General features: G+C 46.0%; 1 protein-coding gene across 2 annotated transcripts; it reads left to right on the forward strand.

Annotated features, from left to right (window-relative positions):
- Window positions 1-5,158: 5,158 nt before the first annotated feature.
- LOC138638368 (mast cell carboxypeptidase A-like) lies at window positions 5,159-111,649 on the forward strand. Of its 2 annotated transcripts, XM_069727601.1 has the most exons (11): window positions 5,160-5,313; window positions 5,437-5,512; window positions 59,076-59,200; window positions 96,313-96,409; window positions 96,498-96,599; window positions 98,842-98,943; window positions 99,168-99,278; window positions 101,332-101,422; window positions 102,640-102,842; window positions 106,385-106,469; window positions 111,195-111,649. In XM_069727601.1, the coding sequence occupies exons 1-11, from the start codon at window positions 5,243-5,245 to the stop codon at window positions 111,380-111,382; spliced, it is 1,251 nt and encodes a 416-aa protein (XP_069583702.1). In that variant the 5' UTR covers window positions 5,160-5,242; the 3' UTR covers window positions 111,383-111,649. The 2 variants fall into 2 exon arrangements, with proteins under 2 accessions (XP_069583703.1, XP_069583702.1); XM_069727602.1 differs by lacking the exon at window positions 99,168-99,278 and having other exon boundaries at window positions 5,159-5,313; window positions 111,195-111,517.
- The last annotated feature ends 32,530 nt before the right edge of the window (window positions 111,650-144,179 follow it).

A 144,179-nucleotide genomic window follows, 5' to 3' on the forward strand; every position in this document is an offset into this window, starting at 1 on the left:
TTCTTTCCGACAGCCTTCCTTCCTAAGAATCAGCCCTTCCGTGGTGTAGAGAGAGGGTTTGTTACACTCCAAGGTGCTCCCCAGGTTTCCTCTCCATTGCTTCGATCTTCATGCTCTCGTTTAGTAGTTGTTGGAAACTACGCTGCATTAGGCCTACAAATTGGGTATGGGGTGTAGAGAGATGGTGTGTTACACTCCAAGGTGTTCCCCAGGTTTCCTCTCCATTGCTTCGATCTTCCGGCTCTCGTTTAGTAGTTGTTGGAAACTACGCTGCATTAGGCCTACAAATTGGGTATGGGGTGTAGAGAGATGGTGTGTTCCACTGTAGAGAGATGGTGTGTTCCACTCCAAGGTGTTCCCCAGGTTTCCTCGCCAATGCTTCGATCATCATGCTCTCGTTTAGTAGTTGTTGGAAACTACGCTGCATTAGGCCTACAAATTGGGTATGGGGTGTAGAGAGATGGTGTGTTCCACTCCAACGTGTTCCCCAGGTTTCCTCGCCAATGCTTCGATCATCATGCTCTCGTTTAGTAGTTGTTGGAAACTACGCTGCATTAGACCTACAAATTGGGTATGGGGTGTAGAGAGATGGTGTGTTCCACTCCAAGGTGTTCTCCAGGTTGCCTTTCCTGAACTTCTATCTTCAGGCTCTCATTAAATTGTGGTTAAACGGAACAACTGCATTTGGCGTACTAGTTGGTTTGGGGCCTACTATCGGTGTCTGCCGCTCCTTGCTGTTTTCCTGGTTTCCTGTCCTGAAATTCCATTTTCAGGCGCTCGTTAAGTAGTTGTTAATGTTAGACTGCATTTGGCCTACTAGTTGGGTTGGGGCCTACTATCGGTGTCTGCCACTCCTTGCTGTTCTCCTCCACTGAACAAAGCTGTGCCGCCTGTTTACTACTGTTGCCAATTTTGAACTGCATTTCGACTACTTACTGATTTGGGCCTACTCTCTGTGTCAGCCTCTCATTCCAGTTGTCCTCCACTGCAATGCCCCCTGATTAGTCCTGTGTTACCAATTTTGAACTGCATTTAGCCCACTTTATTCTTTGGGCCTATATCTGTGTTTCCTCCTCATCCTGCCCATTGCCCAGCCAGTGATAGATGAGTCTGCTGGTACATTGACCCATAACGCAACATTTCCCGTGCACGCTACACTGCAAGATTGTGACCCTGCTGAAAGTCAGGTCCCCCTTCCCGCATACCATACCACCTTACACGGGGACAAACAGGAAGGTGCAGATGAAAGTGCAGGTTCCTTCATCAGGTGGGGGGAGGAATACTAGTTGGCGACGTCACTGGCACAGGGCCTCTCATGGTACGCAAAAGTGTTGCTGCCGGTGGGAGGCGCCCCCGCCGTGCAAACACACCGCTGTACTTTGAGGGGCCCTGTGCCAGTGCCAATTCCAACGAGTGGGCCCCCCCTGCTTGCTCAGGTTCACAGCACTTGCAAAGTTGAAATACTTACCTCTCCCTGCTCCACTGCCGTGACGTGGTCCAGATTTCCTAATTACTTGAACCAGCCCTACCCACCACAACTTTTTGCCAAATGACCCCCAATTTCAAATGCCTTCCAATTATTATAAGGTAAATTACGCTTGACAAGCTTCATTAAGAAGAATGGATGGTTTTGACATTAAAATGGGCACTCTAGGTGTTTTCCTGGCCCCCACTCACTGCCGACTATGCTGCCCCTTTGACTTGCATTGGGTTTCGTGTTTCGGTCGATCCCGACTTTACGTCATAATCGGCCGATTTCACTCGACCCGACTTTTGAGATAGTCGGGTTTCGCGAAACCCAGCTCGACTCTAAAAAGGTCAAGGTCGCTCAACTCTAGTCTATATGATAGAAAATACCCAAGTGTGACACCATTCTAAAAACTGCACACCTCAAGGTGCTCAAAACCACATATAAGAAGTTTATTAACCCCTCAGGTGCTTCACAGGAATTTTTGGAATGTTAAAAAAAAATTGAACTTTTAACTTTTTTCACAAAAAATTACTTCCGAGTTGTTTTGTTTTACCAAGGGTAACAGGAGAAATTGGACCCCAAACGTTGTTCTACAATTTGTCCTGAGTACGCCATTACCCCATATGTGGGGGTAAACCACTGTTTGGGCGCATGGTAGAGCTCGGAAGGGAAGGAGCGCCATTTGACTTTTTAATGCAAAATTGGCTGGAATTGAACTAGGACGCCATGTCGCGTTTCGCGAGCCCCTGATGTGCCTAAGCAGTGCAAACCCCCAATTCTAAATCCATCCCAAACCCCAACACACCCCTAACCCTAATCCCAACCCTAACCACTCCCCTAACCCCAACACACCCATAACCCCAACACACCCCTGACCCTAAGGCTGGGTTCCCATTGCGTTATGGGACCGCGTTTAACGGACAGCGTTGCACGGCGAAATTAACGCCGTGCAACGCGTCCGTTAACGCGCCCACTGAAGGCAATGGGAACGCGCTTCACTAGCGCGTGCCATGTTCGGCACACGCTAGCGACGCGCCGGTGTTTCCTGGCGCGCCGCGGACGCTGCAAGCAGCGTCCGAGGCGCGCCCGCGGTCCGTTCCCTGCTCTCGCAGATTGGGGATCTGCGAGAGCGGGGACGTTACCGCGACCCCAACCGCAGCCCCATAGAAAACATTGCGTTAGCGCAATCCGCTAGCGCTAGCGCTAAACGGATTGCACTAACGCAATGTGACCCTAGCCTAATCCCAAACCTAACCATAACCTTAGCTAACTGCACCCCTAACCTGTACACACCCCTAACCCTAATCCCAACCCCAATACACCCCTAACCCCAACACACCCTTAACCCTAATCTCAACCCTAACCATAACCCTAACTAAAGCCCTAACCCTGACACACCCCTAACCCACCCGTAAATGTAATCCAAACCCTAACCCCATCTCTTGCCCCAACCCTAACCCTAACTTTAGCCCCATCTGTAACCCTAACCCTAATGGGAAAATGGAAATAAATACATTTTATTTGTTATTAATACTATTTTTCACTAGCTAAGGCGGTGATAAAGGGGGGTTTGATTTACTATTTATAGCGGATTTTTATAGCTGGTTATTATGTTTGGAAACTGTCACACACTAAAAGACACTTTTTATTGCAAAAAAATAGTTTTTGCGTCACCACAGTTTGAGAGCTATAATTTTTCTATATTTTGGTCCACAGAGCCATGTGAGGTCTTGTTTTTTGCGGGACGAGTTGATGTTTTTATTGGTACCATTTTCAGGCACATGACATTTTTTATCGCTTTTTATTCCAATTTTTGTTAGGCAGAATGAACAAAAACCAGTAATTCATGAATTTCTTTTTTGGGGGGCGTTTATACCGTTCTGCGTTTAGTAAAACTGATAAAGCAGTTATATTCTTCGGGTTAGTACGATTACAGCGATACCTCATTTATATTTTTTTTATGTTTTGGCACTTTTAAACAATAAAAACTATTTTATATGAAAAATAATTATTTTTGCATCGCTTTATTTTGAGGGCTATAATTTTTATTTTTTCGCTGATGACGCTGTATGGCAGCTCGTTTTTTGCAGGACAAGATAATGTTTTCTTTTCAGAGGTACCATGTTTATTTATATCCGTCTTTTGATCGCGTCTTATTCCACTTTTTGTTTGGCGGTATGATGATAAAGCATTGTTTTTTGCCTCATTTTTTATTTTAATTTTTACGGTGTTCACTGAAGGAGTTAACTAGTGGGTCATTACGGACACGGCAATACTAAATTTGTGTACTTTTATTGTTTTTTTTATTTACATCAAGAAATGTATTTATTGGAATAATATTTATTTATTTTTTTATTTATTTAGGATTTTTTTTATATTTTTACACAGTGTAATATTTTTTTATTTATTTTTTACTTTGTCCCAGGGTGGGATATCACTATATAGTGTCAGATCGCTGATCTGACACTTTGCAGAGCACTGTGTCAGATCAGCGATCTGACAGGCAGTGTTGCAGGCCTGCCGGCACCTGGTCTCAGCAGGCACGGACAAGCCACCTCTCTGCAGGATCCGGAATGACCAAGTGGCCATCTTGGATCCAGGGGTCTGCAGGGAGGAGACAGGAGGATAACAACATGATCACATCGCGCTGTTCTGAGGGTCTCAGGGAAGCACACAGGGAGCACCTTCCGTGCACGATGCTTTCCTATGCCACTGGAACGCTGCGATCATGTTTGATCGCAGTGTTCCAAGGGTTATAGTGCCGGGAGCGGTCACCGCTCCTGGCACATAGTGCCGGATGTCAGCTATGCCAGCCCGTGAGCACGGCTGATCGCGTATAACGCACTATCCCATCGATGGTCATACGGGCCCGGGTCACCTTCGCGGGATAGTACGTCTAATGTCACAAAGGGATTAACCTCAACCCCTAATGATTAGTATGATTGTGTTATCAATATTATAAATGCTGGTAATATTTGGTTATGGTTTGTTGGTATTTATCTGTAACGTTGCAATATTATTACGGTATTTTGATATTATAATTATTTAATAATATATAGCAATATTGTTGGTATTCTTAGAAATATTCGTCTTGTAGTACATTTTGATTTCCTTCAGGCAGGGTAATATTAGTAATATATATATTCCCATCAGGTGCTTGAGGGAAGGACAGCAAGGTCCTGTGTGATTTCAAATGCCAGGGCTGAATTTCACACCCGGTCCGTCCTTGTAGGATGCTAGGGGCAACAAAGACAATATTTCTTCATTCTCCCCAATATACATACACTTTTATGAGCTGCACCTCTGCTAAGTAGGAAGCAGTATGGTGCGACATTTTAAATAATAAAGGGAACCTGTCACCAGAAAAAACGCGATTAACCTGCAGACTAAATCAGCGCCGACACCACACCTGTAACTAAACACCAAACACTGCGGGAGGAATAAAGTTAATTTTCTCCCTGCAGCGTTCAGGGTTCAGGTAAGTGCAGGTGCCAGGCAGATTAGTAATGCTATTAACCTGTAGATTAACCCCATATCTGCAGATGAATAGCATTTTTTCTGGTGACAGGTTCCCTTTAAGTGGTGTTTCATTCATTTTACAGGACAAAGCCGTTTTGCTTCACACTAGAGATATTATGTTTGCGCTTGAATGAGATAAAATGTTATCTAGTCGAATCTGGATAATCTTAGAATAATGTGAGATGATCACATGTTGTCTATTGTAAGAAAATAAAAGGAAAAGAAACAAGTTAGAAGAAGCCAGCAGACAAAATGAAGCTATTCTTACTTTTGTGCTGTGTTGCACCCAGTCTCAGCGTTCCTCATGGCCGGCGATTTGACAAGTACAGTTCTTTTCTATGCATAGTGAAACTTACTTAGAATGGTTGATGTGCTGATCTCTTAATATGGACAGTATTACATTTTTTTGTTTTTTCTTATTGTAATTTATATTCATCCTTTTGCAGTGAGAAACTATTTCATGTTACTCCTGGAAATGACAATGAGGTGGAATTCATTAAATATTTGGGCAGCATAATGCAGGTGAGTAGTTTGATATCTGGTTGTATATATGTATATATATATGTATATATGTATATATATATATATATATATATATATATATATATATATATATACTGTGTGTGTGTATATATATACAGTTGTGGTGAGATGTTTACATACCCCGGCAGATTTTTTGCTTTCTTGGCCTTTTTTTTCTCCCCTCATGGTTAGTGGTTGGATGAAGCCATTTATTGTCAAACTACTGTGTTTTCTCTTTTTAAATCATAATGGCAACCCAAAACATCCAAATGACCCTGATCAAAAGTTTACATACCCCATTTCTTAATACCGTGTATTGCCCCCTCTAACATCAATGACAGCTTGAAGTCTTTTGTGGTACTTGTGGATGAGGTTCTTTATTTTCTCAGATGGTAAAGCTGCCCACTCTTCTTGCAACAAGCCTCCAGTTCCTTTAAATTCCTGGGCTGCCTAGCATGAACTGCACTCTTCAGATCTCCCCAGAGTGGTTCAATGATAGTGAGGTCAGGGGACTGAGATGGCCACTCCACAACCTTCACTTTGGTCTGCTGTAGCAAATGACAGGTCGACTTGGCCTTGTGCTTTGAATTGTCATGTTGGAACGTCCAAGTACGTCCCATGCCCAGCTTCCAGGCTGATGATTGCAAATTTGCCTCTAGTATTTGCTGATAATGTGCTGCATTCATCTTTCCTTCAACTTTGACCAAGTGTCCTGTGCCTTTGTAGCTCTCACATCCCCAAAACATCAGCAATCTACCTCTGTACTTTACAATAGGAATAGTGTTCCTTTCATCATAGGCCTTGTTGACCACTCTCCAAATGTTACGTTTATGTTTGTGGCCAAAACAGTTCAATTTTGGCCTCATCACTCCAAATTACCTTGTCCCAGAAGTTTTGAGGCTTGTCTCTGTGCTATTTTGCGTATTGTAGGTGAGATACTTTTTGTCATTTGCGCAGTAATGGCTTTCTTCTGGCGACTCGACTATTCAGCCCATTTTTGTTCAAGTGCCACCTTATTGTGCATCTTGAAAAAGCCTCACATCTAGTTTTCAGTGAGTCCAGTATTTCAGCTGATGTTATTTGTGGTGAAATTTTTGTTGGACTACCTGACCATGGTCTTGTTTTTTGAAAGCTGCTGACTGACATTATCAATTCCTTGGATATCTTTTTGTACCCCTTTCCTGTTTTATATAGTTCAACTACCTTTTCCTGTAGACCCATTGACAATTATTTTGCTTTCCCCATGGCTCACAATCCAGAAATGTCAGTGGCTGGATGAACGATGCAAGAGTCTGTCAGGATCCTAGAAACTCATAACATGAAGAGTAAACTCACCAAAACCTTATCAGCTGACAAATTTTTCTATGTCAGCTGTTTTTGATATTAGAGTAGGACTCGCAGAGTCGCAAGTTTATGAGGACCCTTGAAGTTGGGTTGTGAGCTTATCCAATTTGGCCAAAATTGTAACTAATACCTCATCTAATGTACTATATACATTATTTAATTTTTCATCTTTTTTGCACTTTTTATTATCTTTTTGCAGGGTGCAGCAGGGCCCCTTTATGTTGGTCTTTGTGTGTTGAATGTATATATATAGTGCTGGACGGCCCACCTGCTAATACTATGGGCGTGATCAATAGGTTGTCCAGACACTGTGCATCACATTTATCTGTGTGAACAGTGTCTTATGCAAGCCTTACCTGTGTGCATTTTTGCTACTAGGCAGCCAACCCCTCTAATGTTTGGGCGAGTAGGTGGTTGCTCTTATCAGTAGCTTGTACCTGTGCTGCTTTAGCATTTATTATCAGGGGCCTGATGCACCCTGCAAGTGCATTTGTCATCTGACAAGGTTTTAATGAGTTTGCTCTTCATGTTGTATCCCAGAAACTCACTCAGCATTTATGCACACATACTGATTACAAGTAAACAGGTCAAAGGTGAGGATGTTACCATTAGTAGCCATTCAAACCCATTTTGTCAACTTCTGTGCATGCATTAAAGCCAAAATCGCCAGGGTATGTAAAATTTTGTTCAGGGACATTTGGATGTTTTGGGTTGTCGTTATAATTCAAAAAGCGAAAACACAGTAGTTTGACAAAAAATGGCTTCACCCAAACACTAACCACGAGTGGAGAAGTTTTGGTGTTATCATTCATACTCTCTGAGAAAAGACCAATAAAGCAAACATTCTGCTGTGTATGTAAACTTTTGAGCACAACTGTATGTATATATATATATATATATATATATATATATATAAAAGTGGCACTCACCCGGATATTGCTGAAAAATGGGTCCCGTAGAAGCACACAAGCGCGAAACGGCCGTCGTCCCTTTCCTCCTTCCCGCACCCTAACCGCTACCAGCCGCCTCTCGACTCCATGTTTGTCCATTTGTTTATCTGAATAAAGGACATCATTTTTCAGCAACGTCCGGGTGAGTGCCACTTTCATTTAGTTTCTTTGTGGATCGTTATGACATATCTTATAGTTGAGCACCACCCACTAGTTGCTATCCTGGATTTTGTGCCGCATATATCTTGAATTGAATCCTACGTGAAGAAGTTAATTATTTGCCTCTTAACCGCCTTAGTGCCTTCCTACCTCTGGTCTTTTCGCATTATATATATATATATATATATATATATATATATATACATACAGTATATATATATATATATATATATATATATATATATATATATATATATTACAGTGGGTATGGAAAGTATTCAAACCCCTTTACATTTTTCGCTCTGTTTCATTGCAGCCATTTGGTAAATTCAAAAAAGTTGCATCAGATCTTGACTGAAAAAAAGCGGAAATGTAGAAATTTTTGCAAATTTATTAAAAAGAAAAACTGAAATGTATATGTATTCAGACCCTTTGCTCAGACTATCATACTTAAGACACATGTTGTCCATTAACTTGTGATCCTACTTGAGATGGTTCTACTCCTTCATTGGAGTCCAGCTCTGTTTAATTAAACTGATAGGACTTGATTTGTAAAGGCGCACACCTGTCTATGTAAGACCTCACAGTGCATGTCAGACCAAATGAGAAACATAAGGTCAATGGACCTGGCCAAGGAGCTCAGAGACAGAATTGTGGCAAGGCACAGATCTGGCCACGGTTACAAAAGAATTTCTGTAGTACTCAAGGTTCCTAAAAGCACAGTGGCCTCCATAATCCTTAAATGGAAGAAGTTTGGAACCACCAGACGTTTGCCTAGACCTAGCCATCCAGCCAAACTGAGCAATCATGGGAGAAGAGCCTTGGTGAGAGAGGTAAAGAAGAACCCCAAGATCACTGTGGCTGAGCTCCACAGATGCAGTACGGAAATGGGAGCAAGTTCCACAAAGTCAACTATCACTGCAGCCCTCCAGCATCCTGGGCTTTATGGCAGAGTGGCTCGACAAAAGCGTCTCCTCACTGCAAGACATATGAAAGCCCGCATAGACTTTGCTAAAAAGCACATGAAGGACTCCCAGACTATGAGAAATAAGATTCTCTGGTCTGATGAGACGAAGATAAACCTTTTTGGTGATAATTCTAAGCGGTATGTGTGGAGAAAACCAGGCAATTCTCATCACCTGCCCAATACAATCCCAACAGTGAAACATGGTGGTGGCAGTATCATGCTTTGGGGGGGGGGGGTTCAGCTGCAGGGACAGGACAACTGGTTGCAATTAAAGGAAACATGAATGCAGCCAAGTACAGAGATATCCTGGATGAAAATCTCTTCCATAGTGCTCTGGACCTCAGACTTGGCTGACGGTTCACATTCCAACAAGGAAATGACCCTAAGCACACAGCTAAAATAAGTGGTGTCAGAACAACTCTGTGACCATTCTTGACTGGTCCAGCCAGAGCCCTTAAGGCCCCTTCACATTAAGCGACGCTGCAGCGATACCGACAACGATCCGGATCGCTGCAGCGTCGCTGTTTGGTCGCTGGAGAGCTGTCACACAGACCGCTCTCCAGCGACCAACGATGCCGGTAACCAGGGTAAATATCGGGTAACTAAGCGCAGGGCCGCGCTTAGTAACCCGATGTTTACCCTGGATACCATGCTAAAAGTAAAAAAAAACAAACACTACATACTTACCTACCGCTGTCTGTCCTCCAGTGCTGCGCTCTGCTTCTCTGCTCTCCTCCTGTACTGTCTGTGAGCCGGAAAGCAGAGCGATGACGTCACTGCTCTGCTTTCCGGCTCACAGCCAGTACAGGAGGAGTGCAGAGCACAGCACTGGAGGACAGACAGCGGTTGGTAAGTATGTAGTGTTTGTTTTTTTTTACTTTTAGCATGGTATCCAGGGTAAACATCGGGTTACTAAGCGCGGCCCTGCGCTTAGTTACGCGATGTTTACCCTGGTTACCAGTGAAGACATCGCTGGATCGGTGTCACACACGCAGATCCAGCGATGTCAGAGGGAGATCCAGCGACGAAATAAAGTTCTGGACTTTATTCAGCGACCAACGATCTCCCAGCAGGGGCCTGATCGTTGGTCGCTGTCACACAGAACGATTTCATTAACGATATCGTTGCTACGTCACAAATAGCAACGATATCGTTAACAATATCGTTATGTGTGAAGGTACCTTTACCTAAACCCAATTGAGAATCTCTGGAGAGACCTGAAAATGGTTGTCCACGAATGTTGACCATCCAACCTGATGGAACTGGAGAGGATCTGCAAGGAAGAATAGCAGAGGATTCCCAAATCCAGGTGTGAAAAACTTGTTGCATCATTCCCAAGAAGACTCATGGCTGTATTAGTTAAAAAGGATGCTTCTACTCAATACTGAGCAATGAGTCTGAATACTTACCACCATGTGATATTTCAGTTTTTCTTTTTTAATAAATTTGCAAAAATGTCTACATTTCTATATTTTTTAGTCAAGATGGGGTGCAGAGTGTGCATTAATGAGAAAAAAATGAACTTTTTTGAATTTACCAAATGGCTGCAATGAAACAAAGAGTGAAAAATTTAAAGGGGTCTGAATATGTTCGGTACCCACTGTTGTACATGACAAAATGTGTTAATGCAAACAACTAATAGAAAGAACTGTAGGAGGGGACAAACACATGGTAAGGTGAGGGTAGGGAGAAGGGAGGGAAAGAGGGAGGGGTGGGGAATTAAGCAGGTCCTGCGGAGGAGACTGATTGATTCTTCTAGATGAAGGTAGTTAATAGACAATTAGAGATGGTAGAAACCTTTAAGCATAATGGAGATTTAGCAAAGGTGGTATGGTTGGTGTATTCCACCTAGGGTAGCAACATTTTTGTCAAATCTATGTACTTTGTGAGTACAGCTGATAGCTTTTCATTAATCATATACTAAGTGTGAGGCAGTGAAGGGAATTATATGCGAGGGACAGTGTGTATCCCCCAGGATGCGCATAGAAGCATATTGAGCCTACTGGAGTGCATTGCAGTCACAGACATAGCTGTGGTTGCAGAGCAGGATAAAAGTAAGTTGGGAGTTGGTCAAGCTATTTGGCCAAGGCAGATTTAAGAAAAACCGGCATAGAGTTTTATTTTTGGAGTGAACTACAGGATGGCAGGGGAGCGGCTCACTCCCCCCAGCCGGGTCTTACAAGTGGCCCATGGCCACAGATCCCATTTAAAAACCCTGCAGCAAAGGTTTGGGTGTTGTAGTGTTTGTTTGCAAGCTGCAGAGCAGGTGGCTCTGCAACATCTGGCTTGTGTGAAGCTAACACATAGCCAAGAGAAGCAAAACGTCTGGCGTCCCTCAGCGTGACACGGTGGTGCAGTCACCCACAATAACAGGTTTTGGAGATAGACTGTTTGAATGCCCCGGCTGTGATCCAGAGGATACCGTTTGCTTTTCATCTGTGAGTTTTTGGACAATGAAGACATTTGTGCTTAACTTTACTGGGTCACTGCCTCATTACTACATGGTGTTAACACTGCCACACTGTACAAGATAAATGTCTTTTGACTTCAGCTAGAGAGTAAAAAAGTCCCATATTTTAATCGAATGCAATATGAAAGGAAGAGTGGTATGTCTTCGTTGAACAGGCAGAAGTCATAATAAGGTGTCGAGAGTTAGTGGATGGCACTCTGGAGCTTCCAGGGAGAGCCAGAGATGTGGATCAGATAAGGCATGATATAGTGTCAATTGGGCTAGTTGAGCTGCTAATATTTGGTGAGATTGGCAACACTCAGGTCTCCTATCAAGCGATGGCGGTATAACGTGGCTTTGTTGACTCGGGGGAGACCACCCTTCCAAACGAAAGTATTGATTAAATGTTGAACTATTTTAAGATAACGAGTTGGGAATGAAACTGAGGGAACTAGGAATAAGTAGAGTAGATTGGGGAGCAGCACCATTTTAAATGAATGTAGCCATGAATGCAGCCTTGAGAGCTGCAATTTCCCAAACATTTGGAGTATTGTAGGAAGCTTAGGTAGCATTTGGGGGTAATGAGCAGAGAAGAGGGAATCTAGATTAGTAGTTAATTTCACACTTACTTAGTCTAAGTTATTAATGGACCATTGGAATGTGAAGTTTCGCTTAAACTGTGAGACCATGGAGGCTGGATGAGAGATATGCATAGCCTGATATTTTGACTACTCAATCTCTAGGTCTAAATTTTGTTCAAAGCTTTGTAGAGATTAGAGCTGAGTGGGAAGTGATGTTTGAGGGGCGGCAAGAAGCAGAATATCGTCAGCAAACATAAAAAGCTTGGAGGGATTGACGAGATTTCTATGCCTTCGATGTAAGGGTTGTAGCGAAGGCTAATTGCTTGGGGGTTTGATTGTAAGAAAAGTATATTTGTATGTTGGAACAAAAAAGCCAACTTTGTCCTTGTGTGTAAGGATGTGTTCAGATGCTGAGCTAAGATTTTAGCTATGAGTTTGATGTCTATGTTAATTAAGGATATGGGTCTATAGTTTGATTATGATGTATGGTCCAAGTTTGGCTTGGGTATCATACATATAGCTGCTGTTAAGGATGCTGCTCCTGTTTTTTGCCATCTCTCAGAGAGTTCAAACAATTAGTGAGATGGGGGATAAAGGTACCGTCACACTAAGCGACGCTGCAGCGATACCGACAACAATCCGGATCGCTGCAGCGTCGCTGTTTGGTCGCTGGAGAGCTGTCACACAGACAGCTCTCCAGCGACCAACAATGCCGGTAACCAGGGTAAACATCGGGTTACTAAGCGCAGGGCCGCGCTTAGTAACCCGATGTTTACCCTGGTTACCAGCGAAGACATCGCTGAATCGGCATCACACACGCCGATTCAGCGATGTCAGCGGGAGATCCAGCGACGAAACAAAGTTCTGGACTTTCTTCCCCGACCAGCGATATCACAGCAGGATCCTGATCGCTGCTGCCTGTCACACTGGACGATATCGCTAGCCAGGACACTGCAACGTCACGGATCGCTAGCGATATCGTCTAGTGTGACGGTACATTAAGACTAGGTGCAGGGCCCAGATGGTTATTTAATTTTAATTGGTGGATAGCCATTTCTGTTTCAGTAGAGGAAATAGCTCAGTTTAAGAGATTAAAAAAGCATTTATTGAGTGTGGGGTGTTAGGGGAAGGGCCATAGTATAGATGTTCAAGGTGTTGTTGAAACCAATGGGTAATCTTTTGTGGGTTAGATGTGATAACAGTTTTCGTTCTTTGGGGAACATAGTACGGGGAGACATTTTAGGTATGAAGCAAGATTGGGGATTCATTTATTATTGAGAGGGTAAAACTGTTGTTGGAACTGTCAAAGGGCTCACTGCAAAAAATAAAAACCTGATCAGCACCTCCATATACTGTGAACAGGTGCAAGCTGCAATTACTGCATAGAATATAATAAAGGGGCACATCAGTGCTCTGTAAGGACCAACACATATGCAAACACGAAATCTACAGTAAACTACATTGTTGCTGAATAAAATGTACTTACAAAAATTGAAGGTTCTTAGCACATAAATTGGCCAATTCATATGTGCCCATCAACCATGGCAAGGTGACACTTCTCTGATGGGTCCTGTCATCCTAAACATGCCTCTCTTGGGCTAAAACCAAGTGAACAAAAACCAGGTGAAATGTAAATTAATGGGCAATATAGAGAGACACTTACTTCTGGTTGTACGTAAATCAGTGGACCACCAGTGCTATCCAGGGCACCTGGTTTTTGTTCACTTGGTTTTTGTGCACTATCCTTATATCACGCAAATATTTTTGCACCACGCATATTTACTGCGTATTATTATTGCACTACCATTTTTTATGATTTTTATATAAATCCCTTGCATCTCCCCTTTATACTAACAATGCACAGGTCTTTTATTTTTACTGTTTTAATGGACTATCCGGAATGACCTTATGGACACCTGATTTATATAATAGGGCCACCAGCTAGCTACAGGCACTTGTATATATATTTTTTTTTACATACATATTCTTTTACATACAGTTAGGGCCAGAAATATTTGGACAGTGACACAAGTTTTGTTATTTTAGCTGTTTACAAAAACATGTTCAGAAATACAATTATAGATATAATATGGGCTGAAAGTGCACACTCCCAGCTGCAATATGATAGTTTCCACATCCAAATCGGAGAAAGGGTTTAGGAATCATAGCTCTGTAATGCATAGCGTCCTCTTTTTCAAGGGACCAAAAGTAATTGGACAATGGACTCTAAGGGCTGCAATTAACTCTGAAGGCGTCTCCCTCGTTAACCTGTAATCAATGAAGTAGTTAAAAGGTCAGGGGTGGATTCCAGGTGTGTGGTTTTGCATTTGGAAGCTGTTGCTGTGAGCAGACAACATGCGGTCAAAGGAACTCTCAATTGAGGTGAAGCAGAACATCCTGAGGCTGAAAAAAAGAAAAAATCCATCAGAGAGATAGCAGACATGCTTGGAGTAGCAAAATCAACAGTTGGGTACATTCTGAGAAAAAAGGAATTGACTGGTGAGCTTGGGAACTCAAAAAGGCCTGGGCGTCCACAGATGACAACAGTGGTGGATGATCGCCGCATACTTAATTTGGTGAAGAAGAACCCGTTCACAACATCAACTGAAGTCCAGAACACTCTCAGTGAAGTAGGTGTATCTGTCTCTAAGTCAACAGGAAAGAGAAGACTCCATGACAGTAAATACAAAGGGTTCACATCTAGATGCAAACCATTCATCAATACCAAAAATAGACAGGCCAGAGTTAAATTTGCAGAAAAACACCTCAAGAAGCCAGCTCAGTTCTGGAAAAGTATTCTATGGACAGATGAGACAAAGATCAACCTGTACCAGAATGATGGGAAGAAAAAAGTTTGGAGAAGAAAGGGAACGGCACATGATCCAAGGCACACCACATCCTCTGTAAAACATGGTGGAGGCAACGTGATGGCATGGGCATGCATGGCTTTCAATGGCACTGGGTCACTTGTGTTTATTAAGTGACATAAGAGCAGACAAGAGTAGCCGGATGAATTCTGAAGTGTACCGGGATATACTTTCAGCCCAGATTCAGCCAAATGCTGCAAAGTTGATTGGACGGCGCTTCATAGTACAGATGGACAATGACCCCAAGCATACAGCCAAAGCTACCCAGGAGTTCATGAGTGCCAAAAAGTGGAACATTCTGCAATGGCCAAGTCAATCTCCAGATCTAAACCCAATTGAGCATGCATTTCACTTGCTCAAATCCAGACTTAAGACGGAAAGACCCACAAACAAGCAAGACCTGAAGGCTGCGGCTGTAAAGGCCTGGCAAAGCATTAAGAAGGAGGAAACCCAGCGTTTGGTGATGTCCATGGGTTCCAGACTTAAGGCAGTGATTGCCTCCAAAGGATTTGCAACAAAATATTGAAAATAAAAATATTTTGTTTGGGTTATGTTTATTTGTCCAATTACTTTTGACCTCCTAAAATGTGGAGTGTTTGTAAAGAAATGTGTACAATTCCTACATTTTCTATCAGATATTTTTGTTCAACCCTTCAAATTAAACGTTACAATCTGCACTTGAATTCTGTTGTAGAGGTTTCATTTCAAATCCAATGTGGTGGCATGCAGAGCCCAACTCACAAAAATTGTGTCACTGTCCAAATATTTCTGGCCCTAACTGTATATATATTTTATTACTCTTTATATTATTGTCATATTGTATTGTATGGTCTAATTATTGATACCTAATAAATATTTACATGATCACATTCTCTGTTGTGATTGTTCTATGGGATTTTACTATGTGGTGAGCACGATCTTTTTTTCAATCATAGTGTCACACTACACTACTAACACACTGGGTGTTTTCCGGGTGTCATTACTCAACAAATCTATATAATACAATTTTAATAGTATTTTTTATATTGATACCCTGCTAACAGTAGTGTGTTTTATTAATTATCAGGTTTTTTTTGCAGTTTGCCAATGGAGGTTCTGACTGCCTACTTTCTGACTCTGTATGTCTTCCTGGAGCAGAACAATATTGTATCATACAATTAGGTTCTGTAGAAGGACGTAGATCTGGGGATTTATTATGATGGAATATAGGCTGAACTGGATGGACAAATGTCTTTTTTCGGCCTTACTAACTATGTTACTATGTTACTATGTTACTATTACTCCCTACTCCCATCAGCCCAAGAGTGCTTTTAATTAGTGCTGGTTTCTACCTGCCCTTTAAAATTGTATGTTTATAACATGTGGGAGGCATGTTTGCCCATTTAAATTGTAGGCTTATAGCCCAAAAGAGGCATGATTAGGATGATAGGACTCATCAGAGAAGTGTCACCATGCCATGGTTGATGGGAACGCATGAATTGGCCAATTTATGCACTAAGAACCTTCATTTTTTGGAAGGACTTTTTTTGAAAGTACATTTTATTCAGTAAAAATGTAGTTTAGATCTTGTGTTTGCATATATCTTGGTCCTTACAGAGTGCTGCTGTGTCCTTTTTTGTATGTCGAAGGGCTCAGTCTGCATTCTCAGAAAGGCAAAGGTATAATTCTGTGCCTGCATGTGTGACGTCTCGATTGGTTTTTCGTATGGAACTCTAAGTCTGATACCCTGCTTTCTAGTGTACCATTCTAGCAAATCTTTCTTTTTTCTTGAAAGTAGCTTATTGAATGTAGAAACCCCTGAGGATTGCTTTGTAGGCTCCAAAAGAGAAATTGATGAAGTAACTGACTAATGATTCAAAGAGAAATAATCATCAAGGTGGTTACTTAACCCCTTTCTGACATTAGACGTACTATCCCGTCGAGGTGGGGTGGGCCCGTATGACCACCGACAGGATAGTACGTCATATGCAATCGGCCAAGTGTCAGCTGACTATCGCAGCTGACATCCGGCACTATGTGCCAGGAGCAGTCATGGACCGCCCCCGGCACATTAACCCCGGCACACTGCGATCAAACATGATCGCAGTGTTCCAGTGGTATAGGGAAGCATCGCGCAGGGAGGGGGCTCCCACCGGGCTTCCTTGAGACCCCCGGAGCAACGCGATGTGATCGCGTTGCTGCAAGGGTCTCTTACCTCCTCCTCCCTGCAGCAGGCCTGGCATCCGGGTCCTGCAGGGAGATGGCTTCACAGCGCCTGCTCAGAGCAGGCACCAGGAAGCCTCCAGGAGTGCACGTCAGATCGCTAATCTGACACTGTGCACAGCAAGGTGTCAGATCAGCGATCTTACATTATAACATGATGCCCCCCTGGGGCAATGTTATAATGTTAAAAAAAAATATTCACATGTGTAAAAAAAATTTAAAAAAAATTCCTAAAAAAATATATATATATTGTTTGTATAAATACATTTCTTTATCTAAATAAAAAAAAACAATAAAAGTACACATATTTAGTATCGCCGCGTCCGTAACGACCCGGCCTATAAAACTGTCCCCCCCACTGTTAACCCCTTCAGTGAACACCGTAAAAAAAACCAAGGCAAAAAACAGCGCTTTATTATCATACCGCCAAACAAAAAGTGGAATAACACGCGATCAAAAAGATGGATATAAATAACCATGGTACCGCTGAAAACGTCATCTTGTCCCGCCAAAAACGAGCTGCCATTCAGCATCAACTGCAAAAAAATAAAAAAGTTATAGTCCTCAGAATAAAGCGATGCAAAAATAATTATTTTCTCTATAAAATAGTTTTTATCGTATAAAAGCGCCAAAAATTAAAAGAGATATAAATGAGGTATCACTGTAATCATACTGACCCGAAGAATAAAACTGCTTTATCCATTTTACCAAACGCAGAACGGTATAAACGCCTCCGCCAAAAGAGATTCATGAATATCTGGTTTTTGGTCATTCTGCCTCACAAAAATCGGAATAAAAAGCGATAAAAAAATATGACGTGCCCGAAAATGTTAACAATAAAAACGTCAACTCGTCCCGCAAAAAACAAGACCTCCATGACTCTGTGGACCAAAATATGGAAAAATTATAGCTCTCAAAATGTGGTAACGCAAAAAATATTTTTTGCAATAAAAAGCGTCTTTCAGTGTGTGACGGCTGCCAATCAAAAAATCCACTAAAAAGCCCCCTATAAAAGTAATTCAAACCCCCTTCATCACCCCCTTAGTTAGGGAAAAATTAAAAAATTAAAAAAATGTTTTTATTTCCATTTTCCCATTAGGGTTAGGGCTAGGGCTAGGGTTAGGCTTAGGGTTAGGGCTAGGGTTAGGGTTAGGGTTAGGGCTAAGGTTAGGGCTAGGGTTAGGGCTAAGGTTGGGGCTAGAGTTAAGGCTACAGTTAGGGTTGGGGCTAAAGTTAGGGTTAGGGTTTGGATTACATTTACGATTGGGAATAGGGTTGGGATCAGGGTTAGGGGTGTGTCAAGGTTAGGAGTGTGGTTAGGGTTACCGTTGGGATTAGGGTTAGGGGTGTGTTTGGATTAGGGTTTCAGTTATAATTGGGGGGTTTCAACTGTTTAGGCACATCAGGGGCTCTCCAAACGCGGCATGGCATCCGATCTCAATTCCAGCCAATTCTGTGTTGAAAAAGTAAAACTTCCCTTCTGAGCTCTCCCGTGCGCCCAAGCAGGGGTTTACCCCAACATATGGGGTATCAGCATACTCAGGACACATTGGACAACAACTTTTGGGGTCCAATTTCTCCTGTTACCCCCTGAGAAAATACAAAACTGGGGGCTAAAAAATAATTTTTGTGGAAAAAAAAGATTTTTTATTTTCGCGGCTCTGCGTTATAAACTGTAGTGAAACACTTGGGGGTTCAAAGTTCTCACAACACATCTAGATAAGTTCCTTGGGGGGGTCTAGTTTCCAATATGGGGTCACTTGTGGGGGGTTTCTACTGTTTAGGTCAGGGCCGGACTGGGACTAACTTTCAGCCCTGGCATTTGAAGTCACACAGGCCAACTTGTCACATGGTGACTGTATAATATCTATGTACACTTGTAGGTTACAAGAAGTGAGGGGAGTGTAACACGACTATATAACATATAATTACAGCTGTATCCAGCATTACAGCTCAGCCCCCATAGAATGTAATGCAGCCAGTCCCCATAGACTGTAATGCAGCACAGCCCCATAGAATGTAATGCAGCACAGCCCCCATAGAATGTAATGCAGCACAGCCCCATAGAATGTAATGTAACCAGTCCCCATAGAATGTAATGCAGCCAGCCCCATAGAATGTAATGCAGCACAGCCCCATAGAATGTAATGTAGCCAGTCCCCATAGAATGTAATGCAGACAGCCCCCATAGAATGTAATGCAGCCAGCCCCATAGAATGTAATGCAGCCAGCCCCCATAGAATGTAATGCAGCACAGCCCCATAGAATGTAATGTAGCCAGTCCCCATAGAATGTAATGCAGCACAGCCCCATAAAATGTAATGCAGCACAGCCCCATAGAATGTAATGCAGCCAGCCCCCATAGAATGTAATGCAGCACAGCCCCATAGAATGTAATGCAGCACAGCCCCATAGAATGTAATGCAGCCAGCCCCCATAGAATGTAATGCAGCCAGCCCCATAGAATGTAATACAGCACAGACCCCATAGAATGTAATGCAGCACAGCCCGATAGAATGTAATGCAGCCAGCCCCCATAGAATGTAATGCAGCACAGCCCCATAGAATGTAATGCAGCACAGCCCCATAGAATGTAATGCAGCCAGCCCCCATAGAATGTAATGCAGCACAGCCCCATAGAATGTAATGCAGCCAGCCCCATAGAATGTAATGCAGTACAGCCCCATAGAATGTAATGCAGCACAGCCCCATAGAATGTAATGCAGCCAGCCCCCATAGAATATAATGCAGCCAGCCCCATAGAATGTAATGCACCCAGCCCCCATAGAATGTAATGCAGCACAGCCCCATAGAATGTAATGTGGCCAGTCCCCATAGAATGTAATGCAGCACAGCCCCATAGAATGTAATGCACCCAGCCCCCATAGAATGTAATGCAGCACAGCCCCATAGAATGTAATGTGGCCAGTCCCCATAGAATGTAATGCAGCACAGCCACCTTACAATATAATGCAGCGCTGCCCAGCCCCATAGAATGTAATGCAGCCATGCCATGTAATAATAAAAAAAAACCACTGACTCTACTCACCTTTCCTCTTGCCCCACGCTGCTCCTGGCTCCGGTCTCAGCAGCTGCAGTTTGCCCGCCCGATCACACAGCAGGTGCACGATGATATGACGTCATCGCGCACCCGCAGTGTAAGCGGCAGACAGAGCAGGGAATGATGGGAGAGGGAGCGACAGCAGACGCTCTCTCCCCATCATTGCATTCAACTGTACCGGCATCTATGACGCCGGTATAGTTGAATGCGGGGCTGGGAGTGTGGCAACAGCGGGGGGAGTGTGCTGACAGCGGCACACTCGAGCGGCCCACTACTGCCATCGGCCCTTCTGGCATTTGCCAGAACTGCCCGATGGCCAGTCCGGCCCTGGTTTAGGTACGTTAGGGGCTCTGCAAACTCAATGTGACGCCTGCAGACTAATCCATCTAAGTCTGCATTTCAAATGACGCTCCTTCCCTTCTGATCTCTGCCATGTGCTCAAATGGTGGTCCCCCCCACATATGGGGTATCAGCGTACTCAGGACAAATTGGAAAACAGCTTTTGGGGTCCAATTTCAACTGTTACCCTTGGAAAAATACATAACTGGGGGCTAAAAAATAATTTTTGTGGAAAAAAAAGATTTTTTATTTTCATGGCTCTGCGTTATAAACTGTAGTGAAACACTTGGGGGTTCAAAGCTCTCACAACACATCTAGATGAGTTCCTTGGGGGTCTAGTTTCCAATATGGGGTCACTTGTGGGGGGTTTCTACTGTTTAGGTACATTAGGGGCTCTGCAAAAGCAATGTGATGCCTGCAGACTAATCCATCTAAGTCTGCATTCCAAATGATGCTCCTTCCCTTCCGAGCTCTGCCATGCGCTCAAATGGTGGTTTCCCCCCACATATGGGGTATCAGCGTACTCAGGACAAATTGTACAACAACATTTTGGGGTCCAATTTCATCTGTTATCCTTGGAAAAATACAAAACTGGGGGCTAAAAATAATTTTTGTGGAAAAAAAAGATTTTTTATTTTCATGGCTCTGCGTTATAAACTGTAGTGAAACACTTGGGGGTTCAAAGCTCTCACAACACATCTAGGTGAGTTCCTTAGGGGGTCTACTTTCCAAAATGGTGTCACTTGTGGGGGGTTTCAATGTTTAGGCACATCGATTTGCGGTGCGCCCCCACGTAAGGGCAATGGGATACTCGGTACCGGGTCCTTCGTTTCCCTCAGCTGGGATGTCACGGTGGCCCGACCCAGACCGAGGCCTTAGATGAGGGGTGCCCAAATTAAATAGAGTTCAAATAGTTTGTAGATGATGGTAGTGTTCGTGACGCCACCTGTGGTATTCGGTCAGGGTGACCGACGCTGCTTAGGGGTCCGCTGGGGTGATGGAATGGCAGCTAGATGGTATACCTTCCACAGGTGAAGTGTATCCCCAGGGCTTCCCAGAAATGTAGATGTTGATGGTGGATGGTGCAAGGTGCGATAAATAATGAGGACACATGGGTGCAGTCTCTTTACCTTCACTGAAGGCTTCAGCATCCACAGTCCAGGGTGCCGGATGACAGGGTAGGCAGAGTCCGGCCGGTCTGATGGCAATTCCAGAGTCCCATTATCCAGGTGGAAATCATTAGCCTTCCCCTCGTGCACAGTAACGTAGTAGGTCCCTACGTGCATTAGCTCCCATAGGGTCCTCACTCTTGTTACTCTTCTCCCTGTCCCCCAGATGGATAGGACAAACCCGTATGACGGTGGTGGCCTGAGGCTATTTTATAGGGACCCTAGCGTCGCCCCTCCTCCGCATTGCCACCTTGTCTGCTTAGGTTCTTAGGTCGGGCAGCCAACCTGGAATCGACTGTCCTGCCGGTCTCTGAAGTAAAGCGTAGAGTCTATTACTCCCTTGGTGTTCCGGCCACCGGTTCTGCGCTCAGTGGGAGGCAGCCTGCTTCTAGCTGGTCTCCCACTGGTGTGATACTCCTGTTGCTACGACTTCTCTGCTCACTCACTACGGCACACTTCCTTTCTTGTCCTTTCTTAGGAGTCTGCCGCATGGGTTGCAGGCGCAGCTCCGTGTCCTTCTTTTCCTTTCCTGGGCCGAGCCCAGTCTGCTCCTCTCCTCTCCTCCTCCGAAACTGTCTCTGGCTAACTTCCTAACCAAACCCCCAGTTTTACCCAAGTGTGAGGAGAGGCCTAATAGATAGAACCTTTTGCTCCCCCTGGCGGCCGGCGTGTGAAGTGTGTGTGTGGCTGTGATACCTGGCAGGGTGAACTCCTTTGGTGCCTTCAGACGTAACATCGCTCCCCCTGGTGGATGAACGACATTACTGCAACGACCAGGACTTTGGGGCGCTGCAAGTGGCTCTCTCAACGCAACATGGCGTCCCATCTCAATTCCAGTCAATTTTGCATCAAAAAATCAAATGGCGCTCCTTCCTTTCCGAGCTCTGCCATGCGCCCAAACAGTGGTTTACCCCCACATATGGGGTATCAGCGTACTCAGGACAAATTGTACAACAACTTCTGGGGTCCAATTTCTTCTCTTACCCTTGGGAAAATAAAAAATTAGGGGCGAAAAGATCATTTTTGTGAAAAAATATGATTTTTTTTTTACGGCTCTGCATTATAAACTTCTGTGAATCACTTAATGGGTCAAAGTGCGCACCACACATCTAGATAAGTTCCTTAGGGGGTCTACTTTCCAAAATGGTGTCACTTGTGGGGGGTTTCAATGTTTAGGCTCATCAGAGGCTCTCCAAACGCAACATGGCGTCCCATCTCAATTCCAGTCAATTTTGCATTGAAAAGTCAAATGGCGCTCCTTCGCTTCCGAGCTCTGCCATGCGCCCAAACATTAGATAAATAGCACAGTCCACCCGCAATTGGTGTATATAAATTCCACCAATATACTATCACCCCCACAAAAAAAGTGATATATATATATATATATATATATATATATATATATATATATATATATATATATATATAAAAATCCACCACCAGGGTGCGCTGTGCCCAATTGCAGTGAAACCACTGCTCAAGAAGGTAAAAGCAAGGCAATATTACAGGGACTAAAAAAGAAGAAAAACATGCAAGGCAAAGAGCTATCAGAGATATGGCTTTATTAAAGGGAATGCCAATAATTACACAATCATAATAAATACAAATAAAATCAGAAAAAACCACATCCGCATAGCACAGGATTACAGAGCTGTATATATATACAAGCAATATGGCCCCCACAATATCAGGATAAAACTAACAGATTGTACACCAAACACTATAACATGTAGGAATAAAAAAGAAAGGAGGGGAATATTTTCCCAGTGTAAAATATATAGAAAATATATTTAAAAAATATTATATATATATTGTTGCTATCTGTGTAACAGGTATAATATAATAATAAATATCAGTGCAAAATATAAAATATAGATAGTCACCTGACTACAAACTCACATATACAGGTCCTTCTCAAAAAATTAGCATATAGTGTTAAATTTCATTATTTACCATAATGTAATGATTACAATTAAACTTTCATATATTATAGATTCATTATCCACCAACTGAAATTTGTCAGGTCTTTTATTGTTTTAATACTGATGATTTTGGCATACAACTCCTGATAACCCAAAAAACCTGTCTCAATAAATTAGCATATCAAGAAAAGGTTCTCTAAACGACCTATTACCCTAATCTTCTGAATCAACTAATTAACTCTAAACACATGCAAACGATACCTGAGGCTTTTATAAACTCCCTGCCTGGTTCATTACTCAAAACCCCCATCATGGGTAAGACTAGCGACCTGACAGATGTCAAGAAGGCCATCATTGACACCCTCAAGCAAGAGGGTAAGACCCAGAAAGAAATTTCTCAACAAATAGGCTGTTCCCAGAGTGTTGTATCAAGGCACCTCAATGGTAAGTCTGTTGGAAGGAAACAATGTGGCAGAAAACGCTGTACAACGAGAAGAGGAGACCGGACCCTGAGGAAGATAGTGGAGAAGGACCGATTCCAGACCTTGGGGAACCTGAGGAAGCAGTGGACTGAGTCTGGTGTGGAAACATCCAGAGCCACCGTGCACAGGCGTGTGCAGGAAATGGGCTACAGGTGCCGCATTCCCCAGGTAAAGCCACTTTTGAACCATAAACAGCGGCAGAGGCGCCTGACCTGGGCTACAGAGAAGCAGCACTGGACTGTTGCTAAGTGGTCCCAAGTGCTTTTTTCTGATGAAAGCAAATTTTGCATGTCATTCGGAAATCAAGGTGCCAGAGTCTGGAGGAAGACTGGGGAGAAGGAAATGCCAAAATGCCTGAAGTCCAGTGTCAAGTACCCACAGTTAGTGATGGTGTGGGGTGCCATGTCAGCTGCTGGTGTTGGTCCACTGTGTTTCATCAAGGGCAGGGTCAATGCAGCTAGCTATCAGGAGATTTTGGAGCACTTCATGCTTCCATCGGCTGAAATGCTTTATGGAGATGAAGATTTCATTTTTCAGCACGACCTGGCACCTGCTCACAGTGCCAAAACCACTGGTAAATGGTTTACTGACCATGGTATTACTGTGCTCAATTGGCCTGCCAACTCTCCTGACCTGAACCCCATAGAGAATCTGTGGGATATTGTGAAGAGAAAGTTGAGAGACGCAAGACCCAACACTCTGGATGAGCTTAAGGCCACTATTGAAGCATCCTGGGCCTCCATAACATCTCAGCAGTGTCACAGGCTGATTGCCTCCATGCCACGCCGCATTGAAGCAGTCATTTCTGCCAAAGGATTCCCGACCAAGTATTGAGTGCATAACTGAACATTATTATTTGATGGTTTTTTTGTTTGTTATTAAAAAACACTTTTATTTGATTGGATGGGTGAAATATGCTAATTTATTGAGACAGGTTTTTTGGGTTATCAGGAGTTGTATGCCAAAATCATCAGTATTAAAACAATAAAAGACCTGACAAATTTCAGTTGGTGGATAATGAATCTATAATATATGAAAGTTTAATTGTAATCATTACATTATGGTAAATAATGAAATTTAACACTATATGCTAATTTTTTGAGAAGGACCTGTATTTATAATGTGTATATAATTGCCTGTTGCACAAAAGCGGTGAAAAAAACCAAAATGAAAAACAACAGCAAAAACCACAGGGGGTTAATAAAACGGGGGATTAAAAAACCACTAATATAACCACCAGAACTTTGAAAAAAAGTGCAAGAAGTATTAAAGTGATAATGTGCCCACACAATCCAAATCAACTCAGGTGCCTTCCTACAGGTTATCGCTACACCCCCTGACGAAGGTTGAAGACCGAAACGCGCGTCGGGTACACGCTGGCACAGGAGAGAGCCCCCCCAGGTAGAGAGAATTTTACAATTCTGATTGCACAGCTGCACTTTATATTATGCACTTTTAGACAGGCGTCACCATTATGCCTGTGTAGCGATAACCTGTAGGAAGGCACCTGAGTTGATTTGGATTGTGTGGGCACATTATCACTTTAATACTTCTTGCACTTTTTTTCAAAGTTCTGGTGGTTATATTAGTGGTTTTTTAATCCCCCGTTTTATTAACCCCCTGTGGTTTTTGCTGTTGTTTTTCATTTTGGTTTTTTTCACCGCTTTTGTGCAACAGACAATTATATACACATTATAAATATATGTGAGTTTGTAGTCAGGTGACTATCTATATTTTATATTTTGCACTGATATTTATTATTATATTATACCTGTTACACATATACAAAAATATATATAATATTTTTTAAATATATTTTCTATATATTTTACACTGGGAAAATATTCCCCTCCTTTCTTTTTTATTCCTACATGTTATAGTGTTTGGTGTACAATCTGTTAGTTTTATCCTGATATTGTGGGGGCCATATTGCTTGTATATATATACAGCTCTGTAATCCTGTGCTATGCGGATGTGGTTTTTTCTGTTTTTATTTGTATTTTTTATGATTGTGTAATTATTGGCATTCCCTTTAATAAAGCCATATCTCTGATAGCTCTTTGCCTTGCATGTTTTTCTTCTTTTTTAGTCCCTGTAATATTGCCTTGCTTTTACATGCGCCCAAACAGTGGCTTACCCCCACATATGGGGTATCGGCATACTCAGGACAAATTGTACAACAACTTTTGGGGTCCATTTTCTCCTGTTACCCTGGATATTACGCAGGTAATATCAAATAAATTTTACCACTATCATGAAGTACAATGTACAATATGTCACGAGAAAACAATGTCAGAATCACCGGGATCCATTAAAGCATTCCAGAGTTATAACCTCAAGAAGGGACAGTGGTCAGAATTGTAAAAATTGGCCTGGTCATTAACGTGCAAACCACCCTTGGGGGTAAAGGGGTTAACCTTTGGGAGATTTCTGGGTAGGAATGCAGGGAGGAACAGGTCAACTGATTTAGAGAGTGGCCAGACCAGGAAGTGGTGAGGTTACAAATGTTTGTTATATTAGGTACTAGGGCTGAATAAGTGAATATGTGGTCTATTCTGGTGAAAACTGAAAGGCACGGGGAAAGATAGGTGTATGTTATGATCTGGTGGTTTAGGAACAACATGAGACAAGCTCTGAAGGAGGTGGTATCTGTACTGACCGCAAACCCTGAACCTAACAGCGCAACTAAAAATAGCCGTGGGGGGTACCTGACGCTCCCTAGACCCCTCGGCACAGCCTAAGATCTAACTTCCCCTAAAGATGGAAACAGGAAACCTATCTTGCCTCAGAGAAAATCCCCAAAGGAAAGATAGCCCCCCACAAATATTGACGGTGAGATGAGGGGAAAATAACATACGCAGAAATGAAATCAGATTTTAGCATAGGAGGCCAGTCTAGCTTGATAGATAGGACAGGAAAGGATACTGTGCGGTCAGTATAAAAACTACAAAACAATCCACACAGAGTTTACAAAATCTCCACACCTGACTAAAGGTGTGGAGGGTAGGGTTGAGCGACCTTGACCTTTTTAGAGTCGAGCCGTGTTTCGCGAAACCCGACTATCTTAGAAGTCGAGTCGAGTGGAATAGGCCGATTATCGCGAAAAGTCGGGTATCGCCCGAAACACGAAACCCAATGCAAGTCAATGGGGGAGCATAGTCGGCAGTGAGTGGAGGCCAGGAAAACACCTACACTGCCCATTTTAATGGCAAAAACATCCATTCTTGTTAAAGAAGCTTGTCAATCGTAATTTACCTTATAATAATTGGAAGGCATTTGAAATTGGGGGTCATTTGGCTAAAGTTGTGGGGGGTAGGGATGGTTCAAGAAATTAGTGGGCCCAGTAAATCTGGACCACGTCACGGCAGTGGAGCAGGGAGAGGTAAGTATTTCAACTTTGCAAGTGCTGTGATCCTGAGCAAGCAGGGGGGGCCCACTCGTTGGCATTGGCACTGGCACAGGGCCCCTCAAAGTACAGCGGTGTGTTTGCACGGCGGGGGCGCCTCCCACCGGCAGCAACACTTTTGCGTACTATGAGAGGCCCTGTGCCAGTGACGTCGCCAACTAGTATTCCTCCCCCCACCTGATGAAGGAACCTGCACTTTCATCTGCACCTTCCTCTTTGTCCCCGTGTAAGGTGGTATGGTATGCGGGAAGAGGAACCTGACTTTCAGCAGGGTCACAATCTTGCTGTGTAGCGTGCACGGGGAATTTTGCGTTATGGGTCAATGTACCAGCAGACTCATCTATCACTGGCTGGGCAATGGGCAGGATGAGGAGGAAACACAGATATAGGCCCAAAGAATAAAGTGGGCTAAATGCAGTTCAAAATTGGTAACACAGGACTAACCAGGGGGCATTGCAGTGGAGGACAACTGGAATGAGAGGCTGACACAGAGAGTAGGCCCAAATCAGTAAGTAGTCGACATGCAGTTCAAAATTGGCAACCGTAGTAAACAGGCGGCCCAGCTTTGTTCAGTTGAGGAGAACAGCAAGGAGTGGCAGACACCGATAGTAGGCCCCAACCCAACTAGTAGGCCAAATGCAGTCTAACATTAACAACTACTGAACAAGAGCCTGAAAATGGAATTTCAGGACAGGAAACCAGGAGAACAGCAAGGAGTGGCAGACACCGATAGTAGGCCCCAAACCAACTAGTACGCCAAATGCAGTTGTTCCATTTAACTACAATTTAATGAGAGCCTGAAGATAGAAGTTCAGGAAAGGCAACCTGGAGGACACCTTGGAGTGGAACACACCATCTCTCTACACCCCATACCCAATTTGTAGGCCTAATGCAGTGTAGTTTTCTACAACTACTAAACGAGAGTCGGAAGACCGAAGCAATGTGGACGAAACCTGGGGAACACGTTGGAGTGGAACACACCATCTCTCTACACCCCATACCCAATTTGTAGGCCTAATGCAGTGTAGTTTTCTACAACTACTAAACGAGAGCATGAAGATCGAAGCAATGGAGAGGAAACCTGGGGAACACCTTGGAGTGGAACACACCATCTCTCTACACCCCATACCCAATTTGTAGGCCTAATGCAGCGTAGTTTCCAACAACTACTAAACGAGAGCATGAAGATCGAAGCTCAGGAAAGGCAACCTGGAGAACACCTTGGAGTGGAACACACCATCTCTCTACACCCCATACCCAATTTGTAGGCCTAATGCAGCGTAGTTTCCAACAACTACTAAACGAGAGCATGAAGATCGAAGCAATGGTGATGAAACCTGGGGAACTCCTTGGAGTGGAACACACCATCTCTCTACACCCCATACCCAATTTGTAGGCCTAATGCAGCGTAGTTTCCAACAACTACTAAACGAGAGCATGAAGATTGAAGCAATGGAGAGGAAACCTGGGGAACACCTTGGGGAGGCAGACACCGTTAGTAGGCCCTACCAAAGTTGTACACCCAATGCAGTTTTAAAATTCCTAGAGGCTGAAAACAAGACTATTGACGCTCAGCTTTTTTCAAAGGAACACAGCTGAATTGAGTGGCGCAGACAGACACAGGTAGTAGGACTCAAACCAAAAATGTGGCTCACTGCAGCAGAAAAAAGTTACAGGGGTACACAAGCTGCAGTGCTCTGGGCAGTGGAGGACAATTTCAATAGTGAACCGCAGACAGATTTTGTACGCCTACTATTAAAAAAAGGATGCTCTATGCAATTATAAATAGGTTCCAGGGGTACACGGGCAGCAGTGGTGTGGTCAGTGGAGGCCTAGTGGAAGGAGTGACCGCAGACAGGCATCGAAGGCCTAAAATAATAACACATGGCTGTAGGCAATTTTAAATTGGTTCCAGGGGTACACGGGCAGCAGTGGCCTGGTCAGTGTAGTAGTAGTAGAAAGAACGGACCGCAGACAGGCATCGAAGGCCTAAAATAAAAAAATTGGGCTGGCTGTAGGCAATTTTAAATTGGTTCCAGGGGTACACGGGCAGCAGTGGCGTGGTCAGTGGAGGCATATTGTAAGGAGTGACCGCAGACAGGCATCGATGGCCTAAAATAATAACACATGGCTGTAGGCAATTTTAAATTGGTTCCAGGGGTACACGGGCAGCAGTGGTGTGGTCAGTGGAGGCCTAGTGGAAGGAGTGACCGCAGACAGGCATCGAAGGCCTAAAATAATAACACATGGCTGTAGGCAATTTTAAATTGGTTCCAGGGGTACACGGGCAGCAGTGGTGTGGTCAGTGGAGGCCTAGTGGAAGGAGTGACCGCAGACAGGCATCGAAGGCCTAAAATAATAACACATGGCTGTAGGCAATTTTAAATTGGTTCCAGGGGTACACGGGCAGCAGTGGCCTGGTCAGTGTAGTAGTAGTAGAAAGAACGGACCGCAGACAGGCATCGAAGGCCTAAAATAAAAAAATTGGGCTGGCTGTAGGCAATTTTAAATTGGTTCCAGGGGTACACGGGCAGCAGTGGTGTGGTCAGTGGAGGCATATTGTAAGGAGTGACCGCAGACAGGCATCGAAGGCCTAAAATAATAACACATGGCTGTAGGCAATTTTAAATTGGTTCCAGGGGTACACGGGCAGCAGTGGTGTGGTCAGTGGAGGCCTAGTGGAAGGAGTGACCGCAGACAGGCATCGAAGGCCTAAAATAAAAAAATTGGGCTGGCTGTAGGCAATTTTAAATTGGTTCCAGGGGTACACGGGCAGCAGTGGTGTGGTCAGTGGAGGCATATTGTAAGGAGTGACCGCAGACAGGCATCGAAGGCCTAAAATAATAACACATGGCTGTAGGCAATTTTAAATTGGTTCCAGGGGTACACGGGCAGCAGTGGTGTGGTCAGTGGAGGCCTAGTGGAAGGAGTGACCGCAGACAGGCATCGAAGGCCTAAAATAAAAAAATTGGGCTGGCTGTAGGCAATTTTAAATTGGTTCCAGGGGTACACGGGCAGCAGTGGTGTGGTCAGTGGAGGCCTAGTGGAAGGAGTGACCGCAGACAGGCATCGAAGGCCTAAAATAATAACACATGGCTGTAGGCAATTTTAAATTGGTTCCAGGGGTACACGGGCAGCAGTGGCCTGGTCAGTGTAGTAGTAGTAGAAAGAACGGACCGCAGACAGGCATCGAAGGCCTAAAATAAAAAAAATTGGGCTGGCTGTAGGCAATTTTAAATTGGTTCCAGGGGTACACGGGCAGCAGTGGTGTGGTCAGTGGAGGCCTAGTGGAAGGAGTGACCGCAGACAGGCATCGAAGGCCTAAAATAATAACACATGGCTGTAGGCAATTTTAAATTGGTTCCAGGGGTACACGGGCAGCAGTGGCCTGGTCAGTGTAGTAGTAGTAGAAAGAACGGACCGCAGACAGGCATCGAAGGCCTAAAATAAAAAAATTGGGCTGGCTGTAGGCAATTTTAAATTGGTTCCAGGGGTACACGGGCAGCAGTGGTGTGGTCAGTGGAGGCATATTGTAAGGAGTGACCGCAGACAGGCATCGAAGGCCTAAAATAATAACACATGGCTGTAGGCAATTTTAAATTGGTTCCAGGGGTACACGGGCAGCAGTTGTGTGGTCAGTGGAGGCCTAGTGGAAGGAGTGACCGCAGACAGGCATTGAAGGCCTAAAATAAAAAAATTGGGCTGGCTGTAGGCAATTTTAAATTGGTTCCAGGGGTACACGGGCAGCAGTGGTGTGGTCAGTGGAGGCCTAGTGGAAGGAGTGACCGCAGACAGGCATCGAAGGCCTAAAATAATAACACATGGCTGTAGGCAATTTTAAATTGGTTCCAGGGGTACACGGGCAGCAGTGGCCTGGTCAGTGTAGTAGTAGTAGAAAGAACAGACCACAGACAGGCATCGAAGGCCTAAAATAAAAAAATTGGGCTGGCTGTAGGCAATTTTAAATTGGTTCCAGGGGTACAAGGGTAGCAGTGGTGTGGTCAGTGGAGGCATATTGTAAGGAGTGACCGCAGACAGGCATCGAAGGCCTAAAATAATAACACATGGCTGTAGGCAATTTTAAATTGGTTCCAGGGGTACACGGGCAGCAGTGGTGTGGTCAGTGGAGGCCTAGTGGAAGGAGTGACCGCAGACAGGCATCGAAGGCCTAAAATAAAAAAATTGGGCTGGCTGTAGGCAATTTTAAATTGGTTCCAGGGGTACACGGGCAGCAGTGGTGTGGTCAGTGGAGGCCTAGTGGAAGGAGTGACCGCAGACAGGCATCGAAGGCCTAAAATAATAACACATGGCTGTAGGCAATTTTAAATTGGTTCCAGGGGTACACGGGCAGCAGTGGCCTGGTCAGTGTAGTAGTAGTAGAAAGAACGGACCGCAGACAGGCATCGAAGGCCTAAAATAAAAAAATTGGGCTGGCTGTAGGCAATTTTAAATTGGTTCCAGGGGTACACGGGCAGCAGTGGTGTGGTCAGTGGAGGCATATTGTAAGGAGTGACCGCAGACAGGCATCGAAGGCCTAAAATAATAACACATGGCTGTAGGCAATTTTAAATTGGTTCCAGGGGTACACGGGCAGCAGTTGTGTGGTCAGTGGAGGCCTAGTGGAAGGAGTGACCGCAGACAGGCATCGAAGGCCTAAAATAAAAAAATTGGGCTGGCTGTAGGCAATTTTAAATTGGTTCCAGGGGTACACGGGCAGCAGTGGTGTGGTCAGTGGAGGCATATTGTAAGGAGTGACCGCAGACAGGCATCGAAGGCCTAAAATAATAACACATGGCTGTAGGCAATTTTAAATTGGTTCCAGGGGTACACGGGCAGCAGTGGTGTGGTCATTGGAGGCCTAATGGAAGGAGTGACCGCAGACAGGCATCGAAGGCCTAAAATAAAAAAATTGGGCTGGCTGTAGGCAATTTTAAATTGGTTCCAGGGGTACACGGGCAGCAGTGGTGTGGTCAGTGGAGGCCTAGTGGAAGGAGTGACCGCAGTCAGGCATCGAAGGCCTAAAATAATAACACATGGCTATAGGCAATTTTAAATTGGTTCCAGGGGTACACGGGCAGCAGTGGTGTGGTCAGTGGAGGCATAGTGGAAGGAGTGACCGCAGACAGGCTTCGAAGGCCTAACATAACAAAAATGTCAATACAATGGTATTGTCAGTGGCAGGCATTGAAGGATGTCAGCGCATAGACTAAACATTGGTGGAGCTGTGAGATAATTTTGCAAGTGGTAGAGCACTGTTTGAGCTGGGGGGGGAACTGTCTTGTGGCCGGCGGTACAGGCCCAGGGCCCCTCATATTACAACGGTGTGTCTGACGTTGGGTGCGCACCACCACCGCCAGAGACACTTTATTGTACTAGGAGGGACCCAGTGGCAGTGCCGTCGACCAAAAGCGGGCACACCCACCTCTTCAGACAAACAGCACTCTCACGGGTGCTGTCGCCAAGTGTCGATACCACGGCCCCGTGTGGGGAGTTTGGCCATTTAGTGAGGTGTAAACATGTCGTATGCTGGACAATCAGGTGCAGAAAATTACGAGATTGGAAAAGGCATTCAGAATAGTCCACAGGCAAGACCTTTTCATAGGAAAGCTAGGTGTCAGCCGGGCAAGGTGGGGCAAAAGATTTCGAAATCCAGTTGTGGTTCATTTTAATGAAGGTTAGATCATCTACATTTTGGGTAGCCAGACGAGTCCTTTTTTCTGTTAGTATTGAACCTGCAGCACTGAATACTCTTTCTGATAGGACACTAGCTGCCGGGCAAGCAAGCTCCTGCAATGCATATTCTGCCAATTCTGGCCAGGTGTCTAATTTTGATGCCCAGTAATCAAATGGGAATGACGGTTGAGGGAGAACATCGATAAGGGATGAAAAATAGTTTGTAACCATACTGGACAAATGTTGTCTCCTGTCACTTTGAATTGATGCTGCAGTACCTGTCCTGTCTGCGGTCATAGCAAAATCACTCCACAACCTGGTCAGAAAACCCCTCTGGCCAACGCCACTTCTGATTTCTGCCCCTCTAACTCCTCTGGTCTGCTGGCCCCTGCAGCTCGTGTGAGAACGATCACGGGCGCTGTGTGCAGGGAATGCCAGAAGCAAACGGTCAACAAGAGTTGATTGTTTGGTTGCTAATATTAGTTCCAAGTTCTCATGTGGCATTATATTTTGCAATTTACCGTTATAGCGAGGATCAAGGAGGCAGGCCAACCAGTAATCGTCATCGTTCATCATTTTAGTTATGCGTGTGTCCCTTTTGAGGATACGTAAGGCATAATCCGCCATGTGGGCCAAAGTTCCAGTTCTCAAATCTGCGGTTGTGCTTGGTTGAGGGGCAGTTTCAGGCAAATCCACGTCACTTGTGTCCCTCCAAAAACCAGAACCCGGCCTTGCCGCGCCACCAATTTCCAGTGGCCCCGGAAAAGCTTCCTCATTAAAAATATAATCATCCCCATCATCCTCCTCGTCCTCCTCCTCCTCTTCGCCCGCTAACTCGTCCTGTACACTGCCCTGGCCAGACAATGGCTGACTGTCATCAAGGCTTTCCTCTTCCTCAGCTGCAGACGCCTGATCCTTTATGTGCGTCAAACTTTGCATCAGCAGACGCATTAGGGGGATGCTCATGCTTATTATGGCGTTGTCTGCACTAACCAGCCGTGTGCATTCCTCAAAACACTGAAGGACTTGACACATGTCTTGAATCTTCGACCACTGCACACCTGACAACTCCATGTCTGCCATCCTACTGCCTGCCCGTGTATGTGTATCCTCCCACAAAAACATAACAGCCCGCCTCTGTTCGCACAGTCTCTGAAGCATGTGTAGTGTTGAGTTCCACCTTGTTGCAACGTCTATGATTAGGCGATGCTGGGGAAGGTTCAAAGAACGCTGATAGGTCTGCATACGGCTGGAGTGTACGGGCGAACGGCGGATATGTGAGCAAAGTCCACGCACTTTGAGGAGCAGGTCGGATAACCCCGGATAACTTTTCAGGAAGCACTGCACCACCAGGTTTAAGGTGTGAGCCAGGCAAGGAATGTGTTTCAGTTGGGAAAGGGAGATGGCAGCCATGAAATTCCTTCCGTTATCACTCACTACCTTGCCTGCCTCAAGATCTACAGTGCCCAGCCACGACTGCGTTTCTTTCTGCAAGAACTCGGACAGAACTTCCGCGGTGTGTCTGTTGTCGCCCAAACACTTCATAGCCAATACAGCCTGCTGACGTTTGCCAGTAGCTGCCCCATAATGGGAGACCTGGTGTGCAACAGTGGCAGCTGCGGATGGAGTGGTTGTGCGACTGCGGTCTGTGGACGAGCTCTCGCTTCTGCAGGAGGACGAAGAGGAGGAGGAGGGGGTGCGAACGGCTACAGCCAACTGTTTCCTAGACCGTGGGCTAGGCAGAACTGTCCCAAACTTGCTGTCCCCTGTGGACCCTGCATCCACAACATTCACCCAGTGTGCCGTGATGGACACGTAACGTCCCTGGCCATGCCTACTGGTCCATGCATCTGTTGTCAGGTGCACCTTTGTGCTCACAGATTGCCTGAGTGCATGGACGATGCGCTCTTTAACATGCTCGTGGAGGGCTGGGATGGCTTTTCTGGAAAAAAAGTGTCGACTGGGTAGCTCGTAGCGTGGTACAGCGTAGTCCATCAGGGCTTTGAAAGCTTCGCTTTCAACTAACCGGTAGGGCATCATCTCTAACGAGATTAGTCTAGCTATGTGGGCGTTCAAACCCTGTGTACGCGGATGCGAGGCTAAGTACTTCCTTTTTCTAACCATAGTCTCATGTAGGGTGAGCTGGACTGGAGAGCTGGAGATCGTGGAACTAGCGGGGGTGCCGGTGGACATGGCAGACTGAGAGACGGTGGGAGATGGTATTGTTGCCGCCGGTGCCCTAGATGCAGTGTTTCCTACTACGAAACCGGTGATTCCCTGACCCTGACTGCTTTGGCCTGGCAAAGAAACCTGCACAGATACTGCAGGTGGTGCGGAAAATGGTGGCCCTACACTGCCGGAAGGGATGTTGCGTTGCTGACTAGCTTCATTGGCCGAGGGTGCTACAACCTTAAGGGACGTTTGGTAGTTAGTCCAGGCTTGCAAATGCATGGTGGTTAAATGTCTATGCATGCAACTTGTATTGAGACTTTTCAGATTCTGTCCTCTGCTTAAGGTAGTTGAACATTTTTGACAGATGACTTTGCACTGATCAATTGGATGTTGTTTAAAAAAATGCCAGACTGCACTCTTTCTAGCATCGGATACCTTTTCAGGCATTGCAGACTGAGCTTTAACCGGATGGCCACGCTGTCCTCCAACAGGTTTTGGCTTTGCCACGCGTTTTGGGCAAGATACGGGCCCGGCAGATGGAACCTGTTGCGATGTTGATGCCTGCTGCGGCCCCTCCTCCTCCGCTTCAGAACTGCTGCCGCCTGCACCCTGTTCCCCCAATGGCTGCCAATCGGGGTCAAGAACTGGGTCATCTATTACCTCTTCTTGTAGCTCGTGTGCAACTTCGTCTGTGTCACCGTGTCGGTCGGTGGTATAGCGTTCGTGATGGGGCAACATAGTCTCATCAGGGTCTGATTCTTGATCATTACCCTGCGAGGGCAATGTTGTGGTCTGAGTCAAAGGACCAGCATAGTAGTCTGGCTGTGGCTGTGCATCAGTGCACTCCATGTCAGATTCAACTTGTAATGGGCATGGACTGTTAACTGCTTCACTTTCTAAGCCAGGGACGGTATGTGTAAAGAGCTCCATGGAGTAATCCGTTGTGTCGCCTGCTGCATTCTTCTCTGTTGTTGTTTTTGCTGAAGAGGACAAGGAAGCGACTTGTCCCTGACCGTGAACATCCACTAACGACGCGCTGCTTTGACATTTACCAGTTTCACGAGAGGAGGCAAAAGAGCTAGAGGCTGAGTCAGCAAGATAAGCCAAAACTTGCTCTTGCTGCTCCGGCTTTAAAAGCGGTTTTCCTACTCCCAGAAAAGGGAGCGTTCGAGGCCTTGTGTAGCCAGACGACGAACCTGGCTCCACAGCTCCAGACTTAGGTGCAATATTTTTTTTCCCACGACCAGCTGATGCTCCACCACTACCACTACCCTCATTACCAGCTGACAATGAACGCCCCCGGCCACGACCTCTTCCACCAGACTTCCTCATTGTTTTAAAAACGTAACCAAACTAACGGTATTTGTTGCTGTCACACAACTTACACGGTGAGCTATAACTTCAGTATGATTTAGCTACCCCTTTACAGGTGAGTGAGACCACAACGAAAATCAGGCACAATGTTACACACTCTGTTGTTGGTGGCAACAAATGAGAGAGATGCCACACACGCAGGACTGTCACTGAAGCACAAATGTAAATATTAATCTCCCACTGATTTGATTTTTTTTTTTTTCAGGGAGACTTTAGGAAAAAAAAAATAGAATAAAATGATTTTTTCAGGAAGAATTTAGAAACCAAATAAAATAAAATGATTTTTTCAGGGAGAATTTAGAAAACAAATAAAACAAAAAAAGGCTTTCTATGGCCCACTGAGTGAGAGATGACGCACACAGGAGTCAGGAGTGGCACACAAGCCCAGAGGCCAACATTTATCTCCCACTGATTGATGTAGTGATTTTTTCAGGTAGATTTTGGAACCCAAATCAAGCTAAAAAAATAATAGGCTTTCTATGGCCCACAATTGGAGAGAGAGAGAGAGATGGCACACCCAGGAGTCAAGACTGGCACACAAGCAGAAAGGGCAATATTAATCTCCCACTGATTTGATTTTTTTTTTTTTTCAGGGAGACTTTAGGAAAAAAAAATAATAGAATAAAATGATTTTTTCAGGAAGAATTTAGAAACCAAATAAAATAAAATGATTTTTTCAGGGAGAATTTAGAAAACAAATAAAACAAAAAAAGGCTTTCTATGGCCCACTGAGTGAGAGATGACGCACACAGGAGTCAGGAGTGGCACACAAGCCCAGAGGCCAATATTGTTCTCCCAATGATTGATGTAGTGATTTTTTCAGGTAGATTTTGGAACCCAAATCAAGCTAAAAAAATAATAGGCTTTCTATGGCCCACAATTGGAGAGAGAGAGAGAGATGGCACACCCAGGAGTCAAGACTGGCACACAAGCAGAAAGGGCAATATTAATCTCCCACTGATTTGATTTTTTTTTTTTTTCCAGGGAGACTTTAGAAAAAAAAAATAATAAAAAAAAAAATGATTTTTTCAGGAAGAATTTAGAAACCAAATAAAATAAAAATGATTTTTTCAGGGAGAATTTATAAAACAAATAAAACAAAAAATAGGCTTTCTATGGCCCACTGAGTGAGAGATGACGCACACAGGAGTCAGGAGTGGCACACAAGCCCAGAGGCCAATATTTATCTCCCACTGATTGATTTATTGATTTTTTCAGGTAGAATTTAGAACCCAAATCAACCAAAAAAATAAATAGGCTTTCTATGGCCCACTATTTGTGAGAGAGATGGCACGCTCAGGACTGGCACACAAGCCCAGAGGCCAATATTAATCTCCCACTTTTTTTTTTTTTCAGGGAAAATTTATAAACCCAATAAAAAAAATAATAAATAGGCTTTCTATGGCCCACTATCTGAGAGACAGAGAGAGATGGCACGCTTAGGACTGGCACACAAGCGCAAAGGCCAATATTAATCTCCCTTTTTTTTTTTAGGGAGAATTTATAAAACCAAAAAAAAAAAAAAAAATAGGCTTTCTATGGCCCACTATTTGTGAGAGAGATGGCACGCTCAGGACTGGCACACAAGCCCAGAGGCCAATATTAATCTCCCACTTTTTTTTTTGTTCCAGGGAAAATTTATAAACCCAATAAAAAAAATAATAAATAGGCTTTCTATGGCCCACTATCTGAGAGAGAGAGATGGCACGCTTAGGACTGGCACACAAGCCCAAAGGCCAATATTAATCTCCCACTGATTGATTTATTGATTTTTTCAGGTAGAATTTAGAACCCAAATAAAGCAAAAAAAAAAAAAATAGGCTTTCTATGGCCCACTGAGTGAGTGATGATGCACACAGGAGTCAGGAGTGGCACACAAGCCCTGAGGCCAATATTTTTCTCCCACTGATTGATGTAGTGATTTTTTCAGGTAGATTTTAGAACCCAAATCAAGCAAAAAAATAAATAGGCTTTCTATGGCCCACTGACTGAGAGATGGCACACACAGGAGTCAAGAGTGGCACACAAGCCCTGAGGCCAATATTTTTCTCCTTACTGATTGATGTAGTGATTTTTTCAGGTAGATTTTATAACCCAAATCAAGCAAAAAAATAAATAGGCTTTCTATGGCCCACTGAGTGAGAGATGGCACAGACAGGGATGGCACTCTAGCAGAAATGTCAATCTTAATCTCCCACAAAAAAAAACAAACAAACAAAAAAAAAAAACAGGGAGTGTCCAACAATTACTATCTCCCTGCAGTAATCTCAGCCAGGTATGGCAGGCAGCAATAAGGAGTGGACTGATGCACAAATTAAATAAAAAGTGTGGACAAACAAAAAAGATAGCTGTGCAGAAAGGAAGGAACAAGAGGATTTGTGCTTTGAAAAAAGCAGTTGGTTTGCACAGCGGCGTACACACAGCAATGCAGCTATCAGGGAGCCTTCTAGGGCAGCCCAATGAGCTACAGCGCTGAGGGGAAAAAAAAAAAAATGTAGCTTCCACTGTCCCTGCACACCGAAGGTGGTGTTGGCCAGTGGAAATCGCTACAGCACAAGCGGTTTGGTGGTTAATGGACCCTGCCTAACGCTATCCCTGCTTCTGACGAAGCGGCAGCAACCTCTCCCTAAGCTCAGATCAGCAGCAGTAACATGGCCGTCGGCGGGAACGCCCCTTTATAGCCCCTGTGACGCCGCAGACAGCAAGCCAATCACTGCAATGCCCTTCTCTAAGATGGTGGGGACCAGGACCTATGTCATCACGCTGCCCACACTCTGCGTTTACCTTCATTGGCTGAGAAATGGCGCTTTTCGCGTCATTGAAACGTGACTTTGGCGCGAAAGTCGCGTACCGCATGGCCGACCCCGCACAGGGGTCGGATCGGGTTTCATGAAACCCGACTTTGCCAAAAGTCGGCGACTTTTGAAAATGAACGACCCGTTTCGCTCAACCCTAGTGGAGGGTAAATCTGCTTCCCAGAGATTCCAGCTAACAGAAATAATCCATACTGACAAGCTGGACAAATATAGAATGCACAGAACAATAAGTCCACAACATGTGGACTGAAATGAGCAAAGCCAGAACTTATCTTTGCAGAACTGGTCAGGAAACCAGGAGAATCCAAGCAGAGATGTGAATCCAGCCAGGAAACAGAAGAGACGATAAGTGGAGGCAGCTGATGACAGCTAACTCCAAGGAGCAGCCATACCACTAGAAACCAGAAGAGGGAGCCCAAGAGCAGAACTCACAAAAGTGCCACTTACAACCACCGGAGGGAGCCCAAGAGCGGAATTCACAACAGGTATAATCTTTGTCTGTTGGGTGCAGTTCTTACCACAAGTCAACTCAGTGATGGAGAGAAAGGTGCTTACAGATGGAGACAGTGTTTACTGAGAGCGGTGATAATGGGGAACTCGACAGTTGAGGGTTGGTAGACTTGTCAAGCATGGGATTAAGTATGCAATTTGAGTTACTTCAGAGCAGCGTGATGCCTTGGGCATGTTCTGACACTAAGTCGAATAGGGAAGATAGAAAGGTGGAGTGGAGAGTGTTTGGAGCGTAGCAACAAGAAACAGAAGTCAACAATTTGTCTGAAATGTTGCCTGTCATCAATAAGTAGCAGCCATCAATATTTGCAATCTTGCAATTTGAAGTCAAAGGGATGGATTTCTTGAAGCAAATGGCTAGACTTTTAGTTTTATTTTAAGTGTTGGAGGTATAAAAAAGTGGGTAGGAGGGGGACAAGATTTTGGGGTATGATGTTTTGGACAAGTGTGTCTCTTGCAGACAGATTGCATTAACATGTTGGGATCTATAATAAGGAAGCACTTTACTGCATTTGTGCGAGGAGTTGAGGTCTTATTCACCTCCGCCACTGGTGATTAGCCACCCCCACAACAAAGCTGTGTTTCAGTCATTACTTACTTCACACTGGTAATGCTCCTTTTCATTTAGAATAAGTGGTAAAGGCAGATTCTCAGGGAGATCTATGTTCATGTGAGGTACACAGGGTGGCAGTCACGGGCGAGGTGCTGTTGTTTTCCCACACCCTGACAGCCTACAAATAAACGGTGTCTCGATTTTCCTGTGCTATACCTGGTGTGCTTGACACTCCCGTTTTGGTTTCAGGCCTGTGCTGTCTCCAGTTGTTGAACTTCATGAACCGCCACACACACATTAGGTGACATCAAATTTGTTTTATAATAAGTTTAATTGACTATCCATTTCCATCATATTGAAACACGCAGTATTCGACACAAACATCTCTGTTTTCAAAGTCCATAGCACAGCACATTCTGATGCTTGTGGTTCGCCTCCCCTGGACTATCCCTTCCCTGTCTGGTATCTCTGACTCCTGGGTTACTCTGTCTGGCTCTGTAGCTTCCGTAAGTCCAATCTCCCTTATGCAATTCCCTGTTATGGACCTGGTGGTTAGGAGCACCCGGAACGACCTGATGGTTAAACTCACACAGGACAAGCTCTGGGAAGTGGGAGCTCTGCTGACCGCAACCCCTAATCCTATCACACAACTAGAAAAAGCCGTGGAGCGTACCTAACTCTGCCTAGACGCCTCTTCACAGACTAAGAGATAACTAGCCCTAGAGATAGAAAATAAAGCCTACCTTGCCTCAGAGAAATTCCCCAAAGGAAAAGGCAGCCCCCCACATATATTGACTGTGAGTTAAGATGAAAGTCACAAACACAGAAATGAAACAGGTTTCAGCAAAGGGAGGCCAGACTTACTAAACAGTCTGAGAATAGGAAAGGAATCTTTGCGGTCAGCACAAAAAACTACAAAAAGACCACGCAGAGTGTGCAAAAAGACCTCCACACCGACTCACGGTGCGGAGGTGCCACTCTGCATCCCAGAGCTTCCAGCTAGCAAGGCAAAATCATGATAGCAAGCTGGACAAGGAAACAATGAACAAATAATTAACTAGCAGGGACTTAGCTTCTGCTGGAGTAGACAGGTCACCAGAAAGATCCAAGAGCGAACTGAACCAGTACAAGAACATTGACAGCTGGCATGGAGTAACGATCTGAGTGGAGTTAAATAGAGCAACCAGCCAAAGAATAAACTACGTCACCTGTGGAAGGAACCACAGAAGCAGCAGCTCCACTCACAGCCACCAGAGGAAGTCCATGGACAGAACTCGCCGAAGTACCATTCATGACCACAGGAGGGAGTTCGACAACAGAATTCACAACAGTACCCCCCCCTTGAGGAGGGGTCACCAAACCCTCACCAGAGCCCCCAGGCCGATCAGGACGAGCCAAATGAAAGGCACGAACCAGATCGGCAGCATGAACATCAGAGGCAAAAACCCAGGAATTATCTTCCTGACCATAACCCTTCCACTTGACCAGGTACTGGAGTTTCCGTCTCGAAATACGAGAATCCAAAATCTTCTCCACCACATACTCCAACTCCCCCTCGACCAACACCGGGCCAGGAGGATCAACTGAGGGAACCATAGGCGCCACGTATCTCCGCAATAACGACCTATGGAACACATTATGGATGGCAAAATAAGCTGGAACGACCAAACAAAGTGACACAGGATTGAGAACTTCAGAAATCTTATACGGACCAATGAAACAAGGCTTAAACTTAGGAGAGGAAACCTTCATAGGAACATAACGAGACAACAACCAAACCAAATCCCCAACACGAAGTCGGGGACCAACACAGCGCCGGCGGTTAGCGAAACGTTGAGCCTTCTCCTGGGACAATGTCAAATTGTCCACCACATGAGTCCAAATCTGCTGCAACCTGTCCACCACAGTATCCACACCAGGACAGTCCGAAGGCTCAACCTGCCCTGAAGAGAAACGAGGATGAAAACCAGAATTACAGAAAAAAGGCGAAACCAAAGTAGCCGAGCTGGCCCGATTATTAAGGGCGAACTCAGCCAAAGGCAAGAAGGACACCCAATCATCCTGATCAGCAGAAACAAAACATCTCAGATATGTTTCCAAAGTCTGATTAGTTCGTTCGGTTTGACCATTTGTCTGAGGATGGAAAGCCGAAGAAAAAGACAAATCAATGCCCATCTTAGCACAAAAGGACCGCCAAAACCTCGAAACAAACTGGGAACCTCTGTCCGAGACGATGTTCTCCGGAATGCCATGCAAACAAACCACATGCTGGAAAAACAATGGCACCAAATCAGAGGAGAAAGGCAATTTAGACAAGGGTACCAAATGGACCATCTTAGAGAAGCGATCACAAACCACCCAAATGACCGACATCCTTTGAGAGACAGGGAGATCTGAAATAAAATCCATGGAAATATGCGTCCAGGGCCTCTTCGGGACCGGCAAGGGCAAAAGCAACCCACTGGCACGAGAACAGCAGGGCTTAGCCCGAGCACAAGTCCTACAGAACTGCACAAAAGAACGCACATCCCGTGACAAAGAAGGCCACCAAAAGGATATAGCAACCAAATCTCTGGTACCAAAGATTCCAGGATGACCAGCCAACACCGAACAATGAACCTCAGAGATAACTCTACTAGTCCATCTATCAGGGACAAACAGTTTCTCTGCTGGACAACGGTCAGGTCTATCAGCCTGAAACTTCTGCAGCACCCGCCGCAAATCAGGGGAGATGGCAGACAAAATTACCCCCTCTTTGAGAATACCCGCCAGCTCAGGAACACCCGGAGAGTCAGGCACAAAACTCCTTGACAGGGCACCAGCCTTCACATTCTTAGAGCCCGGAAGGTACAAAACCACAAAATCAAAACGGGAGAAAAACAGCGACCATCGAGCCTGTCTAGGATTCAACCGTTTGGCAGACTCGAGATAAGTCAAATTCTTGTGATCCGTCCAGACCACCACGCGATGCTTGGCTCCTTCAAGCCAATGTCGCCACTCCTCGAATGCCCACTTCATGGCCAACAACTCTCGATTGCCAACATCATAATTGCGCTCAGCAGGCGAGAATTTTCTAGAAAAGAAGGCACATGGTTTCATCACCGAGCCATCAGAACTTCTTTGCGACAAAACAGCCCCTGCTCCAATCTCAGAAGCATCAACCTCGACCTGAAACGGGAGCGAAACATCTGGCTGGCACAACACAGGGGCAGAAGAAAAATGACGCTTCAACTCCTGAAAAGCCTCTACAGCCGCAGAGGACCAATTGACCACATCAGCACCTTTCTTGGTCAAATCAGTCAATGGTTTAGCAACACTAGAAAAATTAGCGATGAAGCGATGGTAAAAATTAGCAAAGCCCAGGAACTTCTGCAGGCTCTTCACAGATGTCGGCTGAGTCCAATCATAAATGGCCTGAACTTTAACAGGGTCCATCTCGATAGTAGAAGGGGAAAAAATGAAACCCAAAAATGAAACCTTCTGAACTCCAAAGAGACATTTTGACCCCTTCACAAACAAGGAATTCGCACGAAGGACCTGGAACACCATTCTGACCTGCTTCACATGAGACTCCCAATCATCCGAAAAGACCAAAATATCATCCAAATATACAATCATGAATCTATCCAGGTACTTTCGGAAGATGTCATGCATAAAGGACTGAAATACAGATGGAGCATTAGAAAGCCTGAATGGCATAACCAGGTACTCAAAATGGCCCTCGGGCGTATTAAATGCTGTTTTCCATTCATCGCCCTGTTTAATTCGCACAAGATTATACGCCCCTCGAAGATCTATCTTGGTGAACCAACTAGCCCCCTTAATCCGAGCAAACAAATCAGACAGCAGCGGCAAAGGGTACTGAAATTTGACTGTGATCTTATTAAGAAGGCGGTAATCAATACAAGGTCTCAAAGAGCCATCCTTCTTGGCAACAAAAAAGAACCCTGCTCCCAACGGTGATGACGACGGGCGAATATGACCTTTCTCCAAGTATTCCTTTATATAACTCCACATAGCGGCGTGCTCTGGCACAGATAAATTAAACAGTCGGCCCTTAGGAAACTTACTACCAGGAATCAAATTAATAGCACAATCGCAATCCCTATGAGGAGGTAGGGCACTGGATTTGGGCTCATCAAATACATCCCGGTAATCTGACAAAAACTCAGGGACTTCAGAAGGAGTGGAAGGCGAAATTGACAGCAATGGAACATCACCATGTACCCCCTGACAACCCCAGCCGGACACAGACATAGATTTCCAATCCAATACTGGATTATGGACCTGTAGCCATGGCAACCCCAAAACGACCACATCATGCAGATTATGCAACACCAAAAAGCGAATATCCTCCTGATGTGCAGGAGCCATGCACATGGTCAATTGAGTCCAGTACTGAGGCTTATTCTTGGCCAAAGGCGTAGCATCAATTCCTCTCAGTGGAATAGGATACTGCAAGGGCTCCAAGAAAAAACCACAGCGCCTGGCAAACTCCAAGTCCATCAAATTCAGGGCAGCGCCTGAATCCACAAATGCCATAACAGAATAGGATGACAAAGAGAAAATTAGAGTAACGGACAAAAGAAATTTAGACTGTACCGTACCAATGGTGGCAGACCTAGCGAACCGCTTAGTGCGCTTAGGACAATCGGAGATAGCATGAGTGGAATCACCACAGTAAAAACACAGCCCATTCCGACGTCTGTGTTCTTGCCGTTCAGCTCTGGTCAAAGTCCTATCACATTGCATAGGCTCAGGCCTATGCTCAGAGAATACCGCCAAATGGTGCACAGCTTTGCGCTCACGCAAGCACCGATCGATTTGAATGGCCAAGGACATAGACTCATTCAGACCAGCAGGCGTGGGAAATCCCACCATGACATCCTTAAGGGCTTCAGAAAGACCCTTTCTGAAAATTGCCGCCAGGGCACACTCATTCCACTGAGTAAGCACAGACCACTTTCTAAACTTCTGACAATACACCTCCGCTTCATCCTGACCCTGACACAAAGCCAGCAAGATTTTCTCTGCCTGATCCACTGAATTTGGTTCATCATAAAGCAATCCAAGCGCCAGAAAAAACGCATCTGCATCACGCAATGCAGGATCTCCTGGCGCAAGGGAAAATGCCCAGTCTTGAGGGTCACCACACAACAAAGAAATAATAATTTTTACTTGTTGAACGGGGTCACCAGAGGAGCGGGGTTTCAAAGCTAGAAACAGTTTACAATTATTTTTGAAATTCAGGAACTTAGATCTATCCCCAGAAAACAAATCAGGAATTGGAATTCTAGGCTCTAACATCGGATTCTGAACCACAAAATCTTGAATGTTTTGTACCCTTGCAGTGAGATGATCCACACAAGAGGACAGACCTTGAATGTCCATATCTACACCTGTGTCCTGAACCACCCAGAGGTTAAGGGGAAAAGAAAGACAAAACACACTGCAGAGAAAAAAAAATGGTCTCAGAACTTCTCTTATCCCTCTATTGAGATGCATTAATACTTTGGGCCAGCTGTACTGTTATGGACCTGGTGGTTAGGAGCACCCGGAACGATCTGATGGTTAAACTCACACAGGACAAGCTCTGGGAAGTGGGAGCTCTGCTGACCGCAACCCCTAATCCTATCACACAACTAGAAAAAGCCGTGGAGCGTACCTAACTCTGCCTAGACGCCTCTTCACAGACTAAGAGATAACTAGCCCTAGAGATAGAAAATAAAGCCTACCTTGCCTCAGAGAAATTCCCCAAAGGAAAAGGCAGCCCCCCACATATATTGACTGTGAGTTAAGATGAAAGTCACAAACACAGAAATGAAACAGGTTTCAGCAATGGGAGGCCAGACTTACTAAACAGACTGAGGATAGGATAGGAATCTTTGTGGTCAGCACAAAAAACTACAAAAAGACCACGCAGAGTGTGCAAAAAGACCTCCGCACCGACTCACGGTGCGGAGGTGCCACTCTGCATCCCAGCGCTTCCAGCTAGCAAGGCAAAATCATGATAGCAAGCTGGACAAGGAAACAATGAGCAAATAATTAAATAGCAGGGACTTAGCTTCTGCTGGAGTAGACAGGTCACCAGAATGATCCAAGAGCGAACTGAACCAGTACAAGAACATTGACAGCTGGCATGGAGTAACGATCTGAGTGGAGTTAAATAGAGCAGCCAGCCAAAGAATAAACTACTTCACCTGTGGAAGGAACCTCAGAAGCAGCAGCTCCACTCACAGCCACCAGAAGAAGTCCATGGACAGAACTCGCCGAAGTACCATTCATGACCACAGGAGGGAGTTCGACAGAATTCACAACAATTCCCCATCCGACTTCATCTCCTAGGAAGATATTGAGGCATACTTCTCAGTGCCTTAGGCTAAGTTCACATTAGCGTTGCGCCGCTGTTGCGTCGGCGACGCAGCGGCGACGCAGCGGTGACGCGCCCCTATGTTTAACATAGGGGACGCGTGCGTCTTTTTGTTTGCGTTTTTCGCCGTGTGCGTCGTTTCCGACGCTGGCGTCGGACGCACGAAAACGCTACAAGTTGCATTTTCTGTGCGTCCGATTTTGGTCAAAAACGACGCACGCGTCGCAAAACGCGCGTTTTTCGATGCGTCGCGCGTTGCGTCGCCAACGCAGGGCGGCGCAACGCTAGTGTGAACGTACCCTTAGTTGGACCGTAGACCCCAGACATTCCAGAAAAGTCCATTTCGAGTTTATGACTGATGTTCTCTTGCTGCAGAACAGCCCGTGCTCCTCATGCCCGCAGACCTCCAATCACTTCTCTCTCTATCTAATCTCCTCCACTAACCAGTATGTGTTCCACTTGTTAACTGGCCCTGCCCCTCCCACAGTGGAGCTGTTCCTGTATACATTAACTGTTTCTAATATAAACCTGTCAACTTCATGAACTTATTGTGCCCACCACTAGGCTTGAGCGAAACGGATCGGACAAATTCAAAAGTCGCCGACTTTTGGCAAAGTCGGGTTTCATGAAACCCGACCCGATCCTAGTGTGGGATTGGCCATGCGGTCGGCGATCTTCGTGCCAAAGTCGCGTTTTGTATGACGTGTTTGGCACCATTTTTTCAGCCAATAAAGGAGCGTGGGCAGAGTGATGACATAGGTCTTAGGGGCGTGGACGCCTATCGCCATCTTGTCGCTTGTGCGCTGTAGCGATTTGCAATGTGTAACACCAGCTTTTCTGTTCAGGGACGGAGGAGAGAGAGAGAGAGAGAGAGAGAGAGAGAAAAAAAAAGTTAATTTCCCATTGACTTTGCATTGGGTTTCGTGTTTCGGTCGATCCCGACTTTTCGCCATAATCGGCCGATTTCACTCGACTCGACTTTTGAGATAGTCGGGTTTCGTGAAACCCGACTCGACCCTAAAAAAGTAAAAGTTGCTCAACCCTACCCACCACTGCATTATACCCAATCTCAACTTATAACTAAATCTTAACTTATGTTTAATGTATTAATCTTATCCTTTCCGTATATCTAATGTATTTATCAGAACACGTTGAGTCATCCCCTATGTTATGACAGTACATTAACCATGCACCTTAGTGCCTATAAGATTCTATGCACTATAAAACACTTTTTCGTATAACCATTTTCTTCTAATCAAGGGAAAAGCACATGATCATCCCAGTGACCCTCTTACATTCAGCCCATAGATCTTAACATTTCATTTACATATTTATAAAAACGTGGAATTCTCTGCAATAAGACATCATATTGCACATATTAATGTGTCATTTTATTCAACTTTCTGTGACCTACATGCTCATATTAATGATTTAGTAACATAGTAACATAGTTAGCAAGGCCAGAAAAAGACATTTGTCCATGCAGTTCAGCCTATGTTCCATCAGAATAAATCCCCAGATCTACGTCCTTCTAAAGAACCTAATAACTGCAAGATACAATACTGTTATGCTACAGGAAGACATTCAGGCCTCTCTTGAACCCCTCGACTGAGTTCACCATCACCACCTCCTCAGGCAAGCAATTCCAGATTCTCACTGCCCTAGCAGTAAAGAATCCTCTTTTATGTTGGTGGAAAAACCTTCTCTCCTCCAGAAGCAGAGAATGCCCCCTTGTGACCATCATGTTCTTTGGAATAAACAGATCCTCAGAGAAATATTTGCATTGTCCCTTTATATACTTATAGGTGGTTATTAGATCGCCCCTCAGTTGTCTTTTTTCTAGACTAAGTTTATCGTTAACTAGGATCCCAAATCCTTCTCCATGTCAGATTTACCCAGTGGTTTCCCATTCAGTCTGTAATGGTGATATTGATTCTTTCTTCCCATGTGTATAACCTTACATTTATCATCGTTAAACAGCATCTGCCACCTCTCAGCCTGTTTCCAACTTATCCAGATCCATCTGTAGCAGAATACTATCTTCTCTTGTATTGACTGCTTTACATAGTTTTATATTATCTGCAAATATCAATATTTTATTGTGTAAACCTTCTACCAGATCGTTAATAAATATGTTGAAGAGAATAGGTCCCCACACCGACCCCTGCGATTCCCCACTGGTCACAGCGACCCAGTTACAGAATAAACCATTTATAACCACCCTCTGCTTTCTATCACTAATTACTTACCCATTTACACACATTTTCACCCAGACCCAGCATTCTCATTTTGTGCACCAACCTCTTGTGTGGCACGGTATCAACAGCTTTGGAAAAATCAAGATATACCAATGACTCACCTTGGTGCAGTCTATAGTTTAGCTCTTCATAAAAACTGATTAGATTGGTTTGACAGGAGCGAAACCTCATAAACCCATGCTGATATGGAGTTATTATCATTGAGATAATGCAGAATAATAACCTTCAGAAACTCTTCAAATATTTTACCAACAATAGAGGTTAGACTTACTGGCCTATAATTTCCGGGTTCACTTTTAGAGCCCTTTTTGAATATTGGTACCACATTTGCTATGTACCAGTCCTGTGGAACAGACCTCATCACTATAGAGTCCCTACATATCTAATATATAATTGCCTAGAATACTACTTCCAGCTTCCGTGGCTTTGTCCGGAGCTAATGTCCGGAGCTAATGTCCGGAGCTAATGTGCAGAGATAATGTCCGGAGCTAATGTCCGGAGCTAATGTCCGGAGCTAATGTCCGGAGATAAGTGACGTCAACAGTGTCCAGTGTCTGATTGGTTGCCGCCTGCTGCGAGCGACCAATCAGAAACGTGCCGTACTGTGACACACTCCGCCCGCCATATTGGTGTGATTTTTGAATTTTTACCTCACAGCAAGTTTCTACTGCGTGGAGGCGGGCCCAGTGACGTTGCTCTTCAAGCTCCTGCCGAATTTCGTCAAAAAAATGATAATACCATTTACCAAAACTATATATATTTAGTTGTGAAGTGGTTCAGTGACATTTTCACACCAATTTTGAACTTTTGTTTGGTGTTTTCTCCATATACTGCCTATTATTCACTGACTGTTATACTGAGAGACTGCCGTTTATTAACCTCTTCTTTGCCACATTGGGTATATTGCTCTATTATTTGCCACATAAGGACATTGTCCATTATTGCCCAGCAATTTCTCTGCAATATAAACTGCCTATTTATTAATATCTGCATTCCTGCAAAGAACTATTGCCTATTATTAACTGGCTATTTTCCTACTACCTGACACTGCCTCTTATTAACCTGTTGTTTGCCACCACCTCGCTTAAAGCTGTTTAGCTTAGCCAACATGAGCTCTAATAGTAAGGATACTAATGACACAGAGCCCAAAGCTGCTGATGGCGCACGTAAGATTAGGTCTGATAGAAAGTATACTAATAATGCAGAGCAAAAAGACGCCGATGCCGCACGTAAGCGCAAACAGCGTGCTAACAAGAGTACAGAGGATAGATGCAAGCGCATGGACACTGTTAAGTATACTAATGACACAGAGTCCAAAGCTTATGATGGCGCACGTAAAATCAGGTCTGATATAAAGTATGGTAATGATGGAGAGCGAAAAGCCGCCGATGCCAGACGTAAGCGCAAACAGCGTGTTAACAAGAGTACAGAGGATAGATGCAAGTGCCTGGATACTGTTAAGTATACTAATGACACAGAGCCCAAAGCTGCTGATGGCGCACGTAAGATCAGGTCTGATATAAAGTATGGTAATGATGCAGAGCGAAAAGCCGTCGATGCCGCACGTAAGCGCAAACAGCGTGTTAACAAGAGTTCAGAGGATAGATGCAAGCGCCTGGATACTGTTAAGTATACTAATGACACAGAGTCCAAAGCTGCTGATGGCGCACGTAAGATCAGGTCTGATATAAAGTATGGTAATGATGCAGAGCGAAAAGCCGCCGATGCCGCACGTAAGCGCAAACAGCGTGCTAACAAGAGTACAGAGGAGAAGTTGTCGTATGATGTCTTTCATCCCTCCCCTCATAAGCATGTTCATGGATCCTGTGTAACTGTACCTTAAATAACAAGAATTGTCAAGAGCTGGTGAGTGCAGCCATTTTTTGTTCTTTCTTACTATTATTTATTAATTGTATTATTCTTACATTTGAATAAATAAAGTATATATGGATTCTAGACTCCCGATTCTTTAGAATCGGGCTACCATCTAGTAAGAAATAATGGTTTGTCTATTATATTACTTAATTCTCGTAGGTGTATGCCATCCAGACCTGGAGATTTATCTATTTTAATCTTATTTAGCCGGTTTCGCACCTCTTCTTGGGTTAGATTGGTGACCCTTAATATAGGGTTTCATTGTTTCTTGGGATTTCACCTAGCATTTCATTTTCCACCATGAATACTGTGGAGAAGAAGGTGTTTAATGTATTAGCTTTTTCCTCGTCATCTACAACCATTCTTTCCTCACAATTTTTTAAGGGGCCTACATTTTCAATTATGGATCTTTTACTATTGACATAGTTGAAGAACAGTTTGGGATTAGTTTTATTCTCTTTAGCTATGTACTTCTCTGTTCCCTATTTGGCAAGCTTTAATTAGTTTTTTAGATAAAGAATTTTTCTCCCTATAGTTTTTTAGAGCTTCAATTGTGCCATCCTGCTTTAGCAGTTTAAATGCTTTCTTTTTACTGTTAATTGACCCTCCTTCTTTGTTTAGCCACACTGGGTTTTTCTTATTTCTTGTCCTTTTGTTCCCACAAGGTATAAACCGCTCCCAGTCAACCAGATTAAGGACATCTCTAAGATGGTCAAACTTTGCATTCCTAAAGTTCAGTGCTTTTTTGACTGCCTGACAAGTCCCCCTAGCGAAAAATAAGTGAAACTGTACAATATTGTGGTCGCTATTTCCTAGATGCCCGACAACATGCAGATTTGTTATTCTGTTAGGTCTACTAGATAGCATTAGGTCTTAAAGTGCTGATCCTCTGGTTGGATTCTGCACCAATTGTGAAAGATAATTTTTCTTGGTTGTTAGCAGAAACCTGTTGCCTTCATGGGTTTCGCCGGTCTCTGCTTCCCAGTAAATATCCGGGTAGTTAAAGTCCTCCATAACATGGATCTCATTATGGGTTGCAGCTTCATCTATCTGCCTTACAAACCAACCCAGCTGCATATCAAATGCTAAGAGAATGGGGCACCTATGGTGGCCCACCCTAAAACAGCTACACCAACTCCAAAAAACATGACAAATAGGAGAAAAAGGAGTACCAGCTGATAATTTTACTAAAAAAACAGTATAAATCTTTACTAAATATCAAAAAGAATAAATAAACCACATTATATAAAGTAACCCATACTCCACGGAGGTACAGACAAGAAGAGAGGTAACCACCTCAGCAGTGCAAGGTATCAGGCATTATATTAATAATTATAGTAACAATAATAATAATCTTTATTTATATAGCGCCAACATATTCCGCAGCGCTTTACAGTTTAACAGTTTCAAACACAACAGTCATAAGTAACAACGTTACCAATACTATAATTAAAGCAAAATAAGACCTCCCTGCTCATGAGAGCTTACAATCTACAATGAGGAGGGGGAGATACAAAGTACAGGTGTGTAATTACAATGATGGTCCAGCCATCTTCAGGGGGTGGGGGATAGATGGGGATAGTGAATGGGCTACACACACACACAAACATAAAATGACTTTGATTAGTGAACATTGTAGGCCTCTCTGAACAAATGTGTTTTGAGCGAGCGCCTAAAACTATGCAAATTGTGGATGGTCCTAATATCATGGGGTAGAGCATTCCAGAGGATTGGCGCAGCACGTGAGAAGTCTTGGAGTCGGGAGTGGGAGGTACAGATAAGTGCAGAGGTAAGTCGAAAGTCATTTGCAGAGCGCAGCGGTCGGTTAGGCCGATAGACTGAAATGAGGGAGGAGATGTATGGGGGTGCCGCACTGTGGAGAGCTTTGTGGGTGAGAACAAGTACTTTGAATTGTATCCTGTAATGAATGGGCAGCCAGTGTAATGCCTGGCGAAGAGCGGACGCGTCCGAGTAACGATTAGCTAGATGGACAACCCTGGCTGCTGCATTAAGGATAGACTGGAGAGAGGAAAGTCGAGTAAGGGGGAGGCCAATTAATACAGCGTTACAGTAGTCCAGGCGGGAGTGGATTAGGGAGACAGTGAGGGTTTTTGTTGTTTCAATGGTGAGAAAAGGGTGGATTCTAGAGATGTTCTTTAGGTGTAAGTGGCACGACGGGCAAGTGATTGTATATGGGAGGTGAAGGACAGATCGGAGTCAAACATAACACCTAGACATTGCACCTGCTGCCGGGGTGTTATTATGTTGCCACCCACGGAGAGGGAAATGTCAGATTTAAGGAGGTTAGTAGACGGCGGGAGTAGATGAAGTTCAGTTTTGGAGAGATTGAGTTTCAGATAGAGAGCGGACATGATGTTAAAAACTGCAGACAGACAGTCAATGGCGTTCTGTAGTACAGCGGGGGTAAGGTCAGGGGATGATGTGTTTGGTTGTGTGTCATCAGCATATAGATGGTACTGAAAGCCAAATCTGCTGATTGTCTGTCCAATTGGGGCTGTGTAGAGGGAGAAAAGAAAGGGGCCAAGGACTGAGCCCTGAGGTACACCAACAGTGAGCAGAAGAGGAGATGAAGTGGAGCCAGAGAACAGAACACTGAAGGAGCAGTCGGAAAGATAGGAGGAGAACCAGGAGAGAGCAGTGTCCTTAATGCCTAGTGACTGGAGCCTAGAGAGTAGGAGAGGGTTGTCAACAGTGTCGAAAGCTGCAGAGAGGTCGAGCAGAATGATCAGTGAGTGGTCACAGTTACATTTTGCTGTCAAAAGGTCATTGGTCACCTTGATGAGTGCAGTTTCTGTCGAATGTAGGGGGCAAAAGCCGGACTGTGAAGGGTCTAGGAGGGAGTGAGTGGACAGGTAACTGGTAAGGCAGGAGTAGACCAGGCACTCCAAGAGTTTAGAGATGAAAGGGAGATTGGAGACCGGTCTGTAGTTATTTGTGCAGGTTGGGCCGAGGGTGGGTTTCTTTAGTAATGGATTAATTATAGAGTGTTTGAAGGAGGAGGGGAAAATGTCAGAGGAGAGGGAGAGATTAAAAATTGTAGTTAAGTGAGTTGTGACGACTGGAGAGAGAGACTGGAGGAGGTGTGAGGAAATGAGGTCGGTGCTGCATGTAGTCAAACGAGAAGAAGAGAGAACCTTGGAGACTTCTTCTTCTGCGATGGTATCGAATGTAGAGAGTGAGCCAGGGCTGTTTCACTCTGTATTTGGAGGTTCTGAGGGTGAGGGGAGCTATTTGGTCAAGGGTGCTTCTAAGAGTGTCATTGAAGTGATGTGCAGCCAGATCAGAACAGGAAAAGGAAGAGATTGGGGACAATGATGAGTGTAGGGAGTCTGAAAGTGCATGAGGATTAATAGCATGTAGATTTCTGAATGTGTGGTAGGTAGAAGAGTGCTGGGGTGGGTGAGGAATTGTGAGTGTGATGGATAGAATGTTGTGGTCAGAGAGGGGAAGTCTTGAGTTATCTAGGTAGGAGATTGAATAGAGCCGGACAAAGACCAGGTCCAGGGTGTTACCGTCTTTGGGTGTTTCAGAGGTTGAGAGCTGAGAGAGGCCTAGAGAAGTGGTTAGTGATAGAAGCTGGGATGCACATGTGGAAGTGGGGCTGTTAATGGGGATGTTGAAGTCTCCCAGGATAAGAGTTGGTAGTTCTGAGGACATGAAGTGTGGCAGCCAGGTAGAGAAATGGTCCAGGAAGTGGGTGGGTGAGCCTGGGGGCCGGTATATGACCGCTACTCTGAGGGAGAGGGGACGAAAGAGCCTGATGGTGTAGACCTCAAAAGAAGGGAATGAGAGTGCTCGAGCTGGAGGGATAACCTGGAATGTGCATTGTGAAGACAGGAGTATGCCTACTCTACCACCATGTTTATTTGTGGGTCTCGGGGAATGTGAGAATTGTAAGCCACCATGGGAAATGGCAGCAGGGAAGACAGTGTCAGAATCCTGAATCCAGGTTTCAGTGAGGGCCAACAGATTAAGAGAGTTTTTTCAGAAAGTAATTGTGTAGGAAAGGAAGCTTGTTCCATACAGACCGTGGGTTCCAAAGGGCACTATTCAAAGAAAGAGATGAAGGAGTGCAATTAATATTAGTAATATTATTAAGGTTTGATGTGAGGTAGTGTAGGGGTTGAGGTTGGTGGATGGTGGACAAGGGTTGGGGGAGATGTCCCCTAAAATCAGTAGGAGTAGGAAGATAAAAAGCAAATAGTTTTTGGAATTGTATGAAGTTTTTTTGCTCTGTGTGTTTGGGCAAGATGGGCTGAGGTTTTCCAGGAGGGTGAGAAGTGCCTGGGAGCTGTACATGGGAGAGGGAAGGAAAGAGGAGCTGATGTATATGAGTGGTGATGGAGGGGGGATTGGGCGGTGGATGTGGTTTGCAAGGGAACATAGGAGGATAGGAATGAAGCACATGGATAGAAGGGAGAGCAGAGTGTTGGTTACCTGACTCCTGCCCTGACTAACTGCCATGGAATAACTGCTGTATCACGATGCTTAGCTTCTTGACGCTTTGCTTCTGGGATGCTTGTGTGCACCCCTAAAGATGTTTCTAAATTTATCGTCCAAACTGCTGGGTGAGAAGAGATGGATTGTGGGAACTGGTTGGGGATAATTTGGCAGCTGGGGCCAGCACACCAGGGGCTTTTTTTTAGATGATCAAAGACATTCAGCCTGGCCATATCTATTTTAACACCTTCCACCAGATAAGATCTACATTGATCCCAGTCATGGATATGCAACAGTGAGTATTAAGTACAATGCACCAAATGAATTATACCAATGAAGTAGCAGGCACATTAAAATATGTTTCTAGATGGTAAAGCGGCAGATGACAGACAGCAGACAGCAAGCAGAGGAGGGACGTTGTACCATTAGAGTCTATTGCAGGAGATCAGACAGCAAGCAGAGGTGGGAAGTTGTATTATTAGAGTCTATTGCAAGAGATCAGACAGCAAGCAGAGGTGGGAAGTTGTACCTGTGTGAAGAGAGAAGAGAGATATAGTCATGATGCAAAAACAAGACCACGGGAAAAGGACACCCCCATATTAATTAAACACACATAACACAAGATAATGCCTAAAAAGTGCAAGGGGACAAGCTTACTCAGGTCTGTGAGATAGAGAGGTGGTCACCCCAAGGACGGATGTCAGCCCCGACGCGCGTTTTGCTGGCACAAACGCATCTTTGTAAGGGGAAATAAATATAATAAAGATTTATACTGTTTTTTAGTAAAATTATCACCTGGTACTCCTTTTTCTCCTATTTGCCATCTATCTGCCTTAGTAGTAGACTTTCCATGATTTCTGTTATAGTTGGGGGTTTGTAACAGACCCCAATGAGAATTTTGTTACTATTTTTCCCTCCATGTATTTCGACCCATATGGACTCCACATCCTCATTCCCTTTGTTAATATCCTCCCTTAAAGTGGACTTTAGAGAAGACTTTACATAAAGACAAACCCTTCCTCCTCTCCTCGCCTTAGGCTGGGTTCACATTACATTACTGGCGTCCATTAGACAGACTACGTTACACCGTGGCATAACGCGGTGTAACACAGTCCGTTAATGCCGCCATTGAGTTCAATGTCGGACACATCGCTAGCGCTCGCCCACAATGGGCGTGCCCTAGCGATGTGCCGTCATTGAGTGACGGACCCTGGGAACAGAAAACAAGTGTGGGATTGCACTTTTCTTGCAATTTCACTGCACATGGAATTTTTTTTTCCTGTTTTCTGTTACATGACATGGTAAAACCAATGGTGATGTTCAAAAGTACAACTCATCCTGCAAAAAGCAAGCCCTCACATGGCCATTTTGACCAAAAAGTAAAAAAGCTATGGCTCTAGGAAGAAGGGGAGCAAAAAATGAAAATCCAAAACCAAAAACCCCCCTTGTCGTTAAGGGGTTAAATGAGGCTCTAATAGGAGATCTAAGATGGGAGCTATAGAAGCCACAGTAAGGCTTGCCAATGTCATGGTAACATATCAGCTTGTTTGGGTCTCGGTGATGAGTTGATGGAGGAAGCCCCCTCCATCTGTCTTATCAGTGGTGCTTTTGACCTCAACATCTAAAGGTACCTTCACACTAAACGATATCGCTAGTGATCCGTGACGTTGCAGCGTCCTGGCTAGCGATATCGTTCAGTTTGACACACAGCAGCGATAAGAATCCTGCTGTGATGTCGTTGGTCGGGGCTAGAAGGCCAGAACTTTCTTTGGTCGCTGGCTCTCCCGCTGACATCGCTGAATCGGCGTGTGTGACGCCGATTCAGCGATGTCTTCGCTGGTAACCAGGGTAAACATCGGGTTACTAAGCGCAGGGCCGCGCTTAGTAACCCGATGTTTACCCTGGATACCATCCTAAAAGTAAAAAAAACAAACGCTTCATACTTACCTTCCGCTGTCTGTCCTCCTGCGCTCTGCTTTCCTGCACTCACTGTGAGCACAGCGGCCGGAAAGCAGAGCGGTGACGTCACCGTTCTGCTTTCCGGCCGCTGTGCTCACAGCCAGTACAGAGAAGCACAGCGCCGGGGACAGACAGCGGAAGGTAAGTATGAAGCGTTTGTTTTTTTTACTTTTAGGATAGTAACCAGGGTAAACATCGGGTTACTAAGCGCGGCCCTGCGCTTAGTAACCCGATGTTTACCCTGGTTACCGGCATCGCTGGTCGCTGGAGAGCTGTCTGTGTGACAGCTCTCCAGCGACCAAACAGCGACGCTGCAGCGATCCGGATCGTTGTCTGGATCGCTGCAGCGTCGTTTAGTGTGAAGGTACCTTAAGGAGTTAATACAGGGATTGATGAGATATTGATCCCTTAGTTTATTCACAAGCAGCATATTTGTTGCAGAAACTTCTGAATCCTTCCCATTTATTTGAATGGAGATTGAAGTGGATTTTATGTCAGAAAGCATTCTTCAATAATTGTGTCTTGTGTGAACAGATCCAGGGCCGGCGTCAGCACCCGGCGCACCTGGGCAAATGCCGGGGCCCTGGGGAGAGAGGGGGGCCCACTCATGCTGTCATAGATACAGCTGGGAGAGCAGAGCAGGAGATAAAATGCTCTCTCCGCCCACAAAGTCACACTGGCTGCGTTCTCTTAACCCCTATGTGCCACCTCTGACACAAGCATCTTCTCACTCAGTCAGTGCAGCCAGGCAGGCACACATAGGGGTTAAGAGAAGGCAGCCAGTGTGAAATTGTTTGTGGGTGGAGAGAGCACGTTCTCTGCTCTGCTCTCCGCCCCTGGCTGGCTGCAGTGCTGCTGAAGTTATGAGGCAGATTCAGGAGGAGCTCCTAGTCCTACCAGTTCCTGAGTGAGTGGCGCTGCTATATACTACGTGGGCTGCGCTGCTATATACTACGTGGGCTGCGCTGCTATATACTACGTGGGCTGCGCTGCTATATACTACGTGGGCTGCGCTGCTATATACTACGTGGGCTGCGCTGCTATATACTACGTGGGCTGTGCTATATACTACATGGGCTGCTATATGCTACGTGGGCTGCTATATACTACGTGGGCTGCTATATACTACGTGGGCAGTGTTATATACTATATGGCTGTGTTTATATGCGATCATGAATCGGGGTATGTGTTAAAGGGGGGGGCCCACTGAGACTCTTTCGCCCGGGGCCCTCAAAAACCTGGAGCCGGCCCTGAACAGATCCCTAGAATCCTAGATGCTGCTAGTTTAATCTGTGAACCTGTTCATACCTGTGGAAACTATTAGGCTAAGTTCACATTAGCGTTGCGCCGCTGTTGCGTCGGCGACGCAGCGGCGACGCAGCGGCGACGCGCCCCTATGTTTAACATAGGGGACGCGTGCGTCTTTTTGTTTGCGTTATTCGCCGTGTGCGTCGTTTCCGACGCTGGCGTCGGACGCACGAAAACGCTACAAGTTGCATTTTCTGTGCGTCCGATTTTGGTCAAAAGCGCGTTTTTCGATGCGTCACGCGTTGCGTCGCCGACGCAGGGCGGCGCAACGCTAGTGTGAACGTACCCTTAGCCGTACTTCAAATAATGGTTTTTTTGTTATCTTAACTTTTACAGCTTGACTTCTGGAAACCCAAATATAGTCATCATGTTACCCCAAAATCTAATGTTTATTTTCATGCTGATGTAGAACAATCTAAAGTGATTGCAGAGCTCCTGGAAAAAGAGAGAATCAAGTACAAGTAAGTACTGTATATATATAAAAATGTGTGTGTGTGTGTGTGTGTATGTCTGTGTGCGCGTGTGTGTTTGTGTATCAAGCCACGCCCACTCCACGTAGCTACACTCACTCTACACATAGATACACAGCTCAGCAGACGGTATCACACAGGATAGGATTAGATGCACGGCTCAGCAGATAGTATCACACAGGATAGGATTAGATACACAGCTCAGCAGTAAGTATCACACAGGATAGGATTAGATACACAGCTCAGCAGGCAGTAACTCACAGGATAGGATTAGATACACAGCTCAGCAGACTGTATAACGCAGGATAGGATTAGATACACAGCCCAGCAGACTATCACACAGGATAGGATTACATACACGGCTCAGCAGGCAGTAACTCACAGGATAGGATTAGATACACAGGTCAGCAGACAGTAACACACAGGATAGGATTAGATGCACAGCTCAGCGGATGGTAACACACAGAATAGGACTAGATACATAGGTAAGCAGACAGTATCGCACAAGATAGGATTCGATACATGGCTCAGCTGTCAGTATCACACAGGATAGGATTAGATACACAGCTCAGCAAACAGTAACACACAGGATAGGATTAGATACACAGCTCAGCAAACAGTAACACACAGGATAGGATTAGATACACAGCTCAGCAGACAGTGTCACACAGGATTGGATTAGATGCACAGCTCAGCAGACAGTATCACACAGGATTGGATTAGATGCACAGCTCAGCAGACAGTATCACACAGGATTGGATTAGATACACAGCTCAGAAGACAGTAACACACAGAACAGGACTAGATACATTAGATACACAGCTCAGCAGACAGTAACACACAGGATAGGATTAGATACACAGCTCAGCAAACAGTAACACACAGGAAAGGATTAGATACACAGCTCAGCAGACAGTATCACACAGGATTGGATTAGATACACAGCTCAGCAGACAGTAACACACACTCCAAAAATTCCACTCATTCCATCTGATTTGCCTTTTGATTTTAAATGCCTCCAGTTTCCAGTTTGTCTGGCATTTGCAATGTCCATTAACAAGGCTCGGGGACAGTCCTTGAAAGTAGTAGGGATCGATTTGCAATCTCCATGCTTTTCTCATGGTCAACTTTACGTGGCCTGTTCAAGAGTTGGAATTGCCAAAAATTTGTTCATCTTTGCATCGGAAGGAAAAAACAAGAATGTTGTTTATCAAAAGGCTCTTGAATGAGTTGAAAATAAAATACTATCAATACTTGAGTAATCATTTAGATAATTTGTGTTGCATGTATGGTGTGAAATGTTTTTATGCGCAATATAATCATTATTATTTGTTACAACTAACCACAGTTAGTGCCAGTTAATTATAATTCTAAATAATGGTCATCGGGCTCTGCTTCATTTATTGTAGCTTTCTGCTCTGTGATTTATGACAAAACCATAACTGGCTAAAGAACATTTCTTCATTGACCCTTTTAATAATATTTTTCATATTGTGTGCAATCAATTAAAATTAACCAATTTATTGTTTAAATTGTTGCTACAGTTTACATTTCTACATATAAAGTTTATACATCTTTATTCTTTCTGATCTAATTTTGTCCCATATGGAGCAAAAAAATCTTAGTTTTCCAAACCCATTAAGCTGTAGAATACAGACAGCACACAGATGGCATTCAGGTGCTATCCATTTGATTTTATAGAGCTATTGACTTACATTGGTGGGTTTTATCCAGAACACGGATCAAAGTGGAATATGTCTACGTTCATTTTTTGAAAACAATCGGTCAGAAAATAAAAATGGAAAAGCACATTTATTGTAATGGGTCCATTGTCTATCCAAAAAATGATGGTTAGCATATATACCCAAAAAACTAATGTGTGAAACCGAACTGAATTAATAGTCCAAAAAAGTAAGCCCTGTCATACAGACTCCTTAACCCCTTCCCGACCTGTGACACAGCGTATGCGTCATGAAAGTCGGTGCCAATCCGACCTGTGACGCATATGCTGTGTCACAGAAAGATCGCGTCCCTGCAGATCGGGTGAAAGGGTTAACTCCCATTTCACCCGATCTGCAGGGACAGGGGGAGTGGTAGTTTAGCCCAGGGGGGGTGGCTTCACCCCCTCGTGGCTACGATCGCTCTGATTGGCTGTTGAAAGTGAAACTGCCAATCAGAGCGATTTGTAATATTTCACCTAAAAAAATGGTGAAATATTACAATCCAGCCATGGCCGATGCTGCAATATCATCGGCCATGGCTGGAAATACTAATGTGCCCCCACCCCACCCCTCCGATCGCCCCCCCAGCCCCCCGATCTGTGGCCCGCTCCCCTCCGTCCTGTGCTCCGCTCCCCCGTCCTCCTGTCCGCTCCCCCGTGCTCCAATCACACCCCCCCGTGCTCCAATCAAACCCCCCCGCACTCCGATCCCCCCCCGTGCTCCGAACCACCCCCCCTGCACACCGATCCCCCCCCCCGCACACCGATCCACCCGCCCGCACACCGATCACTCTCCCCCATGCTCCGATCCCTCCCCCCCCGTGCTCCGACGCCCCCCCGTGCCCTGATCTCCCCCCCCTGTGCCCTGATCTCCCCCCCTTATACTTACCGATCCTGGCGGGGTCCGTCAGTCTTCTTCCCCGAGCGCCGCCATGTTCCAAAATGGCGGGCGCATGCGCAGTGCGCCCGCCGAATCTGCCGGCCGGCAGATTCGTTCCAATGTGAATTTTGATCACTGTGATATAATCTATCACAGTGGTCAAAATAAAAAAACAGTAAATGACCCCCCCCATTTGTCCCCCATAGATAGGGACAATAATAAAATAAAGAATTTTTTTTTTTTTCACTAAGGTTGGAGTTAGAACTAGGGTTAGGGTTAGGGTTAGGGTTAGGGTTAGGGGTAGGGTTAGGGGTAGGGGTAGGGTTAGGGTTAGGGGTAGGGGTAGGGTTAGGGGTAGGGTTAGGGGTAGGGGTAGGGGTAGGGTTAGGGTTAGGGTTAGGGTTAGGGTTTCGGTATGTGCACACGTATTCTGGTCCTCTGCGGATTTTTCTGCAGCGGATTTGATAAATCCGCAGTGCTAAACCGCTGCGGATTTATGGCAGATTTACCGCGGTTTTCCTGCGCATTTCACTGCGGTTTTACAACTGCGATTTTCTATTGGAGCAGTTGTAAAACCGCTGTGGAATCCGCAGAAAGAAGTGACATGCTGCGGAATGTAAACCGCTGCGTTTCCGTGCAGTTTTTCCGCAGCATGTGTACAGCGATTTTTGTTTCCCATAGGTTTACATTGAAATGTAAACTCATGGGAAACTGCTGCGGATCCGCAGCGTTTTCCAAAGCGTGTGCACATACCTTTAGAATTAGGCTATGTGCACACGGTGCGGATTTGGCTGCGGATCCGCAGCGGATTGTTCCATCAGGTTTACAGTACCATGTAAACCTATGGAAAACCAAATCCGCTGTGCCCATGGTGCGGAAATACCGCACGGAAACGCTGCGTTGTATTTTCCGCAGCATGTCAATTCTTTGTGCGGATTCCGCAGCGTTTTACACCTATTCCTCAATAGGAATCCGCAGGTGAAATCCGCAGGTAAAACGCAGTGCCTTTTACCCGCGGATTTTTCAAAAATGGTGCGGAAAAATCTCACACGAATCCGCAACGTGGGTACATAGCCTTAGGGTTAGGGTTGGGTTGGAATTAGGGTTGTGGTTAGGGTTAGGGGTGTGTTGGGGTTAGGGTTGTGGTTAGGGGTGTGTTGCGGTTAGGGTTGTGGTTAGGGTTACGGCTACAGTTGGGATAAGGGTTAGGGGTGTGTTGGCGTAAGAATTGAGGGGTTTCCACTGTTTAGGCACATCAGGGGGTCTCCAAACGCAACATGGCACCACCATTGATTCCAGCCAATCTCGTATTCAAAAAGTCAAATGGTGCTCCTTCCCTTCCGAGCCCCGACGTGTGCCCAAACAGTGGTTTACCCCCACATATGGGGTATCAGTGTACTCAGGACAAACTGGGCAACAATTACTGGGGTCCAATTTCTCCTGTTACCCTTGAGAAAATAAAAAATTGCTTGCTAAAACATCATTTTTGAGGAAAGTAAAATGATTTTTTATTTTCACGGCTCTGCGTTGTAAACGTCTGTGAAGCACTTGGGGGTTCAAAGTGCTCACCACATATCTAGATAAGTTCCTTGGGGGGTCTAGTTTCCAAAATGGGGTCACTTGTGGGGGGTTTCTACTGTTTAGGCACACCAGGGGCTCTGCAAACGCAACGTGACGCCCGCAGACCATTCCATCAAAGTCTGCATTTCAAAACGTCACTACTTGACTTCCGAGCCCCGACATGTGCCCAAACAGTGGTTTACCCCCACATATGGGGTATCAGCGTACTCAGGACAAACTGGGCAACAATTACTGGGGTCCAATTTCTCCTGTTACCCTTGAGAAAATAAAAAATTGCTTGCTAAAACATCATTTTTGAGGAAAGAAAAATGATTTTTTATTTTCACGGCTCTGCGTTGTAAACGTCTGTGAAGCACTTGGGGGTTCAAAGTGCTCACCACCTATCTAGATAAGTTCCTTGGGGGGTCTAGTTTCCAAAATGGGGTCACTTGTGGGGGGTTTCTACTGTTTAGGCACACCAGGGGCTCTGCAAACGCAACGTGACGCCCGCAGACCATTCCATCAAAGTCTGCATTTCAAAACGTCACTACTTGACTTCCGAGCCCCGACATGTGCCCAAACAGTGGTTTACCCCCACATATGGGGTATCAGCGTACTCAGGACAAACTGGGCAACAATTACTGGGGTCCAATTTCTCCTGTTACCCTTGAGAAAATAAAAAATTGCTTGCTAAAACATCATTTTTGAGGAAAGAAAAATGATTTTTTATTTTCACGGCTCTGCGTTGTAAACGTCTGTGAAGCACTTGGGGGTTCAAAGTGCTCACCACCTATCTAGATAAGTTCCTTGGGGGGTCTAGTTTCCAAAATGGGGTCACTTGTGGGGGGTTTCTACTGTTTAGGCACACCAGGGGCTCTGCAAACGCAACGTGACGCCCGCAGACCATTCCATCAAAGTCTGCATTTCAAAAGTCACTACTTCCCTTCTGAGCCCCGACGTGTGCCCAAACAGTGGTTTACCCCCACATATGGGGTATCAGCGTACTCAGGAGAAACTGGACAACAACTTTTGGGGTCCAATTTCTCCTGTAACCCTTGGGAAAATAAAAAATTCTGGGCTAAAAATTATTTTTGAGGAAAGAAAACGTATTTATTATTTTCACTGCTCTGTGTTATAAACTTCTGTGAAGCACTTGGGGGTTCAAAGTGCTCACCTCACATCTAGATAAGTTCCTTTCGGGGTCTAGTTTCTAAAATGGGGTCACTTGTGGGGGGTTTCTACTGTTTAGCCACATCAGGGGCTCTGCAAACGCAACGTAACGCCCGCAGAGCATTCCATCAAAGTCTGCATTTCAAAATGTCACTACTTGACTTCCGAGCCCCGACATGTGCCCAAACTGTGGTTTACCCCCACATATGGGGTATCAGCGTACTCAGGAGAAACTGTACAACAACTTTTGGGGTCAAATTTCTCCTGTTACCCTTGGGAAAATAATAAATTGCAGGCTAAAAGATCATTTTAGAGAAAATAAAATTTTTATTTTATTTTCATGGCTCTGCGTTATAAACTTCTGTGAAGCACTTGGAAGTTCAAAGTCCTCACCACACATCTAGATTAGTTCCTTTGGGGGTCTAGTTTCCAAAATGGGGTCATATGTGGGGGATCTCCAATGTTTAGGCACACAGGGGCTCTCCAAACGTGACATGGTGTCCGCTAATGATTGGAGCTAATTTTCCATTTAAAAAGCCAATTGGCGTGCCTTCCCTTCCGAGCCCTGCCGTGCGCCCAAACAGTGGTTTACCCCCACATATGGGGTATCAGCGTACTCAGGACAAACTGGACAACAACATTTGTGGTCCAATTTCTCCTATTACCCTTGGCAAAATAGGAAATTCCAGGCTAAAAATCATTTTTGAGGAAAGAAAAATTATTTTTTATTTTCATGGCTCTGCATTATAAACTTCTGTGAAGCACCTGGGGGTTTAAAGTGCTCAATATGCATCTAGATAAGTTCCTTGGGGGGTCTAGTTTCCAAAATGGGGTCACTTGTGGGGGAGCTCCAATGCATAGGCACACAGGGGCTCTCTAAACGCGACATGGTGTCCGCTAAGAATTGGAGCTAATTTTCCATTCAAAAAGTCAAATGGCGCGCCTTCCCTTCCGAGCCCTGCCGTGTGCCCAAACAGTGGTTTACCCCCACATATGAGGTATCGGCGTACTCGGGAGAAATTGCCCAACAAATTTTAGGATTCATTTTATCCTATTGCCCATGTGAAAATGAAAAACTGAGGCGAAAAGAATTTTTTTGTGAAAAAAAAAAGTACTTTTTCATTTTTACAGATCAATTTGTGAAGCACCTGAGGGTTTAAAGTGCTCAATATGCATCTAGATAAGTTCCTTGGGGGGTCTAGTTTCCAAAATGGGGTCATTTGTGGGGGAGCTCCAATGTTTAGGCACACGGGGGCTCTCCAAACACGACATGGTGTCCGCTAACGATGGAGATAATTTTTCATTCAAAGAGTCAAATGGCGCTCCTTCCCTTCCGAACCTTACCATGTGCCCAAACAGTGGTTTACCTCCACATGTGAGGTATCGGTGTACTCATGAGAAATTGCCCAACAAATTTTAGGATCCATTTTATCCTGTTGCCCATGTGAAAATGAAAAAAATTGAGGCTAAAAGAATTTTTTTGTGAAAAAAAAGTACTTTTTCATTTTTACGGATCAATTTGTGAAGCCCCCGGGGGTTCAAAGTTCTCACTATGCATCTAGATAAGTTCCTTGGGGCGTCTAGTTTCCAAAATGGGGTCACGTGTGGGGGAGCTCCAATTTTTAGGCACACGGGGGCTCTCCAAACGTGACATGGTGTCCGCTAAAGAGTGGAGCCAATTTTTCATTCAAAAAGTCAAATGGCGCTCCTTCCCTTCCAAGCCCTGCCGTGCGCCCAAACATTGGTTTACCCCCACATATGAGGTATCAGCGTACTCAGGACAAATTGGACAACAACTTTCGTGGTTCAGTTTCTCCTTGTACCATTGGGAAAATAAAAAAAATGTTGCTAAAAGATAATTTTTGTGACTAAAAAGTTAAATGTTCATTTTTTCCTTCCATGTTGCTTCTGCTGCTGTGAAGCACCTGAAGGGTTAAAAAACTTCTTGAATGTGGTTTTGAGCACCTTGAGGGGTGCATTTTTTAGAATGGTGTCACTTTTGGGTATTTTCATCCATATAGACCCCTCAAACTGACTTCAAATGTGAGGTGGTCCCTAAAAAAAATGGTTTTGTAAATTTCGTTGTAAAAATGAGAAATCGCTGGTCAAATTTTAACTCTTATAACTTCCTAGCAAAAAAAAATGTTGTTTCCAAAATTGTGCTGGTGTAAAGTATACATGTGGGAAATGTTATTTATTAACTATTTTGTGTCACATAACTCTCTGGTTTAACAGAATAAAAATTCAAAATGTGAAAATTGCGAAATTTTCAAAATTTTCGCCAAATTTCCGTTTTTATCACAAATAAACGCAGAATTTATTGACCTAAATTTACCACTAACATGAAGCCCAATATGTCACGAAAAAACAATCTCAGAACCGCTAGGATCCGTTGAAGCGTTCCTGAGTTATTACCTCATAAAGGGACACTGGTCAGAATTGCAAAAAATGGCCAGGTCATTAAGGTCAAAATAGGCTGGGTCATGAAGGGGTTAAAACTATGAGGCCTATTCGTAGAAAGGTAAACATGCCTTTTTGCTATGTAATCTGAGCTGTAGGGACAGACAACCTGATTCCAACGATGTGTCAGTTACAAACTTGTGTTTTGCTATTTCAATGCATCAGCGTTTTATCAGCAGGAGATCATGACCACAGAAATAGTTGTCTACTGCCTCCTGTTTCAACAACGCCCCCACCACTGATTGACAGCTTTCTGTCAATACATTTTGTACTCAGAAAGCTGCTAATAAGTGGTTTGAGCGGGATTACAAAGCACCAATCAACAATAGGGAGGAGGATAGGGACAGGGAGTAATGATCTAAACAGCAACAGGGACCAAGAGATAAACACACACGTACTACAGAACACCTCCACAACAACTTCTCTCCACTTAGTTTAAGCACGCAGCACAGGAAGATGAATCTCCAATAGCAGCAACTAATTTTTATTCAACACAGTGTCTCCAAAGAGCTTGGAATCAGAGCTTTCATCGGCAGGACAGAGAAGGTTTGGTCAGGTTTTATAGGGTAACAACCTGATCAGAAGCAGCTGAAAATGGAGCTACACTTTTCAGACCACTAAAGAAAGGGTCTTCAGTAGTGTTGAGCGATACCTTCCGATATCGGAAAGTATCGGTATCGGTTTGGATCGGCCGATATTCAAAAAATATCGGATATCGCCGATACCGATACCCGATCCCAATGCAAGTCAATGGGACCAAAATATCGGAATTAAAATAAACCCTTTCTTTCCTTGTAGGTTCATTCTACATGAAGGAAAACAACTAAGAATAATGTAGGATGTATGGGGGAGGTGGCGGAGACATTAAAGGCAATGAGGATTAGTCCAATCAAATAGAATAGCATGATTTTTTTTTTTTTTAAAGACGTTCGGATTGAAAAAGATATTGACTATGTAAATTTTTTTTATTTTGTCAGATATTGATGTTTCACTATTCCACGACCTTCCCCTTCTTTTTTTTCCTTTTCCCACACTTTCATCTTCATCATCATCAGCATCTTTGACATCAACTTCTTCACCTTATTCATCTTCTTCTTCATCTTCTACCTATTTTTTTTTTTTATTACATTCTTCATATTCATTTTCTTCAACTATTATTATTCTTCCTATTCTACATATTCTTTTTATTCCACTGTTATTATTCTTCCTATTCTACTTCTTCATCATATTCTCATTTGTGACAGGCATTCCCGTAGTTGTTATCTATAAAAGTTGGAAGATTACACCTTCCGTTCTGCCAGTCACAAAAGTTACATTTGTCCGCGTTCAGTTTGGCCTGCAGCATCAGGCTTTATCCAGGGGCACCACGAGGAGGAACGGACTCACCCCCATACACTGCTTAGTCTTCTTCTGCATATAATTTAGATAATATCTTTTGCTCTGATATTAAGTCTTATGCTTAATGTTCTTCTGCTCTTTGTTCTGCAGCCTCTTGTTCTTCTGCTTCTCGGTCTTCCATGTTGTCGTCTCCAGGGTCGTCGTCTCCAGTGTCGTCATCTCCGCCATCGTCGTCTCAGCCGTCGTCGTCTCCGCCGTCGTCGTCTCCGCCGTCGTCGTCGTCGTCATCGGGGTGGTCTTCCGGGTCGTCGTCATCGGGGTGGTCTTCCGGGTCGTCGACGTTAGGGTCTTCAACTTGGAAATGTAGCAGAAGGTACAAGAAGGCTGAGAAAATGCCAAGAACCAGCTGATGGAACTGGAACTCGGATGGCTACCCGAAGGTTCAAGAGCCTATGGAACTACCGAGGACCAGCTGACGTTACTGGAACCCGGTTACTAAGCAGGAGGTACCCGTGCTAAAAAGCACTACCAAGGACCGCCTGACGTTGGCGGAACTCGGATACCCAGAAGGAGGCACCTAAGCCAAAGGCTCTGCCCGGAACCAGCTGACGTTACTGGAACCAGGATGGGGAGCAGAAGGTACAAGAGCAAAAGACACTGCCGAGAACCAGCTGACGGTACTGGAACCCGGATGGGTAGCCGAAGGTCCAAGAGCCAATGGAACTACCAAGGACCAGCTGACGTTACTGGAACCCGGTTACTAAGCAGGAGGTACCCGTGCCTGAAAGCACTACCAAGGACCACCTGACGTTGGTGGAACTTGGATACCCAGAAGGAGGCACCTAAGCCAAAGGCTCTGCCCGGAACCAGCTGACGGTACTGGAACCAGGATGGGGAGCAGAAGGTACAAGAGCAAAAGACACTGCCGAGAACCAGCTGACGGTGCTGGAACCAGGTGGTGGACCCGAAGGCCCACAGGAGAGGAGAGAACAGCTAGGCCGCGAGGCAGCCGCAGTTACCGAACCCCAACAGTCCTACAGGGGGAGCTGGGCCTACTGGCACTACAGAACCAGCCTTGACTACCAGTTCACGCAGCCCACATAGGAAGCTCCTAAACTGGAGGCACCCTGGAGTTGGCTAACCCGACCGCACCACGACGAGGCAAGCATAGGTGTCTCAGTGAGCTTGACACAACCCGGAAACAGCTGACGGTGCTGAAACCAGGCTTGGCACGAGGGAGTACCTGTGACAAGAACACTGCCGAGAACCAGCTGGCGGTGCTGGAACCCGGATGCGTTGCCCCAGTGTGCAAGAGCCAATGGCACGACCGAGGACTAGCTGACGGTGCTGGAACCCGGTTACTAAGCTGTAGGTGCCCGCGCTTAAAAGCACTACCATGGACCGCCTGGCGTTGGCGGAACTCGGATACCCAGGAGGAGGCACCTAAGCCAAAGGCTCGGCCCGGAACCAGCTGACGGTGCTGGAACCAGGTGGTGGACCCCAAGGCCCACAGGAGAGGAGAGAACAGCTAGGCCGCGAGGCAGCCGCAGTTACCGAACCCCAACAGTCCTACAGGGGGAGCTGGGCCTACTGGCACTACAGAACCAGCCTTGACTACCAGTTCACGCAGCCCACATAGGAAGCTCCTAAACTGGAGGCACCCTGGAGTTGGCTAACCCGACCGCACCACGACGAGGCAAGCATAGGTGTCTCAGTGAGCTTGACACAACCCGGAAACAGCTGACGGTGCTGAAACCAGGCTTGGCACGAGGGAGTACCTGTGACAAGAACACTGCCGAGAACCAGCTGGCGGTGCTGGAACCCGGATGCGTTGCCCCAGTGTGCAAGAGCCAATGGCACGACCGAGGACTAGCTGACGGTGCTGGAACCCGGTTACTAAGCTGTAGGTGCCCGCGCTTAAAAGCACTACCAAGGACCGCCTGGCGTTGGCGGAACTCGGATACCCAGGAGGAGGCACCTAAGCCAAAGGCTCGGCCCGGAACCAGCTGACGGTGCTGGAACCAGGTGGTGGACCCCAAGGCCCACAGGAGAGGAGAGAACAGCTAGGCCGCGAGGCAGCCGCAGTTACCGAACCCCAACAGTCCTACAGGGGGAGCTGGGCCTACTGGCACTACAGAACCAGCCTTGACTACCAGTTCACGCAGCCCACATAGGAAGCTCCTAAACTGGAGGCACCCTGGAGTTGGCTAACTCGACCGCACCACGACGGGGCAAGCATAGGCGTCTCAGTGAAGTTGACACAACCCGGAAACAGCTGACGGTGCTGAAACCAGGCTTGGCACGAGGGAGTACCTGTGACAAGAACACTGCCGAGAACCAGCTGGCGGTGCTGGAACCCGGATGCGTTGCCCCAGTGTGCAAGAGCCAATGGCACGACCGAGGACCAGCTGACGGTGCTGGAACCCGGTTACTAAGCTGTAGGTGCCCACGCTTAAAAGCACTACCAAGGACCGCCTGGCGTTGGCGGAACTCGGATACCCAGGAGGAGGCACCTAAGCCAAAGGCTCGGCCCGGAACCAGCTGACGGTGCTGGAACCAGGTGGTGGACCCCAAGGCCCACAGGAGAGGAGAGAACAGCTAGGCCGCGAGGCAGCCGCAGTTACCGAACCCCAACAGTCCTACAGGGGGAGCTGGGCCTACTGGCACTACAGAACCAGCCTTGACTACCAGTTCACGCAGCCCACATAGGAAGCTCCTAAACTGGAGGCACCCTGGAGTTGGCTAACCCGACCGCACCACGACGGGGCAAGCATAGGCGTCTCAGTGAAGTTGACACAACCCGGAAACAGCTGACGGTGCTGAAACCAGGCTTGGCACGAGGGAGTACCTGTGACAAGAACACTGCCGAGAACCAGCTGGCGGTGCTGGAACCCGGATGCGTTGCCCCAGTGTGCAAGAGCCAATGGCACGACCGAGGACCAGCTGACGGTGCTGGAACCCGGTTACTAAGCTGTAGGTGCCCGCGCTTAAAAGCACTACCAAGGACCGCCTGGCGTTGGCGGAACTCGGATACCCAGGAGGAGGCACCTAAGCCAAAGGCTCGGCCCGGAAACAGCTGACGGTGCTGGAACCAGGTGGTGGACCCCAAGGCCCACAGGAGAGGAGAGAACAGCTAGGCCGCGAGGCAGCCGCAGTTACCGAACCCCAACAGTCCTACAGGGGGAGCTGGGCCTACTGGCACTACAGAACCAGCCTTGACTACCAGTTCACGCAGCCCACATAGGAAGCTCCTTAACTGGAGGCACCCTGGAGTTGGCTAACCCGACCGCACCACGACGAGGCAAGCATAGGTGTCTCAGTGAGCTTGACACAACCCGGAAACAGCTGACGGTGCTGAAACCAGGCTTGGCACGAGGGAGTACCTGTGACAAGAACACTGCCGAGAACCAGCTGGCGGTGCTGGAACCCGGATGCGTTGCCCCAGTGTGCAAGAGCCAATGGCACGACCGAGGACTAGCTGACGGTGCTGGAACCCGATTACTAAGCTGTAGGTGCCCGCGCTTAAAAGCACTACCAAGGACCGCCTGGCGTTGGCGGAACTTGGATACCCAGGAGGAGGCACCTAAGCCAAAGGCTCGGCCCGGAACCAGCTGACGGTGCTGGAACCAGGTGGTGGACCCCAAGGCCCACAGGAGAGGAGAGAACAGCTAGGCCACGAGGCAGCCGCAGTTACCGAACCCCAACAGTCCTACAGGGGGAGCTGGGCCTACTGGCACTACAGAACCAGCCTTGACTACCAGTTCACGCAGCCCACATAGGAAGCTCCTAAACTGGAGGCACCCTGGAGTTGGCTAACTCGACCGCACCACGACGGGGCAAGCATAGGCGTCTCAGTGAAGTTGACACAACCCGGAAACAGCTGACGGTGCTGAAACCAGGCTTGGCACGAGGGAGTACCTGTGACAAGAACACTGCCGAGAACCAGCTGGCGGTGCTGGAACCCAGATGCGTTGCCTTGCCTATTAAAGATTGTCTTCCTAGAGCCCCAACTAGCGGTGTTGGAGCAAAGGGTAAGCAGGGGGAGATGAGTGTAGGCCGAAGCCTGCACTGGAGGCAGCTTTGTGTCTGCGTTGCGTTTGCAGGACACTTTGCCGGCTACACACTGGGGGAACAGCTGGCGTTGCTGAACCCCACTAACACAATGGCGTGTGTTTTTCTCTGTGCAGCTAGCACTTGCGGGCAAAAACTAGCGATGTTAGAGCCCGTGTTGAAGCAGGAGGAGGAGGAGAGGAGCAGAGTGTAGGCCGAAGCCTAGTTGAACCAATTTCAAAGGAAACCTTTAACCCCCCCCTCAGGTGTTACAAAGTACAAGAGACACACCTTGTGCAGTATTAATGCTGCACAAGTGAAAGGTTGCTCTATTAATTTGTCTACTTGCACACGCTGAATGAAAGACATACACAATTTACCCCATTCTACAGTCAAACTGTAGTGGATGCGTGACTTGGTTTTTTGATGAGACGCAGCACAGGTGTCCAAAATAACGCCTTGGTGCTTGGCGCAGCTTCCTGAGCGTTGTTATTTGCTGTACAGGAGTCTGCGCTCTTGTGTTATCTCTTGGCAATGCCCTGTTAGCGCTGCCCATCTTATGACATCATTTCATGTTGGCCGGTGCGGTTAACGATGGCCATAAATCTCAGACCCACAGTGTCTTTTCATAAAGCCACACTGCGGTGCTGGGATTCGTGGCCTTGAGCAGTAAATATTTTGGCCGCTCACACACGTCCTTACACCTGCTTCAGACTGGGCGGCCTCTGCTGATCCCTTCTCGCATGCCGTGGCCATGAGGCTGCATAGTCTGAAGAAGGCGGAAGGAGATGAGTTAAGACAGGCGAAGATATGCACTGCTCGTGCCCATCAATCACACCCTCGCAGTCAAAATAATTAAGACAACGAGGAGCATTTTATTCAGGCAGGGCGGACGAACAGGCGCAAGTAGCCAACCAATGATGTCAAAAGACGGGCAGCGCTAACAAGGGTGGTGCTGCGTGTCATTACAAAGGAAAGTCACACCTCAGGGACATTGTAATGGTCTCTAATGAGACACATTTTGTACGTGTTGAGTTCCACGTGGGCAAGGAGAAAAAGTCAGCCACCTTGTACAAATGCAGCAGTACTGCTGTACAAGGTGGCTGTTATACATAGAAACACCTGTGGGTGGGGGGCAGGCTCCCTTCAATTTCAGTTCATGTGCCTGCGTGGCGTTTGCAGGTCACGTTGCAAGCTACACAGCAGGGGAACAGCTGGCGTTGCTGAACCCCACTGACACATTGACTGGTGTTTTTCTCTGTGCAGATTGCATGTCCGGGCAAAAACTAGCGGTGTTAGAGCCCAGGGTCAGCAGGAGGAGGAGGAGAGGAGCAAAGTGTAGGCCGAAGCCTGCACTGGTGGCAGCTTTTGGTCGGTTGTGCCAGCGTGGCTTGTGCTGGACACGATGCCGGCTACACAGCGGGGGAACAGCTGGCGGTGCTGAACCCCACTAACACATTGGCTGGTGTTTTTCTCTGTGCAGCTAGCATGTCCGGGCAGAAACTGGCGTTGTTTGAGCCCAGGGTCAGCAGGAGGAGGAGGAGAGGAGCAAAGTGTAGGCCGAAGCCTGCACTGGTGGCAGCTTTTGGTCAGTTGTGCCAGCGTGGCTTGTGCTGGACACGATGCCGACTACACAGCAGAGGAACAGCTGGCGGTGCTGAACCCCACTAACACATTGGCTGGTGTTTTTCTCTGTGCAGCTAGCATGTCCGGGCAGAAACTGGCGTTGTTTGAGCCCAGGGTCAGCAGGAGGAGGAGAGGAGCAAAGTGTAGGCCGAAGCCTGCACTGGTGGCAGCTTTTGTTCTGTTGTGCCAGCGTGGCTTGTGCTGGACACGTTGCCGACTACACAGCAGGGGAACAGCTGGCGGTGCTGAACCCCACTAACACATTGGCTGGTGTTTTTCTCTGTGCAGCTAGCATTTCCGGGCAAAAACTAGCGGTGTTTGAGCCCAGGGTCAGCAGGAGGAGTAGAGGAGCAGAGTGTAGGCCGAAGCCTAGTTGAACCAATTTCAAAGGTTACCTTTAACCCCCCCCTCAGGTGTTGCAAGGTACAAGAGCCACACCTTGAACAGCATTAATGATGCACAAGTCAAAGGTTGCTCTATTTAATTTTGCTCCTTGCACACGCTGAATTAAACACGTACACTATTTAGCCCATTATACTGTCAAACAGTAGTGGAGGCGTGACTACTAGTCTTTTTAAGGAGACGCAGCACAGGTGTACAAATTTACACCTAGGTGCTGTGCGCAGATTCCTTACCGTTGTTATTTGCAGTACAGGAAACTGCGCTCTTGTGTTATCCCTTGGCAATACCCTGTTAGTGCAGGCCGTCTCATGACCTCATTTCATGTTGGCCGGTGCGGTTAACGATGGCCATAAATCCCAGACCCACAGTGGCTTTTCCTAAAGTCACACTGCGGTGCTGGGATTCGTGGCCTTGTGCAGTAAATATGTTCGCCGCTCACACATGTCCTTACACCTGCTTCAGACTGGGCGGCCTCAGCTGATCCCTTATCGCATGCCGCGGCCATGAGACCGCACAGTCAGAAGAAGGCGGAAGGAGGGGAGTGAAAACAGGGGAACATATGCACTGCTCGTGCCCATCAATCACACCCTCGCAGTCAAAATATATGAGACAACGGGGGGCGTTGTGTCGGGCAGGGGGGACGCACAGGCACAGCCAGCCAACCAATGATGTCAGGAGACGGGCAGCGCTAACAATGGGGGTGCTGCGTGTCATTAAAAAGGAAAGTCACACCTCAGGGACATTGTAATGGTCTGTAATGAGACACATTTTGTACTTGTTGAGTTCCACGTGTGCAAGGAGAAAAAGTCAGCCACCTTGTACAAATGCAGCAGTACTGCTGTACAAGGTGGCTGTTATACATAGAAACACCTGGGGGGGTGGGGGGCAGGCTCCCTTCAATTTCAGTTCATGTTCCTGCGTGGCGTTTGCAGGAAACGTTGCCAGCTACACAGCAGGGGAACAGCTGGCGGTGCTGAACCCCACTAACACATTGGCTGGTGTTTTTCTCTGTGCAGCTAGCATGTCCGGGCAGAAACTGGCGTTGTTTTAGCCCAGGGTCAGCAGGAGGAGGAGAGGAGCAAAGTGTAGGCCGAAGCCTGCACTGGTGGCAGCTTTTGGTCAGTTGTGCCAGCGTGGCTTGTGCTGGACACGATGCTGACTACACAGCAGAGGAACAGCTGGCGGTGCTGAACCCCACTAACACATTGGCTGGTGTTTTTCTCTGTGCAGCTAGCATTTCCGGGCAAAAACTAGCGGTGTTTGAGCCCAGGGTCAGCAGGAGGAGGAGGAGAGGAGCAAAGTGTAGGCCGAAGCCTGCACTGGTGGCAGCTTTTGGTCGGTTGTGCCAGCGTGGCTTGTGCTGGACACGATGCCGGCTACACAGCGGGGGAACAGCTGGCGGTGCTGAACCCCACTAACACATTGGCTGGTGTTTTTCTCTGTGCAGCTAGCATTTCCGGGCAAAAACTAGCGTTGTTAGAGCCCAGGGTCAGCAGGAGGAGGAGAGGAGCAGAGTGTAGGCCGAAGCCTAGTTGAACCAATTTCAAAGGTTACCTTTAACCCCCCCTCAGGTGTTACAAAGTACAAGAGCCACTCCTTCTGCAGCATTAATGCTGCACAAGTAAAAGGTTGCTCTATTAATTTTTCTACTTGCACAAGCTGAATGCAACACGTAGACTATTTAGCCCATTATACTGTTAATCAGTAGTGGAGGCGTGACTTGTCTTTTTAAAGAAAAGCAGCACAGGTGTCGAAAACAACACCTTTTTGCATGGGCGCAGCTTCCTGAGCGTTGTTAGTTGCTGTACAGGAGTCTGCGCTCTTGTGATCCTTTGGCCATGCGCTGTGAGCGCTTCCTGTCTTATGACCTCATTTCATGTTGGCCGTTGCGGTTAGCGATGGACATGAATCCCAGACTCACAGTGTGTTTTTAAAAAATCACACTGCGGTGCTGGGATTCGTGCCCTGGTGCACTAAATATGTTTGCCGCTCACACATGTCCTTACACCTGCTTCAGACTGGGCGGCCTCATCTGATCCCTTATCGCCTGCCGCGGCCATGAGGACACCCAGTCTGAAGAAGGCGGAAGGAGATGAGTGAACACAGGCAAACATATGCACTGCACATGCCCATCAATCACACCCTCGCTGTCCAAAAAAATAAGACACCGAGGGGCGTTGTTTCGAGCAGGGGAGACGCACAGGCGCAGCCAGCTAACCAATGATGTCAAAAGACGGGCAGCGCTAACAAGGGTGGTGCTGCGTGTCATTACAAAGGAAAGTCACACCTCAGGGACATTGTAATGGTCTCTAATGAGACACATTTTGTACGTGTTGAGTTCCACGTGGGCAAGGAGAAAAAGTCAGCCACCTTGTACAAATGCAGCAGTACTGCTGTACAAGGTGGCTGATATACATAGAAACACCTGTGGGTAGGGGGCAGGCTCCCTTCAATTTCAGTTCATGTGCCTGCATGGCGTTTGCAGGTCACGTTGCAAGCTACACAGCAGGGGAACAGCTGGCGTTGCTGAACCCCACTGACACATTGACTGGTGTTTTTCTCTGTGCAGATTGCATGTCCGGGCAAAAACTAGCGGTGTTAGAGCCCAGGGTCAGCAGGAGGAGGAGAGGAGCAAAGTGTAGGCCGAAGCCTGCACTGGTGGCAGCTTTTGTTCTGTTGTGCCAGCGTGGCTTGTGCTGGACACGTTGCCGACTACACAGCAGGGGAACAGCTGGCGGTGCTGAACCCCACTAACACATTGGCTGGTGTTTTTCTCTGTGCAGCTAGCATTTCCGGGCAAAAACTAGCGGTGTTTGAGCCCAGGGTCAGCAGGAGGAGTAGAGGAGCAGAGTGTAGGCCGAAGCCTAGTTGAACCAATTTCAAAGGTTACCTTTAACCCCCCTCAGGTGTTGCAAGGTACAAGAGCCACACCTTGTGCAGCATTAATGCTGCACAAGTAAAAGGTTGCTCTATTTGTTTTGCTCCTTGCACACGCTGACTAAAACACGTACACTATTTAGCCCATTATACTGTCAAACAGTTGTGGAGGCGTGACTTGTCTTTTTAACGAGACGCAGCACAGGTGTCAAAATTTGCACCTAGGTACTGGGCGCAGATTCCTGAGCGTTGTTATTTGCTGTACAGGAGTCTGCGCTATTGTGATCCCTTGGCCATGCGCTGTGAGCGCTTCCTGTCTTCTGACCTCATTTCATGTCGGCCGTTGCGGTTAGCGATGGACATGAATCCCAGACCCACAGTGTGTTTTCAAAAAATCACACTGCGTGGCTGGGATTCGTGGCCTTGTGCAGTAAATAGGTTTGCCGCTTACACATGTCCTTACACCTGCTCCAGACTGGGCGGCCTCAGCTGATCCCTTATCGCCTACCACGGCCAGGAGGCCGCACAGTCTGAAGAAGGCGGAAGGAGATGAGTTAAGACAGGCGAACATATGCGCTGCTCGTGCCCATAAACCACACCCTCGCTGACAAAATAAATATGACAACGAGGGGCGTTGTTTCTAGCAGGGCGGATGCACAGGCGCAGCCAGCTAACCATGATGACAAAAGACGGGAAACGCTACCAAGGGGGGTGCTGCGTATCATTACAAAGGAAAGTCACACCTCAGGGACAGTGGAATGGTCTCAATGAGACACATTTTGTACGTGTTGAGTTCCACGTGGGCAAGGAGAAAAAGTCAGCCACCTTGTACAAATGCAGCAGTACTGCTGTACTAGGTGGCTGTTATACATAGAAACACCTGGGGGGGTGGGGCCAGGTTCCCTTTTAATTTCAGTTCCTGTGCCTGCATGGCGTTTGCAGGTCACGTTGCCGGCTACACAGCAGGGGAACAGCTGGCGTTGCTGAACCCCACTAACACATTGGCTGGTGTTTTTCTCTGTGCAGCTAGCACTTCCGGGCAAAAACTAGCGGTGTTTGAGCCCAGGGTCAGCAGGAGGAGGAGAGGAGCAGAGTGTAGGCCGAAGCCTGCACTGGTGGCAGCTTTTGTTCTGTTGTGCCAGCGTGGCTTGTGCTGGACACGTTGCCGACTACACAGCAGGGGAACAGCTGGCGGTGCTGAACCCCACTGACACATCACCTAGTGTTTTTTCTGTGTAGACAACACTTCCAGGTGGCAACTGACAGTGTTGAAACCCAGGGAATCAAAGAGGAGCAGAGTGTAGGCCGAAGCCTGCAGTGGAGCAAGTTGAAAGGGAACCTTTAACCCCCCCCCCCCCCCCCCCAGGCATTTGTTGCTGAAAGAGCCATCTTGTACAGCAGTAATACTGCACATGGAAAATGGTGGCTCCGAAAATTATGCTCCTTGCAAACGCTGAAGTACACACTCATATAATGTGTCCCCTCACACCGTCAAACCATCCCGGAAGTGGGACTTTCCTTTGTAATGTGACACAGCACAGCCGTCATTCCAACCCCCTTGGTGCCGGGCGCCACCTCCTCAACGTTGTTTGGTTCTGTCACGGAGCCCGCGCTGTAATGTTATCCCTTGGCCATGCACAGTTAGCGGTGCCCGTCTTCTGACATCATGTAGGTGTCAGGCTGGCAGTGCCTGTGCGTCCAAGCTGCCCGAGATCCAACCTTGCAGTGTCATCTAATGTAGTCCCACTGCGGGCCAGGGATCCATGGGCATGCGCAGTGCATATCATCGCCTCTCACTCACCTCCTTCCTGCTTCTTCAGACTGTGCGGCGTCACGGCCGTGGCATGCTATTAGGGATCAGCTGACGCCGCCTAGTCTGAAGAAGCGTGAAGAAGGGGAGTGAGAGGCTAGTATATGCACTGCGCATGGCCATGGATACCAGGCCCACTGTGGGATCACATTAGACGACACTGCGAGGTGTGATTTCGGGCAGCGTGGACGCACAGGCGCAGCCAGGACGACAACAAATGATGTCAGAGGACGGGCAGCGCAAACTGTGCATGGCCAAGGGATAACATAACAGCGCAGGGTCCATGACGGAATCAAACAACGCTAAGGAGGCAGCGCACGGTGCCAAGGGGGTAGCAATGACGGCTGTGCTGCGTCACATTACAAAGGAAAGTCCCACCTCCGGGACGGTTGGACGGTGTGAGGGGACACATTACATGAGTGTGTAGTTCAGCGTTTGCAAGGAGCATAATTTCAAGAGCGACCTTTCCCTTGTGCAGTATTAGTGCTGCACATGGTGGCTCTTTCAGTAACAAACGCCTAGGGGGGGGGGGGGGACAGGTCCCCTTACATTTTAGTTGTGCCAGCGTGGCGGTCGCATGACACGTTGCCGGATACACAGCTGGGGATCAGCTGACGTTACTGAACCCCAATAACAGAGGAGCGACTGTTGACTGTGCACACAGCACTTCCAGGCACCAACTGGCGGTGTTAGAGCCCAGGGACAGCAGGAGGAGCAGATTGGAGGTATTGCCGCACACACAGCTGGGGATCAGCTGACGTTACTGAACCCCAATAACAGAGGAGCGACTGTTGACTGTGCACACAGCACTTCCAGGCACCAACTGGCGGTGTTAGAGCCCAGGGACAGCAGGAGGAGCAGATTGGAGGTATTGCCGCACACACAGCTGGGGATCAGCTGACGTTACTGAACCCCAATAACAGAGGAGCGACTGTTGACTGTGCACACAGCACTTCCAGGCACCAACTGGCGGTGTTAGAGCCCAGGGACAGCAGGAGGAGCAGAGGAACAGAGTGTAGGCCGAAGCCTGATTGGAGCAAGTTGAAAGGAAACCTTTAACCCCCCCCCCAAGACGTTTGTAGCTGAAAGAGCCATGTTGTGCAGCACTAAGGATGCAAAACGAAAAGGTTGCTCTTTTAATTATGCTCCTTGCAAACACCGAAGTAAACACTAAAAATGTGTCCCTTTATACCGTTAAACCGTTCCGGAGGTGCGAATTTCCTTCGTAATGGGACACAGCACAGCTGTCATTCCTATCCCCTTGATGCCGTGCGCTGCCTCCTCAGCGTTGTTTTAAGCTGTCACGGAGCCTGCGCTGTTCTGTTAGCCCTTGGCCATGCCCAATTAGCGCTGCCTGTCTTCTGACATAATTTGGTGTCAGGCTGTCAGTGCCTGTGCGTCCAAGCTGCTCCAGATCCCACCTCGCAGTCTCATCTAACGTAATCCCACTGCGGGCCTTGGAACCATGGGCATGCACAGTGCATAACCTCGACTCTCACTCCCCTCCTTCCCTCTTCTTCAGACTGTGCGGTGTCACGGCCGTGGCATGCTAGGGATCAGCTGACGGCGCACAGTCTAAAGAAGGCGGAGGGAAATGAGCGAGAGCCCGAGGGGAAGATATGCACTGCGCATGCCCATGGATCCCAGGCCCGCAGTGTGACTCAATCAGAAGACACTGCGAGGCGGGATCTCGGGCACCGCGGCCGCACAGGCGCAGCCAGCCTGACACCAAATTATGTCAGAAGACAGGCAGCGCAAATAGGGCATGCCCAAGGGATAACAGAACAGCGCAGGCTCCGTGACAGCTTAAAACAACGCTGAGGAGGCAGCGCATGACACCAAGGGGGTAGGAATGACGGCTGTGCTGCGTCACATTACGAAGGAAAGTCCCAGCTCCGGGACGGTATAACGGTATCAGTGAACACATTTTATAAGTGTTAAGTTCTGCGTGTGCAAAGAGCTAAAAAAAAAGAGCTACCTTTTCCTTGTGCAGCATTACTGCTGCACAAGATGGCTCTTTCAGTAACAAACGACAGGGGGGGGGGACAGGTTCCCTTACATTTAGGTTGTTGTGCCAGCGTGGCGGTCGCAGGACACATTGCCGGCTACACAGCTGGGGATCAGCTGACGTTACTGAAACCCAATAACACTGGGTCGTATGTTTTTACTGTGCAGCCTGCACTTCTGAGCCGCAACTGGCGGTGTTGGAGCCCAGGAATAGCAGTTCAGGTGGTAGAAAGATGAACACAGCAGGAGACCTGGATGACACCCAATTACTTAATCAGGCAGAGGAGTGGCAAATTCCTGCGAGATCCAGGCCTGGTTCATTTTCAGGAAAGTAAGCCGGTCAACGTTATCGGAGGATAGTCGCATGCGACGGTCTGTTAGTACACCACCTGCGGCACTAAAGACACGTTCCGATAAGACACTAGCCGCAGGGCAAGCCAGCACCTCCAATGCATACTGGCTTAGCTCTGGCCATGTATCCAGCTTAGAGACCCAAAACTTGAACGGGGAAGAGCCGTCTGGGAGTACAGTAAGAGGGCAAGCCATGTAGTCTGTCACCATCTGACGGAACCGTTGCCTCCTGCTGACTGGAGCCGCCGGTGATGGTGTAGACATTTGGGGCGGGCACACAAAAGTGTGCCAGAGTTGTGCCATACTGGGCTTGCCTTGGGCAGAGGCACTGCTTCTGCTCCCTCTTTGGGCAGAGCCTCCCCCACTGCCTCGACGCACTGAGCTGCTTTGTAAAGCACTAGCAGCACTCCTCTCAGTTGGACAGGAGAAGATGATGGAATTCACCAGTGTGTCGTGGTACTCCCGCAATTTACGCTCCCGGGTCAACGCAGGGATGAGGTTTTGGACGTTGTCCCGGTAGCGAGGATCGAGGAGGGTGAACACCCAATAATCAGGCATGTTGAGAATGTGGTCGATGCGGCGGTCGTTTCTCAGGCACTGCAGCATGAAATCCACCATGTGCTGCAGAGTGCCAACTGGCCCAGAAACGCTGTCCCCTGCTTGAGACATGATCTCTGCCCGCTCGTCATCACCCCACCCTCGCTGTACACACTGACCACTGACTGGACAATTGTGTCGCTCCCTCCTCTGGACGGAGCTCTTCCTCCTCCATTGACTCCTCCTCATCCTCCTCACAAATTGGCCCCTGCGTACCCCTTTGTGAGGAACCACGTGGCGCTGACTCTCCAGAAGCTGATGGAAAAGGTGACTCCTCATCCTCCACCTCTTCCACCACATCATCCCTTAACCCTTGCAAAGTTTGCTGAAGCAGGCAGATAAGGGGGACAGTCATGCTGACTAGTGCATCATCTGCACTTGCCATCCGCGTGGAATAATCAAAAGGACGCAAAACCTGGCAGACGTCCTTCATAGTGGCCCACTCTGTGGTTGTGAAGTCTGATCGGCGCTGACTGCGACTTCTTTGCGCCTGATGCAGCTGGTACTCCATAACTGCTTGCTGCTGCTCACACAACCGCTCCAACATATGTAACGTGGAATTCCACCGAGTAGGTAGGTCACATATGATGCGGTGTTCCGGAAGGCGGAATCGGCGCTGCAGAGCAGCAATGCGGGATCTGGCCAAGCTGGAACGCCGCAAGTGAGCACACTCTAGGCGGACCTTGTGCAGCAGGGCATCAAGATCCGGATAGTCCCTCAGAAAACTCTGCACAACCAAATTGAGCACATGTGCCAGACATGGGATGTGAGTGAGGTTGCCAAGGGCCAAAGCTGCCACCAGATTTCGGCCATTGTCACACACTACCATGCCTGGCTGGAGATTCGCTGGCAGTAACCACACATCGCTCTCCTGCTTTATGGCATTCCAGAGCTCCTGCGCTGTGTGGCTTCGATGCCCCAATGAAACTAGTTTCAAGACGGCCTGCTGACGTTTGGCCACGGCTGTGCTCATGTCGGTCATAGGTAAACGTTCACGGGTCCATGTGGGGGTGGACTGTGACGGATCCTGCAGAGAGGAATCAGAGGAACTGGTGTAAGAGGAGGAGTCGATGCGTACAGACTGGATTCCTGCAATCCTTGGAGTGGGCAGGACACGTCCTGCGCCACTCGCACGATCTGTACCTGGCTCAACAACATTAACCCAATGGGCAGTGAGGGAAACATATCGCCCCTGTCCATGCTGACTGGTCCACGCATCGGTGGTGAGGTGGACCTTGCTACTGACGGCGTTCAGTAGCGCATGTTTTATGTTTGCCTCAACATGCCTGTGCAGGGCAGGGACAGCCTGCCTGCTGAAGTAAAAGCGGCTGGGCACCTTGTACTGTGGGACTGCCAATGCCATCAAGTCACGGAAGCTGTCAGTCTCCACCAGCCTGAACGAGAGCATTTCCAGGGACAACAGTTTGGCAATGCCTGCATTCAGAGCCTGTGCTCGGGGGTGGTTGGCCGAGAATGCCCGCCTTTTCTCCCATGCCTGTACTACCGATGGCTGTAGAGTAGACTGGGAGTGTGAGGATGACTGGGAAGGTGGTGCTGTGGGTGGAATTACACAAGGTCTCTGGGAGGAAGCCAAACCAGCTGTGCGTGAGCTGGAGGAAGAGGCAACACGAGCTGAAGAGGTGGTAGCTGCCGCTGTTGGTTGGCCTACATCTTCAGTGTGTTTCTGTAACTCCACCGCGTGCCTGGTCCGCACATGTTTCCACATATTTGTGGTATTGAGGTTGCTGACATTTTTCCCTCTTTTTACTTTATGATGACACAGCTTGCATTTGACAAAACAAATGTCATCTGCAACTGTGTCAAAAAAGGACCAGGCACTGCAAGTCTTGGGAGCGCCCTTTTTGGCTTTGGAAAGAGACAGGCTCCTAACGGGTGCCAAAGTGGAGGCTACAGGCTCCGCAGTCTTCCCCCTCCCTCTCCCTCTTTGGCCCGTAAGAGGAAGCTCTTCCTCTGAGCTGCTCCCACCACCTTCCTGTTCCTCACGCCACGATGGGTCAAGGACCTCATCATCTCCACTACCCTCTGCCACCAACTGCTCCTCCTGGGTAGTCTCAGCAGCACAGTACGCACGAGAAAGCGGCACCTGAGTTTCATCATCAGATGCGTACTGCGCTGTGGTCACCGGAGGCACTGGCCCACCTGCCTCTTCAGAGTCAGAGAGAAAAAGGTGTTGGGCATCACTGCACACTGCCTCTTCTTCCATTTCTCCAATGCTGCTTGGCTGGCCCCCTGTTTCCAAGCCAAGAGATTCAGAGAACAGAAGTAGAGACGGCTCCTGTCCTGGGCTCTCTGACTGCCTGGCCAATTTGGCAGGTGGTGAAGAGACAGATGGCTGCTCTCCAGTGCTCTGTGCCTGAGAGGATGTGGCACTAACTGAAGTCGATGCCGAGGCGTTAGCTGCCATCCACCCGACAACGGCTTCAATTTGGTCTTCACGCAGCAGCGGTGCACGGCGCTCTCCGACAAAGCTGCGCATGAAGGACTGTTCCCTGCTGAAACTGAGTGACGACGAGTCACCGGCGCCCGCAGCAGGCACAGAATCACCACGTCCTCTCCCTGCTCCTCTCCCTGCTCCGCGCCCACGCCCACGTGCCTTACTCCCTGCCCTCTTCATCTTGGTTGACAGATAAAGATAAGCAGAAAAGTACTAAGGCCTTAGTGTGCTTATTCCTGTAATGCTCCTCCTAACAGGTGTAAGAAACACTAATGTTGTAAATTGTGGACTAAACTTTATTATTTTTCAAATGTGGCCTACACAAGTGTTAAGTTGTGTTTGGTGAACTTAACCTTTTTTTTGGTGCAGATCGGGCTACAGAGCTAGTTTAAATCACACGGAGACCGTGCAGACAGCCGTAAACGGCGCTGCAAGGCCAAAAAACCCTCCTCTAGGTTATCCTATATAGTGTTTTTCCACTATTTAGCTGGATACAAGTGGAAAGACACTAATAGGAATTTTTTTTTTCAAATTTTAAACTGGCTGCACTATTTGAAAAAAAGGAAATTGTTTTTCAAGGTATGAGGCAGTAACGCACCCTGAGCTGAATCCAACCGGCTATGGCTGCACACAGACTACAGGGCGAGCTGCGCTCACACAGAGACCGTGCAGACAGCCGTAAACGGCGCTGCAAGGCCCCAAAAAAACCCTCTAGGTTATCCTATGTAGTGTTTTTCCACAATTGAGCTGGAGACTGGTGGAAAGACACTAATAGGAATTTTTTTTTTTTCAAATTTTAAACAGGCTGCACTATTTCAAAAAAAGGAAAATTTTTCTCAAGGTATGAGCCAGTAACGAACCCTGAGCTGAATCCAACCGGCTATGGCTGCACACAGACTACAGGGCGAGCTGGGCTCACACGGAGACCGTGCAGACAGCCGTAAACGGCACTGCAAGGCCAAAAAACCCTCCTCTAGGTTATCCTATATAGTGTTTTTCCACTATTTAGCTGGATACGAGTGGAAAGACACTTATAGGATTTTTTTTTTTCAAATTTTAAACAGGCTGCACTATTTGAAAAAAAAGGAAAATTTTTCGCAAGGTATGAGCCAGTAACGAACCCTGAGCTGAATCCAACCGGCTATGGCTGCACACAGACTACAGGGCGAGCTGGGCTCACACGGAGACCGTGCAGACAGCCGTAAACGGCGCTGCAAGGCCAAAAAACCCTCCTCTAGGTTATCCTATATAGTGTTTTTCCACTATTTAGCTGGATACGAGTGGAAAGACACTAATAGGAATTTTTTTTTTCAAATTTTAAACAGGCTGCACTATTTGAAAAAAAGGAAAATTTTTCTCAAGGTATGAGCCAGTAACGAACCCTGAGCTGAATCCAACCGGCTATGGCTGCACACAGACTACAGGGCGAGCTGGGCTCACACGGAGACCGTGCAGACAGCCGTAAACGGCGCTGCAAGGCCCAAAAACCCCCCTCTAGGTTATCCTATGTAGTGTTTTTCCACAATAGAGCTGGAGACTGGTGGAAAAACACTAATAGGAAATTTGAGAAAAAATGTGCAGCAGGCTGCACTAAGAGCAAAAAAGAACAACTGTGTGAGGCAGTGTGAACCCCCCCTGAGCTGAATACAACCGGGTATATGGCTGCACACAGACTACAGAGTGAGCTGCACACACACACACACACAGAGACCTTGCAGAACGCTGTTAAAACAGCGCTGCAAGGCAAGAGCAAGGTGAACAGTGAAGAACACACAGCGTTTTGCTAAATTAGCCTTTGGAAAGGAAAATAAAGCAATTAGCAAGCTCAACTGGCCCTCAGTTAGAACACAGCGTCCTGTCCCTAACTGAAATCACAGCAGAGTGAGCGCAAAATGGCGGCAGCGCTTTTTTATAGTGCAGAGTGACATCATTTCAGCAGCCAATCCAAGCCTTGCCAGTACTTACATGCCCACCATGCTAAACAGGATGTGCCCACACTTTCATTCATTCCTCATTGGCTGCTGCGTTCAATTTGAATTCTGGGAACTTCCGATTCCGGTATCCGATACGCGGGAAGTATCGGAATTCAGTATCGGAATTCCGATACCGCAAATATCGGCCGATACCCGATACTTGCGGTATCGGAATGCTCAACATTAGTCTTCAGCACTAAACAAAACTAAATTCATTTAATTTGGGAATCAATCACACAGGCTAAATGGAAGATCTGTGATTCACAATATGCAGAAATCTTCAACTGTTAGATCTCCCAGGTTGACATGACACGCTCGTGACATAACCCCCCCATCCTTCTACAAGGGACCCCAGGACCCTTGAGCCAGGTTACCCGGATGGGACAAATGAAAGGACCGTATCAACCTACCAGCATTAACCTCAGATGCCAGCACCAACATCCTCTCCTCCAGCCCATATCCTTTCCAATGTACCAGGTACTGTACAGAGCGGCTAACAATACGGGAGTCAGTGACTTTTGATACCTGAAATTCTACATTGCCATCAACAATAATTGGTGATGGTGGTGAAAATGATGGTTCCACAAACGCAACAAATTTTTTCAGCAAAGACCTGTGAAAAATATTATGGATCTGGAGAACTGAGGGAAGCTTGCGACGAAAAGCTACAGGGTTGTGTAGTGCAGCAGGGCTGGGTCAGTGTGACAGACAATGACCACAGGAAAAGTTCACAGCAAAACGTGTTTAATTCTCCAAACTCATTCAGTGTACAGCACCTGGTATCCTCTGGATTGCAGCCGGGAAACAAGACAGTTCATAAATGTGTCCGGTTGTCGAGGCCGATTGCATCACCGTATCATGCTGCGGTGTGCCAGGGTTTGCTCTGCTGGTTCTGTGCTACCCCACACAGACGGAGCTTCTACAGTGCTGACTGATCCACAGGTTGCAAGCTCTAAACTAACACACCCAAACCCTTCCTGCAGGGTTTTTTTTTCTAAACTGGAATCTGTGGCCATGTGGTCATACTCGCCTGGAGGAAACCCATACCGGGTTTTCCTGAACAATACCTTGGCCACATAACTTGACCAGGTTTATGCTTACTTTTATTCTGCCTTGTAACTCACAGGCGTCCTACTGTGACCACAAGGCACTCCCATGGATCTCATACGCTTCTAAGTGCATCCTGGGGGACACATAGCGACCCTCGCAAATCACATCAGTCGCTACCTCACATACCCCCCTGTTCAAACTTGTGGGGGTGAACATTTGTCACCATACAGGGGGCCCATGACAAGACATCTGCATTTCCCTGTGGCTTCCCTGTCCAGTGTACCATGATAAAATTAAAATTTTGCAAAGACAGGAACCAACGGGTGACCCGCACATTTCTCTCCTTGGCATTCCTCATCCAGACCAACTGTGAATGATCTGTTACCAAGCAAAATGGACAACCGAGAAAATAATAACGTAGGGACTCCAAGGCCCACTTAGTGACCAGGCACTCCTTCTCCACTACGCTATAGTTTTTCTCAGCCAGGGTGAGTTTCCGGATGATCCTCTCCATCCACCTCCTTCGACAGGACTGCTCCTAGGCCCACATTAGAGGCATCTGCCTATAAAATGAAGTGTTTCTGACAGTTGGGGCTAATGAGCATGGGCTGTCCACACAGCGCCACCTTCATGGATTGGTACGCCTCCTCCGCCTGGGAGTTCCACCGAACCATGACCAACTTATTTCCCTTGAGGATATTGGTCAGGGGTGTTGCTCTCCCTGAAAAATTGGGTATAAACCTCTGGTAATACCCAATTATCCCGAGAAATGCTCTTACCTGTTTGGTGGTAACAGGTCAGGGCCAGTTCTGAATGGCCTTGATTTTATTTATTGGGGGTTTAATCACCCCATGGTCAATCACATAACCCAAGTACTGGGCTTCCTTGAGCCCTATCGCACATTTGGGATTCGCCGTCAAGCTCACGGCTCTGAGCGAATCCACCACCACTTGTACCTGGGAAAAGTGGGTCTGCCACTCCGAACTAAAGATGATGATGTCATCTAAGTATTGTGACGCATACTTCTGATATGTTCCAGCACTATATCCATCAGCCTCTTGAATGTGGCAGGGGCCCCATGTACTCCAAAGGGCAGCATGACATAGTGGTAAAGACCCTCTGGTGTTATGAATGCGGTCTTTTTCTTGGCCGACTCTGTAAGAGGCACCTGCCAATAACCCTTGGTCAGGTCAAGCATGGTGAAGTACTGGGCCTGCCCCAGTCACTCGATCCCCTCATCCACCTGGTGCATTGGGTAAAGGTCGAACTTTGACACCTCATTCAATACGTGTGGCTCGGTGACAATGTCATGCTGGATGACTGAGGTACGACTAGGTAATCCTGAGAATACATCGGTATTCTCCTGTACTAATTTCCTCACCTCTCGCTGCTGCTGTTTCGAGAAGGTGTCTCCTATTTTTACCTCTCCTTCGGCCTCTATCCGGACTGACATCGGAGGGTCCCCAGATGACATGTCAGGAGTCACTTCCATAAGCATACACTCCCTGTCCTTCCACGCTTTCAACAAATTTACGTGATATAACTGTTTGGGTTTCCTTTTCTCTGGCTGGTAAACTCGATAGTTTACTTCCCCCACTTTTTCCCAAACTTCATACGGCCCTTGCCACTTGTTTTCAGTGGTGAGCACCAAAACCAACACCTGATCTCCTGCTTTAAAGGAACGGGCTGTGGCCTTTTTGTTAAATACTTGGCCTTGCGCTGCCTGAGCACCCATCAAACACTCTTTTACAATAGGCCTGACTGCTGCAATTCGGTCCTGCATATTGACCATGTGCTAAAAGACACTCTTATGCGGCATAGGTTCCTGCTCCCATGTCTCTTTGGCTACGTTCAGCAGACCCCTAGGATGTCTGCCATTCAGTAGCTCAAAGGGTGAGAATCCTATGGAAGCCTGTGGTACCTCACGAATGGCAAGCATCAAGTAGGGCAACAATATGTCCCAATCCCTTCCATCCTTTGAGACTACTTTCTTCAGCATGGATTTGAGGGTTTTGTTTAAACGATCGAGAGTGGTACACCGACGTGCGCAACTGTTTTATCTTGAGAAGCTTGCACAGTTCCTTTGTCAACTTGGACATGAAAGGATTCCTCTGATCCACAATTGTTTGGAAGCCCAAGGTGACAGAACATGGCAAACAACTCCCAGGCGATAAGTTTAGCTGAGGTATACCGGTGGCATAGTCTACGAATATTAATATGTGTTGGTGGTCCTGGGCGGATTTTACTATTGATCCAACCAGATCCATCACAATCAGCTCAAAAGGTACCTTTATAATGGGCAGAGGCACCGATGGACTTTGGTAGTTCGTGGTGAGTGAGGTTAGTTGGCACCCCGGACACGTATCACATTACCTCTGAACCTCAGTGTAGACACCAGGCCAAAAAAAACACTGCAGTATGCATCCCTATGTGTTTTTGGCCCCAAAATGCCTTCCCAGCATGGGTGTGAGCCATGTCGAGCAGCACCGCCTGATGGTAGAATTGGGGCACTACCAGTTGTTCTACCACCTCATCCCAGATTTTATCAACCCTGTATAGTAACTCCTGGTTGATCGCCATCTGTGAGAACACCATCTCTGCACCTGGTTGCTGATCCACCCCATTTATCTCGATAACTCTTTCCTGTGGGATTCTGGAGCTGACCTGTCCTGAAGTTACCAGGGAACACTTCCAGCTTGGGGATCAGTGGGGTCTCCTCAACCTCCCCTGCCAATACCTCTAAGGGAAACTTAGCGGGGCTATACTCTGTCCATAGGTTGGCAACCCCTACGGCAGGTATCCCTGACTCAGGATCTTCAGATTCTGCGCCTTGAATAACATATACCCTGGGAGGTTTAATTCTGGGCTCCCACAGGGACCAGAACAGGGGTAAGTCTCTTCCTAACACAGTCCCATATGGAAGAGTCTTTACCACTCCCACCACATGTCTTATCTCTCCACACGGGGTGGAAAACATAACCTCTGAGGTCGGGTACTCCCGGAGTTCCCCATGTATGCATACCACCCCCACCTTCCATCCATTGGGGTTGTCCCCAGTAACCAGGGACCCATGTACCAGAGTCACCAAGCTCCCCGAGTCCAAGATAGTGTCCGCCTGGTCCAATTAACGAGTACCTTGCACCGCTATGGTTCGCTACCAGCAGGGCCTGTAGTGGCAGTGCAGACTGGCATAGACACACGGCGAGTATACCCGCAGTCGATGGATTCCGCTGTCAGGGGGCAGTTGGCCACATGTCCGGGCCTTTGACATTGCCAACACTTAATAACTGCGACAAAAGGGGACCTTGGGGCCAATTTATGGGACATGGGTCTGTTGTCATTCTCCTTCCAGGATATCCCCTCAGTATGGGTACATTCTGTATTGGCCCCATTGGAGGGTCATGGATGTATCCCAGGCTCCTGCCTGGATCCAATTTTTAACCAACTGCAGCAAGTCTCATGCCTGAGACCAGGTGGGACGCGACTCCACAAAAGTCCACTGGAATACTCGTTGAGCCCTCACATAAGTATTAACCTTCAGTCGGGCAAGGATCTCACCTTTCAGCTTCCCTTAGTCCAGGGCATCATCCTGACTGAGGTCCAAGTAGGCCTTCTGGGCATCTCCTGTCATGAAGGGGGCCACCACTTCAGCCCTGGGTCAGCGGCAAGCTCTCCTGCTCTGATGTGTGCTCAAAGACGGTGAGGAAGGCCTCCATGTCATCCTCAGGACCCATCTTCTTCTTCAGCACTGACCCGACTTTATACTGTGTCTCCGCACAGATCGAGGTTGCTTTTGGGGCCGCCTCTTGCACAGCCTTGATCTGCTGCATTAACAGGTTATTCATCTGCTCCTACTGCCAATGCTGCTGCTGGTGCTGCTCATGTTGCCGCTGCTGAGTGAGGACCAACTGCTTCAGAAATTCCTCCATCCTGTCAGCAGGTTTGAGCTGTAGCATTGAAGGCTTATTTACTGACATGCAGCACGCTTTTGGGTATGACTCAGTTCACACTGCCTGCATTCTCGAACCATATGCTGTTCAGCAGGGTTGGGTCAGTGTGATAAGCAGTGACCATAGGAAAAGTTCAGAGCAAAACATCTTTAATTGTCCAAACTCGCTCAGTATAAAGCACACGGTATCCTCTGGATTGCAGCCGGGAAACAAGACAGTTCATAAATGTGCCTGGTTGCCGAGGCCAACTGCACTACCGTATCATGCTGCAGGGGGCCAGGAGTTCGATCTGTTAGTTCTGTGCTACCTCACATAGATGGAGCTTCTGTAGAGCCGTCAGCTCCACAGGTTGCAAACTGCAAACTGACACACCCAAACCCTTAAGGTACCGTCACACTAAGCGACGCTGCAGCGATACCGACAACGATGTCGATCGCTGCAGTGTCGCTGTTTGGTCGCTGGAGAGCTGTCACACAGACAGCTCTCCAGCGACCAACGATGCCGAGGTCCCCGGGTAACCAGGGTAAACATCGGGTTACTAAGCATAGGGCCGCGCTTAGTAACCCGATGTTTACCCTGGTTACCGTTGTAAATGTAAAAAAAAAAATCACTACATATTTACATTCCGGTGTCTGGTCATGTCCCTCGCCTTCAGCTTCTCGCACTGACTGAGCGCCGACCATAAAGTACAGCGGTGATGTCACCGCTGCACAGCGTGCTTTACGGCCGGCCGGCGCTCACCAGTAAGTGCGGGAAGCTGACGGCGGGGGACATGACCAGACACTGGGAATGTAAGTATGTAGTGTTTGTTTTTTTACATTTACAACGGTAACCAGGGTAAACATCGGGTTACTAAGCGCGGCCCTGTGCTTAGTAACCCGATATTTACCCTGGTTACCAGTGAAGACATCGATGGATCGGCGTCACACACGCCAATTCAGCGATGTCAGCGGGAGAACCAGCGACAAAATAAAGTGCTGGACTTTCCCCAGCGACCAATGATCTCCCAGCAGGGGCCTGATCGTTGGTCGCTGTCACACATAATGATTTCGTTATCGATATCGTTGCTATGTCACAAAAAGCAACGATATCGTTAATGATATCATTCAGTGTGACGGTACCTTTACTGTAGGGTTTTTTCTCTGAACTGGAATATGTTGCCACGAGCCACTTGTAAGATCCGGCCTGGTGGAAACAGACCAGACCCACTACCTTCCTGCAGTCCGTTTCAAAAATAAAAGCCTATACCGGGTTTTCCTGAACAATTCCTTGGCCACATAACTTGACCAGGTTCATGCTTACTTTTATTTGGCCTTGTGACACACAGGCGTCCTGCTGTGACCACAAGGAACTCCAGCGGATTTAATACTCTTCTGAGCGCATCCTGGGGGACACATAGCGACCCTCGCAAATAACTCCAGTCTCTGCCTCACAGTTGATTGCGGCAACCACTTTATAAGGACCAATAAACCTAGGACCTAATTTCCAAGAAGGGACTTTAAGTTTAATATTTTTGGTGGACAGACATGGTAAATCATTCACCCCCAGGTCTGAACTTGACAATCGTTTGTTATCAGCCATACGTTTATATTTGCCCTCCATGATCTTTAAATTATTCCCTTCCCATACCGATGAGAGTGAAGAGGAAAACTGCTCCTCCCCAGGAACCCCCAAAGACTGATTTTTACTTAAGGCACAGAATTGTGGATGGAAGCTATATGCACAAAAAAATGGTGACTTAGCAGTGGAGTGGATGTCGATTGTTTAATGCAGACTCAGTGGTAGAAAAGAAGACCAATCTTCCTGATTATCTGACACAAAACATCAGAGGTAAGTCTCCAAACTTTGGTTTAGGTGTTCAGTCTGGCAATTAGTTTGCAGATAGAACGCAAAAGAAATGGATAGATGCATCCCTAAAAGAGAACAAAATGCCCTCCAAAATTTAGATAAAAATTGGGTCCCCCAATCTGACACCACATCGGAGGTAACCCCGTGAAGCTTCACGATCTCAGTGACAAACACTTGAGACAGTGTCTTGTTGTTAGGCAGAGGAGGTAAAGCAATAAAGTGCACCATTTTACTAAACCTATCCATCACAAATAAGATAACAGTTTTACCAGAGGATGAAGAAAGATCTGCAGTTAAATCCATGGATAAATGAGTCCATGGTCGGTCAGGAATGGATAATCGTAAAAGAGCCCCAGACGGAAGAGTATGTGGGGTCTTGGAACTTGCACAGCCATAACAGGAGGACACAAAGTCAACTTCATCCTTACACAACCTTCACCACCAAAAATGACAAGAAAGGTCTAGGGTCACCTTACTACCTGGGTAACCAGCCAGAGCTGAGTTATGATGTGCCTCCAAAATTATAAGACACGGATGTAAAGATACAAACATTTTCCATGAAGGTCCAAGGACAATACCTCACTCTCAATTTCAGAACACTCTGTGGAGATGATCACACATTATGTACAATAGGGACAGCATCATCAGTACTTCCACCTCTAGGGAAACTTTGAGACAAAGCATCAGCTTTTACTTTCTTAATCCCAGGATGGTAAGTGACCACATAACTAAACCTAGTGAAAACCAAAGACCATCTAGCTTGCCAGAGTTTAAGACATTTAGTAGATACAAAGTACATCACGTTTTTGTGACTGTGACTGGGTGATCTGCCCCTTCCAAAAAATAACACCACTCCTCAAATGGCCAAAAGTTCCCTATTGCCTACATCACAGTTTCTTTCGAATGACGACAATTTTTAGAAAATAAGGCACATGGATGCCATTTACCAGTCGACAACCTTTGAGACAAAACAGTCCCGCCCCCATCTCTGAAGCATCAACCTCGACAATAAATGGTTGATAAGCATCATGTCAGTGAGGGGTTTCACAATAAACAGGAAGTTTCATATAAATTTCTGATCGCATTCTAATTATCTATAGTGCTACTGCCGCTGCCCAGCCATTGCCAGCCAGATATTTCTTGGCTTCCCATTGTGTTGTATAGTGATTGACAGTACTGCAGCCCATTTTTCTTCAAGTGCCTCCTTATTGTGCATCTTGAAATAGCCACACACTAGTTTTCAGAGAGTCCAATATTTCAGCTGATGTTATTTGTGGGTATTTCTTTGCATCCCGAACAGTTTCCCTGGCAGCATTTGTCACACGTCACAGGTGAGGATGTCACCTTTAGTAGCCATTCAAACCCAGTTGGGTCAACTTCTGTGCATGCTATCAGGCCAAAATCACCAGGTTATGTAAAATTTTGAACAGAGTCATTTGGATGTTTTGAGTTGTCATTATCATTTAAAAAGAGAAAACACAGTAGTTTGACAATAAATAGCTTCACCCAAACACTAACCATGAGTGGAGAAAATGTTTTGGAGTTAACATTCATATTCTCTAAAAAAAATGGCCAGGAAAGCAAAAATTCGGCCGATGTATGTAATCTTTTGAGCACAACTGTATATATAATTATATGGATTCCATTTTACCAATATATCTTTGGTAAGATAGGAGACTGACTGGTCTAATTACCCCCACTATATAACAAAAGGCTGACTGATCTAATAATCCTCACTATCCTCCATATGCAAATTGCCTCTTCAGAAAAAAAGAGGACTTAAACTCTATAGCGCCACCTGTTGGAAGTAGCCATCCTACAAGTCACAATCAACCCTTTAACGAGTCGTGTAATATGACTTAGGATAAAAGCCAAATCAGTATCTCAATTTGCAGACACGGTGTTTCGGGCTGTTGGCCCTCGTCAGTGCGAAGCATGAGAACTAATTTGGCTAGATGAGAGGCTCTGGACTGGGGTCTAAGGGGCAATGTTTCTCCTTATAGAGAGTGACATACCAGCTCTGTCTTGTCAAGGTAATGAGGCTTATTCGCCGTGCAATGCTCCTCTGGGAAATATGCAAATTGTCTCTTTGCATATTATATTTCCCAGAGGAGCATTGCACGGTGAATAAGCCTCATTACCTTGACAAGCCAGAGCTGGTATGTCACTCTCCACTATCCTCTATACATTCTTCACTAAACCAATTGTGAATTGCTCCTTAATTTGATCCTTGGGATCATTAATCAACTCAGTGCATATGAGTCAGCCTCAATCCCCTGAAGATGCCAGTAATGGTGAAACATGTTGGGAAGGCAGCTGGTTAATTATTTGAACTCAGTTGTTTGTTAGTTGGTCTACACTAAGCAATTATGTGTTGGTCCGTGGTCACACTATGCACTGAGTTGATATATGATCGCAGAATATCACAGAACAATTAAATCACAGTCACATAAATATGTTGGTACAGTAACTTCATAGCTCACTTTAATCTTTGGATTATTATTTCCAGACTGACTACCACTCTCATTTTCAATATGCTTCAACAAAAGCAGTGCAGTAATATTACACAATCCAATGTTAGCCTTTTTCGGTCCCTGCGTGGAATGAGTTGTGCGCTCTGACCTGGCTATGATAGTACACTCTGAATGGCTTCACTAAACCATGTCATGTGATAGCTGCAATGCATTACAGGGAAGCCGACTTGACCACAGTTGTCACTGGCAGTCCACTCTGTGACTCTTCAATAGTGTGTCAAATGGTGTTAGACTTTTTGGGGGGCAGTTCCTTGTGAATTGAATAGCAAATTGTTTGAAATTGTGGGGACCTGCTAATTTCTTGAAATTTAATTTGAAGTCAATAATCAATAGATCAATACGATCATCCATAATATATATAGAGAGAAATAAATAGTAATTTATATATGTCATAATGTACTGATATATTTCCATTTCAATTACATTCTGGAAAAATTCCCTATAGGATCATATTTCATGACTTACAAAAAGCTATTGAGAATCAATTTAACAAAGGAAGTAAAAACAAGAAGGTCTCGACTCGCTACCGTGAATGGAAAGAGGTCAGAAACATCTCAAACCTATGGATAAGTCATCTGAGTGTCAGTAAAAGAATGTGCAATTAAATATATATTTTGCTTGTTACATTAGATTGTCATGTGGGCTTACTCCATCTCATTGAATTACCCAAGCTTGGCTTCCATAGTACAGATTGGAAATTCATATGAAGGGCGTCCCATGCTGGTTCTGAAGGTACAAATCTGCTTTTTCCTGATACTTAATAAAACAAATGTCTTCTTACACATACATTTTTATTTTGTTTATATTGGTCAGAAGTGCACAGAACTTATATCTAAAGTGCAAGAAATGTGGAGCAATCCATAGCTACAAACCAGATTGCTACTACTAGCAAGGTTTTCTACTCCCAATACACATCATTCAAATTGCAACACCAAGAAGGAAATGTCATGAAACTCTGGAAATTACATGCTAAAGACATGATAAAAAAGGAAAAAAATAAATAAAATATATTGACTTATTATGGTGTGGGGTGGCATAATGCACAGTAGCCAAACCCCTCTAGCCTTCATTCCAGGTAAACTAACAGTTTGGCGTTACAATGATTTGGTGGTGGTACCAGGAGTACAGCCATGTCTCCAAAATGTCCCAGGCAGTTGTGGATGAAATTTTTGTTGGTCTTCCTGACCATAGTTTTGTTTTTACAGAGCCCCAGATTTCTATTTGTTGATAATATTTAAATGCTGCTAACTGGCATTATCAATTACTGTATTTTTCGCTTTATAAGACGCTCCGGATTATAAGACGCACCCTAAATATTGAGGAGAAAAACAGGAAAAAAAAATTTTTAATAACATGGTGGTGCTTCTTATAATCCATGCATCTTATTGCTTATTGGGGGTGGTGGCTGCGGTGAAGCGGGGACCCCAGGTCACAGCTGGAAAAGGCAGGAGTGGGGTGATGCTGCAGGCTGCAGGCTGGGATGAAGGGGTGTTCCCGCAATGCTGTTGGTATCTGGTGCTGCTGCTCATTGCTCTGCGAGTGTCTCCGTTGCCTGGCGGTGCTGCGGGGTGTCCGGCGGTCCTACTGTGGGTGTCCGGAGCTGCTGTACCAGTGCTCTGCTAATGTCTCTGGTGCTGCGGGTGCCCGGATGGCGCTGCCCGATGTTGCTGCAGCGATCTCCAGTGCTGCCGGGGCTCTACTGACATTTTGTGAAAGGCCAGAGCTCCAGCAGTCCCTTGATTTCCTGTGCAGTGGACTCCGGTACAATGGCCGCCGGGGGGGAGTGGCACATACACAGATGGAGATTTGGGCACCGAGATCTCGGGAGATGAAATTTCAGAGCTGAAATCTCATCTCCCAAGGTCTGGGTGCCGAGATCTCCATCAGCGCATGCACAGCTCCCCCAGCAGCCATTTTACCAGCGTCCACCACACAGGAAATCATGGAGCACCGGAGACCACCGCAGCAGCATTGGGCAGTGCCGGCCACTCACCCGCAGCACTGGAGACACCAGCAGAGCACCAGGCAGTAGCACCAGACACCTGCAGTAGCACCGCTGGACACCGCCGCAGCGTCGCCGGGCACTGGAGACACCCACAGAGCAGTGAGTAGCAGCGCCGGACACCCTTAGCATTGCCGGACACCCGTGCATCCCAGCCTGCAGCCTGCAGCAACAGTACCGGTAAGGTACATTCGCATTATAAGTTGCACCCCAATTTTGGGGGAGGGGAGTGCGTCTTATAATCCGAAAAAATATGGTGCTTGGATATCTTTTTGTATCCTTTTTCTGTTTTATATGGTCCAACTACCTTTTCACATAGATTCGTTGACAATCCTTTTGATTTCCCCATAACTCACAATCCAGTTGTGGCTGGATGAAAGATGCAATAGTCTGTCTGGATCCCAGAAACTCACTCAGCTTTTATGCACACACACTGATTACAAGCAATTAGGTAACAGGTGAGGATGTCACCTTTAGTAGCCAGTCAAACTCATTTGTATCAACTTCTGTGCATGTTATCAGGCCAAAATCACCAGAGGATGTAAACTATTGATCAGGGTCATTTGGATATTTTGGGTTGTCATTGTGATTAAAAAAAAGAAAACACAGTAGTTTGACAATAAATGCCTTCACCCAACCAATAACCATGAGTGGAGAAAAAGGTTTGGTGTTATCATTCATAATCTCTGAAAAAAAGGCCAAGAAAGCAAAAATTCTGACAGGGTATATAAACTTTTCAGCACAACTGTATGTATTTGTGGCCAGCAATATTATTAGTTTAGTGACTCTAAAGCTTCTAGTACATATGTTTCGTGTAATATAGACCCTAATAATACAATGTTACCGAACACGGAACATGGAGAGTAGTTGTCTTAATGACGAAAAACACTTTCTTTATATTTACTTTTTATTTCTTTATATTACTTTATTGGTATCAAACTATAATTATGTTATTCATTTCACCTTTTAAAGATTGGAAATCATAAATCTGCCAAGAAAGGAGTCTTCCTAGAATGTGGAATCCATGCTCGGGAATGGATCTCTCCAGCATTCTGTCAGTGGTTTGCAACAGAGGTAATGGGACAAAAAGTTTTTGAATTAAGAAATAGAAGCTCTAAAGTTTCTCATCTCTCAGTGGAAGTCATGTGACTGCTCACCTGTCCAAGCTGTTCCTTTGTGGTTTATTTCATGTTTTAGTGAAGTTGTAAAGCCCTTTAGGAACCACTTGTGTTCCTGTTTTAGGTTTTATACATAATGTACATTGAATATAAATATTCAATTTTTTACATCCTAACCAGGCAATAAGAACTTATGGAAAGGACAAGGAAATGACTAGGCTTTTGGACAGTGTGATATTTCATGTTTTGCCTGTATTAAATATTGATGGATATATTTGGACTTGGACAAATGTAAGTATTAGACGTGGACAATCATCATACACATACATACACCTGAAACTTAAGGTACCATCACACATAACGATATCGTTAACAATATCGTTGCTTTTTGTGACGTAGGAACGATATCGTTAACGAAATCGTTATGCGTGACAGCGACCAACGATCAGGCCCCTGCTGGGAGATCGTTGGTCGCTGGGGAATAATCAGGACTTTATTTCATAGCTGGATAACCCGCTGACATCGCTGAATCGGCGTGTGTGACGCCGATTCAGCGATGTCTTCAATGGTAACCAGGATAAACATCGGGTTACTAAGCGCAGGGCCGCGCTTAGTAACCCGATGTTTACCCTGGTTACCATTGTAAAAGTTAAAAAAAAAACACTACATACTTACATTCCGGTCACGTCCTTCAGCGTCAGCTTCCCTGCGTCCCCCAGTGTCAGCGCCGGCCGGCCGTAAAGCAGAGCACAGCGGTGACATCACCGCTCTGCTTTCCGGCCAGCGCTTACACAGTGCTGGGAACCGGTCGCCGGGGACGTGACAGGAATGGAAGTATGTAGTGTTTTTTTTTTTACTTTTACAAGTTTTTTTAATTCTCTGCGCTTAGTAACCCGATGTTTACCCTGGTTACCCGGGGACTTCGGCATCGTTGGTCGCTGGAGAGCTGTCTGTGTTACAGCTCTCCAGCGACCACACAACGACTTACCAACGATCACGGCCAGGTCGTATCACTGGTCGTGATCGTTAGTAAATCGTTAAGTGTAACGGTACCTTTAGTGGACGGGCTCATGAACACTGAACTTTGTAACTGAACATGAAGAATAGAAGGTTTTATAAGAATGTACACAAAGATTCCTGTAATTGAGTATAATGACAAAGGAGGAAATCAGGAATGAAACATTTATATATTGTATATTTTTCCACAAAATTGGTCATCTAGATGTTGAGAATTCAAAAAACTTCTACTCAATTTTTTGGAGCAAGTTCCAGGTGCTCTTTAATGAAACCCTATAGAATATTAAGCATGACCCAAATGTAAATCATGACAACAATAGATAAAAGCCATTATGGACTCCACAAATAATTATAAGCGAGCTGTGAAGTAACACCTGTAAGTGCAGCTAGTCCACTAGATCTAGTAATGAAATATAAAACTCAGAATATAACTGTAGACAAAATGGTGTGAATACGAGGAGCCCATGAAAGACCCTCATGGCTTCGTCATGAGGGAAATATACATGTATCAAACAGGACATTAAATACTGTAAGGGGACATTCCAACCAGAACTAATGAGCACACTTCCTCCAAGATGCCACTTCACAGTAGAAAAAAGTACAATGTCCTGTGATCAGATATGGGCCAGTGTGATTTACATTACACCAAAACATACCATGGTGACATAAACACACAAGCGGAATCCTTCAACTGTGTGAAGAACACATGTGCAGAGTGCCCTCCTGCTAGGTAAGTACATAATAAGTGCAACTCTGGATTCAGAATTGCAGACAAGGGAACAAAATGAAGTACATATACACAAAAAGAAAGTCCATTGGTTTCGCTTTTTCCGTGGATATAGATTTGAAAATGCAATAAATACATTGATCCAATAATAGATCTCTAACAGATTTCATTAATGCAATAATTTCCAAAAATGCAAATGCCAAATATCAACAAAGTTGCAAATATAGAAGATATACCGTACAGCTCTGTGCAAAATTATTATGCAGGTGTGGAAAAAATGCTGCAATGTAAGAATACTTTCAAAAATAGGGGACTGTCTACCAAATGGCAATTACAATTAGGCTTAACTTGACATATAATTCTGAAACCAATGCCATGAGCACCAAGAACATGTATCCTAACCATACATTAATCTGAAACTCAAGATTCAACTGATCAATTGACATATATGGAAGCAATTTTTTTTTTAAACCTCATGTGCTACACAATGTACTTTCAATACATCTGTACAAATTAAAATGTCCTCTTCAACTTTTTAATAACATTCGTTCCAAGTTATTTCAGACATTAGGCAATGCTCATATTTTATAATGACTGCAGGATCGTATTTGGAGGAAGAATCGCGCTCCAACACCCGTTGATAAATGTATTGGAACAGATCTTAACAGAAATTTCAATGCATCATGGAATGGTGAGTTACAGATAAATCAGTAATGAAAACTTGACCTGCATACCTGTTTATTGCATATTATAGTAAAAATTGAAAAACCTGATAAATATTGTGGCAAATTAATGCCGTACTTTATTATTTTCATAAATGTCTTAAAGAATATGAGATGACCACTAAAGGGAACCTGTCAGGACAATTTTACCATTGAAACTAGTGGTATGACTCTGTAGCTCATGACAATAAAAGTGATACCTGTTTTTTAGTTATCCAATGTAACAGTGCTGAGAAACCAAGCTTTTGACGCCACATGAAAATTAGCTAACAAGTGCATATGGGATGTTAATAAACTGAGTGAACCTATATGCCCAAATGGTATTTATGGGCTACATTGCTTGGAGCTTCAAAGCTTTATTCCTCAGCGTTGAAACATTGAATTACAAGAAAAGTAGTATCATTTTTATTGTTGTACTAGAACATACAGCGCTACTGTTACGACTCAGCTTTCAGGTGACCCGGGACAAGCGGCTCCTTCACTGTCCCTACCACTAGCTCGCCTTATTCCCTGGGACACTTATGAAGCTGAAGATGCCAGGGCCGCCATCCTTGTCTTATCTCCTGAATTAGGCCACCCTCTGTTCTCTTCCCCCACCCAGGGAAGAGGGGCGCTACTGTGCACCGCAGTACACCAACCCGATGAACAAGGCAACACAACCTAGGGTAAACTAAAAATACCAAGCATACAAATATTCACTCACATATAACAGAGGAATGCACTGGGGAGTAGGCAATAGTGGAAATAACAAAGTAAGAAGAGGGAAGGGTATTATCACACTTACAAACCATGCAACAGTCACAGATAACTCCTCCAAAACTCTATCTCATATAAACACCTCTCCTCCAAGCCATGCAGCAAAAGCTAGCTCTGACAAGGGTTAAAATCAGGTTATGAGAGTGGTTAACCGAACTCAGCTGAGAGCTCATACTCCCAGAGTTTCCAACATTGCCAAATAACACCATTTAAAAAGAAAGAGAAGTGTTTCTTTTCAGTGCAGGAGTAGAAGCAATCAGACGCTGCCGTCTTCTGCATCATCTTAGTTGCGGTAACCCCGTGAGCTACTATTAGTTTCAATAATAAAATAATTGTCCTGATAGGTTCCCTATAATACTAATCAGAAAATCTTAGAGCAGAAATGTACAGTTATACAAAAACAACAGTCATAAGCATTTTTCTCATGCAGGCATTGGCTTTGATGATGAGCCATGTAGTGAAGGCTATGCTGGAACTGCTCCCGAATCTGCGCCTGAAATAAAAGCTCTTACTGCATATATTCGTGAAAATCTTCAATCATTGAAAAGTTATATAAGTTTTCACTCATTCTCACAATTATTATTATATCCCTATGGATATACAGAAGAAGTGCCACCAAATCATGAAAAACTGGTAGGTCCAAATCTGGGACTGGTGAGCTACGTATGTACTATCTCATTGCAAAGTCATTTACGGCAACAGATTACCATCCCCATGAATCCAGCTTTCTTTGTTAGCAAATGCTTGTATTCCTTATCTTACAAGACTTCTGGAGCATGACTTTTCTTCTGTTATTCCTCCTGGTAATTTATGAATAAATGAACAGTGGGGTAGTACCCTTGTTAATAAGACAGATTTGACACTCCAGTGGAATGCAAATTCCTTTGAGCAGCAAAAGTATTTCATGGGGAAATGAACATTTACTTTAAAAAAAAAACCTTTCGCAAATGAGGCTACTCCACTTTTTTCTTGCTAACTGGACTACTATCATTTATTATTCAATGAATACAAACTACTGATTAAAGGAAATACAGTTGTTAGAACTCACAGCAGTCAGTGGAGATCTCTGTGGGAGTCTGGATGCAAGTGATCATTTCACTTGCAGTGCTTTCACAGGAGAGCTACAGCATCACATAGAATCTGTTGAAAATTATGGCCCATTTAGAAAAGCCAATCGGAAAAGTGATTGTAGGAATCCTTATGCCCAATTATCAGCCTGTGAAAGATGGGGTATATAGTGGCAGAATACTATCCTCCTGAAAGTTGTGTAGCTGTAACAGGACACCTGGCTCAGCAGGGGGCCTAGCTTCTCTGTTTCAAAGAAGGAATGCACCCCCACACACACCAAATTGAATCCCCCATAGATCCAAACTATGCAGTCTAACTGCTTTTGTAACAATTATAGTGGTACACTCAGGAATCTCTTGGCTTGAGACAAATAAGGGAACTGAACCAAAGTGCAGTGTAAAGTCTGTATTATTCAAATGAACACAAGTGCAAGGCGTGAGCAAGTTCAAACACAGCAAACAAGATGATATCAGGAGAAGTGCCTTAGCAGCTCTTCTGCAGGCAGAGTCAGTGTTTATATGCACAAACGTGGATGCAGCATGTGCACAACAGTTCAAGTAAATAGCAAACAAGGTCCTTCTTAGGAGTAGTTCATTTGCAGCTCTGCTGCGGGCAAAGTCTTATGGGTGTAGCACCCTCTGTGGTGAAGCAGATAATAAGACACAGTTCATACTTGGTTTGGCAGTCACTAGAAAAGAGTCCAGAAGCAGTGCAGAGCTTCGAGTCCAGAAACAGTCAAACTGGCAGCGGATACCAAACTAGATTGGCTGTAGCAGGCAGAGCTTACGTGTCCTAGCAGGCAGGAGAAGATTGCAGATCGACACAGGCAAAAACAGCTTGCAGCACAGACACCACTAAGAGCTGAGCAGGTTTGCTGAGGAGGCAGAGCCGGAGTATCTGAAGAGGAAAGTCTCTTGTAGCACAAGCCAGGAATTCTAGCAGAATACACAAGCAAGGAGTTGGATGTGAACCAGGGTTATAAAGACAAGGAAGGTGGATCACATGAGCAGAAGTGAGGCAGTAGACGCCATCTTGGAAAAGGGCGAAAAGTACCACAAATGAAAACAGGGAATCCAGAGTCCTGACAGCATTGTTCAGATACCTCAGATTTCATAAGAGGAATATGGGCTTACCGCAGGTACAAGCCACATGCCGGTTACATTTTTGAGATCTCTGGAACAGGCAGAATGCCTTCCGGGGTCTCAATCAGTTCTAGCAACCCACAGAGGTGAGATATGTAGAATGGCTAGTAGGAACCAGATAGCAAAGATGTGTTTAGTCTCTACATGTAGCAGGGGACTACTCATCATTATTGGCAGTACATCTCCCCATGCAAACATGTGCTGCTGGTAATATGAAACTATATGGGGACAAAACAACCATATTTGCAATCACTTTCACTGTTAATGGTTCATAGACATGTGTAAAAAAAGAAAAAGACCTCCAGTCAGCTGTAACAGCCTGGATTGGCCTGTCTTAATGGGCCATAATGGACATCCAGCTTTCTGCTCTTGCTTATAGATGGGGAGCTTAATATTCTGGCTTATCTAAATTTGATTAAAACAGAAAATGAGTATAAAAAAGGATTCCCTCTCATAGACAAAAACGGATCTTACCAAAACTTCATTATACTTAATCTTTAATATGCCCTCAATTCAAAAAATGTCTGCGGAGCCTGATGTTAGCCTTTTCGGGCCAGCCCTCCCATTTTATCCTCACAAAGTTAGCTTTCAAAAGATAATTAATAGTGATGAGCAAGTATACTCGTTGCTCGGATTTTCCCGAGCACGCTCGGGTGGTCTCCGAGTATTTGTGACTGCTCGGAGATTTAGTTTTCTTTGCCACAGCTGCATGATTTGTGGCTACTAGACAACTTGATTACGTGTGGGGATTCTATAGCAACCAGACAACCCCCACATGTGCTCAAACTGGCTAGCAGCTGTTAATCATGCAGCTGTGTCAACAAAAACTAAATCTCCGAGCAGTCACGAATACTCGGAGACCACCCGATAATTAATAATTAACACAGCTACAACATTGAACTCTTCCTATAGTTAGTTAATACTTACAAGCACTCGCCAACCTCTGCTTCACAGGAGTTTTCCTACCAGTAACTAGTCTTTCTTTCCACTCCATGTAAGTCTGCTGATCATCTGTCCTGCTAAGGCTGGTTTCACATTTGCATTTGCATGCATTCGCCCATGTTTGCTTACGCATTCGTATTTTCGCAGTCTGTGGCTGGCACACCATGTTAGAATTTTTGTGGTGGCAAATTTCCACCGCCATACTCATGCAGACGCTTGCGTAAGGAGTGCATCAAATAAACGCATTACAGTCTATGGGAACGCATAGGAACGCAAGTACATGCGTTCGCTTGCGCTTGCACAAGGGTCTATATACAGAAATCCCATGAGCCATGCCCATTGGGCGTGGCTTGCTTCAAGGAAATTGTCCTTGAAAAAATTTTTCCTATCAAACGCATGCGCATAAAAAACGCGAACGCATGCAAAAACGCATGCAAATGCGTGCAAATGTTGCTTTTTTTTATCCTCCATGCGTAAGTTGATGCGGATAAAAAACGCAGCGTTATCATGCGTTTACATGCGTTTTGCCATGCGGTTGCATACGAAACGCTGAGGACTCAACCGCAAATGTGAACCTAGTCTAAGAGAACAGTGTAGAAATGATCAAAACTATCATTAAAACACTTCTAATGTTAAAATCTAGTGGTGCACTCATCACATTTGGGTTTCGCTGTCACTGTCTTCTTCTGAGGAATCTGCATGAATCAGAAGAATTTACACTTTATGGAAGGAACGCAATAGAAGACAAATGACAGTGATCTCCTATAGATCATCTCCCCTGTGAAGTAGGGTTGGTGAATGTTCAATGTTATACCCTTACTGGATATATTTTTAAAGTTTATCTCACAAGAGTATCACCGCTGTCTATGACCATCAATCATGGATAGGGAAGTGCTGATGATCCACCTTCAATAGACAATGTCATTTGCCTAAAATTAAGGGATTTCTCTGCCTCCTGCTGCACCCATAGCTTGCCAATGGCATGTATATTCTTCTTCATATTTTATGTTATTTCTTTTATAGGAGCAAGTAGCAAAGTCTGCAGTGAAAGCACTTAGCAGTTTATACAATACCACCTACACATATGGACCCATCTACACCACAATCTGTGAGTTTGTGTCTTTAACAGATATGAAAAATAAGAGACATTTACAATTGTCACATATCCCAGGTTACAATTTTAATGGGAGACTGGACACGTCAAGGATCAAATTTTCACATTTTATGACTTGCTGTTGACTGTAAGTGATTTGTCTGTAAACATGCTCTGACAGTGGAATTTTCTTATTGGTTGTGCAAAAATCACATGCATTCAATTGCACATGATTTTTGACTATGTCAAAAGCCATGTAACAACTGCGCCACAACCGCACCATTTCACCACCCACATACAGTAGGGAAAAAAGTATTTAGTCGCCAATTGTGCAAATTCTCCCACTTAAAAAGTTGAGAGAGGCGTGTAATTGAATTCATAGGTAGACCACAACTATGAGAGTCAAAATAAGAGAACAAATCCAGAAAATCACCTTGTCTGATTTGTCAAGATTTATTTTGCAAATTATGGTAGAAAATAAGCATTTGGTCACCTAAAAATGTGCAAGTTTCTGGCTCTCACAGACCTGTAACTTCTTCTTTAAGAGACTCCTCTGTCCTCCACTTATTACCTGTAGTAATGACACCTGTTTGAACTTGTTATCAGTATAAAAGACACCTGTCCGTAACCTCAAACAGTCACACTCCAAACTCCACTAGGGTGAAGACTAAATAGCTGTCAAAGGACACCAGAAACAAAATTGTAGCCCTGCACCAAGCTGGCAAGACTGAATCTGCAATAGGCAAGCAGCTTGGTGTGATGAAATCAACTGTGGGAGCAATAATAAGAAAATTGAAGACATAAAAGACCACTGATCATCTCCCTCGATCTGGGGCTCCACACAAGATCTCACCCCGTGGGGTCAAAATGATCACAAGAACAGTGAGCAAAAATCCCAGAACCACACGGGGGGACCTAGTGAATGACCTGCATAGAGCTGGGACCACCATAACAAAGGCTACCATCAGTAACACACTAAGCCGCCAGGGACTCAGATCCTGCAGTGCCAGATGTGTCCCCCTGCTTAAACCCGTACATGTCCGGGCCGGTCTGAAGTTTGCTAGAGAGCATTTGGATTATCCAGAAGAGTATTGGAAGAATGTCATATGATCTGATGAAACAAAAGTAGAACTGTTTGGTAGAAACAAAACTCATCGTGTTTGGAGGAGGCAATGCTGAGTTGCATCCAAAGAACACCATACCTACTGTGAAGCATGGGGGTGCCAACATCATGCATTGGGGCTGTTTCTCTGCAAAATGACCAGGACAACTGATCCATGTACATGAAAGAATGAAGGGGCCATGTATCGTCAGATTTTGAGTGCAAACCTCCTTCCATTAGCAAGGGCATTGAAGATGAAAGGTGGATGGGTCTTTCAGCATGAAAATGATCCCAAGCACACTGCCAGGGCAACGAAGGAGTAGCTTCCTAAGAAGCATTTGAAGGTCCTGGATTGTTCTATCCAGTCTCCAGATCTCAACCCCATAGAAAACCTTTGGAGGGAGTTGAAAATCCGTGTTGCCCAGCGACAGGCCCAAAACATCAATGCTCTACAGGAGATCTGCATGGAGGAATGGGCCAACATACCACCAACAGTGTTTGCCAACTTTATGAAGACTACAGAAAACATTTGACCTCTGCCATTGCCAACAATTGAGATTAACTTTTGTTAACACCTTCATGAACCCAGCTTTTTTCGGTTTAGCGTTTAAGTTTTTCGCTCCCCTTCTTCCCAGAGCCATAACTTTTTTATTTTTCCATCAATATGCCCATGTGAGGGCTTATTTTTTGTGGGACAAGTTGTACTATTGAATGACATCATTGGTTTTTGCATATCATGTACTAGAAAACAGGAAAAAAAATTCCAAGTGCTGTGAAATTGCAAAAAAGTTCAATCCCACACTTGATTTTTGTTTGGCTTTTTTCCTGGATTCACTAAATGCTAAAACTGACCTGCCATTATGATTCTCCAGGTCATTCCAAGTTCATAGACACTAAATATGTCTAGGTTATTTTTTATCTAAATGGTAAAAAAAAATTCCAAACTTTGTTTAAAAAAACAAAATTCTGCAATTTTCCGATACCTGTAGCGTCTCCATTTTTTGTGATCTGGGGCTGGGTGAGGGCTTATTTTTTGTGTGCTGAGCTGACATTTTTAATGATACCGTGTTGGTGCCGATACGTTCTTTTGATTGCCTGTTATTGAATTTTAATGCAATGTCGCGGCGACCAAAAAAATATAATTCAAGTATTTTTCTAGTTATGCAATTGAGTGATCAGGTTACTGCTTTCTTTTTATTGATAGATCAGGTGATTCTGAATGCGGCGATACCAAATATGTGTATATTTGATTTTTTTATTGTTTTATTTTGAATGGAGCGAAAGGGGGGGTGATTAAAACTTTTATTTATTTATTTTTTTTTTTTTTCATATTTTTTAAAACATTGTTTTTACTTTTGCCATGCTTCAATAGCCTCCATGAGAGACTAGAAGTTGGCACAACTTGATTGGCTCTGCTACGTAGGAGCGATGCATAGATCTCTCCTATGTAGCTGAATTACTGCATTGCGATGAGCGCCGACCACAGGGTGGCACCAACAGCAATCCGGCATCAACACCCATAGAGATCTTCAATAGACCTCTGGTTGTCATGCCGATGCATCGCTGACCCCGATCACGTGACGGGGCAGCGATGCGCTCATTTCTGGCCCTATGACTGAAAGCGCTAGTTAGTCAGTGTTTGACAGCGGCATTTAACTAGTTAATAGCGGCAAGTGTATGGCGATTCCACCTGCCGCTATTGCGGGCACATGTCAGCTGTGAAAAACAGCTCACATGTCCTGGTGTAACAGGCCAGATTAACCCCCCCCCCCCCCGCCCAGAATATACCCGGGGTTAAAGTGGCCTAGGCCAGATTATCCCCCGGGTATATTCTGGCCTAGCCCAAACTATACCCGGGTATATTCTGGCCTAGCCCAAACTATACCTCGGGGTATAAATTGGACTAGTCCAGATTATACCACTTCAGGTCAGAATATACCCCAGCTGCTGTAGATCTGATTTGTCAGCCTTCTGAGAACCATTGAGTGATATAATCAATAACGGAGCCCCAGGCAGCCCACAGGGCCCCAGGCAGTCCACAGGGGCCCCAGGCAGCGCACAAGGTCCCAGTGCTGCCTGGGACATCGTGTGTTGCCTGGGGCCCCATGTGCTGCCTGGGGCCCTGTGCGCTGCCTGGGGCGCCTGTGTGCTGCCTTGGACCTCGTGTGCTGCATGGGTCCATGTGCGCTGCCTGGGGCCCCTGTGTGCTGCTTAGGACCTCGTGTGCTGCCTGGGGCCCCTGTGTGCTGCCTGGGGCCCCTGTGTGCTGCCTGGGGCCCTGTGCGCTGCCTGGGGCCCTGTATGTTGCCTGGGGCCCTTATGCGCTGCCTTGGGCCCCTTTGCACTGCCTGGAGCCCTGTGTGCGCTGCCTGGGGCCTCTGTTTACTGCCTGGGGCCCCGTGCGCTGCCTGGAGCCCCCTTGCGCTGCCTGGGGCCCCTGTGCGCTTCCTGGCACCATGTGCGCTGCCTGGGCCTGTGTGCTGCCTGGGGCCCCTGTGCGCTGCCTGGAGCCCTGTGGACTGCATAGGGCCCTGTGGGCTGCCTGAGGCCCCTGTGGGCTGCCTGGAGCCCCGTGCGCTACCTGTGGCATCTGTGCACTGTCTGGGGCCCCGTGCACTTCCTGGGGCCCCTGTGTGCTGCCTGGGGCCCCTGTGTGCTGCCTGGGTCTCTGGGTGCTGCCTAGGGCCCCATTATAAAGAATGTCACTCAATGGTTCTCAAAAGCCTGAAAAATCTGATCTACAGTAGCTGGGGTATATTATGACCTGGAGGGGTATAAACTGGACTAGTCCAGTTTGTACCCCAGGGTATAGTTTGGGCTAGGCCAGAATATACCCGGGGTATAATCTGGCCCAGAGGGGTATAAACTGGACTTGTCCAATTTATACCCCAGGGTATAGTTTGGGCTAGGCCAGAATATGCCCGGGTATAATCTGGCTTAGGTCACTTTAACCCCGGGTGTATTCTGGGCGGGGGGTTAATCTGGCCTGTTACACCGGCTTTGATGCGGGCTCACTGCCGGAGCCCAAATCAAAGCGGGGGTTCTGACCTCCGTAGGGATAGAAAGGGGTTAATGACCAAATACTTATTTTCCACCATAATTTGCAAAATAAATCTTGCAAAATCAGACACGGTGATTTTCTGGATTTTTTTCTTATTTTGACTATCATAGTTGCGGTCTACCTATGATATTAATTACAGGCCTCTCTCATCTTTTTAAGTGGGAGAACATTTACAATTGGTGGCTGACTACTTTTTTCCCCACTGTATTTAATGGATGTATTGCATCTTATGACTGTCATGCAGTAGCATCTGTTACCAATAGGCTACCTAGAAAAAAAAAATCTTTTCTCCCAGTACACATTTATAGTAAACTTTTGTAATGGGACAGCATAATTTACTACATTATTCCATACCTTTTTTTCTGGCAGACAGATCTACACCAGCTGCACAGAGATAGCAGACAAACACTCTGGTCCTGCCACATGGACACATTGGGAAAAGGCCATTATATGTAAATTTGCTTATTTTAGTGAAATTAAATACACCGTTTGGTTTGAGAAAACATTATAATGCCAAAGTTATATGTCTCTAGGTATATATATATAATTGCTATTAACTAATCATATCTGTTTCCAGATCCAGCGTGTGGCTCTTCTATTGACTGGTCTTATGATGAAGGCATTAAGTACTCATTTGGATTTGAGCTGCGTGATGAAGGTCAATATGCTTTTCTGCTTCCAGAACATGACATAGAACCAACCTGCAAGGAGACCATGTTGGCTGTGAGAAACATAGCTAGCTATCTCATTGATCGAGATATTTAAGATTCTGTACGATGCAAGAAGGCGCATCGCTTCATTTTCCGCATCACTGTAAAGCTTTCGCTTTTTATTCACTTTGATTCAAACATTATAAGAGAAACATTTTATTATTTTTTATGCAGTATCCTGATCTCAGAATAATCACCTTCAATAAAGTTCCTTTGCTTCTTTTGCTCCAAAGTCATAGCCTTTCTATTGCAATATTTTCAGTGTATGAAATATCTTATCTCTGTATTACAGCCCGATGCTTATTAAAGGTTTTCTCAGAGATTTCAGAGTTGTAATTTCTAATGTGCACTTCATAAAATGTAAAGTCACTTAGCAATCTGATGTGTGCATTAAAAGTGTTTTCTCAAAAAGTTATCCCCTTTACAAATACAAACGGAGATAGAAGATAACTTATTAATATCCAAACTGCCATCAATCCCAAGAACGCGGTCTTGCAGAGTCTACCTGAATGAAGAGGATGGCGAGCATGTGCACTTCTATTCATTGTCTATGAGACAGCTAGATATATCCAGGGAATGCGCTCAGTTTTCATCAGTAGTCCCATAAACAGTGACCAGAGTGGTGAGTGTATGTGCATCCTATATGTCATTCAGATAAGATCTGTAGAGACTAGAGATGAGAGAATATTTCAATGTTCGGTTCGGATTATGTTCACCGAATTTGCAATATTCGCCAATTAACTCGTCGAATATTCACCGAACATAACCGAACGCCATTCACCTCAATGGGAGACAATAACAAACGCATGCACAACACCTTATAATGGCCCAAAATGCTGTCAAAACACATCAAATGAGGGACAGACAAAAGGAAAGTGGCCTCAATTCACCCACAGTGCAGATTTTAGCGCGGCATTGCAGCAATCAGCCAGCATGAGGTATCGGGGTCTGGGACAGCATTTACAGCTTTCAATTGAACATCACAGTAAGACGACGTGGGTGAGGGATCGGTGTGGGGCCCCTTTGCTAGGTGCCCTGATACCACACGCAACACCTCTACCTGCTTTCATGCTGAGCCACACTCAGGTGGCATAAATATCCGTTTTCTAGACTACCATTGTCAGAAAATTTTAAGGATAGTAACACGAGTATTTGAGTCAAAGAAAGTGGAGGCTTGACGGTCTTGGAGGCCTACTGCTACAGGAAACACGCATGAAGGAGACCCAACCAGGAGTCTACAAATTTACAAAAATTAGTGGCAGACACCAGAAAAGTGGCATCCATTGCAATAAAGTAGAATGAGCATAGCGGGGACCGACTGTTAGGGCTAGCGGAATGCACCAAGTAATAGGGTGATAGATACGACGTGCATTCGCGGCCCAGGGTCCACCGTGCAGAGATACCTGCTGCAAATAATGGCAGATGGACACTGAGCTCACTGTTGTGAATTCCGTTGTCGGGCTCCCTTCTGTGGTCATGAATGGTACTTCGGCTGGTTCTGTCCATGGACTTCCTCTGGTGGGTGTTTCTGAGTTTCCTTCCACAGGTGACGAGGTTAATTCGTTAGCTGGCTGCTCTATTTAACTCCACTTAGATCTTTGCTCCATGCCACCTGTCAATGTTCCAGTATTTTTCTAGTTCACTCCTGGATCGTTCTTGTGACCTGTCTTCCCAGCAGAAGTTCCAGCTTGTATTTCTTTGGTTTGCTATTTTTCTGTCCAGCTTGCTATTTTTTTTGTTGTCTTGCTTGCTGGAAGCTCTGGGACGCAGAAGGAGGGCCTCCGCACCGTGAGTCGGTGCGGAGGGTCTTTTTTGCGCCCTCTGCGTGGTCTTTTTGTAGGTTTTTGTGCTGACCACAAAGTAACCTTTCCTATCCTCGGTCTGTTCAGTAAGTCGGGCCTCACTTTGCTAAATCTATTTCATCTCTGTGTTTGTATTTTCATCTTTACTCACAGTCATTATATGTGGGGGGCTGTCTTTTCCTTTGGGGAATTTCTCTGAGGCAAGGTAGGCTTTATTTTTCTATCTTCAGGGCTAGCTAGTTCCTTAGGCTGTGCCGAGTTGCATAGGGAGCGTTAGGCGCAATCCACGGCTATTTCTAGTGTGTTTGATAGGATTAGGGATTGCGGTCAGCAGAGTTCCCACGTCCCAGAGCTCGTCCTTTATTATCAGTAACTATCAGGTAATTCCGTGTGCTCTTAACCACCAGGTCCATTATTGTCCTGACCACCAGGTCATAACAGCTCACACGTGGGTTAAACTTCACCCCATGTGAAATTAAAGTGAGCTCTGTTGCCTCACAGAGTCGCGCTGTACACAGGGACTAAAACCCTAACTAAAAGTTGTCCTTGCTCTGGAACTCTTCTGTGCTAACAGCACACATGAAGGAACCAGATGCTAAGCCAAGGCTAATTGCCCCCACTGACGCTAGCTGCCTGCCTGAGTGTACAGCCCCCAAGGCTAAACAGACCCACACCACTTATATACAGTGTGGCAGAGTATCTACTGGCCACTGCCAAACACAAATGATACTAGCGCATGGCCGTGTGGCCATGCAAACCTTTTATAGCTGTAGCAGTTCAGGACCTTCCTTGTGGACCAATAGTAGCTGCTACAGGACCTGAGCTTGTGACCCCGGACCTCCAATGAGAGGTCTTCCCCTGGGAATGCTCAGGAGGGGAAAAGCAGGACTTAGTCCCAGGAGTGCCTGCTCGCCGCCGAACAGCATTAGTTATAATGGCTGAACCTGGAGGGGCAGCAGTAACCAAACGTGCAGTGTCTGTCCTGGCCAGGCGTTGGGACCGACATCTCCGCTGAGCAGGCTCCACTGCGGCTGGAGAAGAATGGGAGACCGCAGCGGACATGGCTCGAGATTCCCCCTGTGCAGCGGCAGGAATTTGACGCCTAACACCGACACTGTCATGCTGTCATGCTGCTGCAGTGCAGTACAGCAAAACCTCCACCAGGGGGAGCTTGAGAGGCAAGTGAGACTGCACACACAGAGCAGCAGAACAGATGCCACCAAGTGGCGAGAGAGTGGTCAGACAAGCCGAGTCAAAAGCACTAGATAGTATGACATTACAAAAGGATTAGACAGAACAGACATAGCAAGAGATCAGTAAACCAGGACAGGCAATATATGGTACAATAGGGACAAACAGTAACGGAGTCAATAGCCAAGCCAGAAGGTCAGAACCGGAGAATCAAGCAGATAAACAGACAAACAGAGAAACGCTGGGAAAAGGGCAGACAGAGGGAGTTAACACACACACAGCAGGCAAATCAAGAGCTACCAGAGTCAGGTTCACACGCAGAACTATAGCTTACACTGACAGCAAAACTCATGGGAGCTAAATAGCAAACCTGAACCCAGAAAGAGGCAGAGCAAAGTTAACCCTTGACATGATCCGCCTGGAATAAGGGCAGACAGGAATAAACCCTGGAACGGATCATGACAGACACCTCTTCCACTACAGCCAACCCAGCAGATGGAGACTGTAATGGGCAAGGTGGTGGAATTACAGTTCCTTATCCCTCTAAAAGCCAGGAGAAGGTGTAATTAGGTGACCTACCAAATTCCTACTTGGACAAGTGGCAGCAGGTGAAAACTGTGATCCAAGGAGATACAAAGAGGTGGCACTAGGTGCTACTCCATGGCTGACCTACAGAATGTTGCAGCTGACCCCCTACAGCGGGAAAGCTGCTAAGGCCCCAAGGAGGGATGAAAAATGCAGGCAGGCACTGTAGGGACTCTGGAACCACGGGTGCAGATAGGACAAGCTGAGAAACATAAAAGCACTGGCAGGTGTGTGCTGGACCGGGTGTTAGACAGATGGGTGCTGGCAGGTGCGATCTGGACCGGCTGATGGACAGAAGAGCACAGACATGTACGAGCAGACAGCAACAGATAGGTAACAGCAGATGGCTACAAGGTTGACAAGCAGACAGATGGACCTGGGGAACCTGACAACTAGCAAGCATGCAAGGCAAACTAGCAATGTAGCTCAGGCACCTCCATATTGGAGGAGAAGCTTTAAGGTTGGGAATACCTTAGGTTGATGTGGGCGGTCCCTTTAAGAGGGAGCATGCAGGTGCACCCTCTAAGCTTAGTTCCCGGTCCCACAACTGAACCTTGGTGGACACTGACACATAGGGGACGAGATGAGGAACTGGTATGTGAGTGGGAGACACTGCATGCCCTATTAGGTATGAGGAGATCCAACAAAGGGCCAGGTCTGTAATGTCAACAGATCAAAAAGTTTGTAGTAAAAGGGAATGGTCCACTGTGTCAAAGACAACTGCCAGGTCCAGGAGAAGGAGGAGGACAAGCTCGCATCACTTTCATTTGGCGTTGTTGGTTGGTGGTTGTTGGTGATTAGTCAGGGCAGTTTCAGTGGAATGGTGCGGTCAAAAAGGAAGCAAGAGGAGAGGTGGGAGGACAGTTCAGAAGTCGGTTTGTTTTGCTGCAGTCAGAATTTGCGCAGCATTTTTACAACTTCTGTGACTGGATGGGCAACTCTGCTCAATTTCTTTGGCAGCCATACAGCGGTAAGCTTTGTAGATGAGGGCCAGAAAGAACATGTGCTCCAGTAGATGGCAAGCGCTGCATCAAGTGGCCTCTGCTCCTCTTCCTCCACCTTAACATCACATACAGTACAGTCCTCAGTGGTGGCACCCCAACCTTTTTTTTCCCACATTACAAGGGAAGTGTACTCTAAAGATTTACAGAGTCAAGAGGAGGCAATCATCTGCACCGATGAGCAATTTTTTTCGGACTTAGATCTATGGCCGGACAAAGTTTTGTCCAAGCATAAACCAAACCCTGTTCAACAGACGTTAACTCCGTTGGGTGAAGATGATCAATTTGTGATGAGACTCGGATATTTGAGGCGCCTGCAGACTGTACTGTGCTGTTAAGGCAGGAAGATCAGGTGGATAACTCTCAGGGTGAGGAGTGGGAGAAAAGAGAGGATGACTATGAGGTAGTAGATCAAACTTGGTGTAAACCCAGAGGCATGCAGCTGAGAAGCTTGACAGAGGAGGAGGAAGAAGATGAGGATGCTATGTAGACATAGAGTTATGCAACCACGACAACCAATGCATCCAGAGGCCAAACTCTGGCAGTGGACAGCAGCATTCACGGTTCTGCAGTTGCCTAGCTTGGGTCTTTTTTTTAGATTGTCAAAAATCTCAAAAACATGTTATCTGTCAACTTTTTTAACCCCTTTAACCCCAAGGGTGGTTTGCACGTTATGGACCGGGCCAATTTTTACAATTCTGACCACTGTCCCTTTATGAGGTTATAACTCTAGAACGCTTCAACGGATCCCAGTGATTCTGACATTGTTTTCTCGAGACATGTTGTACTTCATGATAGTGGAAAAATTTCTTTGATACTACCTGCGTTTATTTGTGAAAAAAACTGAAATTTGGCGAAAATTTTGAAAATTTAGCAATTTTCCAAATTTGAATTTTTATGCAATTAAATCACAGAGATATGTCACACAAAATACTTAATAAGTAACATTTCCCACATGTCTACTTTACATCAGCACAATTTTGGAACCAAAAATTTTTTTTGTTAGGGAGTTATAAGGGTTAAAAGTTGACCAGTAATTTCTCATTTTTACAACACCATTTTTTTTTAGGGACCACATCTCATTTGAAGTCATTTTGAGGGGTCTATATGATAGAAAATACCCAAGTGTGACACCATTCTAAAAACTGCACCCATCAAGGTGCTCAAAACCACATTCAAGAAGTTTATTAACCTTTCAGGTGTTTCACAGGAATTTTTGGAATGTTTAAATAAAAATGAACATTTAACTTTTTTTCACAAAAAATTTACTTCAGCTCCAATTTGTTTTATTTTACCAAGGGTAACAGGAGAAAATGGACCCCAAACGTTGTTGTACAATTTGTCCTGAGTACGCAGATACCTGACATGTGGGGGTAAACCACTGTTTGGGCGCATGACAGAGCTCGGAAGCAAAGGAGCGCCATTTGACTTTTCAATGCAAAATTGACTGGAATTGAGATGGGACGCCATGTTGCGTTTGGAGAGCCACTGATGTGCCTAAACATTGAAACCCCCACAAGTGACACCATTTTGGAAAGTAGACCCCCTAAGGAACTTATCCAAAGGTGTAGTGAGCACTTTGACCCACCAAGTGCTTCACAGAAGTTTATAATGCAGAACCGCAAAAATGAAAAATCATTTTTTTCACAAAAATTATCTTTTCGCCCCCAATTTTTTATTTTCCCAAAGGTAAGAGAAGAAATTGGACCCCAAAAGTTGTTGTACAATTTGTCCTGAGTACGCTGATACCCCATATGTGGGGGTAAACCACTGTTTGGGCACATGGGAGAGCTCGGAAGGGAAGGAGTGCCGTTTGACTTTTCAATGCAAAATTGACAGGAATTGAGATGGGACGCCATGTTGCGTTTGGAGAGCCACTGATGTGCCTAAACATTGAAACCCCCCACAAGTGACACCATTTTGGAAAGTAGACCCCTAAGGAACTTATCTAGATGTGTGGTGAGCACTTTGACCCACCAAGGGCTTCACAGAAATTTATAATGCAGAGCCGTAAAAATAAAACAAAAATTGTTTCCCACAAAAATTATATTTTAGCCCCCAGTTTTGTATTTTCCCAAGGGTAACAGGAGAAATTGGACCCCAAAAGTTGTTGTCCAATTTGTCCTGAGTGCGCTGATACCCCATATGTGGGGGTAACCACCATTTGGGCACATGGGAGGGATCGGAAGGGAAGGAGCGCCATTTGGAATGCAGACTTAGATGGAATGGTCTGCAGGCGTCACATTGCGTTTGCAGACCCCCTAATGTACCTAAACAGTAGAAACCCCCAACAAGTGACACCATTTTGGAAAGTAGACCCCCTAAGGAACTCATCTAGTTATGATGTGAGAGCTTTGAACCCCCAAGTGTTTCACTACAGTTTATAACGCAGAGCCGCGCAAATAAAAAATATTTTTTTTTCCACAAAAATTATTACAGTTTTGTATTTTTCCAAGGGTAACAGGAGAATTTGGACCCTAAATATTGTTGTCCAATTTGTCCTGAGTATGCTGATACCTGATATGTGGGGGGGAACCACCGTTTGAGCGCATGGCAGAGCTCGGAAGGGAAGGAGCATCATTTGGAATGCAGACTTAGATGGATTGGTCTGCAGGCGTCACATTGCGTTTGCAGAGCACCATATGTACCTAAACAGTAGAAAACCCCCACAAGTGACCCCATATTGGAATCTAGACCCCCCAAGGAACTTATCTAGATGTGTTGTGAGAACTTTGAACCCCCAAGTGTTTCACTACAGTTTATATCGCAGAGCCGTGAAAATAAAAAATCCTTTTTTTTCCCACAAAAATTATTTTTTAGCCCCCAGTTTTGTATTTTCCCAAGGGTAACAGGAGCAATTGGACCCGAAAAGTTGTTGTCCAATTTGTCCTGAGTACGCTGATACCCCATATGTTGGGGTAAACCCCTGTTTGGGCACACGGGAGAGCTCGGAAGGGAAGGAGCACTGTTTTACTTTTTCAACGCAGAATTGGCTGGAATTGAGATCGGACGCCATGTCGCGTTTGGAGAGCCCCTGATGTGCCTAAACAGTGGAAACCCCCCAATTATAACTGAAACCCTAATCCAAACACACCCCTACCCCTAATCCCAATGGTAACCCTAACCACACCTCTAACCCAGACACACCCCTAACCCTAATCCCAACCCTATTCCCAACCGTAAATGTAATCCAAACCCTAACCCTAACTTTAGCCCCAACCCTAACTGTAGCCTTAACCCTAGCCCCAACCCTAGCCCTAACCCTAGCCCCAACCCTACCCTAGCCCTAACCCTAGCCCTAACCCTAACCCTAACCCTAACCCTAGCCCCAACCCTAGCCCTAAACCTAGCCCTAGCCCTAACCCTAGACCTAACCCTAACCCTAGCCCTAACCCTAGCCCTAACCCTAACCCTAGCCCTAACCCTAGCCCTAACCCTAATGGGAGAATGTAAATAAATAAATTTTTTACATTTTTCCATAACTAAGGGGGTGATGAAGGGGGGTTTGATTTACTTTTATAGCGGGTTTTTTAGCGGATTTTTATGATTGGCAGCCGTCACACACTAAAAGACGCTTTTTATTGCAAAAAATATTTTTTGCGTTGCCACATTTTGAGAGCTATAATTTTTCCATATTTTGGTCCACAGAGTCATGTGAGGTCTTGTTTTTTGCGGGATGAGTTGAAGTTTTTAATGGTAACATTTTCGGGCACGTGACATTTTTTGATCGCTTTTTATTCCGATTTTTGTGAGGCAGAATGACCAAAAACCAGCTATTCATGAATTTCTTTTGGGGGAGGCGTTTATACCATTCTGCGCTTGGTAAAATGGATAAAGCAGTTTTATTCTTCGGGTCAGTACGATTACAGCGATACCTCATTTATATCATTTTTTTATGTTTTGGCGCTTTTATACGATAAAAACTATTTTATAGAAAAAATAATTATTTTTGCATCACTTTATTCTGAGGATTATAACTTCTTTATTTTTTTGCTGATGATGCTGTATGGCGGCTTGTTTTTTGTGGGACAGGATGATGCTTTCAGTGGTACCATGGTTATTTATATCGGTCTTTTTGATCGCGCGTTATTCCACTTTTTGTGCGGTGGTATGATAATAAAGCGTTGTTTTTTGCCTCGTTTTTTTTTTCTTACGGTGTTTACTGAAGGGGTTAACTAGTGATATAGTCTTATAGGTGGGATCGTTACGGACGCGGCGATACTAAATATGTGTACTTTTATTGTTTGGGTTTTTTATTTAGATAAAGAAATGAATTTATGGGAATATTTATTTTTTTTCATTATTTAGGAATTTTTTTTTTTTTTTTTTTTTTTACACGTGTGGAATTTTTTCACGTGTAAAATTTTTTCACGTGACAGCACACTGTCAGATCACCGATCTGACTTGCAGCACTGCAGGCTTCACAGTGCCTGCTCTGAGCAGGCTCTGTGAAGCCACCTCCCTCCCTGCAGGACCCGGATGCCGCGGCCATCTTGGATCCAGGCCTGGAGCAGGGAGGGAGGTGAGCAGACCCTCGCAGCAACGCGATCACATCGCGTTGCTGCGGGGGTCTCACGGAAGCCCGCAGGGAGCCCCCTCCCTGCGCGATGCTTCCCTGTACCGCCGGCACACCGCGATCATGTTTGATCGCGGTGTGTCGGGGGTTAATGTGACCGCTCCTGGCACATAGTGCCGGATGTCAGCTGCGATAGGCAGCTGACACAAGGCCACGATCGACCGCGCTCCCTCCGTGAGCGCGGCCGATCGCGCTGGATGTACTATTCCGTCCTTGGGAAGTAAGGCTCACCCCACATGGACGGAATAGTACGTCCAATGGCAGAAAGGGGTTAAAAACAACCTAGTAGAGTAAAAAAATGAAATCATTTCAGTACAACATGCATGACCTGGCACATGCATGATCAACATGTGTTAATCTGGGAATGTCATTGTGCTAAAATGCAGAATAGAGGGTCTCGCCAACCACCGTCTACCCCATCAACCAAATCTTCAGATTCTTCCTCCTCCCTCACTGTGGCAAGTGTTGTCACACAGGTCTCTGGCCGGAGAACCTCCACTTGTTTACCCCCTACTGTTTGGGTGATTGATAGCCTGTCAGCTGATACGGAATTGGACATGCCTGCTGTTTTTAACTGATCTTACGTACCAAGCACACTGTATCTTTCTCAATCCACCGTAATATCCCCACCTGCACCTCTCTCACAGTCCAGCAGCACAGTTAACAGCTTGAATTTCACCATGTTCAATCTACTAATTAAAAAAACTTTATTTATATATCACAAACACATTACGCATAGCTTTACGAGTCAGCAGTTCATATTAAACAGTCAAAAGTTTATGATAATCAAACAATTAGAGCAAAATTAATGATGACCCTGTTCTTCAGAGCTTACAATCTACAATGAGTTGGGGGTGATACCAATTACAGGTGCTTATTTACAATGATGGTACAACCATCATGAGGAAATGGGGGGTATATGAAGGCTGCATGAGCCTTTTGGGTACGGTTGAGTTTGATGGTGAATTATGTTCAGAGAAGTAGAAAATAAGCTATATATAAAAAGGACTTTGATTAGGGAACGTGATAGACCACTCTAAACAGATGTATTTTTAGGGAGCACCTAAAAATGTCTAAGCTGTGGTTATACTCTTAGTTTCATGTGGGACAAAGGGGAATATGTGAGTCATCTAGGTAGGAGATTGAACTGAACTGGACAAAGTCCAGATCAGGGGTGTTACCATGTTTGTGTGTCTCAGAGTTCGAAAGTTGTGAGAGGCCACGAGAATTGGCTAGAGATAGAAGCTATGATGCAGTTGGGGAGGTGGCAGTGATCGTATAGTGGGATATACAGTGGGGGGAAATAAGTATTTGATCCCTTGCTGATTTTGTAAGTTTGCCCACTGACAAAGACATGAACAGTCTATAATTTTAAAGTTAGGTTAATTTTAACATTGAGAGATAGAATATCAAAAATAAAATCCAGAAAATCACATTGTATAAATTATATAAATTTATTTGCATTTTGCAGTGAGAAATACTGTAAGTATTTGATCCCCTTCCAACCATTAAGAGTTATGGCTGCTACAGACCAGTTAGACGCTCCTAATCAACTCATTGCCTGCATTAAAGACAGCTGTATTACACAGTCACCTTTATAAAGGACTCCTGTCCACAGACTCAATTAATCAGTCAGACTCTAACATCTACAACATGGGCAAGACCAAAGAGCTTTATAAAGATGTCAGGGACAAGATCATAGACCTGCACAAAGCTGGAATGGGCTACAAAACCATAAGTAAAACACTGGGTGAGGAGGAGACAACTGTTGGGGCAATAGTAAGAAAATGGAAGAAGAGAAGTTAAGCTTTGGACTGGAGAGGGCGAATCTGAGCTGAGCTCTGTACATTCTACACAATACTCTAGGGATGAATTGCCTACTGGAGTTTCCAAATGAGCCTCAACATCCAGAGCGAGCAGAGAAGCGGTGGAGAAGTGTGTGGACACTGGGAGTCCCCTGGGTCAGCCCTGAAAGGAGAATCTACAGCTGCCATCTTGATAACTGTTCTCAGTGCAGCCCTGAGACGAAGAGTGCAGTCCCCTGACTGGAACACAGCTCACGAAGATATGCTGATTAGGAAGGAGACGGTTGTGAATTCCGCTCTTGGGCTCCCTCCGGTGGTTGTAAGTGGCACTTTTGTGAGTTCTGCTCTTGGGCTCCCTGTTGTGGTTTCAAGTGGTATGGCTGCTTCTTGGAGTCAGCTGTCATCAGCTGCCTCCACTTATCGCCTCTTCTGCTCGGCTATTTAGGCCTGGCTCTTTCTTCAGCCAGTGCCACTTGTAAATGGTTCCTGGTTGGATTCACATCTCTTTGGAGTTCCCTGTTTTCCTGACCAGTTCAGCAAAGCTAAGTTTTTGCTTGCTCTTTTCTGTCCATAGATTGTGGACTTATCCATTCTGTGCTTTCTATGTTTGTCCAGCTTATCAGTGTGAATTAATTCTGTCTTGCTGTAAGCTCTGGGAGGCAGATTGTTATGTTTGCTAATGACAGGTGTTATGAAGGCAATCCAGAAACACAGTGTGCTTAGCGATCAGAGCGCACACAGTGATCTGACAAATACCCAAAAATACAAGAACGAGCTCTGAGACGTGGAAACTCTGTAGACTGCACACCTGATCCTATCCTAAACACAACTAAAAGCGGCTGTGGATTGCGCCTAACAACTACCTAGGCAACTCGGCACAGCCTAAGAAACTAGCTAGCCTGAAGATAGAAAAATAGGCCTGACTTGCCCCAGAGAAATTCCCCAAAGGAAAAGGCAGCCCCCCACATATAATGACTGTGAGTAAGATGAAAAGACAAAACGTAGGGATGAAATAGATTCAGCAAAGTGGGGCCCGATATTCTAGGACAGAGCGAGGACAGTAAAGCGAACTTTGCAGTCTACAAAAAACCCTAAAGCAAAACCACGCAAAGGGGCAAAAAAAAACCCACCGTGCCGAACTAACGGCACGGCGGTACACCCTTTGCGTCTCAGAGCTTCCAGCAAAACAAAAGACAAGCTGGACAGAAAAAAGGCAACAAAAAAGCAAAAGCACTTAGCTATACAGAGCAGCAGGTCACAGGAACAATCAGGAGAAGCTCAGATCCAACACTGAAACATTGACAAGGAGCAAGGATAGCAGCATCAGGCGGAGTTAAGTAATGAAGCAGTTAACGAGCTCACCAGAACACCTGAGGGAGGAAGCTCAGAAGCTGCAGTACCACTTGTGACCACAGGAGTGAATTCAGCCACAGAATTCACAACAGTACCCCCCCCCCCCCTTGAGGAGGGGTCACCGAACCCTCACCAGAGCCCCCAGGCCGACCAGGATGAGCCGCATGAAAGGCACGAACAAGATCGGAAGCATGAACATCAGAGGCAAAAACCCAGGAATTATCTTCCTGAGCATAACCCTTCCATTTAACCAGATACTGGAGTTTCCGTCTAGAAACACGAGAATCCAAAATCTTCTCCACAATATACTCCAATTCACCCTCCACCAAAACCGGGGCAGGAGGCTCAACAGATGGAACCATAGGTGCCACGTATCTCCGCAACAACGACCTATGGAATACATTATGTATGGAAAAGGAGTCTGGGAGGGTCAAACGAAAAGACACAGGATTGAGAACCTCAGAAATCCTATACGGACCAATAAAACGAGGTTTAAATTTAGGAGAGGAAACCTTCATAGGAATATGACGAGAAGATAACCAAACCAGATCCCCAACACGAAGTCGGGGACCCACACGGCGTCTGCGATTAGCGAAAAGTTGAGCTTTCTCCTGGGACAAGATCAAATTGTCCACTACCTGAGTCCAGATCTGCTGCAACCTATCCACCACAGAATCCACACCAGGACAGTCCGAAGACTCAACCTGTCCTGAAGAGAAATGAGGATGGAACCCAGAATTGCAAAAAAATGGAGAAACCAAGGTAGCCGAGCTGGCCCGATTATTAAGGGCGAACTCAGCCAATGGCAAAAAGGACACCCAATCATCCTGGTCTGCAGAAACAAAACATCTCAGATATGTTTCCAAGGTCTGATTGGTTCGTTCGGTCTGGCCATTAGTCTGAGGATGGAAAGCCGAGGAAAAGGATAGGTCAATGCCCATCCTACCACAAAAGGCTCGCCAGAACCTTGAAACAAACTGGGAACCTCTGTCAGAAACAATATTCTCAGGAATGCCATGCAACCGAACCACATGCTGAAAGAACAAAGGTACCAAATCAGAGGAGGAAGGCAATTTAGCCAAGGGCACCAGATGGACCATTTTAGAAAAGCGATCACAGACCACCCAAATGACTGACATCTTTTGAGAAACGGGAAGGTCAGAAATGAAATCCATCGAAATATGTGTCCAAGGCCTCTTTGGGACCGGCAAGGGCAAAAGCAACCCACTGGCACGAGAACAGCAGGGCTTAGCCCTAGCACAAATCCCACAGGACTGCACAAAAGTACATACATCCCGTGACAGAGATGGCCACCAGAAGGATCTAGCCACTAACTCTCTGGTACCAAAGATTCCAGGATGACCAGCCAACACCGAACAATGAAGTTCAGAGATAAGTTTATTAGTCCACCTATCAGGGACGAACAGTTTCTCTGCTGGACAACGATCAGGTTTATTCGCCTGAAATTTTTGCAGCACCCGCCGCAAATCAGGGGAGATGGCAGACACAATGACTCCTTCCTTGAGGATACCCGCTGGCTCAGATAAACCCGGAGAGTCGGGCACAAAACTCCTAGACAGAGCATCCGCCTTCACATTTTTAGAGCCCGGAAGGTACGAAATCACAAAGTCGAAGCGGGCAAAAAATAACGACCAACGGGCCTGTCTAGGATTCAAGCGCTTGGCAGACTCGAGATAAGTCAAGTTCTTATGATCAGTCAATACCACCACGCGATGCTTAGCTCCTTCAAGCCAATGACGCCACTCCTCGAATGCCCACTTCATGGCCAGCAACTCTCGATTGCCCACATCATAATTACGCTCAGCGGGCGAAAACTTCCTAGAAAAGAAAGCACATGGTTTCATCACTGAGCAATCAGAACCTCTCTGTGACAAAACCGCCCCTGCTCCAATCTCAGAAGCATCAACCTCGACCTGGAACGGAAGAGAAACATCTGGCTGACACAACACAGGGGCAGAACAAAAACGACGCTTCAACTCCTGAAAAGCTTCCACAGCAGCAGAAGACCAATTAACCAAATCAGCACCCTTCTTGGTCAAATCGGTCAATGGTTTGGCAATGCTAGAAAAATTACAGATGAAGCGACGATAAAAATTAGCAAAGCCCAGGAACTTTTGCAGACTTTTCAGAGATGTCGGCTGAATCCAATCCTGGATGGCTTGGACCTTTACTGGATCCATCTCGATAGTAGAAGGGGTAAAGATGAACCCCAAAAATGAAACTTTCTGCACACCGAAGAGACACTTTGATCCCTTCACAAACAAAGAGTTAGCACGCAGGACCTGAAAAACCATTCTGACCTGCTTCACATGAGACTCCCAATCATCTGAGAAGATCAAAATGTCATCCAAGTAAACAATCAGGAATTTATCCAGATACTCACGGAAGATGTCATGCATAAAAGACTGAAACACAGATGGAGCATTGGCAAGTCCGAACGGCATCACTAGATACTCAAAATGACCCTCGGGCGTATTGAATGCAGTTTTCCATTCATCTCCTTGCCTGATTCTCACCAGATTATACGCACCACGAAGATCTATCTTAGTGAACCAACTAGCCCCCTTAATCCGAGCAAACAAGTCAGATAACAATGGCAAGGGATACTGAAATTTAACAGTGATCTTATTAAGAAGGCGGTAATCAATACACGGTCTCAGCGAACCATCCTTCTTGGCTACAAAGAAGAACCCTGCTCCCAGTGGTGATGACGATGGGCGAATATGTCCCTTCTCCAGGGATTCCTTCACATAACTGCGCATAGCGGCGTGTTCGGGCACGGATAAATTAAATAATCGACCTTTAGGGAATTTACTACCAGGAATCAAATTGATAGCACAATCACAATCCCTATGCGGAGGTAGAGCATCGGACTTGGGCTCTTCAAATACATCCTGATAATCAGACAAGAACTCTGGGACCTCAGAAGGGGTGGATGACGAAATCGACAAAAATGGAACATCACCATGTACCCCCTGACAACCCCAGCTGGATACCGACATGGAATTCCAATCCAATACTGGATTATGGGTTTGTAGCCATGGCAACCCCAACACGACCACATCATGCAGATTATGCAACACCAGAAAGCGAATAACTTCCTGATGTGCAGGAGCCATGCACATGGTCAGCTGGGCCCAGTATTGAGGTTTATTCTTGGCCAAAGGTGTAGCATCAATTCCTCTCAATGGAATAGGACACCGCAAAGGCTCCAAGAAAAACCCACAACGTTTAGCATAATCCAAATCCATCAGATTCAGGGCAGCGCCCGAATCCACAAACGCCATGACAGAAAACGACGACAAAGAGCATATCAAGGTAATGGACAGAAGGAATTTGGACTGTACAGTACCAATGACGGCAGACCTAGCGGACCGCTTAGTGCGCTTAGGACAATCAGAAATAGCATGAGTGGAATCACCACAGTAGAAACACAGACCATTCAGACGTCTGTATTCCTGCCGTTCAACTCTAGTCATAGTCCTATCGCACTGCATAGGCTCAGGTTTAACCTCAGGCAGTACCGCCAAATGGTGCACAGATTTACGCTCGCGCAAGCGTCGACCGATCTGAATGGCCAAAGACAAAGACTCATTCAAACCAGCAGGCATAGGAAATCCCACCATGACATCCTTAAGAGCCTCAGAGAGACCCTTTCTGAACAAAGCTGCCAGCGCAGATTCATTCCACTGAGTGAGTACTGACCATTTCCTAAATTTCTGACAATATACTTCTATATCATCCTGACCCTGGCACAAAGCCAGCAAATTTTTCTCAGCCTGATCCACTGAATTAGGCTCATCGTACAGCAATCCGAGCGCCAGGAAAAACGCATCGACACTACTCAATGCAGGGTCTCCTGGCGCAAGAGAAAATGCCCAGTCTTGAGGGTCGCCGCGCAAAAAAGAAATAATAATCAAAACCTGTTGAATAGGATTACCAGAAGAATGAGGTTTCAAGGCCAGAAATAGCTTACAATTATTTTTGAAACTTAGAAACTTAGTTCTATCTCCAAAAAACAAATCAGGAATAGGAATTCTTGGTTCTAACATAGATTTCTGATCAATAGTATCTTGAATTTTTTGTACATTTATAACGAGATTATCCATTGAAGAGCACAGACCCTGAATATCCATGTCCACACCTGTGTCCAGAATCACCCAAATGTCTAGGGGAAAAAAAAAAAAGTGAACACAGAGCAGAAAAAAAAAAAAAATGATGTCAGAACTTTTTCTTTCCCTCTATTGAGAATCATTGGTTGGCTCCTTGTACTGTTGGGTTTGCTAATGACAGGTGTTATGAAGGCAATCCAGAAACACAGTGTGCTTAGCGATCAGAGCGCACACAGTGATCTGACAAATACCCAAAAATACAAGAACGAGCTCTGAGACGTGGAAACTCTGTAGACTGCACACCTGATCCTATCCTAAACACAACTAAAAGCGGCTGTGGATTGCACCTAACAACTACCTAGGCAACTCGGCACAGCCTAAGAAACTAGCTAGCCTGAAGATAGAAAAAAAGGCCTGACTTGCCCCAGAGAAATTCCCCAAAGGAAAAGGCAGCCCCCCACATATAATGACTGTGAGTAAGATGAAAAGACAAAACGTAGGGATGAAATAGATTCAGCAAAGTGGGGCCCGATATTCTAGGACAGAGCGAGGACAGTAAAGCGAACTTTGCAGTCTACAAAAAACCCTAAAGCAAAACCACGCAAAGGGGCAAAAAAAAACCCACCGTGCCGAACTAACGGCACGGCGGTACACCCTTTGCGTCTCAGAGCATCCAGCAAAACAAAAGACAAGCTGGACAGAAAAAAGGCAACAAAAAAGCAAAAGCACTTAGCTATACAGAGCAGCAGGTCACAGGAACAATCAGGAGAAGCTCAGATCCAACACTGAAACATTGACAAGGAGCAAGGATAGCAGCATCAGGTGGAGTTAAGTAATGAAGCAGTTAACGAGCTCACCAGAACACCTGAGGGAGGAAGCTCAGAAGCTGCAGTACCACTTGTGACCACAGGAGTGAATTCAGCCACAGAATTCACAACAGCAGATTTGCCCTCCACACCTTTAGTCAGGTGTGGAGATTTTTTGTAAACTCTGCGTGGATTTTTGTAGTGTTTTATACTGACTGCACAGTATTCCATCCTGTCCTATCTATTTAGCTAGACTGGCCTCCTGTGCTCATCCTGGTTTCATTCTGTGTATGTCTTTTCCCTCTCCACTCACAGTCATTATTTGTGGGGGGCTAATCTATCCTTTGGGGATTTTCTCTGAGGCAAGATAGCTTTCCTGCTTCTTTCTTTAGGGGTAGTTAGCTCTTAGGCTGTGACGAGATGCCTAGGGAGAGTTAGGAGCATTCCACGGCTACTTCTAGTGTTGTGTTGAGCTTAGGGACTGCGGTCAGTACAGTTACCACTTCCTTCAGAGCTCGTTCCATGTTGCTCCTAGATCACCGTATCATAACAGGAGACCTCACCTGACCAGACGCTTGCTGCCTGGCAGAGATCGAGGTGTCCGGCTGCCCTGCCTGGTTTGGGAAAGGTGTGGAAGCTCCCTGGGTCTTTGCAAGGTCTGAGGTCTCCTTCAGAGCTCGTTCCATGTTGCTCCTAGACCACCGTATCATAACAGTACAAGTGGCCAAAAATGAATTAAATGCATCTCAAAAGAAGGAAAAGAAAGTTCTGAACCATTTTTTTTTCTGTGCTCTGGTTTGTCTTTTTTTCCTCTTGATATCTGGGTGGTTCAGGGTATATGCTTTGGCATGGATGTTCAGGGTTTGTTTTCTCGTGTGGATCAACTTGCTGTAAGAGTACAGAGTATCCAGGACTATGTTGTCCAGACTCCGGCTTTAGAGCCTAGAATTCCTACTCCTGATTTGTTTTTTGGGGACAGATCCAAGTTTTTGAACTTTAAAAATAACTGCAAATTGTTTTTTGCTTTGAAACCCCGTTCTTCTGGTGATCCCATTCAGCAAGTAAAATCATCATATCCTTGCTGCGTGGTGACCCTCAAGACTGGGCTTTTTCTCTTGAAACAGGGGATCCGGCATTATTGAATGTAGATGCATTTTTTCAAGCGCTCGGATTATTGTATGACGAACCTAATTCTGTGGATCATGCAAAAAAAAAACCCTGTTGGCCTTGTGTCAAGGTCAGGAAGCGCAGAGTTATACTGCCAGAAATTTAGAAAATGGTCTGTGCTCACTAAATGGAATGAAGAGGCTCTGGCTGCTATTTTCAGAAAAGGTCTTTCTGACACCCTTAAAGATGATATGGTGGGCTTTCCTACGCCTGCCGGTTTGAGCGAATCTATGTCTCTAGCCATTCAGATTGATCGGCGTCTGCGCGAGCGCAAAGCTGTGCACCATATGGCAGTATCCTCTGAGCAAAGTCCTGAACCTATGCAATGTGATAGGATTTTGACTAGAATAGAACGGCAGGAATTCAGACGTCAGAATAGGCTGTGTTTTTACTGTGGTGATTCGGCTCATGTTATCTCTGATTGCCCTAAGCGTACTAAGAGAGTCGCTAGGTCTGTTACCATTAGTACTATACAGCCTAAATTTATCTTATCTGTGACCCTGATTTGCTCATTGTCGTCCTTTTCTGTCATGGCATTTGTGGATTCAGGTGCTGCCCTGAACTTAATGGACTTAGAATTCGCCAGGCGCTGTGGTTTTTCCTTGCAGCCTTTGCTGAGCCCTATTCCTTTGAGGGGCATTGAAGCTACACCCTTGGCCAAGGATAAACCTCAGTACTGGACACAGATGACTATGTACATGGCTCCTGCACATCAGGAAGATTGCCGTTTTCTGGTGTTGCATAACCTGCATGATGTTGTAGTACTGGGATTTCCATGGTTACAGGAACATAATCCGGTGCTGGATTGGAAAACTATGTCGGTGACTAGTTGGGGTTGTCGAGGAGTACATAGCGACGTTCCTTTGATGTCAATTTCCTCTTTCCCCTCTTCTGAGGTCCCTGAGTTTTTGTCGGATTTCCAGGATGTATTTGATGAGCCCAAGTCCTGTTCCCTTCCTCCGCACAGGGACTGTGCTATTAACTTGATTCCTGGTTGCAAGTTCCCTAAGGGCCGACTATTCAATCTGTCTGTGCCAGAGCATGCCACCATGCGGAGTTATGTTAAGGATACTTTGGAGAAGGGGCATATTTGGCCCTCTTCGTCTGCATTGGGAGCGGGTTTCTTTTTTGTTGCTAAGAAGGATGGCTCCTTGAGACCCTGTATTGATTATCGTCTTCTTAATAAGATCACGGTCAAATTCCAATACCCCTTCCCTTTGCTTACTGATTTGTTTGCTCAGATTAAGGGGGCTAGTTGGTTTACTAAGATTGACCTCCGAGGGGCATATAATCTTGTTCGTATTAAACAGGGTGACGAATGGAAAACTGCATTTAATACGCCCGAAGGCCATTTTGAATACCTTGTGATGCCATTTGGGCTCTTTAATGCTCCATCTGTGGTCCAGTCTTTCATGCATGATATTTTCCGCAATTATCTTGATAAATTCATGGTCGTATATTTGGATGATATTTTGATTTTTTCCGATAGTTGGGAGTCTCATGTGAAGCAGGTCAGGATGGTGTTCCAGATCCTTCGTGATAATGCTTTATTTGTGAAGGGGTCTAAGTGCCTATTCGGAGTTCAGAAGGTCTCTTTTTTGGGTTTTATTTTTTCTCCCTCGTCTATAGAAATGGATCCTGTTAAGGTCCAAGCTATTCATGACTGGATCCAACCCACATCTGTGAAGGGTCTTCAAAAAATTTTGGGCTTTGCTAATTTCTATCGCCGTTTCATTGCCAACTTTTCCAGTGTTGTTAAGCCCCTTACTGATTTGACGAAGAAAAGCGCTGATGTGACGAATTGGTCCTCTGAGGCTGTTCAGGCCTTTCAGGAGCTTAAACGTCGATTTACTTCTGCCCCTGTGTTGCGTCAGCCGGATGTTTCTCTTCCTTTTCAGGTTGAGGTCGACGCTTCTGAGATTGGTGCAGGGGCCGTTTTGTCTCAGAGGGAGTCTGATGGTTCTTTGATGAAACCATGTGCTTTTTTTTCCAGAAAGTTTTCGCCTGCGGAACGCAATTATGATGTCGGCAATCGGGAGTTGTTGGCTATGAAGTGGGCGTTTGAGGAGTGGCGACATTGGCTTGAGGGAGCTAATCACCGTGTTGTGGTCCTGACCGATCATAAGAATCTGATTTACCTCGAGTCGGCCAAGCGGCTGAATCCTAGTCAGGATCGATGGTCCCTGTTTTTCTCCCGTTTTGATTTTGTGGTCTCGTATCTTCCGGGATCTAAGAATGTTAAGGCTGATGCCCTCTCTAGGAGTTTTTCGCCTGATTCTCCTGGAGTCCTTGAGCCGGTTGGCATTCTTAAGGAGGGGGTGATTCTTTCTGCTATCTCCCCTGATTTGCGGCGGGTGCTTCAGGAATTTCAGGCTGATAGGCCTGACCGCTGTCAAGTGGGGAAGCTGTTTGTTCCTGATAGATGGACAAGTAAGGTCATTTCTGAGGTTCATTGTTCAGTGTTGGCTGGTCATCCTGGGACTTTTGCTACCAGAGATTTGGTTGCTAGGTCCTTTTGGTGGCCTTCCTTGTCGCGCGATGTGCGTGCTTTTGTGCAGTCCTGTGGGTCTTGCGCCCAGGCCAAGCCTTGCTGTTCCCACGCTAGTGGGTTGCTTTTGCCTTTGCCGGTCCCTGTGAGGCCCTGGACGCATATTTCCATGGATTTTATTTCGGATCTTCCTGTTTCCCAGAAGATGTCTGTTATCTGGGTTGTTTGTGACCGGTTCTCTAAAATGGTCCATCTGGTACCTTTGCCTAAGTTGCCTTCCTCCTCAGATCTGGTTCCATTATTTTTTCAGCATGTGGTTCGTTTGCATGGCATTCCGGAGAATATTGTGTCTGACAGAGGTTCTCAGTTTGTCTCTAGATTTTGGCAGGCCTTTTGTGCTAGGATGGGCATTGATTTGTCTTTTTCTTCGGCGTTTCATCCTCAGACTAATGGCCAAACTGAGCGAACTAATCAGACCTTGGAGACCTATTTGAGATGCTTTGTATCTGCTGATCAGGATGATTGGGTGTCTTTCTTGCCGTTGGCCGAGTTTGCCCTTAATAATCGGGCTAGTTCGGCTACTTTGGTTTCACCTTTCTTTTGTAATTTTGGTTTTCATCCTCGTTTTTCTTCTGGGCAGGTTGAGCCTTCTGATTGTCCTGGTGTTGATTCTGTGGTGGACAGGCTGCAGCAGATTTGGACTCATGTGGTGGACAATTTGACGTTGTCTCAGGAAAGGGCTCAACGTTTTGTTAACCGCCGTCGGTGTGTTGGTCCCCGGCTTCGTGTGGGGGATTTGGTTTGGTTGTCTTCTCGTCATGTTCCTATGAAGGTTTCTTCTCCTAAGTTTAAGCCTCGGTTTATTGGTCCTTATAAAATTTCTGAAATTATTAATCCGGTGTCTTTTCGCTTGGCTCTTCCAGCCTCTTTTGCCATTCATAATGTTTTCCATAGATCTTTGTTGCGGAGATATGTGGTGCCCGTTGTTCCCTCGGTTGACCCTCCTGCCCCGGTGTTGGTTGAGGGAGAGTTGGAATATGAGGTTGAGAAGATTTTGGATTTTCGTTTTTCGAGGCGGAGGCTTCAGTATCTTGTCAAGTGGAAGAGTTATGGCCAGGAGGATAATTCTTGGGTTGTTGCCTCCGATGTCCATGCCACCGATTTTGTTCGTGCTTTTCACTTGGCTCGTCCTGATCAGCCTGGGGGCTCTGGTGAGGGTTCGGTGACCCCTCCTCAAGGGGGGGGTACTGTTGTGAATTCCGCTCTTGGGCTCCCTCCGGTGGTTGTAAGTGGCACTTTTGTGAGTTCTGCTCTTGGGCTCCCTCTTGTGGTTTCTAGTGGTATAGCTGCTCCTTGGAGTTAGCTGTCATCAGCTGCCTCCACTTATCGTCTCTTCTGCTCGGCTATTTAGGCCTGGCTCTTTCTTCAGCCAGTGCCACTTGTAAATGGTTCCTGGTTGGATTCACATCTCTTTGGAGTTCCCTGTTTTCCTGACCAGTTCAGCAAAGCTAAGTTTTTGCTTGCTCTTTTCTGTCCATAGATTGTGGACTTATCCATTCTGTGCTTTCTATGTTTGTCCAGCTTATCAGTGTGAATTAATTCTGTCTTGCTGGAAGCTCTGGGAGGCAGATTTGCCCTCCACACCTTTAGTCAGGTGTGGAGATTTTTTGTAAACTCTGCGTGGATTTTTGTAGTGTTTTATACTGACCGCACAGTATTCCATCCTGTCCTATCTATTTAGCTAGACCGGCCTCCTGTGCTCATCCTGGTTTCATTCTGTGTATGTCTTTTCCCTCTCCACTCACAGTCATTATTTGTGGGGGGCTAATCTATCCTTTGGGGATTTTCTCTGAGGCAAGATAGCTTTCCTGCTTCTTTCTTTAGGGGTAGTTAGCTCTTAGGCTGTGACGAGATGCCTAGGGAGAGTTAGGAGCATTCCACGGCTACTTCTAGTGTTGTGTTGAGCTTAGGGACTGCGGTCAGTACAGTTACCACTTCCTTCAGCGCTCGTTCCATGTTGCTCCTAGACCACCGTATCATAACAGGAGACCTCACCTGACCAGACGCTTGCTGCCTGGCAGAGATCGAGGTGTCCGGCTGCCCTGCCTGGTTTGGGAAAGGTGTGGAAGCTCCCTGGGTCTTTGCAAGGTCTGAGGTCTCCTGCAGTCTAGTGGAAGGTAACAGGAAGGAGGGGGAGAGCAGGCAGGCTGGAGCCATCTGGGGCTGGACTCCTTTACCCTGAGTTATACAGCAAATCTGATCCAGCAGGGAAATTGCTATTAGCTTATTAATCTGTCATACACGCTGAGACCTGCGCTGTCTCTGTGTGAATAATATCACTCCTGACAGCTCCCCCTCCCCTACCTGGCTCAGAAACAGACAACCTAGCCCCTCTCCAGCTTCATTTATAGCCTGTCAAACTGCTGATTGCATCTGATTGCATAGTCTCCTGTTTTTCAGATAAGGGTTGGAGCCACACCTGGTAGCAGAAGAAGGAAATAGCATCTTCCTCTTTGTATTCTTGACTATACCACCAGTCATCACTTGGAGGATTGCTTTCTTTGCTTCATTGCCTGAGGTGCCTACCTACCTTGCCTACCTACACGCAACCTTCGATCATCTCATGATCTCCTACTCTACTCCTCTCTCATCTCTTCCTCCCACAACCGCATCCAAGACTTCTCCCGCGCTTCCCCCATACTCTGGAACTCTCTACCCCAACACATCAGGCTCTCACCTACCACGGAAACCTTCAAAAGGAACCTGAAGACCCACCTCTTCCGACAAGCCTACAACCTGCAGTGATCCCCAGTCTACTGAAGCGCCACATGACCAGCTCTACCCTCACCTAGTGTATCCTCACCCATCCCCTGTAGACTGTGAGCCCTCGTGGGCAGGGTCCTCTCTCCTCCTGTACTTGTGTGTGCCTCTTTTTACTCATGTTTATTGTACTTGTCTATATTTGCCCCATTCACATGTAAAGCGCCATGGAATAAATGGCGCTATAAAAATGAATAATAATAATAATAATAACTAGCATATTCCCTATAATGTGAGTTCCTTGGAGTTTACGGCACAGAACTCTAAATTATGCAGCAATAATTTTACACCACATACAAAATGGTTAAAATAGGAAGAGGAACCTCCAGGGAAACTAGCACACAGATAAAAAATATGAAAGGAAATATTGAAAGATTTGTTAAACAACTAAAATTTATCTCCCCAGACATCATCTCAAAAAGTGTCTCCTCTCCCCAAAGACCTAGCCCCTACTGCAAGGGGCTCAATAGCTGAGGGCATGGACAGTGACATGAATGAATCTACTCAAGATACGAGGCCAGTCTCTCGTTCTTTTATTCAGAAGACGCTTCTCACAGCACAAGAACCCCTGATGAAGGATAGTAAAGACATTAAACAAGAAGTAACCCAAATTGGATCAAGAGAGTCCGCATTCAATTTCTCCGTAGTGGCCGAAGAGAGTCTTCATAAGTGTAAACACTACTAAACACAGCTTTTGATGCCTTGGAGGATTAGGAGAATAGAGGATGTCGGAACAACTTACACGTCAGAGGCCTTCCTGGGTCTGTGCTTCCTGAGTCTATACCTACTACAACCAAGACCCTCTTTATTCAAATTTTAGGTGATAAATATCAAGAAGAGGTTGTTATAGAAAGAGCACAGGAAAGAAAGAAGAAAACTTAAGCCCTCTGAACCTCCCAGAGACCGTAATATGCCGTCTACTAAACTACAATGAAAAGGAGGATATTGTCAAAGAATCTAGAAAAGTAGACAATATCTCTTTTGAAGATTCTCATATTCAGATCTTCCTGGACATCTCCCCCTGGACTCTCCAGAAAAGAAGGATCCTCAAACCTCTCACGAAAGCTCTATGAACGACGAAGGTTCTTTATTCGTGGAGGTTTCCACTTGGGATAGCATTTTCAGTAGCGGGGAAAAGAGTAACTATCCACACTAGAGAGGACCTAAAGGAAGCACTCTCAATACTAGACATCCCTGATATGCACATTGAAGAGTGGAACATTGTGCAAGACCTAACAACCACCTGCCCAGTCCCCCCTCTGATGCCTTGGAAACCTGCCCATGCTGGCCGAGCAGGGAAAATAAAGAAGTATGGAAAGCTCACTCCCAAGTGGCTGATCCAAGATTGACTTTCATCTGTAAGGGATGTGCCCTCTGTGTTCTAGTTTTCCTGCCTTTTCATCTATAGACGGAGATAATTCCCTCAGAGACCAGCAGCCCAAGTGCTAACCCCACTACTAAAGATTTCACTCACTTCTCAGCCCCTCACAACTCTTACCAGAGAATAGATTACCGTATATACTCAAGTATAAGCCGAGATTTTCAGCCCAAATTTTTGGGCTGAAAGTGCCTCTCTCGGCTTATACTCGAGTCAAGGTGGGTGGCAGGGTCGGCGGGTGAGGTGGTGAGGGCGCTGAGGTATACTTACCTAGTCCCAGCGATCCTGGCGCTCCCCCTGCCGTCCCACGGTCTTCTGTGCTGCAGCTTCTTCCCCTCTTCAGCGGTCACGTGGGACCGCTCATTAGAGAAATGAATAGGCGGCTCCACCTCCCATAGGGGTGGAGCCGCCTATTCATTTCTCTAATCAGCGGTAACGGTGACCGCTGATAGAGAAAGAAGCTGCGGCACCGAAGACCAGCAGTGACAGGCAGAGGGAGCCGGACGTCGGGACCAGGTAAGTATCGCATATTTACCTGTCCCCGTTCCAGCCGCCGGGCGTCGCTCCATCTTCCCGGCGCCTCCATCTTCCCGGCGTCTCTGCGCTCTGACTGTTCAGGTCAGAGGGCGCGATGACGCATATAGTGTGCGCGGCGCCCTCTGCCTGATCAGTCAGCGCAGAGAGACGCCGGGACCGGACGCCAGAACGAGATGCCGGGAGCTGCAATCAAGAGAGGTGAGTATGGCTTTTTTTTTTTTTATTACAGCAGCGGCACAGATTTATGTGGAGCATCTATGGGGCAGTATGAACGGTGCAGAGCACTGTATGGGGCACAGATATGGGGGCAGTATGAACGGTGCAGAGCATATATGGGGCACAGATATGGGGGCAGTATGAACGGTGCAGAGCATATATGGGGCACAGATATGGGAGCAGTATGAACGGTGCAGAGCATATATGGGGCACAGATATGGGGGCAGTATGAACGGTGCAGAGCACTATATGGGGCACAGATATGGGGGCAGTATGAACGGTGCAGAGCACTATATGGGGCACAGATATGGGGGCAATATGAACGGTGCAGAGCACTATATGGGGCACAGATATGGGGGCAGTATGAACGGTGCAGAGCACTATATGGGGCACAGATATGGGGGCAATATGAACGGTGCAGAGCACTATATGGGGCACAGATATGGGGGCAGTATGAACGGTGCAGAGCACTATAAGGGGCATAGATATGGGGGCAGTATGAACGGTGCAGAGCACTATATGGGGCACAGATATGGGGGCAGTATGAACGGTGCAGAGCACTATATGGGGCACAGATATGGGGGCAGTATGAACGGTGCAGGGCACTATATGGGGCACAGATATGGGGGCAGTATGAACGGTGCAGAGCACTATATGGGGCACAGATATGGGGCAATATGAACGATGCAGAGCACTATATGGCAGAGCTATGGGGAAATATGAACGTGCAGAGCACTATATGGCACAGCTACGGGGCAATAATGAATGGTGCAGAGCACTATATGGCACAGCTATGGGGAAATAATGAACGGTGCAGAGCACTATATGGCACAGCTATGGGGAAATAATGATCTATTTTTATTTTTGAAATTCACCGGTAAATGCTGCATTTCCACCCTAGGCTTATACTCGAGTCAATAGGTTTTCCCAGTTTTTTGTGGCAAAATTAGGGGGGTCGGCTTATACTCGGGTCGGCTTATACTCGAGTATATACGGTATATATTTGTACAGGCGCAGTATCTGGAGCGTTTCTCTAACCCAAAGATAAAATCCTATATTTTCTCTAATTATTCTCCAATCGAGGTTGAATTCTCTATTCTAAATATCCCCAAAAGAGAATTTAGCTGGAGACTAAATTAGTTATTAATCAAGGATGCAGAGAACTGTAGTGAGATCTCTCGGAAACTCAATGAATTCTTTCAAATTAATGATAATAATGAGGTACCCCTCCAGACTGTATGGGAAGCCCACAAATCCTTAATTAGAGGAGAATTTATATCGTTGGCCGCTCATATTAAAAAGAAAAAAGAGGAGGAAGTGCAGGACTTACTTGACAAAATTCAGACTATTGAAAAACAACATAAAAAATCCCTTTTGCTCTCCCAAATCTCTATTTTAAATAAGCTAAGGAACCAGTAAAGTAAGCTTATAAACCTACAATCGGCAAAACAATATTTATATTCTAAGTACAAATACTACGCACACGGAGATAGACTGACCAGGTTTACGATGTCTGAAATCAATAAAAGAAAGGCAAAATCATTCATGCCCCAGATGATGACTGATACGGAGACCTACATTTTTATGGCAGAAGAGATTACTGCAGAGTTCAGAAAATATTATGAGAGAGGAAATTCAAACATTTCTAAAAACCATTTCCTTCCCAAAGATATCGGACACCCAGATTACATGTCTATGCACCCCGATTACCGAAAAGTAAGTGGCAGAGGTAATATCATCTGCACCGAAAAATAAATCCCCGTTCACAAACAGGCTATCCTCCTTTTCTTATGACACTTTTGGCAGTATTTTACGTCCCTGCTTGCTGAAGCTTTTCAATAATGCTCTTAATGGTACGCCCCTCCACGCACAGACACTTGCAGCCAAGAAGACACTTACAGAAGACCCAGAGCAAAAATTACAATATTACAACAAACTACGTGCCCTTCTGATTCATAACAAGGAAAAGAAACTGCACAGATTGCGCCTTAATTCAGGACTCTATGCAAACAGATACAAAACAAAGCCAAAACCTGACAACTTGGACCACCACTCCATTCCAGACACAAAAGCATCTAACTGTGTCATTAATCTCTCAGATTATAAACCGAACAAAGTGGGGCTGGCCGTGCTTTCCAGAGGACTCTCATTTTGTCTTACTAAGGCCCTGGATAAAACTGAACTCTGCAGTGATATGGAACATTGTTTCTGGAGACTGCGCCTGAGGGAATATTTCAATGATACAGAAGATTCAGAACCCACCTGGACTGAAGGAAAAGGGATCCTAGCAACAAAGAAGAGGTCAGACTGGACACCTCCACCTGGACGCAACCCTCATTTGTATAAATAGATAGACTCCTGTTATGATCTGGTGGTTTAGGAACAACATGAGACAAGCTCTGAAGGAGGTGGTATCTGTACTGACCGCAAACCCTGAACCTAGCAGCGCAACTAAAAATAGCCGTGGGGGGTACCTGACGCTCCCTAGACCCCTCGGCACAGCCTAAAATCTAACTTCCCCTAAAGATGGAAACAGGAAATCTATCTTGCCTCAGAGAAAATCCCCAAAGGAAAGATAGCCCCCCACAAATATTGACGGTGAGAGGAGGGGAAAATAACATACGCAGAAATTAAATCAGATTTTAGCATAGGAGGCCAGTCTAGCTTGATAGGTAGGACAGGAAAGGATACTGTGCGGTCAGTATAAAAACTACAAAACAATCCACACAGAGTTTACAAAATCTCCACACCTGAATAAAGGTGTGGAGGGTAAATCTGCTTCCCAGAGCTTCCAGCTAACAGAAAAAATCCATACTGACAAGCTGGACAAATATAGAATGCACAGAACAATAAGTCCACAACATGTGGACTGAAATAAGCAAAGCCAGAACTTATCTTTGCAGAACTGGTCAGGAAACCAGGAGAATCCAAGCAGAGATGTGAATCCAGCCTGGAACATTGACAAGTGGCAAAGGCTGAAGAAAGAGCCAGACTTAAATAGCGGACAATAAGTGGAGGCAGCTGATGACAGCTAACTCCAAGGAGCAGCCATACCACTAGAAACACCACAAGAGGGAGCCCAAGAGCAGAACTCACAAAAAAGCCACTTACAACCACCGGAGGGAGCCCAAGAGCGGAATTCACAACAGTACCCCCCATGAGGAGGGGTCACCGAACCCTCACCAGAGCCCCCAGGCCGATCAGGACGAGCCAATTGAAAAGCACAAACCAAATCGGTAGCATGGACATCGGAGGCAACAACCCAAGAATTATCCTCCTGGCCATAACCCTTCCACTTGACAAGATACTGAAGCCTCCTGTTATGAACAGGTGATTCAGAACCCCAATGGACCTGGTGGTTACGAGCACAGAAAATGACCTGATAGTTGCTAATCACATAGGACGAGCTCTGAGACGTGGGAACTCTGCTGACCGCAATCCCTAATCCTATCACACCACACTAGAGGTAGCCGTGGATTGCTCCTAACGCTCCCTATGCAACTCGGCACAGCCTGAGAAACTAGCTAGCCCTGAGATAGAAAAATAAGCCTACCTTGCCTCAGAGAAATTCCCCAAAGGAAAAGGCAGCCCCCCACATATAATGACTGTGAGCAAAGATGAAAACACAAACACAGAGATGAAATAGATTTTAGCAAAGTGAGGCCCGACTTACTAAATAGACCGAGGATAGGAAGGATAGCTTTGCGGTCAGCACAAAAACCTACAAACAACCACGCAGAGGGCGCAAAAAGACCCTCCGCACCGACTAACGGTACGGAGGTGCTTCCTCTGCGTCCCAGAGCTTCCAGCAAGCAAGACAAACCAATATAGCAAGCTGGACAGAAAAAATAGCAAATAAAAGTAACACAAGCAGAACTTAGCTTATGCAGGGCAGACAGGCCACAAGAACGATCCAGGAGAGAGCAAAACCAATACTGGAACATTGACTGGAGGCCAGGAACAAAGAACTAGGTGGAGTTAAATAGAGCAGCACCTAACGACTTAACCTCGTCACCTGAGGAAGGAAACTCAGAAGCCGCAGCCCCACTCACATCCACCAGAGGAAGCTCATAGACAGAACCAGCCGAAGTACCACTCATGACCACAGGAGGGAGCTTGACCACAGAATTCACAACAGTACCCCCCCTTGAGGAGGGGTCACCGAACCCTCAGCAGAGCCCCCAGGCCGACCAGGATGAGCCAAATGAAAGGCACGAACCAGATCGGCAGCATGAACATCAGAGGCAAAGACCCAGGAATTATCTTCCTGACCATAACCCTTCCACTTAACCAGGTACTGGAGTTTCCGTCTCGAAATACGAGAATCCAAAATCTTCTCCACTATATACTCCAACTCCCCCTCAACCAAAACCGGGGCAGGAAGATCAACGGATGGAACCACAGGTGCCACGTATCTCCGCAACAATGACCTATGGAATACGTTATGGATGGAAAAAGAAGCTGGAAGGGTCAAACAAAAAGACACAGGATTAAGAACCTCAGAAATCCTATATGGACCAATGAAACGAGGCTTAAACTTAGGAGAGGAAACTTTCTTAGGAATATAACGAGATGACAACCAAACCAAATCCCCAACACGAAGTCGGGGACCCACACAGCGCCTGCGGTTAGCGAAACGTTGAGACCTCTCCTGAGACAATGTCAAATTGTCCACTACATGAGTCCAAATCTGCTGCAACCTATCCACCACAGTATCCACACCAGGACAGTCAGAAGACTCAACCTGCCCTGAAGAGAAACGAGGATGGAAACCAGAATTGCAGAAAAACGGCGAAACCAAAGTAGCCGAGCTGGCCCGATTATTAAGGGCGAACTCAGCCAAAGGCAAAAAGGACACCCAATCATCCTGATCAGCAGAAACAAAACATCTCAGATATGTTTCCAAGGTCTGATTGGTTCGTTCAGTCTGGCCATTTGTCTGAGGATGGAAAGCCGAGGAAAAAGACAAATCAATGCCCATCCTAGCACAAAAGGCTCGCCAAACCTTGAAACAAACTGGGAACCTCTGTCGGAAACGATGTTCTCCTGAATGCCATGTAAACGAACCACATGCTGGAGGAACAATGGCACCAAATCAGAGGAGGAAGGCAATTTAGACAAGGGTACCAAATGGACCATCTTAGAAAAGCGATCACAAACCACCCAAATGACCGACATTTTTTGAGAGACGGGGAGATCCGAAATAAAATCCATAGAGATATGTGTCCATGGCCTCTTCGGGACTGGCAAGGGCAAAAGCAACCCACTGGCACGAGAACAGCATCCCACAGGACTGCACAAACGAACGCACATCCCGTGACAGAGACGGCCACCAAAAGGATCTAGCCACCAAATCTCTGGTACCAAAGATTCCAGGATGACCAGCCAACACCGAACAATGAACCTCAGAGATAACTCTACTCGTCCATTTATCAGGAACAAACAGTTTCTCCGCTGGGCAACGGTCAGGTCTATTAGCCTGAAATTTTTGCAGCACCCGCCGCAAATCAGGGGAGATGGCAGACAAAATTACCCCCTCCTTGAGAATACCCGCCGGCTCGGGCACAAAACTCCTAGACAGGGCATCCGCCTTCACATTTTTAGAGCCCGGAAGGTACGAAACCACAAAGTCAAAACGGGAGAAAAACAGCGACCAACGAGCCTGTCTAGGATTCAACCGTTTGGCAGACTCGAGATAAGTCAAGTTCTTGTGATCAGTCAAGACCACCACGCGATGCTTAGCTCCTTCAAGCCAATGACGCCACTCTTCGAATGCCCACTTCATGGCCAGCAACTCTCGATTGCCAACATCATAATTACGCTCAGCAGGCGAAAACTTCCTGGAAAAGAAGGCGCATGGTTTCATCACAGAGCCATCAGAACTTCTTTGCGACAAAACAGCCCCTGCTCCAATCTCAGAAGCATCAACCTCGACCTGGAACGGGAGCGAAACATCTGGTTGGCACAACACAGGGGCAGAAGAAAAACGACGCTTCAACTCTTGAAAAGCTTCCACAGCAGCAGAAGACCAATTGACCACATCAGCACCCTTCTTGGTTAAATCAGTCAACGGTTTAGCAATACTAGAAAAATTATTGATGAAGCGACGATAAAAATTAGCAAAGCCAAGTAACTTTTGCAGACTCTTCAGAGATGTCGGCTGAGTCCAATCATAAATGGCCTGAACTTTAACAGGGTCCATCTCGATAGTAGAAGGGGAAAAAATGAAACCCAAAAATGAAACCTTCTGAACACCAAAGAGACACTTTGACCCCTTCACAAACAAAGAATTCGCACGCAGGACCTGGAACACCATTCTGACCTGCTTCACGTGAGACTCCCAATCATCCGAGAAGACCAAAATATCATCCAAGTATACAATCAGGAATTTATCCAGGTACTCTCGGAAGATGTCATGCATAAAGGACTGAAACACTGATGGAGCATTAGAAAGCCCGAATGGCATAACCAGGTACTCAAAATGGCCCTCGGGCGTATTAAATGCTGTTTTCCATTCATCGCCCTGTTTAATACGCACAAGATTATACGCACCACGAAGATCTATCTTGGTGAACCAACTAGCCCCCTTAATCCGAGCAAACAAATCAGACAGCAGCGGCAAGGGGTACTGAAATTTGACTGTGATTTTATTTAGAAGGCGGTAATCAATACAAGGTCTCAACGAACCATCCTTCTTGGCCACAAAAAAGAACCCTGCCCCCAATGGCGATGACGAGGGGCGAATATGACCCTTCTCCAAGGATTCTTTTACGTAACTCCGCATAGCGGCGTGCTCAGGTACAGACAAATTAAACAGTCGACCTTTAGGAAACTTACTACCAGGAATCAAATCGATAGCACAATCGCAATCCCTATGTGGAGGTAGGGCACTGGACTTGGGCTCATCAAATACATCCCGGAAATCTGACAAGAACTCTGGGACCTCAGAAGGGGTGGATGATGAAATAGACAGAAATGGAACATTACCATGTAC

This window comes from Ranitomeya imitator, chromosome 5 (assembly GCF_032444005.1).
Source record: "Ranitomeya imitator isolate aRanImi1 chromosome 5, aRanImi1.pri, whole genome shotgun sequence".
NCBI classification, from domain to species: Eukaryota; Metazoa; Chordata; class Amphibia; order Anura; family Dendrobatidae; genus Ranitomeya; species Ranitomeya imitator.

Coding starts and splice junctions, on each gene's coding strand:
- LOC138638368 (XM_069727601.1), top strand. CDS start 5,243: ATGAAGCTATTCTTACTTTTGTGCTGTGTTGCACCCAGTCTCAGCGTT. Junction 101,423..102,639: donor TTTCAATGCATCATGGAATG/GTGAGTTACAGA, acceptor TTTCTCATGCAG/GCATTGGCTTTGATGATGAG. Junction 102,843..106,384: donor CACCAAATCATGAAAAACTG/GTAGGTCCAAAT, acceptor TTTCTTTTATAG/GAGCAAGTAGCAAAGTCTGC.